This window comes from Bacillus rossius, chromosome 1 (assembly GCF_032445375.1).
Source record: "Bacillus rossius redtenbacheri isolate Brsri chromosome 1, Brsri_v3, whole genome shotgun sequence".
NCBI lineage: Eukaryota > Metazoa > Arthropoda > Insecta > Phasmatodea > Bacillidae > Bacillus > Bacillus rossius.
Window position 1 is genome coordinate 343,505,612 of NC_086330.1, and position 144,179 is coordinate 343,649,790.

The 144,179-nt window shown below is 39.0% G+C and overlaps 1 protein-coding gene across 1 annotated transcript; it reads left to right on the top strand.

The window, feature by feature from the left end:
- The first annotated feature begins 5,941 nt into the window (after window positions 1-5,941).
- LOC134528259 (uncharacterized) lies at window positions 5,942-78,350 on the top strand. Its single transcript, XM_063361720.1, has 4 exons — window positions 5,942-5,980; window positions 24,823-24,985; window positions 51,243-52,055; window positions 78,007-78,350. Exons 1-4 carry the CDS (start codon window positions 5,942-5,944, stop codon window positions 78,348-78,350), a joined length of 1,359 nt encoding a protein of 452 aa, XP_063217790.1.
- The last annotated feature ends 65,829 nt before the right edge of the window (window positions 78,351-144,179 follow it).

Sequence of the window (144,179 nt, forward strand, 5' to 3'; positions counted from 1 at the left end):
TTACGCCCCTGGATCATCTCGGCGGGGGTCATCCCAGTGGCCGCGTTCACGCGCTGCCGGACGCAGAACAGTGCGTCGGCGACGTGGCGGTCCCACTGGGTGTGGTCCTCCCCTAGGCGCAGCCACAGTTGAGTTTTCAGATCCTGATTCCTGCGCTCGGTCGGATTGGCCCTGGGGTGGTATGAGGGTGTAGTGTGGTGGATTATGTATGCCTCTTGGCACCACCCTCTCCACCGGGCCCTCAGGAACTGGCTGCCGTTGTCCGTCAAGACTGACTCCGGGTAGCCGAACCGAGTGAGGAACTCGCGCGTCAGGACTTCGATGATGGTGGCCGCCCGTGCATTGCCGCAGGGGTAGGCTTCTGTCCAGCGGGTGAACATGTCGGTCAAGACCACTAGGAAGCGCTTACCCCGCAACGTGCGGGGGTACGGCCCCATCACGTCCAGCGCGAGAGTCTGGAACGGTGTTGACGGCTGGCGAGGCTGCTGTTGCTGCGTGTCGTCGTCTCTGCGGGCCTTGCGGCGCTGGCAGATCTCGCACTCCTGGACGTAGACCCGGACATCCCGGTTCACCCCCGGCCAGTGGTAGTACCAGCAGACGGGTCTCCGGGTCTGGTCCGAGCCTGGGTGTCCGGCGAGTTCATGATCGTGGTAGAATCGCAGTGTTGCCTCATGCGCTTCGGGTGGGACGTAGGTCTTCCACTTGTCCTCTTCCCCCGGCGGTCTGTTCATGACCCGGTCGTCCCGGAGCTGCCAGGCGGGGTGGTCTCCTCCACGCGCTGTCTCGCGGCGCTGGTCGGCGTCCGGCGAGCGGCGCTGGGCCTAAAGGACGCGCTGCTCCAGGTCGGCCTCGGTACTGGGAGGGTATTCGGTCCCTACTACGCCGAGCGTGAGGCGGGTGCAGGTAGGGTGTCCGTCGGCAGTCGTGCTGGTGTGGGGTGGAGGCAGGATTTCGTCCCACTCCTCCTCGTCCAGCACCTCCCGTCTGCCGTCTGGCTCGCGCGAGAGCAGGTCGGGGAGCTGATTTTCCGCGCCTGGCACGTGCTCGACCATAAAGTCGAACGACTGTTGGAGCAGCGCCCAGCGGATCAGCTTCCCCTTCCTCCCCTGCATGGTGTGGAGACAGGTGAGGCAGCGGTGGTCGGTGCGGAGGGTGAAATGCCTGCCCTCCAGTTGTGGATGGTATTTCTTCACAGCCCACACCACCGCCAAGCACTCCTGTTCGTTGCTGTGGTACCGCCTCTCCGCTGCGCCGAACTTCGTGCTGGCGAAGTCCACCACCTGCCGTTCTCCATGGTCGTTCACCTGGTACAGCATGGCTCCGGTTCCCAGGGCGCTTGCGTCCGTCTGGAGGACGAGTGGGCGCTCGGGGTCGATGCGGGCCAGTGTGTGGCACTGGGTGAACATGCTCTTGACGGCCTCGAATGCCGTCTGGGCGGGCGAGCCCCAGTGGTAGCAGACTTGGGGTGACAACAGGTCCGTCAGAGGCGCGATGACTTGTGAAAAATTCGGAATATAGTTACGGAGCCAGTTGAGCAGCCCGATGAAGCACTGCAGTTGCTTCCGGGTGTGTGGGACTTCTGCCATCGCGATCTGCTGGAGGTGACCTAGTTGGGGGCGGTTCCCCTCTGCGTTGACCACGTGGCCCAGGAAGTCGACCTCGGTGGCTCCGAGATGGCATTTGGCTGGGTTGGCCGTCAGGTGGTTTGTGGCCAACCGCTCCATCACCAAGGCCAGATGGCGGCAGTGGTCCTCCCTGGTGTCTGAGTACACTATGACGTCGTCCAGGTATGCTAGGGCGAACTGCCCGACGTAGCCCTCCAGCACATGGGTCATCATGCACTGGAAGGTGGAAGGGGCGCACTTTAGGCCGAACGGCATGGCTCTGAACTGGAACCTCCGTCCGTCTGGCACCGTGAACGCCGTCTTCTCCCGGTCCCAGTGTCGTATGGGCACTTGCCAGTACCCGGACTTCAGGTCCAAGGTGCTGAAGACCTAAGCCCTTCCCAAGCCAGCTACGGCGGCCTCGACACTAATCTGGGGGGGTGGGGGCGCTGACGCTCACTGCATTTAACGGCCGGAAGTCCACACAGAATCGGCTTGTCCTGTCTTTCTTGTTGGCCAGCACAATGCACGCATTGTATCGGCTGTGGGACGGCTCGATGACTCCGTCGTGCAGCATCTCGTCCACCTGCTCCCGGATGATTCGCTGCTCGCGAAAACCGTAGCCGCGGGGCGGGTCGAATACTGGGTCATCAGTCAGGGTGGGGATGCAGTGTTCGGTGACGGTGGTCCGCCTCAAGGTTCCGTCCACGGCAAACACTTCGGGTCGGGCGGCGAGGACCTTGTTTACCTCCGCCTGGTAGGAGGAGGGGACGTCGTGGAGCACGTCCGCCAGGGACAGCACCGCGTCCTGTCGGGGGGGCGTCTGTCCTAGCGTGTACACCACGTACCTCTCGGCTCTTCCCAGGTTGAGGCGGGGGGGTCCTAGCTCCAAGACCGCATCTTGCCGGACCAACCAGGGGAGTCCTAGCACCACCTCCTCACACAAGTCTTGCACGACTACTGCGGACACACTACTGTTTAATTCCTGCGTACTCACCACGATCTCAGCATGCCCCAGCATCAGCCCGGTGTGTGTGGTGGTAGCCAAGCGCAGCTCGCCGCTGCCCGGACGCAACGCACCTGCGAGCACGAACGCGGGGCGTACAAACACGTCCTCACTCCCATGTCGACGAGCGCGGCAGCTGGCTGGCCGTTGACCTCAACGGGGATGCGGAACAGGTTGTCCCGCGGGCGGCTAAGCTGTCCCAAGGTCGGGAGGGCGCCGATCCCGCCCGGCGCGGGGTTGATGGTCTGTGCGGGGGGAGGGGGCTCTAATCCCGGTCCCCCCGGGGGCCGTTTCCCGACTGGGCCGGGCTGGTGCGCTGTGGCGGAGGTGGTACCACGTGCGTCTCCTGGCGCCGCGGTGTGGCGGGTCGCGCCGCCCGGAATCCCCGCGGGCACTCGCTGTGCCAGTGGCGTTCGCCATGCGGGCATCCCAAGCGACACAGGGGGACTTGCTCCCGTGCTCCGGCGTCCCGCGGTCGCTCCGCTCGCCAAGTTGGCGGCGCCTCGATGGCTTGTAGTCCTCGGTGTTGGTGTGAGGGTGAGTCCCATAGTGCGGTGTTCCGCAGGGCTTCTGGTGGGCTGTCACCCCCTCGGGTGCTCGTGGTCGGGCCGTGCTTGCAGGCTCTCTGGAAGTTGCGTTCTGTCTCGCGTGCTTCCTGCATGTACTCCACTACACCGCCGGAAGGGCTGCAGCTCGTCCCTCACTAAGCCCGTGATGATGGGCAGTGCCCCGGACAGGGGGGTGCCGGGCGAGATGCGGCGAAACAATTAGAGTTTAGTGGCGATGAACGCCTCCACTGCCTCGCTGTCCTTCTGCCGAGCCCCATAGAATGAGGCGGAACACTCGACGAGGGGCGATCCTGTGTCGAACCGGTGTCGGAACGTGTCCGTGAACTCGCCCCATGGCATGGCAAACCGGCCCCACATGCTCCACCAGCTCCGAGCGGTCCCTCGCAGCTGCTCGCTGACCCGCTCTGCCCACTCCGATTGGTGCATCCGGCACCCGTTCAGGCACGCCTCGCACTGCATCAGGAATTCCCCTGGGTCCTCGTGCGGGGCTCCGGCGAACTCTGGCAGAGTCGCTCTGCGGGGCAGCAGGGCTTGTGCCAAATCTTCCAGGCCGGGCCACACGCACTTGGCCTCGGTGATGTCCAGCGCGTGCGTCGCGTGGCCAGGGTGCGAGCTCCAGTCGCTGGCGTGGGTGGTTGGGGGGGCAGTGATGGCCGGGGTGGTACGGCTCGGTAGGGGTGTGTGGTCCACCGGTGGTGTTCACGCCTGTAATTCCGTCTCCGTGCTGTCGTGCCACGGTTCTATGAGCGCTTCGACCTTGATCGCCGGCAAGTTGTAATCCGGTGCGCATTTACATGTCTGTAGAGGGTTGGTTTTCTCCGTTACCAGGTCCCTGCCCTGTGGCCAGTAGCAGACTCGACAGGTGTTCATCTTGTGTCTGTCTGCCATTGCGTCGCGCGGTGCGTCGGTGTTGACAGTCGCTTCGTGCGTGCACGTGGCTCTGTTTACAAACAGACTCCCGGCGAATGAAGAGTGGTGAGGGGGGTTGGCGCACCCGCTGGTTCGGGCCGCTGGCCGAGAGGCGCCCGTACAGCCGCACAAAAGGGAGAGCCGAGACTGGCCATTGCGAAGGGGGGATGCGGATAGCCATGTGTAGCGGCGGCCGAGAGCGCCCGGACAGCCGCACAAAGCGGAGAGTGCGAGGATGTGAAGTTAGAGGGGGGGGGGGGTGTGGTGTGCGGGCGAGGATGTTCGCTGAAGGCCCAAAGGGGAGGGGTGAAAGTGAAAGTTGGCGAGGGTCGGCGCGGGTGGTGTCGCGCTCTTCCGGGTGGTCCCTTTGTCGCTGCTCCTCTGTGCGCCAAATTCCACTGCGCGCGTCCAAAAGGCCGTATTCTGTCCCCTTTGTCTGATCTTGCTGCGTTTTTGTGATGTTTGGCTGTAGTTATGCCCAACGCAAGGGCGCCATTTGCCGTCACCCGACCTCTGTGAAAGGCCCCGGGGGTACCTGACGGGCGCTACGGACGTCGCGATGCTCTTGTTGTCCGGAGGGGCGCCAGGCTAGCGGGCTGCTAGGCCGTTGGTGTGGGGTCGTGGGTACTCTGCCCCCGCGTGCCCCGCCAGGTACACGGCTTGGATGTAACCTGAATGGTTCTACCTTGACTGTGAAGGCCGCTCGGCCGTGTGGAGGACGGGAGATTACGGAAAATGATATACGAGTTGGCGAGAATACATTTAATTTGTGAGTTTCACCGGGGGTCCATGTGGGTACACGGTACACTCTACAAGTCCGCTCTGCGGTTCAGTCCCGCTACAAAAATTCTCACCAACACTAAACACAACACTATGTGACAATGGTTACCGCGGCAGTCTTGCAGGACGTGGGTCGATGCTCTCTGGAAACGGCCAGCTCCGAAAGTTAACGGGTGCAGGGGGGGCTCTATGAGCGGGCTCCTAAATTCGGCGAAACACTTACGTGTGTGCAGCCGGCAGGCATAAGCACGGCGTCCTTAAGTATAAACACTTTCGCTGGAGTCGGCCAGTACCGTACGTTCTGTGATACGATATGTCGCGCGGTATCACACTGAAGCCGGTCGGGATAGGCCCGGCTCCGCAAAATACGCGCCGAGTCGACGTGGGCAGCGGTGAATTAATAAAAGGTTTTAAATTTAAGGATTCAGTACAGAATAAAATAATCAAAGAAAGAAAACTTGGATGCTGCCCACGGACACACGTCTGTTCCAGGTGCGGAGTGGTTGGAGACTGCCGAACATGGTCGCCTCGCAAGGAAGAGAAACTTTCTCTTCTTTGTGAGTCGGCGTCAAAAAACTTATATTAATTGAATTTACTCTATTACCAGTTAAAACATGTTCCAGGTGCCCAATTAAAATGTAGCACCTGGTAATTGGGTGCTTAAGGCTTAACAATGGTTTTAATGTATTTAATTATTTAAATTGTGACATCAAGTTGGCGACTGTAAATTTACTAACATATTGTCCCACTGTGAATTGTTTTAGAGGGATTTCTCCTATTCTGACTTGATCATAGTCACAGGCATTTTAATTAAGGCCAGTGGCCGCGGTGACTGTTAATGAGGTTTGTTGTCTGCTCCGTACGTGGTGTACTCGCCCGGAGTGGCTACGACGCACTTATTACATGTCGGGTAATTAGTAATTTCGTACTAATAGCTTTTCCCTTAATTGAATTATGGGTTCGAGCCTCCGGGTTTCCGTAACTTTAAATTTCACTATGTCTATTGGGGTCACGCCCGAGGTGCTCGCTTGACTCAATCCGGCTGGGCGAGGGGCGCACCCTGAAAACGGGATATGGTACTGGCGGTGCGGAGCACGGGCTTAAAGGCCATGGTCGGTATGACGTCAACAAGAATTAAACAAAATGACTTATCAAACAATACAGGAAGGATGGTTTATAAAATGTATTATAAATATAATATAATTAATATGGTTTTACTAACTAATTGGTCCCAGGAGGGGAAGATAAACAGATTCCATAACTCCCACAGAATATCAGCGCGGGCAGCTTTTGCACTTCCGGCTCGCGGCCGATCGTCGCGTTGCACTTTGCACTGACTGCACTTTGCACTGACTGCACTTTGTTCCCGCTACACTACACGCCTCTGCCCCGAGCAGGAGAAGGCGTTGGCACAACATAACGGACTGCGGAAATTAGGGCGACACTTGGGTCGACGTCAATAGTAACTTCACTATTAATTAAAACCCCGCCCAAGGAAAGTGCGACGCAGAAGTGCCCGAGTCACTCACCTGTGAACTTACCATAATAAGTTTGTGAGTGCCTCCTTTGCGGCCTTCAGTCTTAATTAATTATAGTGTTGTGTTAACATAAGTATTACCTTCCCGTTTTTCATGTATACCTAGCCACTGGAGCAGTCAGCAAGTGACGAACAGTCTCTGGTGTGACTCTTAACATTTAAACTTAATTTACATAATTAATTAACCATAATTATTAAAGAACATCTGCCAATAGATTAATTAGTGATAATTAATGTATGAATTAAGAGCTGCTCTCAGCTTCTTATTATTAAAATAATTTTTGAATAGCAGAACTTTAGCAACTTTGGCGCGAGAGAATGCTGAGACCTTCCCTCGCGCGAAGGCCAAACGCCAGTACCGAGCGACTCGCGGACTGGGGTGGACATGCATTCCACGGGGAGCCATCATCCTTTTTCCACACTGAACAGTACTTCTAGTAATTATAGTCATACAACCCAAACATATTTTCTTCGTTTACGTTAACTCCCCGTGCACCCCGGTCCTTTTACGGTGTAGGGCCTAACCCAGCCACTTAACTTTAAACTCCCCGCACGTGACATTATGCGGGGTAGTTCACCGTATGGCACAGGCCGACTCCCGCTACCAATGAACGTTTATTCAATGTCGAGTGCACAGGCGACAACAACAACTACGTGTAAACTTTGTATCTAATTTAACTGCTGGCCGCGGTTCACACAGGTGAATACGGGCGCCGCCAAATTAGCAATTTTCGAGATTGGCCGCCTCCAATCAAATTTTCCCTTAACCTTGGCTGGCATGAGGACTTAACTAGTGACAGTGCATCAGGGCACTCATATTGAATCAAGTGTAATTTTGTAGGGTAATCCCTTGTATGCCGTGCAAGTGTAATGTCAGTGTAATTTGCGCCTGTAATCGTTCACCTGATTAAACTACTACTCCACACCCTCCGTGCGCGATGTGTCAGCGACAGTATAAATCTCAAGTTCGTGTTTGTTACAGTATTGAGCTTCCCTCCCCAGCTAGGAATCAGTGTATTATGCTGCACAGGGCCTGTGATGTGAGACCAGCTAGGGGCCCCTCCAACCACGAACTTCGCCGACGGTCCTAGCAGGCCACGCAGGGGCAACACACCTACGAAACCCAAATTTGGTTAGACGCTGAGCTAACCTGGCGCCCTCCCGGAACACAATTTCAATAAGAGCCAGTTTCCCGCTAGGATACATGCCCGGCCTCGAACACGAGAACCCGGACGATGGCAATATTAATATTGAGTTATCTTTTTTTCGTAGGTAGTAGTGTCCACACAAGAATATTTTAGCTGGTCTATACGGGGATGTGGTCACAGGTCTTCAATATGTGGACCCCTTAGAGTTCTGGCTAGCCTTCCTACCACTATAGTTCTTCAATGTGGATACATACTTGGGAAGCCACACTGCGCAAACGGGTCAACTCCCACCTCATAGTGTGAGGCTGCTTTAATGAGAGCTGGCACCGAGTAAAATCATCATAATCATCAGCAGTGTTCCCGAAAGTTGTAACCACACCTACACTCTCTCTGTGGAGACCGACCTGCATCAATATGGTCAAAATATTGCTTTTTTTTTTTTGTTTCATTATATGCATTTACTTCCCACCACATCAATTAACACAAAATAAGAAATTTAAATAATTATAATACAACAATTTTCCTCAATCAGTGTATGTTTTCCATGCAATATGTCGGATGATAAAAAATAAGGAGGAGAAAAAATAAAATAACTTGATGTAAGTTTTTGGACATACGCCATTGCTAAGAACTTTTTCTGTTGAAGAAAAACTAATAAATAAAATAAATAAATAAAAATAAAAATAAAAATACTCAAAAAAAGATACAAAAACACACAAAATTAAGCAAACAATTGCTGTTGTCAACAAGGATATGAACACCACAAAATATTCCGAAACAGGAATATGGTCAGCAAACAAAGAAAAAACAAAGAAAAATGTACTAAGAGAACGAAAAAATCCCCACAAATGATGACAACACAAAAATATTGAAACCCAAAATAATTCAGCACAACAGTTGAAGCGAGACAAAAAACATGACAAAACGAAAAAACAAACAAATACAATAGTTTTACCTAAACAGAAACAAGCGACGTTTCGGGAACTGCTATCTGCTCCCGTCCTCAGGCAGAGACGCACATGGTACGGAAACACAGGTGCGACTGTGTTTCCGTACCATGTGCGTCTCTGCCTGAGGACGGGAGCAGATAGCAGTTCCCGAAACGTCGCTTGTTTCTGTTTAGGTAAAACTATTGTATTTGTTTGTTTTTTCGTTTTGTCATGTTTTTTGTCTCGCTTCAACTGTTGTGCTGAATTATTTTGGGTTTCAATATTTTTGTGTTGTCATCATTTGTGGGGATTTTTTCGTTCTCTTAGTACATTTTTCTTTGTTTTTTCTTTGTTTGCTGACCATATTCCTGTTTCGGAATATTTTGTGGTGTTCATATCCTTGTTGACAACAGCAATTGTTTGCTTAATTTTGTGTGTTTTTGTATCTTTTTTTGAGTATTTTTATTTTTATTTTTATTTATTTATTTTATTTATTAGTTTTTCTTCAACAGAAAAAGTTCTTAGCAATGGCGTATGTCCAAAAACTTACATCAAGTCATGCACTCCCATTGCACAAATCTTTTAAAGATAACAAAAAATAAAATACATGACAGATATTTTATAAAATAAACTTCTATTAGTTTAGATGATAAAAGGAGCAAATAAAATGAGTTTTGAAGATGTAAGCTGTAGAGTACTTCATAAGAAGTGCTGCCATATAGGCTGTCTCGGGGTTGAAATGAACTGATAATATTACACTCGCAGCTGGTAGAGAGTCTATGCGGGAAACTACGAAGCGCGGATACTAGCAGCTTGACACATCTCGCGAGTTGTTGAGTTCAGTTTTTTTCAATGTATATTTCCCAAGAAAATATTTATCTGTGGAGTTAAGCATTGGTGAAGGGCCCTCACAAGCACGTTTCCTATGTGGATACGAATGTGGCCTACCACAGATTCCCATGGTTAATAAATTAGTAAAATAGTTTTGCAGAAAGTTGGCTTATTTAGTCCATAGACAGCTCAGTGCGAGCGATGTTGGAAAAGTTCACGAATAGTACCTCCTACCCGAGGATAGGTGCGCAAATGTGGACCATCAACTACAAAGATAGGAAACATAAAACTCGAGAACATGTTACTCGGAACGAAAGGATTATGTTATGCAGTGGTTTCCTTCCAATCGCACCGAAAATGGGGCCGGTGTAGAAGGATTTAAAACTTACGCTCTGGAGTTTACAGTCGGAGACGGCAAGATGTTGTAGACCCCTTAGTGTGTTTGTATGAGAAGAGTGGTGGTGACATCCTGAGGGGAATTTTCTTAGGATTTCGGGCATCCTGGGTGCAGTAAGAATTTATGTGAGTCCATTTGTTGGTCTTACTAGTTTCTTGGCTTTTGTAGATTGCCTAGGTTTTAGTTTGGGGATTCGCATTAGGTTCTTTGGTGCTTTAGTTGAAAGCTCGGTGAAAGTTTTGTCTGAAGCGAATTGCTCTGTCTTCAAAGTATAGTATCGCTCACTGCTGTGTGAACAGTATGATTATATGATGTCGTATTGTAGTTCCTATGCATCTAGACACGAAAACTTCATCTATTGAACTGCAATGATGCATTGCACGAATGATTGGCATTGTAAGGCAAGGGCTCGGACTTTATGAGTCCTGGTTGCAAAAATTACACTATTGCTCAAATAATTTTTGGTAGATACTGAGTCGCTAAGGTCCTGAATGGGCTGTGAATTCAGTTCCATTAACCGAATATGCTGTATTCTCATAATACTCTGGTTAAGGGTTTTTCTTATTGAGCCTGGAAACTGGGATCATTTCCCTCGGGCTCAGGGGTAACATTTGTGGGCATCTTCCTTTTCCTACAGAATCATTATATTATTATATATTTCATTTTCATCCTGTTTTATGTGAAGCGCTGTACAGTATTAGATGTTGTGTTGTTTTGGACAGAACCAAAACTTTGATAGTTTTATTTGGGGCTGGGCCAATTTGGTTGTTTGGGTAGCCCAAGTTTCGAGATAATCTCGCTGCATGGCGATTATTTGAATGAGTTTCGATTGATACTCTAGAGGTGTGTATCTCAAGAATGACTAGAGGTTCGGTCGCACTAGCTCTAGTGATGTAGAGAAGACTCATGAATATCTCTCCTCCCAGTTTCCTTTTCTGGAGCAGTAACATTCCATCTTTCTCTGCTTCTTTCTATTTGGTGCCATATAGTTAGGTGGTACGTTCTGCCATCTATAGTTGGTTTCGAAAGCAGTCCTGAACTCTTCCCAGGTGTCGGATATAACTTCGTGGTTCTCCGCAATGTATCTGCTTCCTAAAATAGTAGTAATAGTCCAGGTCAAAGTAATGTCAGCATCTTGGAATCTAGGCTTCATTTCAAAAATATCTCTGGTAGGTGTTGCAGATGTGGATAAGTTCCAGATGTTTAATAATTTGATTTACCTAGCCAAGACTTTATAGGTGAACTTGGCCCCGCTGCTGGGAGACAGTTGGGTGTTACACAAGTCTTGGAGTTTTGGTTTGGCTACCACCAGATATTTAGATCAATCCTGGAAGTGCTGATATGCTCCAGCACTTTCTTGTGGCAGTCACATTGTGTCATTTAAGATATTCAAACTTCCTGTCGCCCCATATTGGACATCATTGAAGTGCCCCTTGTATATCTTCCAATAGAGTTGTCGTCACGGCACAGGAAGGAATATCAGGTACTAGAGGTTACCTGCGGGAGAGAGATGGGGGCGGTCCCAAAGGTATATCCCAGAAGGTCAAGCCTGGTTCTCTTTTTCGTCCATCATAAGCATGAAGCATCATGGGCATGACCTTTTTCTAGAACGAGCATGTATGGTTTGAAAGTCGTCCTTCGTTAAGTTGTATTTCGCCCTGTCACACAGCCGACAGCATATATTACTTTTATTTAATACCGGCAATAATTATTTCGAATGTTTTAATTATTATTTTGTTAAATTGATGATTTAAACTCAATCTTGTGGTTTCAAGGGATAAATGTAACTATTTATTTCAGGGTGCGGAGCAGTCATGGCATCTGCTCCACTTCGCTGCAGTGACTGCCGAGGTCATTGCAATGGTGGACATATCACATTTTTATTTAAGATATTGAATTTTTAATTTGGATAGTATATAAATAATTCTAATTAAGAACCAGATTGCGATTCCCTCCTGCACTTCTAAAATTAACATTTCGGTATGGAAACTTGAATCCGCCATCACTCGAAGAAATAGCTAATTGCAGGAAGTGGCTTGATTGAAAAAGAACCAGTGTGAATAGTTCTGTTTGGTTTCATGTCACCACGGTGAGACGCGTTTCTATTGGCGCGCTCGCAGTGGCCAGTGTGAAGGGAGCCTCGATGTCATGTTTTGCAACTGCATCCTTTCTGTGTGTGATAGCCCCTCCCGAAAAGTCTTCCTGGAACCGCCCTTGGTTTTGTGCTCACTACATCTCATAAAGTCAAACAATCAACATAAGTAACATAAAATCTTCGCTAGTTATGCGGAATTGCTTCAAGCAACTCATGCACCACTAATCGAGATGACAAAAACTTATGACGTACAAAAAATGAGTAGTTTGATATCTTATACTTATCAGGATTATGTCTGGAAAACCTCGAACTAATTGACACAAGTATTTGAGAACACTGATTTTAGGATGTACTACCACAAGAGTAAAAATAACCATTTATGATTAATATAAAAATGTTTAGAACCTCTTTTCTTAGAAAAAATTTCCCTGCATTTTCAAAAGCTTTCCGACTTCCCTGAGAAGAACTCTGACTTCTGAAGCACTTTTAAGGTAATTAATTTTAGGCATATAATTTTGTATTATATTTTTTATAGAGGAAACGCTAATGTGTGAAACTTCCCCAAATATAAGCTCACCATTTATATGACAGATATACTCATTCAACAGTAAGTTAGATTAATGGAGTCTCTGGTAAAAAGTAGCTAGGAACTGGAGTGATCGATGCTCAGTTGGCGATCAATGGACAGTGTTTTGTTTCTGTCAGTTTACAAATAATCTAGAACTGGTTTCATTAATGGCTCTCAAGCATTAAACATTTAAATTAAATTTAACGGAAAACACTTTCAAGTGTACTTTGGACTGTAGACCAGAGCCCCAGTTGTGTAAGAGAATTTTATATAGAAAATAATTTTTTTTCTAGTAGCTCAGTGAAATGTTGAGATACTAAAGTTTTAAGGAACTTAAATGAATTGAAAGATCTTCATAATATACATGGCAACGTGTCAACTCTTCTTACTAGAGGAAAAGCAGGAAACTATTCTAGAAGTTGACTCAAGAAAAAAAAAAGAGAGATAGAGAGAAGAAAAAACACAAAGAAGCTTTACCGTTAAAAATTGTATCCACAAATCTTCAAAGTACACTGATAAAATAATCCATGGATCTTCGTAAATTTACAGATATATTCGTAAATTTGTCAAGTATATCTTTGTAAGGAGTTAAACTGGTGAAGCAACTGTAGATGCTCAGCAAACCGAATGCTAATTTCATAAATTTCTCTCCTTCTTAGAGGCTTGAAACTGACGTCCTGATCTTACATATAAAAAATTTATAGTTTAAAAAAACTAAATTAAATAAACCCCTATTATCGTTGAATGAACTAAAAATTTTGAAAAATTTAAATTTAAGTTTTTTGTCCACCAGCCAAATAAGGAAGTTTGCTTCGTAAACTGGTAAATTAAATCTGAACATTTCACTTTGTTTTAAAGAATAAATAATTTATGAAATATCCATAAATAATTTCTGAACTATTGTAAATATGTTTAATGAAATGTAATTCAAATTTTGAAGCTAATAATATTATTGCAATATTTTAAATATTAGCTATCAGGGGCGCAAATTTGTAGGATTCGCAAGGGGAGGCCTACGGAAATTTCCCGAAGGGGGGGGGGGAGATGTGGGCGCTCCGAGAGTTTTGCACGTGTCTCCCCCCCTCCCAGGGATCTATCTACGCCCACCTTAGCTATTGTTAGCTGCTTTGTTATTAGCTGTCATGTTTTGATAAATTACCAAGATTCTTCAGTGTCCAAACACTGATAGTAGAGTACGTGTGCATAAAATGGATTTGCCTGTATGCGAGGGGTTAACTTTCAAGTATCATGAGGAGGAGAAAGGGGGGGAAATGAAAGAAAAGACAGCCGATTCAGCCATCGCATCGCGTGGAAGTTTTCCAGCATCCGCCCGAAGCCGCGACGATGGACTGGAACTGGCGCCGCTCTTGCAGGCGAGGAAGGAGCGTGTCTGTATTGGCTGCCGATGTCGCATTACTTACCCGCAATCTACCCCGGATCCAATACGCCCTCTCGCCTTCCGAACCCCCGCCCTCCCCCGTCCCCCTCAACACCGCCTTCGACACTTCTTCCTGTCCTTGCTGCTCAACGCACTCACACGAGAACTGAATTTCATTGCTCACAAAACGAACACTTTTTTTTTTTTTTTTTTGCTAGAGCAAGCAAAGAGCCAACTACTGTAAAGAAACGCTGCGGACACTGCATTCCGCCGACTCTCGATCGTCATGAGCTCAACATCTGACCGTGTGGTCAGTGCAGAGTTGCCAGACTTCCTCTTTCACCCGGACGTGACTACGGCTTATAAACAGGGATGCCAGTTTGAAAAGAGGAGTGGACCGAAAATAGGACGGATTTTGAATTGTTATAAAATATAATCCATGACATATGTATTGGAGTTAGATTATATATATATATGTATATATATGTATATATATGTATGTATATATATATATATGTATGGTTGTATGTTTATATATATATATGTATGTATATAGTACGGTTCCTGTAGCCTTATCAATTTCTTTGAAGTTTTTAAGATGATACGTGTGAGTTCGTGTTCAAACTCAGTGCTTGTTAATTTAAAAAGCTCGTCATAGTTTACAGAGAGCCCTGAATAATTTTTAACCATCTTTATTCGTAAATATAAGTAGATAATTACTGACAGCACTATAATTTTTGTACTTTTGCAAGGAAAATCTTTGGTTATTTAGTTGCCAATGATATCATTTGTAAAACTTCAAGGCAGAGGTTTTTACCAAATTAAAGGGTACAAATATGTGATATGTGTGTCTACTGTGTGTTTGTGTGTGTAGGGTAAGGGTTTACGCATACGTCATTATTAACAGTTGTTTTTATATTTGCAGGTCACTACGAGTAACAGGCAAGTGTTTGGAGCGTTCGATTCCGGGTGATTAATCTACTCAGAGAGCAGCAGGTATCGGACACACGTGTTAACCAATTTATTCAAATAATTTTTTTTTTTTTTTTTTTTTTTTTTTTTTAGAAAATAGTGAACTATTTAAACTAATATTTATTAAACTTTAAAATAGTAAACTATTTTATTTTTGAAAAAGGTTAATGATGTAACAACTGTGAGGCGTAGTTACGAATATTAGTGCGAAAAAATTACAACGTCGAGGCATGTGGTGAATTTATACAATCGAAATATTTACAAGCAACGACGATTATAAGAAAGACCAGCTTGTGAAGATTCTCAAAAGGGGCCATTCACAGGAGCAGAACAAACCAGACTCTGCAGGGAGAGGAGGAAAGCTAACATGAACTTCCTAATTATACAATATAATTACGTTAAAAGCTTACTGCCACGTCCCGCCACAGAATACCTACCCCACCTTTTTTTGGTGGGAGCTCCCAGGCGGATTTTTTTTTAAACAAAATAGCAAAGGTAAGGGAGACTGGGTACGGTTGTGCCAATTTTCATTTGATCGCCCATAATTTCTTAAGCATTCCAGTTAGCTGGAAGTAAGGTGTGTTTGTTAGTGAAATGTACAGTTGTGTACGTATAAATACTACAATTTTGTCTATAAGTGCACAGATTAACTTTTAGGAGCAATTTTTAAAAAAAATAAACAAATGTCACAATCGTCCCCACCCCAAGGACGGTTGTGACAGTACCTGGGGTCGAAAGTGACAGGTTCAAAAATGCACTTAAATGGTCTTTAATCAACTTTATTGCACGTAATAAATGTCATACAATCATTTTGTGATGAAATACATCAGTAACAAAGAAACATCTGAATCTCTTATAAAACTAATAAGGCTTTGTAGCATCTTTAATTATTAACAGTCTTCATGTTAATCAGCCAATAGGTTACTAAACTTAATGTCATCTTAAGATTAAAATACCCATAAGTGGTCTAAAATCATCTATAAGGCACGTAAAATGTCACACAATCATTTTGTGGTAAACTACAGTAAACATAGTTTTGTATCACTTATAACTAATAATGATCTATAGCATCTTTAATTATTATTAACAATCTTCATATTAATCAGCCAATAGTTAACTAAAATTCTCATCAGCTGTATAACAGCTTAAATAAACATTTTTGTAAGTGAACATGCAACAACAAAATTCAAAATCAATAATATCTACGGAAGTTCTTACTTCTAAAAAAGTAACCTACTGAGATCTCTAGTCAGACTCTTCACAGTTATTACAAATGTAATGGCGACTACCATCTGTGCACTCAAAGTGGTATCACAGCTTACATTTTCCTTGGCATTTGATCCATCTAAAAGCAAAAAAAAAAAAGTTCACTTATGTCACAACTGTACGCAGAAAATATGGCAAAACCGTACCCATTGCATTCATCCACGAAAAAAAAAAAAGAACTGCCATGACTTCACCGGATAACCTACGTTCAAAGTAATCACTGCTATTTAATCACTAATGTATAGGGACCGGAAAAATTCGCGGGTTCAATGACCTCTAGGATTAACTTTATAGTTCTACGTACACTCGGTCAAATGTCACCCTCTCTCATTGGCTGCTGTCTTGTGGAGGTGTCCCAACGTAGCGTCCTGTGATTCGATACAGTGTTTCTCCCTGGCCCAGAGTCGTCCATATGAGTTGTGAGCCAATAGCAGAGGCAGCACTGAAGTATAACTATTTGAATTTCAGCCATGAAATGAATCCGCGAATTTTTCCGGTCTCTACTAATGTATGTTTTTACGAGAAAAAAACACTTATCACTCTATCTGTATACATAAAAAAACAATCACACAAAGAAATCGAACAAAAAAACTTACTTTTCATGGATAAACAGTATGTGGTACTCTGCAAGCCGACTGACGCAATACTGTAGAACAAGTGCGGACAGGCACGCCGCTCCTCTCTTCCCTTGCACCCCCTCCCCTTGGTGTTCCTTATAGTTCCGCCAATACGACGACTGTCACGATCGTACCCTGGCACAATCCTATCCAGTCCACCCTACTCGTTTTTACAACGATGTAACATTTTTAAAAAAAGTATAAAACGTAAAACATATGTTGTGACAGAAATTTTGTTGTGATGGACGTGAGTCAGCTGTATGAAACAGCATGACTACAACTTTGTTTGCATGTCACGTGGTTTGTATCACATTACGGTTGTTTTTTTAATAGATTATGAAATGACGTTCCCGTCTGTGTCTGCGTATGTGTTTGCTCCCTCCCTTCTTTCCCCATCAACTTCTCTTCGAATGAACAGATTTCGAAGAAATTACAAATTTAAAAGCTTTTCAGTATCTATCATCGACTTTTGTTTATTTAATAAAAATTGGTTTAGATACAAACACTGACACTTAATGAGACTCTAAATGACAAAATCAGCAATGAAGTACAACAAAATAGACATCGCATAAAAAAAGTAGACGACAAAGAATATATTTTTATTCCTCGTAATAATTACACAATAATTAATGAGGATGTGAATAATTTGTCCATTCTTAAATGTGAATTATGGTCCTTAAAACTTTCTAACTAATAAATTGTTAGTGAAATTTGTAATGCAAACATTTTTCAACTAAAATTTATTTTTTTAAGCTAAGCTATACTTGAGCCAAAATTATTTAAACGAAGTAGTTTTGACTACTAAAAAAGTCCCATTTCGGTTATCAATGCAATTGATGCGTGTTTGTTGTTCAAGTATGAGAGATTGCACACAAAAAAACTATAATATTTATTTAGGATGTATGGTTTTGTACTTTTACCTATGAATCTGGGTAAGAATATAAGTATTCTCTGTTTTGCTCTTTGAAATACGCCCTTCAAGTCACGGGGAACAAATTAAGACAGTTTTAAAGTTTTACTTCACACTATTATGCCCAGAGGCTATAATGACAAGATTTCCAACGGTACCTTTAACTGAATTTAGATAGGCTATAGATAGAGACCTGCAAAATTCGCAGATGCATTTACCTCTAGGATAGACTCCACAGTCCTTTAAATACTCGCGGAAATGACACCTGTTCAGTGGCTACTGACGCGTGAGACGTCTCAACTAGGCTGTCCGTAATTCGGCCCTTTCTTGGTTTAGTGTTTCCCATTGGTTCACAGTTCCCCAGATAAAATGTGGGTCAATCGCAGAAGCGGTACGAACGTGTAGTTGTTTTGATGCCAGCCTATCGCGAAATGAATCCGCGAATTTTGCATGTCTCTAGCTACAGAGCGAGTTGAGTTCTGCGCATTATATAGTGTAGGCAAACCATTGGATTTTCTCTCTCTCTCTCTCTCTCTCTCGTGTCATTTTTCAGAAAGTAGGCCTATCCTCGATACTGATAGGTCAAGAGAAATTATCAGCACTTGGTAGGGATCAAACCAACTTTCGGGCTTTTACAGTCCATGCCATCTAGCTTGTTTCAAATTTGACAATTTAAAAAAAAAACTGTACTAATGGTCTACGCATTGTTATGTTGTTCCGACATCAATAAACAACTTCACGCGATAGTGTTCGTTAAAATAAATCATGTGTTGTTTTGTAAGGGATATTGAGAATTGTCAAATATTACAGAAAGTTACATGACGTAGACTTTAACCATGCATTCGTACAGTTTACAAAAGTTGCAACTGACAACGTTTTGGGACGGAAAGAAAACGTCTAGCAAATGAATCAAAAATGTTTTGTCTTAGAAAGCATTCTGTGTTCGTCTGTGCTGTCATGTTGTCAGAATACGTGCTTCATTTCATCGCTGGGTACGCATATGCGTCGCTGTGTCATCGTTGTGTTGACCGGATTATATGTTTAGTATCATGGTTTGGTTCCCTTGTCTGTCGCTGTGTTGTTAAATGTTGTTGTTTTTATCTGTATTTACTGTTTTTGTTGCAACTGACTCGTCTATGTCAATCCACTATATTCGTCTGTGCTATGATATTGTTCTGAAATATTATTTCCATGGAATTTTCTGTGTTGTCTATCCATTTAACATTTGACATCCTCTGATTTTGGCTTTTATTGTGTGTGTGTTTGTGTATTGCCATTTCTTTAAAGGTGAAATATGGTACTCAAACCCTTCCAGCGAACAAATTGATGATGTCATTAGGTGTGTAGACAATTTTAAATAGTATGCTTTCAAAGGAAAACTTTTTTCTAAATTTTTAGCTATAATTGAACCACAAAGTACATAAACAAAAAAAAATCTATTTTAAAAAAGGTGTATTTAGGAAATCCACGCAATTAAAAAAGTTTCAAATTCGGGTTCTTCATGTTATCTCTTTGGCACGCAGTGTAAACTAGCAATGACGTACAGTATGTCCAAAATATTGATTTAATCAATCTTCTGCAGTGTAAGAATCATTCTAAGAACGTAACAGTGTTCATACTGGCTGGGGTGCACTGCAGCGACTCTACGACCTGGTCCTACACACAGTGTGCGACTCTACTACCTGGTCCTACACACAGTGTGCGACTCTACGACCCGAACTTACTCACAGTGTGCAACTCTACGACCTGGTGCTACAAACAGTGTGCGACTCTACTACCTGGTCCTACAAACAGTGTGCGACTCTACGACCTGGTCCTACACACAGTGTGCGACTCTACGACCTGGTCCTACACACAGTGTGCGACTCTACGACCTGGTCCTACACACAGTGTGCGACTCTACGACCTGGTCCTACACACAGTGTGCGACTCTACTACCTGGTCCTACACACAGTGTGCGACTCTACGACCCGAACTTACTCACAGTGTGCAACTCTACGACCTGGTCCTACACACAGTGTGCGACTCTAAGACCTGGTCCTACACACAGTGTGCGACTCTACTACCTGGTCCTACACACAGTGTGCGACTCTACGACCCGAACTTACTCACAGTGTGCAACTCTACGACCTGGTCCTACAAACAGTGTGCGACTCTACTACCTGGTCCTACAAACAGTGTGCGACTCTACGACCTGGTCCTACACACAGTGTGCGACTCTACGACCTGGTCCTACACACAGTGTGCGACTCTACGACCTGGTCCTACACACAGTGTGCGACTCTACGACCTGGTCCTACACACAGTGTGCGACTCTACTACCTGGTCCTACACACAGTGTGCGACTCTACGACCCGAACTTACTCAGTGTGCAACTCTACGACCTGGTCCTACAAACAGTGTGCGACTCTACTACCTGGTCCTACAAACAGTGTGCGACTCTACGACCTGGCCCTACACACAGTGTGCGACTCTACTACCTGGTCCTACACACAGTGTGCGACTCTACGACCCGAACTTACTCACAGTGTGCAACTCTACGACCTGGCCCTACACACAGTGTGTGCTGGAGGACAGGCGGTACAGTCATGTCCCAAGTGTCTGGGAACCGGTCACAGCTTCCTGCCGCGCACTGTACCCTGGTCGCCGCGCCGATGTTTAGGGGCTGGGATTGATACGGAGTAATTCAATCTCCCCCGCGCTTGGGTGGGGAGTATGGGGAGGGGAGATGGTGAGAGGACGTATTTGGGAGTGGGGTGAGAAAGGGGAGGGTGGTGCGCGAAGCGCCGAAATTGCATTCCTGGCGTGACTGAAAGGGGTTGCTGCGCGCGCCGCCCGATATTGCCGAGACTGATTCAGGCGTCACCGAGAGAGCGAGAGAGAGAGAGAGAGAGAGAGAGAGAAAGAAAGAGAGAGAGAGAGAGAGCGTCTCCTGGTTGCGAGTCAGCATTTCTGCAATGCCTCGCCATGGACCTGTTCATTATGGCCACGGAACTTACCCTCACCTCAACCCCTCCCCGCCTTTGCAAACTACTCCTCCCTCCCCCTTAAAAGAAGTGGCGCTCCAAGCAAAACTTCCCTAGTTCTCCATCAATCAAACGATTTCTCAAGGGATGTGGGGTCCCCAAAAAACAACGGGACCCTTAGCCTACACTAGTCTCTGCTCTGTATGTATGTCTGTCACAAAATTACATGTACTACGCAAAAAAATAAGGGAAGTTTAAATTTTTCACACATTTTGTGTGTATACATTAAAATACATTTAACCACAAAAATATATATATTGTTTCAAATTTTTTAAATGTTTTCGAATGTTACGTGTGGCAGGATGAGCTGTTAAGACTCGAATAACAGAGAACCCGGGTTCGAATACAAGTTCAAGCGATCTTGATTTCTGTTTTTTTTTTTTTTTTTTTTTTTTTTTTACTGTTGGTTCAACCGAAATCACTCCAGGCAGAATATGGATTGGCGCCTCTTGCTATGTGTGGCGTATAGGACCTGCCGGATTCCCATCACCGCTATCCCGTCTCTAGTGACTTCGCTGTTGATGTCACGTCACACTTTGCAAAAAAAAAAAAAAAAAAAAGTCCAGATGCGTGGGTCAGGGGGCGTACGTGAAAGATTATATAAATTACCAATTTTTTAAAAAGTTTTTGAGGTGAATATAACTGAAAAGCAGTAAGAGCTAGGACATATTCTAAATGCTGACGCAAGACATCAAGAAGACTTTAGTTTGCTAATTGAGAACACATTTTAATGTATGTTATGTTAACGAATTTTAATTAAACAAGCCATTATTAGCCCTTGATAGTTCATAGTTATTTTGGTTGAATCTGATACTAATTTTAGACCCATGATTTTCTACGCTGTAGTAGGCTTCCGCGCTTTTAATTTGATCGTATTTTCATTTTGTGTTTATAATAACATGCAAATCTGTGTGTAATACAAATTTTTATTTTCACTTTCAGTAATTTTTTAATTATAGGCTATGTAAATTAATTTTTAGTAGATGAATACATAAATGACAATCGAATTTCGGGAGAGGAAACACTATGTTTGTTTGCATGTCAACAGTCAAATTTTTAACTTTCTTTACGTTTTAAGGACGTAGTTATGGGCTGTAACACACATGTTCTTTTAATTTCCTTTGACACCTTCACTCACGAATTTGGAGTTTTATGAGAATTATTTTTGTTAATTCTAGACATTTGTGGAGAAACATTTCAGAAGTGATTATAGGAGCAATTTTGTATGTGTAACCCACGCTGTTATTTTTTATATTTTTTTTTTTGTAAATGGAACAGAGACGTTCATGTAAAATTGCAGATATTTTTAAATTTGTATGAAAACAAACTGTAACACTACAAAACAGTGTTCGCAGCAATACTGGGTTCGTTTTCTTACCCGGGCAGTTATGCATGCTTTGTGTTGTCCCAGTTCCTCCAATAGTTAAAATTAATTGTAAACCGTTCCCTGAATATATGTTATTTTTACAAAAGATTACTTTGGAAAACATTTGCCAAGAAATAGTTTGTAATTCTACAGGAAATTTATTGAATCTTTGTACAACAATGGCTATGGTTATTTATGCATATATGAAATACGTTTTTCGAGATAATACTGAGTATTTCTTAAGAAAATTTGGGCATAATTTTATATTTTAATTGATGATTCATTCAAGCATAAAATTTTAAAACTATGTAAAATATAATCTATTATTGAACAATTTGACTTTATTTTGTTGTATCAAGCATAAAATGGATGCAGTTAATACTGGAAAATTATTCAAGGAACTGCTTACAAATATCTTTAATAACTTTAACTTTAATGGGAACTGGGATTACACAAAGCATAAATGCCCGGGTAAGAATTCGAACCCAGTATTACTGCGAACACTGTTTTGTAGTGATACAGTACAATACTGTATAAATTTACTAGTATCTGTCATTTTACATGAATATTTATGTTCCATTTAAAGCAAAAAAAAAAAAATACAACGTAGGCCTTTATGAACAAAAAAATGACGTAAATAACAACCTGGAACTTTTTTTTTTTAAACTATGTTTGATAATTTTTTAAAAATTTGTATTTAAGAAGCTTTGTATTTAAGAAGCTTAGTATTATCTTTGAATATATATACTGTATAGAAGTCGCGAGTGGATAGGATTTACTCTACGTTTTTCAGAAGCGTATGAAGAGCAGCTTGGGAACTTCACCGCTGCAGTGCGCTGCCGTAACGCCCTGTATCGTCTTAGTTGTTATGTACACGTTAGAGCGCAGCACTGTCGCCCGCTGTCATTCCCCGCACCCCTCACCTATCATTCACTGCAGCTCAAGGTCGTTCAACGGGAGGGGAAGGGGTGTTTGAAGAGTTCGACACTTGTCCGCTAGGGACCACCACAAGTCGATGCCCTAGAGATGGTGGCGATTGCGGCGGTGAATTAACCAACTACCTCAAAACCGTATTAGAAATTTTAACCTGGGCTGGCGACTTCTATACAGTATATATATTCAAAGGTATTATGTACCTAAGACCCAAAGTTGGGTAAATAGAATCCATTATAATTATATTTTGAGAAATTACAAACGCATAAAAAAAGGAATTGCTTAAAATATCCCCATTAAATAAGATTCTCAATCACAGAAAAATATCCCACGCATTAACTTAAAAAAATAATAATTTTGATAAAAAATTATTTATTAAGCATTATATATGTTTCTGAATTAATACATTTGGAGTGAAAATGGGCAGTGCATGAGATAAAGTAAAAACGATCGTGAAAATCGATTTCCAAGAAGCTTCGTCGATGAAACGTCGGCTAAGTGGCTTGGGTGAGGGATGTTATCAGGCGAGGACACAACAGCCACATGCAGTAAACTTTGATGATTTTTCATGTCGTTAAAAAAAATTTAATTACAGTATTTCCAGTCTAGGAAAATGTGAAAGAGCTACAAGAGTTATTTTTAGAGCATGAGCTATTTATGGAAGTATACTATACCCAGTTTTTGGCATTTGTGTGCTCTTGCATTGATGAGAAGGTCCTGCTGTTTACATTTCATAATGATTGCACATTACCTTTTTTATTCGCCTTTTTTTAGCAGATTATTTTGAAAGGTGCCCTTATAGTAAAAAAAATCATACATTCTTCATGAAAATTTATATTTTTGAGCATAATAGATTTTATATAGGGACACCTGTATTTCGCGAATACATTTCGTGTCTAGGTAGCCTACATCGCAAAACACCGTAGTTTTTTTTTTGTAGTTATTGGCTGTGGTCGGCTAGAGGTGTTTTCCCGCACTTGACGGGGCCAATGGGAATGTGTATACCGTACTGCTGCACGCACACGATTCGCCATTACTCTAAGAAAAAGCTACAGTGTTTTGTGACATACATTGACACGAAAAGTATTCGCGAAATACAGGTGTCCCTAATTATATAAGTACAATTGTATTACTTTGTTCTAGCAAGAATAAGTGGAAAAGGAACTGGCTGAAAATTTTTTTCCTGCCTACATAGTAGGAATGGAAAATGTGTTAAATGTCAATATTTTTAAAGCCTTCTACTTATAACACGTTATTTGCTACCATAAAGATAAAGATAAGTTTTACAACGAATGTTTATTTTTTATAAGTGTTTCCTTCATAGTTTTTAATTTCCCTGGTGTCATGGATAGGATTCGTTGACAAAAGAAGAAAAACAGTAGACTGAAAAGAGAGCAAAAATTTTAGTAACTTTTTTATATTGATGGTATTATATTTACCGTTGTTTTATTCTGGGTGGAAAATATTTCCGATGTAACAAATAACGGCGAGTGGCGAGATGATGGACAGAGCGTTAAATTATATCCAACGGAAGTCAACTTATTTTTCCTCCGCGTATTAATGAAAGAAGGACAAAAAACATCCTGATAAGGACTAAGATCAGTCAGCATTCAGGTGCATCAGATCTTTTCCGCAGAGTAAAATTTGTTTAGGCGTTTTACGATTACGTCGGAGAGTACAATAAAACACACCGGAACAGATGTACCGACTAAGTTAAGAAGAGAGAGAGAGGGGAGAGAGAGAGAGAGAAAGAGAGGAAACGAAAGACGGAATGAATAAAAAGTAATCAAGGAGGATGCAGAAAGAAGTGTTGTGGGTGAAGGGGTTGGGGAAGGGAGGGGGGGGGGGGTGATGCGCTCGGCGTGATTCCTAAACCTGTGTACGAGTTAGCCGACTAACGATGTTGCCCTTTCTTCTCTTCCCCCCTTCCCCCAACCCGTTGCTTGGGCCCCCGCGGGCTGTTTCGACGTGTGTGGTCCAGCGCAGCATCCCCCGTCTCTCTCTGCCTCTCTGGACCGCGCGCGCTCCGTCCTGCCAGGGGCCGGGCTACGCCTGCAACCTCGGCTTCCCCGCACGGCACGTGACCCACCGGGCAACAGCGTGCCAAGTCCAGACATTGGGGGCTCCTGTCGAACAAACAATAGGTGCGGCTACGCTCAGCGGCTTACTAGATTATTTTGCTTCTGTAATATATATACACATACAAACATATTTTACCTATAAGTTAAACTGGAACATTTTTTTTTAGTTCGACTAATCGCGTCATCCAATTGAACATAGTAATAGCCCAAAATGCTCCTCAAAATCTCACAGAAAATTTCGTGCATCATCACGAAACGAGAATTAAGAACTCAATTCAGGTACACAAAATTCATACATACGTTTACAAGGACTCTTTCATTTTCATGACATTTAAAATGAGAATGGTCGTTTTAGGGGGGGGGGGGGGGGGGGGGGGGTGTTTCTTTACAATTGCATAACGTAAGTAACGGCAAGTTTAAAGTTCTGCAGTGTATTGTTTATCATATCAGTTTCTTTTAACTTGTATTGTATTAGCCAGAACTGAATTTGGCCGTGAATAAATAAATGTTTAAATAGAGTACATAAACTCACTAGTGCTGCTTTGGCTTTGTTTTCACAGCTGAGTAATAATTACAGCTTAGTTTCTTAAATTTATTTACGCATTCTCCTTTTAGATTTATCCTAAAAACGTTATAGGTACATGTGAAAGTAGGCTATGGGTGTTTGGATGTTTATCACGTCGATACTACAGAACCGATATGGAGAAATTCGGAACAAAGGTAGCCCATGTAAGAGATTGTGAATTTCTAGAACAATTTCTATAGTGTAGCGATTAAATGTGACTGTATCTTAAACAAACAAAAAATTATAAGTCCTACAACTTTTATAATACGTTAAACAGTGTGAAAGTCCTGAACGCCAGAATATGTGCCGGTTTTTTCCACAAGACGTAACACATGGAAAGCTCTAAACTTAACATAAAGTTAAATTAACACATGCAAGGAAAAAAAAGTAGATGGTTTCACATGTACAAACATTGCCCAAAGTAATTTGATAAATATTTGACAAATAATACGGCTGTAGGTACGCCAACACGTGATAAGAGCAGACCTGCAAAATTAGCTAGCGCTAAATCGCAATTATGAAAATACTTTTAATTTTCATTTTCTTCTTTATTTCTAATCTGAGTGGAGTAAAGAATGGAAGTTTACGGGGCTATCGCGAAATTGGAAATTACTTCCGAGTTATTAAACCTGGAAAAGGAAAAAAATGGAGGCGGGGGGGGGGGGGGGGGGAAAGGAAAGAGGTGACAGGTATTTTTTTTTCCCCTTTAGTGCGCAGGAAAGTAGACTATTTAACGATATCAAGAGGGACGCTCAGTAATTTAAACCTTTCGTCCTTCGCCGCTTCGCGAATGTTTACAAGGGTAAGAGAGGAGGAAATGGTGTACACGGAAAAAAAAAAGGCCCGGGGGAGGGGGGTAGGTAGGGTTGGTCGGAGTTAATAATTACAACTTTAAATTATCCTCGCCAGAGTATTTTTCCCTCCAACTCCCTCGCACCACCCACCTTTCCGTGGCGTTTACAGCCAGCGCGGCGACGTGTGTTCTGCCGAGGAACAGAAGAAAAGTTAAAGAACAAGAAGAAGAAGGAAAAAAAACCCGGGGAGTCGAAACGAATGTTTGCTACCGCTAGGAAATGTAGTCAATAAGCGAGGTACGTGCCGCCGTAAAGAGAGACTTTACTATCTCGCCGGGGAAAAAAAACTTCCAGAGTAATTACTTTCCTTTCTTTCTTTTTTTTTTTTCTCTCGCTTGCCCTCCCCCGCCAATGGAATTCACGTCGGGGGCGGAGGCTCCCGGAAAGACTGGTAAGCAGGCGAAGAGGGTGTTCGTTGTTCCTGTAACCCCAGTGGCAGTCTTATACAGCGTGTCCATAAAATAATGTCCCAGTTATAAATTTTAATAAGCGTTGTTGAGTGTTGGTTCGAAATTCACAATTGAAGAGTAACTCAAACAGTTTTTTTTATAAGCGGGCGCGTGAGTACTTCTTTGTTATTTTCTCGCATTCAGCACGGAAGAATGGCTCTCTCCCCCAGATAGTAAAGGGCGAACCTGTAAACTTTATTTGGCAACAGGATGGAGCCCCTCCCAATCGGAATCTCTTTGCACGAGAGTGGTTGAACGTCGAAGTCCCTGACCGTTGGATTGGTCGTAATGGTCGAGACGACAGAGCTCTTTTTTCGCTGGCCTCCACGTTCACCTGCGGATTGTTTTCCCTCTGGGGTTTAAAAAATATCGTGTCTACGTTCCACCGTTACCTAAAGATTTGACAGGGTTGAGACAGAATTGAAGAGGTTATTGCTTCATTCCATTACTCGGACTTGTTAACCCAAGTGTGGGAAGAATTGGACTTTGGGTTGGATGTGTGACTGTATAACCAAAGGTGCACATATTGAACATTTGTAAGAAAAACTATGTTAGTTTACCTTCGATTTGATGTATGATATGTTGTAAAAAGTCTAAATGAAAGTGTTATTAGAATATACAATTGAGACAGTGACATAATTTTATGGACATCCTGTAGGCCTACTTTGCGGAAAACAACCATTTACTTTTGGGGGGCTTCAAATATCGAAGAAGGGCCTTATCGGGGGTCCTGGGACTAGTGTAATAGCCTGACCACGGAATATTGCAACAACAACAAAAAAAAAAAAACACATTTAAAACAAAGTTTTTAAACCAACCTTCAAATTAATATTTCTGCGGTAGTTTTCCTAAAGTATTTTTAAAAATTATATTTTTATTTCCAAATAAATTATACTCGAGTTGGTTCTTTTGATATGTAAATGCTAATGATAGAGTTTAGGTAGGACATCAAACATTTTTGAAAAATTTTATGGTAAGAAATCATGAAAATTCTATTGAAATACAAAAGGAATTGACCAGCAAATTTGAATTACGTGCTAATAAAAATTAAATACTTAATTTTTCTCATTAATTTACATCGGAGTAAAAACAAAACAAGTAAAATAAAAATGTATGGGGTCCCCCTAGTCCCTGGACCCGTTAGTTTCTGGACCCATCTAGTCCTTAGGGTCCCTCCAGTCCATGGGGCCTGCTAGTCCCTGGGCCACGCTAGTTCATGGGGCCCGCTAGTCCCTAGGGACCCTCCAGTCCATGGGGCCACGCTATTCCCTGGAGACCGCTAGTCCCTAGGCTGCGCTAGTCCCTGGGTCCCGTTAGTCTCTGAGCCACGCTAGTCCATGGGGTCCGCTGGTCCCTAGGGCCCCTCCAGTCTATGGGGCCCGCTAGTCCCTGGGCCACTCTAGTTCCTGGGCCACGCTAGTCCATTGGGCCCGCTAGTCCCTGGGCCCCGCTAGTAGCTGGGTCCCTCTAGTCCCTGGGCCCCTCTAGTCCATGGGGCCTGCTAGTCCCTGGGCCACGCTATCCCTGGACCACGCTAGTCCATTGGGCCCGCTAGTCCCTGGGTCCCGCTATCCCTGGGTTCCGCTAGTCCATGGGTCCCTCTAGTCCCTGGGGACCTTCCAGTCCATTGGGATTGATAGTCCCTGGGCTCCGATAGACGCTGGTCCCTGAGTAGTATATAATAGTTCCCCCTGGCCCAGGCTTCAGGTTGTGGTGCCTGGTACCAGTCCTCTATCTTGGATTGTGACGTCACCGCGGCCATCTTGGATAACCTTGACCTTGACCCCAGGGGCTATCTTGGATCCGCCAGCTTGGATTCTGTCATCTTGGATCCACCAGCTTAGATTATGTCATCTTGGATCCATCATTTTGGATTCGCCATTTTGTATTCCACCATTTGGGTTTTTTAGAACTTTCTGCCATTTTTAATCATGATGTTACTGTTGCAATTTTCGTTACAACTGCCATTTCTTAATTCGTAATTATTATCAGAAAAATTAGGAAAAAATGTAAAATTTATAAACAAAATTAATAATCAAATTTTAATAAAACATTATTTTTAAAATGCACTTACGTCACTGGGTCCTTGGTTCGAACCTGGCGAGGTTATTTGATTAAAAATGGCGACCGATCCTTTCTCTATGAAGCCGCCAGCAGACCTACCTCCCACCTCTAATGACAAGGTATATACCTATATCGCCAGCTAGTATGAAGTCATGTCTGCCATCTTGTTTTCGTCTGCTGGAGGCTGCCATTTTGTTTTCGTCTGCTAAAGTGCACTATACACTTAAACATAATCTGAAAATAAATACTTTCATAGTCTGGTGATGATAAAATGGAGCATGACATTTCCCCTCAAATTACTATCACTAGGTGATACCCATGACTTTTCCAGGATTCAAGTAAATTTTCTGAAATTTTCTGACCAATACCGTCTTACCTTACTTTTCCATGATTTTTTTCTAACTTTCCTGAATGGGGACATCCAGATGTAAGTTTAGGTCCGTTATAAATTTTGGTAAATGTTTCAGTCCTCGAGACTATCTATCGCCAATTAAATCAACGTGAATTATACGACGTTCATGATAGATGCTTATGAAATTTATAACAACGAGGTTTAAAAGGTCCGAATACTAAGTTATGTGCACACCGTAGGTTCTGTTGAAAAGTCGTGAAGAATTAATTGGTTGTAAAAGCCCGAATCTTCTACATAGACTGTTGGTACCTACGGGGACAACAATGAGCTAGGTTAGAGGCATGAAGTTAGGAACTTTCAGGGGAGATGGCATGCTGTGAAATAGTTGAAGTCCTCACAGACACCCAAAACGTTTCGGAAGTGGTTTTTAACCACGCCTGATGACTATCGATAAGTATGAATTAGAATTTACGTCGTTGAACACAGTGGCAGTCCTTCAAAACTGTTTCAACAATGCAAACATTACAATTCACCCAATGTTTTAGATGTCTTGGAAACTTGACAAAACGCGGCTTCAATCATTATGCCTGCAGTAATGCATACTTGCATGACCACTCCTTGGTTAAAGGAACCGTATCACTGTTCCAGCGCAACACGGAACTGTTATACATGACTGTTGTTTAGTGTATTAAGCAAGGGGTGGCTACGTCTGCAAAATTGCATGGTCAGTGTAGAGGCTGTTTTTTTAAATTCCTTTAAATGTTGTGCAACATTGGTTGGATGCCCAAAACATTGGCTGAAGTGTTCTTTTTGCATTGTGGAAACATTTTTAATGACTTAATTTCAAAGTATTTTTTTTTAACAACGGAGATTTTAATTCATACTTACTAACCATCATCTGACGCACAATGTTTTGGGCGGAAATATTTGACGATGGCGAGGTTAAAAAATGGCTTCAGCTACGTCACAGCAAGCCGTCTCCTGACAATTCCCAACTCCATAATATTACTAAAGAATGTTAACAGCTGCCTTGTAAACCTGTTACGGAACTTTTTTGTTGACCTTTCTTTGCTCATTTGTTTTCGCTCGGTTAAAGCAAACTCAGTCCAGACTAATACTCCAAGATTTTTGGGTGAAAACCTGGTGTTGTCAGCCCGATAGATGGCAGACGGTATGCCCACTATGAACTATGGAGGTATTATTCTGCTTCTTACTACTTATACCCTCCATGGTATGAACAATATATCTGATTAATATTCATGGTACCAACTCAAATAACTTCCTTTTCTCTTAGAATTTTTTTTTATCATACAGATGTATGGGGAAATAAAACCTTCCAGTTCTTCGAATTGCTTAAAATTAAGTTATGCATGTTTGACACCAGATAATATAATATTAATTTAACAATTTATCTATAATATATTTTTTTGCAGTCACGCCTTTTGCCGCTAGTTTATTTTTAACACTCTCTCCTGAGTTGTTAGTCGAGAGCTGTCCGGTATGTCTCCAGTGTGTTTGGTGAAAGTGACAACTTTCTAGTGTCCATAACACAGAAGTCACTGAAACAATAACCCTCCATACTGTCATTTCACGTTTAACTAACCTCAGTGCTGTATAATTACGCACTATTTTTCAGAGGATTGAAAGCGTAAACTTAATCGCCCATATCCCTCTACCCCCATCCCCCCCGTCGAAAATTTTTACAACAGCCACGACTATCTGACCAAGGGGAATAAGATGGTCCTTGGTCCGTGGTAGCCATACCGTGATGTTGGAAAAGGAAAAAAAAGTTGTGGGGGGGGGGGGGGGAGAGACACGCAATTATCTTTCGCCTCTCACAAATTCCTGTGGGGAGCGGTTATTACAGGCCATTAGAGTAGGTACGTGATTAAAGTCTCGGGGCTAAAGTTGTAAAAATATACATCCATCGTACACATTCCCAGAACGACCCCGCAGTAAAGTTTTTTTTGAATGCGCAGGTGAAAAACAGCGTTTAGTAAAATTTTGGCCTTTCAAACCAGGTGCAGAATTTTTTTTTTCTTGCGTTCGATCACACAGCGAGATTTTGACTTTTTTATTTAAATATATTATTTTAGAATATTTAAAAGTTTAAAACACTGTTTCAAAATTTAAATTTTTATATTATAACATATCACATAATATCTAGATAAATGACGGAAACTTAGAGTTTTTTTTCCAAGAGTGAACGTTACTTCACAAATTACGTATGCCCGAACATGTCCATACATGTATTACATATAAAATAAGTTATTATAGGGTAAACAATCTATGTTGGCTTTTGAGGTTGATTCGCGTCAAAGTGGTATAGATTGTACCGTGGTTTCGCTTTGCACTGCAGAAGGCTCTCAACTGATAGTTTTAGACTTATTTTTTTAAATTTTAATTTTTTTAACCTAACTTAAACTAAGGGAAGACTAAATACGTCTCAGATCGAAGCCTATATGTACGCCTAATCATGCAGGGTTTGAGCCATGCAGGAGGGGTAGCATGCATCATGTGCTAGGAGGGGATTGCAGCCATGGCAGCGATTGGCGCTATGACTAAATCCCCTATATTAAATACAGACTATAACTAAGTACTTAAGGTGGGCCCAGGTAAAACCCGCATGGACACAGGGAAAACCCTGCGTGATGCAAAAATCATGCGTTATGCAAGCCGGTTGGTTACAGGAAACAGAAAGATGGTTCAAGAAGAAGTGTTTCTTGGGGTAGAAAGAGACTACCAAGCAAGAGGCAGGATCTTACACATTGCTGTCCGCATTGGTTTGGGCGGTGCTGGCTTTTTCGGGGGCGACTTTCGTCGCTGTTTTCCACCTGGCTGGCAGCCAGCCCAAAGGTGGGTTTACGATTGAATAACTTAAGAATTATAAACTTAAACTGTACGCCGACGAGCGCATGGTTAAGTAATATCCAGTTCATGACTGAATTAGTGGTCCTTTAATTCCAGCCAATAAAAACAGGCAAGAAAGCAGCCATGTCATTTAAGTTGAATTTTTGACTTCGTAGATATTGTCTGCATTTTGATATGGATTTATGTTTATAATCGTTGTTGATTAATAATTTGTTTAGCATAACATTCTTATTTACACACCCGTGTACTTGAAAAACTAGACACGTGGCTACGATTAAACCTAATAATTGCAACATTCCAGCTCGTAACCTAGAATCCAGAAGCAATTCAGAATCGAGGATATTTAACTTATATATAGGTACTGTATATAATGTCATGTAATGTTAATATAATCCATTCCAAGCCATCATAAAATGGCTTAATAATAAGAAAATATATTCACGAATTTTAAATACATATTAATATACTCCTATAATAGCAGACAACACAAAAAAATCAGAATAATAAATTTATGAAATCATAAACCAAAATAAAAATCAATCTGAGATTTTTTTAAATTCTTGTGCGATGTCCTTCTTAGTTTTTTATCAGTTCTAAACACGATGTTAGTAATTCTGTATTTCCTACTCATTTGGTATACTACATAATAACCTGATTTCCTAACGAAACATTATTTCGCGCCAACAACCCATTATACTGAGCTCTGATTGGCGCTTCCCTTATTTCTTAAGGACACAGATGAAACATAACCCTCTCTTTTAAGTCTTAAGTCATCATAAGGTTCGCACAAAATTCCTACATTACAATCATAAATCATTACACTGGTGTACATAGAGTCATGTTAAGCACACGACTAATTATTAATTCATAATTCTTAATTTTCAATAGTAAACCCAGCTTAAGAGAGTTAGAAAGTGTTAAAGCTCCATGTATACTGTCAGGGGTCTTTTTCAGGCGGCCAATCAAAAAATGCCTCTTTTTATTGGCTCAAGTATCAGCCAATCAGGGATGAGCTTTCCTGTCATTAGCTTCTGTATCGGACAAACTGGTTGGCCGTGTTGATCATTTAGAACAGAACCATGTGTGGCTAAGCTTCTCTTGTTTTTTTCTGGTGTTATTTTTTTTCCATAAGTGGTGCCCATGTTTTGTTCAGCTTGAAGCTTCTCTTACTCATCTGCTTCTGTAAATGTTCTATGTCGGCTAATATTGTCTGCTATGGCCGATATGTGGTTCTCTTATGCATGTGAATATGTAGTAGGTATCTATCTTTTAAATATGGTTCATTTAGTACGCATTTAACTTTTTCCTGAAAAAAATGTAAGAGACAAAGGCCACCAAGAATTCATGGGAAATATTCTTTACATTATGTTTAGGTCAAAGAATTATAATACATATTTAGAAACATTAGGTATATATATATTTTTTTTTTAGGTGTTTACGTGTCATAATTGAAGGTGAGATATAAAAACTGAAAAAAATAAAATCATGGTTTCAACAGTTTTTAGACCAAAAGCATTTTATTTAGTTAAATATTCAAACTCTTGTTTTCGTTAAAGCATTGTTTATCATTTCTTTATATGTCTAAATAAAATAATGACAAGACTAAATATCACCACAGTGAATTCATTAGTATTTAATTCAGTTTTTAAATTGACAACTACTGTAATATTATTGTTAATAGTCATTATGTTACCGTCTTTGTAAATATATGAATCTGTGATATATGAAATCAAATTTCCAATTTTTAAAAAATAAAAAAAATTTTACTGCATAAAAAATGTTGTAAACATTATGGCAATTTTTCAGTTCCTATAACACCCTCTTAAAGCACATGAAAGTTTTGTTAAAAGCACTTTTTATGTCCAGAACATTGTTAGCACGTAGCACCTATGTCGTAGCTGTTATGCAGTGTTGTCAGTAACCTAGTGTTTTTTTATATTAAGTCTGTCTTGGCCATCTCCCCTTTTCAGGCAAGCCATACATTTTACTCGCTTTTCACAGCGCTAAAATACCACGTCACTTCCCCCCACCCCCTCTTTCAATCAAACTAACCTTCACTAAAAATAACTTAAAAAAAAAAGGCTAGAAAAATCTAGAAAGAGTCCAGGCGTAGTTTTAACGTTGATGCTTCATGCCGTGTGGAAGGAAACCAAATAACCCCTCACTTCTCTCCTCTCCTTCCCTTCTTCCCCTCCCTTATCCTATTCACACGTTGAGGGTGAAAATTGATTTTGTTTCGGAGGAATTGAGAAGGGCGTGTTTGGGGGGAAGGGGGGTCACAAGCTTGAGTGAGGAGGAAAAAGGGGCCAGAATGATTGCAGCCCTTACTTCGTCCTCTCTCTCTCTCTCTTTTTTTTAAATCCCGCTCTGCTTATTTTCATTCTCTTTGTCTCCGCCACGTTGAAAGATTATCTCATGTGGGTGTTTGGAGGATCGATGGATGGAAGCACTTAGTTCAAGCCCTGGTGCATGAAACGTTCAGCGAGGGAAGATTTTGTCGTATTTGCAACGTCAACATGGATTCAACTGCTTACACAGGTAAACGTTTTTCTGTACTTTTATGAATATTTTTTTTTAAATTGGTGTCAAAATAGATGTGTTTTAACACTACAAATGAATAGTGTGGATTAAACATTTTTCTGTAGAAAACACTAAACCAATCCTCAATTATAACACCTTAGCACTAAATAGTTCCATCGTTTACTTACGATAAACATAGGGAAATTTGCATTATTTTATCAATATAACAACTAGGCCCACGTATTATAAAATGTACAAAATTTTAAGTACTTGAAGTTTTGCAGAAAATTGTTTGGGAACTATATATGAAAAAAACCGTGAAAAAATAGGCCCCACTAAGAAGGTTTTGTCGCTCTTGTCTAGACTATGGCAGGATCTATACAGTATGTCACCGAAAAACACCGACATTGGCCGACAGGTGACTCCTTACGAAAAAAAATCAAACGTAAACAAATTTACATCTTTATTTCTAGAGTGAATACCTACAAAAGTCGTTATACGCCATTAAATATAAAAAAAAATTGGAACTTAAATTGTTTTATTTATCTTCAAAAATCATTTCCAGATAACCATTAAAACGGGTAAAAATGCTTACTGTAACTGAGATATTCCAAAGTTCTTTGAGTTATTACGCGTGTGTGAACATTGTTGACATTATAATTTCCCTTCATTAATAAAATAAAGGTTGCCAACCTTTTACGCATGCCATTTTATAGCACCGAGCTATAAATTATATAGCATTAACATAAGCTAAAAATGTCATTGGGTTTACTAATTCACTTAAATCGTAGCTTGTTGAGGCAAACAATAGAAAGTGAGCACATATAATTGAATTTTATCCTAAAATTATTTGCGATTCGATGGTTTACCCCTACTAACGAAATATATAGAAACATTTTTTGACTAAATTACCTAATACATTTATCGCAACCGACTACTCGCAATAAAAGACAGCAAATTATTCTATTTTCGTGTGTTACAGGCGCACTCGTATAGAAAATTTTGACAAAACCTATGGTACGACAATTTTGTACTTCAGATTCTTTAATTCATGATCTTGGCCATGTCTTTGATAAGAAAACATCACGTATTTTCAAAAACATACGTTAAGCTTCTAATAAAATATTACATCCCTTTTTTACACGCTGCTTATTCGACAGAACATTTTATTTTTATTTGCAGTGTGTTATTGATATTTGTGTTATATATTTTAGTATTTGCCTGCATTTTGTCAGTCAGTTAAATATTCGATAAATGTAAACACAAACCTTTTAGATGAAAATCGGTTAATGCATGTTGTTATGACTCGCTCTGAGCACTCTGGCAAGCGGCTTCGAGGCTCGCCCTGAGTCAAACACGAGGTGTCAGCAATTTCAACACCGCCAGCGAAACAGCGACGCGGGTCGCCGCTGCGAGAGAAAAGAGGACAACACGGAACATCAACACGGACGCGGACAGAAGGATAAAAACGACAGCCACCGTCGAGAAGGGGCTTCTTCTGGTCACCGGCGACTGGACGGCTGAAGTCGCGACATCTGAACCACGGAGCGCCGTGGTCCTCGGCCGCCGCAGTCCGTCGCCGAGAACCTGCCGCGAGCGCGACCCAGCACAGCGTGGGTGAGGAACATGCCGAGGTGTGGTAGCGAGGCTCCCCGATCATTGTCGGAATTAGGCGACAGCTAACACTGTAACGGTACTTGACAGTAAATCAAGTCTCCATATTGAATTGTCTTTCATTCTTAGTCTTGAGCCCCCTATCACCCTGTCTTGGAATAGTCAAGAATTGAGATCATCTTAAAGTTGAATCATAACAATGTGGACATTATCCATTATTTTGAATATTACAGAATGAATTTTGTGATATCTTATCTTGGAATTAACTCACCTTTCTTTGAAGTTATATAGGTATAGTAAAGTGCGCTAATTTAGGAGTGTTGCTATTTTCCAAGTTCTATTCACGTGAGTCTAAGGAAAACTCATTACTAGAGACCGGAAAAATTCGCGATTTCAATGACTTGTAGGATAGACTCCATGATCCTCTATGCACGCCGGAAAATTACATTTGCTCATTGGCTACTGACTCGTGACACCTGTTAACTGGGACTCTCGTGATTCGATACTTCTTTCGTTAAAGGTTTTTCATTGGCCGAGTATCATTCAGATAAACTGTGGCCCAATCACTGATGTAGTATAAAGGCAAACGTTTTTGGATTCTAGACTATCACGAAATTAATCCGCGAATTTTTCCGGTCTCTACAGTCATTACCGAGTTCCAAACTACTTATATTCAAGCAAAGCCCATTCCAGTTGCACTAATCTGTTGATTATTTTCTAGTCACATATTTGAAAATAATCGATGCCGGTAGTTAATTAAATGCGGTCTAATTTATGTTCGTGCAATTGAGCAGCAAAATAGAAACATCATACTTAAAACCACCTACTCCTTCCATTCCTAAATCCGTCCTGACCCACGCTGATTTATTGGAACTTGAAAATTTTGGACAAATGTGTATTAGGATTCAAACGCTCTGAATTTTTAGTCACGTTGGCAAATCTGACTAGTTATTTTACAGACACCGGAAAGCACCATGTAAAACAATAAAAACATTATTAGTATTAATTATGTACCTATACCTTACCTTGAGGTAGCTGAAATTAATTTTTTTATTCTTGCTTATGCAAGGAGAAAAATAACTTAGGTACATATATTTTTGTGGAAGCATAGGGGCCTGCATAAAGTTTGATAGATGCCATGGTATATTTACGCTTGAAGGAAAAAAATCCCATTAAGTAAGCTTAAATTACAATACATTAAGTAAGCTTAAATTACAATACATTAAGTAAGCTTAAATTACAATAATACACAACAATACGTATCCAAACTGGCAAGAAAATTTTTTTCTACATAAGATAGATAGGTTGCCAAATATACAAGCAAAAATATTAGAACGGCAAAATATTATTCTTAATAAATATTTATTTATTTATATTTTTTGGAAGAATATTAGGCTGTGAGACGTGAGTCTCCGCTTTATATTTTTTGCTATGTTTCTATAAGCTTGAAATGTCCGGGAAGGTCATAAGAACGATTCTAGAAAACAAATTTAAATAGCTAATATATTATTGCTGGAACTCGGGAAAGAACAATTCGAATCTGGCTATTTTCCAACATTTCAAACTTTGATTTCAAGTAAATAGGAAAACTAGATCACAGTTGCATTCATTCCTGTCCCGTTGATTCATAGAACAGTGTCTGACATAAATGCCTGCGGTCGCGTGATCAAGTCCCGTCACGAACAAGGTTTATCATTATCTTCCCACCTAGGCCAAGTTCCAACGGACATTTTTTTTTTGTTTTCAAAATGGTTACGTGACCCAATTTTGACAACAAAACCTGTGAAGTAGGTACTTTTCGTAATTTGCGTTTAGAGTTTTTTTTACCCATGTTAAAGGTTAAAAGTTACAATATACAAATCACCCAATCATTTAAATGTTAGTACCTAACCTCCTTCCAGTTCATCACAAAAACCGTTCCAAAAATAAGTTACGACGATATTATGGTTAAATGCATCATGTCAGGAATGTTTCTATCACATTATATTTAATGGAATCAACAATAATATGATTTAAATCGTTTAAGGCTACGTTAATATAAAATAGCGACTGGAAAAATTGACAATTTCATTTAGGAAATTAAGTCGGTATTAATTAATAGTTACTATTTTACGATTGTATTAAACTGGTGCTGAACGTTCCGATCACTCGTGCAAGATGCAAACAAAAGACAATCGGAACGTTTCAACTGAAAGCTTGCGCAACATGCGAAACGTAGGTACCTAATACGCAAATAACCAATTACGTTAAACCAGTTGTAACAAGGCCTTCGCGTTTTGGCATAAGACGGAGCGCTAACAGGTACATATATTAAAAAACATTTTAAATAAAACTTATTATTACACAGACACACCTTACTGTATTGGTTACTTGCATCAGAATGAACATAATATGATTTTTTTTTAGGGAGATATAAGAATTCCTTGTGTGGAAGTAGTAATAAAACCATATTTATAAGTAAGTTTGAGGTTTCTTGGCTCTCAATTTGAGATTGATACACTAAGATGGCGACTGTCTCGACGCGGCTATAGAACTCACAGGCTAAGTGACCTCAGACAATGTTCGCGAAAGCCTGCAATCTCTATCGAGTAAGACCGGTTTAAGTAAATAAGGGAGGGGGAGGAGAGGATCCGAACGCCTTCTTCGTAATAAGCATGCATTCAGGTTCCGATCGTATTAATGGGCTAAGGCCGGGTTTATAACACAAGAAACTCAACAACCTAACAAAGCAACATCCAACCGACGCAATAAAATCATGGTCGTTTACAAAGTATGCAAGTCACAAGACAAATAGGTTTTATCAATCACATTAATGAAAAAAAAAATACCTATATTGACAAACATTTGATTTACAGGTGTTAGGTAGGCCTATATACATTCACTGAATGTAGTAATTTTAACGTGTGAAAACGTTACGTATTTATTAAACAGAACGCTTCTAGACACAAGATGTCAGCGTTTTCGGAATAATATTCTTCCAATATTGCCGAAGGAAACGCAAGAAAGTTGGAAGTTGAACAATACTTGCGTTGCTTTATTTAGCCTTGCGTAGTTAATAAACGGGAACTCTGAAAAGTGGTTTATACAAATTTTACGTCTTGCGATCTTGCGTTATTGCGTAGTTTATGAACCAGGCCTTCTGGCTAAGGACACAAATACAAGCGGCTATTTTAGAGTCGTCGCCGTTCGCAAGAGATTATGACGATGCGCGTGTTATATATTTTCGCTCGAAAGTGTTTTTTTCACCTCTTTAAAAGTTTTTTTTTCCCGGGCAGATCAAGAGGTCAGATTCCACGCTAACACATAAAAACAAAAAAACAAAAACGATAGTACGAAAATGTTCTCGGTTATTCTTCGAAAACGCGAGCGTGCATAAAACCACGTCCATTTAACCTCGGGTCTTTTGTCCCGGGATAGTAAATGATGGGGCAGTTGAACGGGTTTGCGCGCGAGATTTGAGGAGACGGAAAAAAAGGAGCTGTTGAGGGGGGGGGGGGGGGGTGAATAGAGTGGATGGGAGTGAGGCTTGTTGAGCTTAAAGTATACTTCAAGTTTATGCGCGCGATGAATTGTTAAAACGGTTGTGTGAGGAACGTGAAAGAAAAAAAAATTACACAATTTTCCCTCCTCCCCTCCTCTTCTAGTAACAACAGACCTCAGCGGTACGCCACGTCGATATAAAGTCTGTACCATGTAACTTGTCTCAAATTTGACAGTTCTTGAAAATCGTACCAACTTATCGCTTCTGCAAAACAGCACACGATGTTTATTTGCGAGTACAAGACGACCACATGAAGTTGTTAAAAAAAAAAAAAAAAATTAATTTTGACAGAACAACAGTGAAGGAAGGATACGTAGACCATATGGAGAACTGTCAAATTCGAGACAAGTTACTCGACACGTACTATATAACTACCTGCGCACGCAACATCCGCGATGTCTTTGTCTCCCCTCCGCCAACTCACTCAGGAAGATGGGCCACCCCCCCCCCTTTTTTTTTCTCACCACATCATCTCATTTCGAATCTCCCCCCCTTCTCCCCGAACATACGAGCGCGCGCACACACACACACACACACACACACACACCGCAAGCGAATCACGACGTAAGGGACAAAGGACCACACACGTCGCCAACCATCCCCATTGGCCCGTCAGCAAGTTTCGATCTTTTTCTCCCCCCTCCACTTTCCCCTCCTCGCGGAGACTCTCGGAAGGGTGCCACGCCCACTGCCTCCCCACCCCCCACACCCCAGGAGGGGGATTGGTCCAGCGAGACGCCGTCTCACAGCTTCCCTCGCCAGTGCCGCACCTGGAGCGCAGAAGAGCCATCCAAGTCGGCGGCGGCTGGCGGCGAACAGACACGGTGGTGACTCATCGCGCGTCAAACTGAACACTTCGTGAGACCCCGACACGCGTTTCGTTCGCGTCTGCGCCGCACAGAAAAATAAACATTCCTTTGGAAACCATTTGCAAAGAAATACAACGAAGATATTGTAACTTAGTACAACACATGGCTATGGTTATTTTTTGCCTACATGAAATACGTTCTTTGAGATAATACCGAGTATTTCTTACGAAAATTGGCGCATAATTTTATATCTTTATTGATGTTTCATTCGAGCATATTTTTTTTTTTAACAATGGAAAGAAATCTGGTATTGAACAATTTGACTTTATATAATGCGCGCATTTAATACTGGAAAGTTATTCAGGTAACGTTTTACAAATAACTTTAATAACTTTAACGTTTGGAGGTACAGGAACAACACAAAGCATAAATGCCCGGGTAAGAATCCGTACTCAGTATTACTGCGAACACTATTTTGTAGTGATAAAGTCGTTTTCTTGTAAATGTACAAACTTACAAATGTTTTTAATTTTACAAGAATATTTGTGTTCTTTTTACAAAAAAAAAAAATATTATTTGTGTATGCGCAATTGTTTAGAGCATACGTTGGGTCTACTAGGCTCTATATTTTTTGCGCATTAAACGTAAACGCATTCTTGCAGAAGAAATATGAAACTCTCTGTTTGCCGTGATGCATTCTGTCAGAAGAAATGAAAAATATACACGAAAAAGTTTTATTTTAGCCTACTTCCACATAAATATATTACGTATGGCCTATATATACACTTTATAAATTTATTGCGACAAAATTTTTTGTTTTGTTTTTACTCCCAACATAATCTAGACATTTAAAAAACCGGTCTGCATCCCTTTCGCCTACTATCGCTCGAGTTACAGACAGCAATACTTTCAGACAGAGATTGAGTGACAAAGAACAACGTCCTGGTAGCAAACTATATAGGCTACTGAATAAGTTCTCCTAGCCCATGAGTAGAAGCGTGGTAGTTACCTGGTGCCGTCCGCCATATTAGATTGTGACGTCACGGCCACCATCTTGGATGACTTTGAACTTTGAACTTGGCCCCGGCCGCTATCTTTGATTCTAGAATTTATTTACGCCATGTTGTGTTCCACCGCGTCCGCCATATTGGATTGTGACGTAACGGCCTTCATATTCGATGGCCTTGGCCCCGGACGCCATCTTGGATGACCTTGACCCTGTCCGGCACCATAGGCTCCACACTCCAACTCCTGGGCTCGGAGGAACAATTACTAGAGACCTGTAAAATTCGAGATTTCAAATCCCTAAAGGATAGACTCCATGATCCTCTATGCACTCGTGCAAATTACATCTACTGATTGGTTACCGACTCGTAACACCTGTTGACTGGAATGATCGTGATTCGCTAATTCTTCTGTTAAAGATTTTTCATTGGCCCAGAGTCCTTTAGATAAACTGTGGCCCAATCACTGAAGCAAAATAATGTCACAAGTATTTGGACTCTATCCTATCGCGAAACGAATCCGCAAATTTTACAGGTCTCTAACAATTACCTATATAGGCCTACTTACCTACTAATCTCTCTCTCTCTCACTCTCTCTTTCTATGAGTTCTGACACGGCCTGAAATTTTGTAGACCCATCCTTTCTGTCCCCTTCCTTATTGCAGAAGGCAACGACACGCCACGGAATCATCCTCTCGAGAGAAGCCTTGACACGGCGCGAGATCTCTCTAGCCCCTCCCCCCTCCCCCAACATAGTCCGGTGGCGCGACGCTCGTTAAGATAATTAAGCCTCGTCGTTATCAACCACGCGGCAAGCCTAATGGGGATCAGTCACATCACTGGTCCCCAGACTCCGTCCAGCTCAAATTAAACCAACCAAGAAAAGTAAAAAAGAAAAAAAAATGTCACGACCCTACATGTTACATTAAATATTGTTCAGATATCCCTAATGGGATTTTCCAGAGTGTCATAGTTTCTCAGATAAGCGCTATCTTGAAGTCAAAAGAATAATCTTGACTTATAAATGAGCCCGGAGACAACTATGTCCTTATCACTTGTACAATTCGGAGGCAGACCAAAATAAATAAATAAAAAGTGGGGAAGGGGAAGGTATACAGCAGTCAGACTCAACAAAATTTTTCCCTGACAGAGATTTACTATGTACATATATAAAAATTCAAAATAAAAACAAATAAAATATAGAACCTACCAAATACTCCAAACAATTTGTGTTGAGAACAAAATAAATTTGTAATACAAACAATGTAGCTTATGGGAAGCAATATAAATTGTTTTGTTGTACTTACAAAATTAATTTTTCTGCCACCACAAAACATTTTAGATGGGTCATTATTGACAAAAGTATTTTTTTTTCTTTAATAACCACAAACTGGATTATTTTTCATTGATGATTTACGATATTTACCTTGGGTGTCAAAAATTTAGTGGTTTGTGATGACAATCATCAATAGTTTTGTAATATATAACTTAGAATCGGAAGTTGCGATGCAGTCAGCGAGGAAAGATTGCAGATAAATAATGTTCAGTAAGGTTGAACAGGTAATAAAGAACATAAAGCGCTAAACAAGAATGTTAATTCTCAAGAAAATATGAATTTTTACTGATTTAAAAATTATTAAAAAGTATTATTTTCTTAAAATAAGTTAACTTTACTTAAATTAAAAGTTATAGCCTACATACTATAGGTACATCAAAATTGTTCTCAAATGTTAATTGTCTCTAAATAGGACCATGTTTAATCTACCAATGAGTAGGTACTGACTCCTTGTTAACATCCTCACAGCAGAAAATCCTCAGTGATAATTTGTAGTGTGTTTAAGTAACCTGTTTGTTTTACAAAAGAGCCTGTCAATCACTATGACTAGTTAAATAAAATCTAAAAATATCTGGTTTTCGATTTATGACAGAGGTTAGACATTTATTTCTTCTGTGAGTAATTTAAATAACTAAACAAATCCAACGTTAAAAAAACCATTTTGTTCTGTCTGTACGAAATGATTTATTATTTTAATATGAATTCTCAAAAGAGATTCGAACATATGATAATTATGATATACCTAAACCTAATACCAAGTATAAAATTAGTTATTTCTATTTTGAGTTAAAATTTAAAAAATGATGATTGATTTTTAAATTGATAAATAATTACAATAAAATAATTATACAAACATGTAAAGTTTGATGTGTAAATTTCATTAATAATTTCCATGCAGTTACTTGAGTCCTTGTATTTATTTTTGTTGTTTCCAAATAAATTTTAGTGTTAGCGTTAACATGGGTAGTTGAATTATCAGTTATACGCTACTTAGCATATTTTCGAAATAGTGATTCAGCTTAGGTAATTGTTTGAGCTTGCTCCTGAACGCAAAACCACAAATATAGATTACAGGGAAGATATAAATAACTTTTTTTAAACTTTTATGTCGTGTTAATAAACTATTGTATTTTACAAATTTTCTATAAAAATAACCTGGGTAAATTATTCTGTCCACTCGAACCAAGTTACGGGAACAGCAATTGTTATATAAATAAATTATATATCAATTATAAATTTAAAATAAGCTCTATAATTCAAGAAATAATATTGTAGGAAATTTATTTATATTTGTTATTATATAGGTATACCTATACTCCTCTTCTACACTTCTCAAATATAATTTTGTTTTTATTTTAGCCGTTGCTTTAGTTATTTTTAGTTAAATTTGTTCTTCTGGTTCTGTATCCCTTGTAGACCTGTAAGAAAATACACTGCGCTTTGAATATAACTAAAGTTTCTTTGGTCAGTAGTTCACAGATTTAAATTATCGTACACGTGTTATAATTCGCAGTGTAGACTTCTCCACAATACACAGCGCAATTAAAAACTAAGTATCTGCTTTACAGACTAATATTACAAAGAGTATTTTTTTTTATCGTTGCTTAATAAATCTGTTAAAGTGTCCAGAAAATTGTTCGCTATTTAGGCCTTGTCTCTTGTTTGTAATATCTTAATGTGTTATTTACAAGAATGAAGGTAGCTGTACTAAAAACGAGTATTTTAAAAAAATTTTTAAAAAATATTTCAGTAAATGTTTTTTTTTTTCAATTTCAATTCATAATAAGTTCATTTTCATGTCAGAATGTTTCATAAATAATAATTTTGGGAGCGACTTAATCATTATTTTATGTCCCCAAATATATGTCTTGCAGTAATTTTAGAAAATACAATCTGTAAAGTTATGAAAAAAAAATCTTGTTCAAACTCCAATTATTGGGTAGGTAAGTGTTATTTCTAACCCATTTAATTTACCTCATATGGCTTCAAGTTTCATTCTCTCTGAAAATTTAATTCGTAATAAAATAGTTTTAAAATCAAGTTTTAAGTTAGAAGTATTAGTAATTAGGCTATCCAAAGTATGGTAAAAATATTTCTTATTCGGCTATTAGATGATATTTATAAAAAAAATCCTAAAAACTTTTAAGGAAATATGTAGGCTATAGCCTATAAAATATTCTGAAAATATGTTAACAGTAACATATTATGAACCCTTGGTGATAAAGTCATGAGCGGAGAATGACTTTGTTGGATAATCTACTTTAAGGCGTGATCTAGACACTTTTAAAAAATATCACTTTCAAAAAATAAACTAAGAGCAAAGAGAAAAATCCCAAGGGAAGTACATTTTTATGAAATAACAAAAAGCAGAGGATACGTTAGTCCAGCTTTGAGGGTCCTAAGTAATTTTAAACAAACACATACAATGTAAGTAGTAAAAACATGTCGTAACACAACTTAGAAACTTAGTACATGAGATGATCATAACCTAGAACCACAACCTTGGTCTAACATAAGTCAAAAAGACGTAAATTAGAAACATACAACACAGCCACACAACTTAGAAACTTCATGACTAAGGAAACCATAAATTATATGTCATAAGAAAGAAACACACAACTTAAAACTATAATATTTTAAAAACTGCCAACTTAGAAAACACACATAACTTAGAACTATAACAAGCTATCAATCACAATGTTATTCTCTTCACAAAGAACAGCGTGGTATTAGTGTGGCAGTTGCGGTCGAACAACGCTTTGATGCTCTCATTTACTCGCGATATTGGATTATTGCATTCTCATTTAATTTCTTCCGTTCAAGAGAAGATCCTACATATGTTCTACTGCAGGCTACAAGCATTACGTATTACTTATAATTCGTTGAAAAATTGGTCGCCAGATGCAAACTAAACAGCATCTGCTACTAGCAAAGTTCAGGCAGGTATTTATGACTATAAAAATTTCGCTTGGACAATTGCGTTACGGTCGCTCTTTAGAAGATCATTACAAGGTGATTCCACAGCTGGGTGATGACTATAACAACCTAGCTGCTATAGTCCCATTTGATAAATACTTCTTGATAAAAATATGAAACTAGAAAAAATAAATCCAAACGATGGTCAATACTGAGCCTTTAAGTAACTAGTTTAAATATATTTAAAATTTAAATTAAGCCCAGCAAACTTCAAAGCGCAAAGCTAGGTCTCCGGGCAGGCAGACGGAATTCACTCAGAAAGTCACAACTTAGAACTGTCATAACTCCACCAACACACACCAGCACACACCAACACTCACACACACCAACACACACTTCAGAATTCTCCCAAAACCCCACAATATCTATAAAAATCATAAGCTAGAACGATCATAACTGATAAAAAACACAATTGAAAAAAAAATTTCACTCAGCGTACCATAACTTAGAACTATCATAACGTAAATTGATCACACAATGCAGAACCACACAAGTTAGAAACTTCATAACTAATAACACCATAACTTAGTTAGAAACAGTCATAACTTAGAACCGTCACAATATGGAAACACATAACGTAAGAAACACACAAGTTAAGATATTTTTTAAGTCATGCCAGTTCTAAGTCGTGTGTTTCTAACTTCTTAAGTAATAGTTTAATTTATAATGAAGTTTTTAAGTTAGGCCTATATGGTTCTGCGTTGTGTGTTCACAGTTTACGCGTCTAAGTTATGATAGTTATAGGATATTATATTCTAAGTAACTATGTTTCTAAATTGTGTTCGTGTTGTGATTTCGAACCCCGGGGCTGCGTTGAGTAACCTGCCTAGACAAAACTTAGGAGCATCACAACTTAGAAACACGAAACTTATAAACACACCAGATAGCATTTTTTTACGTTATACCAGTTCTAAATAATGTTGTTCTAACATGTGATGGTTATAAGTTTTGTGTTTCTGAATTTTGACAGTTCTTGGGTGCTGTCATAACTGGAGACCCGGAAATTTCGCGGATTCAAAGTCACAGATGTGCTCAACCCATATCCCCTCTTTCCCCCCAAATTGGTTGATTTCTTAGCGAGAACATATTTATCACTACCTGATTCGCTTACTTCTTTCATAGCTGGGCATCGTTGGCTCACGGCCTTAGAGGGGCGTGTCCAAATAACTGCGATCCAATCATGAACACACAGCGAGAGTGGGAATGTTTGTTTTCTAACTTGTGGCTAAATTAATGGGCGATATTTCTGTATCTCTAGTCATAACTTATAACCGTCGCACCATAGGCTGCTCAGCCAACACGAGCCTCAGCCGGGAGATAGGTATCCCTGAGTGGGTGTGGTAAGGAGAGTGGAGGGGGAGATCTCGACGCGACCACGCGTGAAAGTGTTATCGAACGCCGGTCGCTACACCCGCGCGTACAGTCTGTTCTCGAGCCGAATGTTCACACTTCATTCCGTGTCACGTCATCTGCTCCGAACTCAACTGTGTTCATGGCCTGTGCATCCTTTTCCCACCGGTTTTCTATTTATGACGGTGCTTGTAAACAGATGCATGTGGTTGTGAAGAGCTCGTAAACAAACTCCATGTAGGGTTGCCAACCGTCCCGTATTGTACGGGATTTCCCGTATTCAGTGACTAAAAGAATTATCCCGTACGTAGGCAGGACGGGACGTGATATTTCCCGTATCTTGTTTAAAGTTCAATTTACACACCTGCATAAAATTGAAAAAGTATTTTCCCGCCTGCGTCGCACCACCTGTTATAAATGTATTGCGTCATTGCGAGGCTCCGTTTACTCCGCAGTTCACTGGCCACCAAATAGTTCATGTTGAAGCTGACAGGTGTCATCACTCGTCCGCGCTTAGTCTGTTATGTTTATGTTGATATTGTGTTGAGTTGAAAACGGATAAAGTTATCTTTATCATATCTTTATGTATTAAATTCATCACTCAAAAAAAGATTAGGCCAATACAAAAATGTTAATATTTCAACCAGGTGAATAAATTATTTTCAGATACAAAAACTGCTAAAATAGCACCAATTTGCATCTAGAAATTCAAATTTTTCCGGCGGAGGGCCCCCGGACCACCCCGCTCTTTAGGTGGGGTTCAGTGTCCCTTATGGTCAGGGTGTAATAGTTAGTAACCCTAACTCCATGCGATTCTTTGCAAGTGACGGTTGGTAGGTAGGACTACTACTTCTGAGAACTTGAAAATTCGAGGTGAGTTAGGGCTTCATGGCACAGACTTTATCTTGTTGGTACACCTGCTAGAGGCTACACCAAGGAAAAAATTATATTAAACTTATGACAAAACTCCGTACTAGGATTTTTTTTCCCGGCAACAACAATTTTTATTTTTATTTAAAATTATCAAAGGATCATTGTAAAATTTTAGGACAAATATGAATACGAACTCGCAAGACAAAAAGAAACCCCTTCAAAAACGTGTTAATTCCACATAAAAAACAACACGTTTCTTCCTTCGCTTGTAGTGTCTAAAAAACTACGTAAATTAACTGCAATTTCTAACAGTACGAAGGGACCAACAAATATTTGTGGGGGTAATAAATCCATTTTAGACAATGAAGGGCATTGTGGAAGGCTTGTTTTTGTTTTATTTTAATGAATTTTGTAGACTAAATAATTGCTGCTACTACAAACCTCTGCTATGAGAGGGCGACGGCAAAGACTGGCCATTTGACGAAGCGCTTTATCATTCTGCCTCGTGTATAACTTAGTCCAACACGATTCTTGGTTAGTGTTAAGTTTTTCTATATTTAGTACAAGGAAATATCTAAACACAATTATTACACAAAACTGCTAAGAACTAATAAGACTCAGTGAAAAAATGTAAGAATGCAGTTTAAATTTTTTTTAAAAGTTTGGTAGTGATCTGTTTAAGTATTTACTTTTCCCAATGGTGTATTAGGAAGCCTATTTGCCTAAGTCAAAACCTCAACTGCTTGCAAGGTGTAGGCATAATGTCCTACGGTTCACTAAAACATTCCAAGAAAAGAGTTTTACGCCTAGCTCTTTATGTAAAATTGATATACATACCAAATCTTATCACATTATTTTTATATATATATTACTTAAAAAAAATTGAAGGAGGTTAAAATTTACTATGCCACCTAAAAATTGGAGATGCTTAAAAACAATGTAACATTCATAAGAGATTTAGCCTAGAGTCTAACATTTAAACTGTACAACATACAAAATAACAATCTTGTTTTTAATGTGCTAAATTAAGATATGTGTAGATATGTATATGTATCTTTAGAGAGTCTATTAAGGTTAGGCCTACTGTGTTTAACAATTAGAAATTGATGCTACGTTAAAAACAAACTTTGTAAGGTAGCCCATACTAATATTCAATGCAGCGGCTACAACCATAAATTTTTCACTTAATTTTGGAATAATAGATAGGTAGATGTTGGTAAGTACTAGGTAGATTCGTATTTCGATATTTTGTTTATTTCAGCTCAGCTCAGATTCAATCAGCATTCATATGTTTCTCACCTGTAACAACAAGCCAAAGTAAATGTTAGGTACTAAGTAATCTATTTACAATTTAATTCTGATTTGTTTTGACAGTTACTTACCAAAGTTATTTTATGCTTATAAAATTCATTTAAATATTACGTAGACTTGTGTTACTATACCCAAACAGCATAAATGCTTCATGATAATTTCTGTAAGAAACACTGCAATGATTTTCGGAAAGTAATTTTTACTATCTTTAAGTCCAACCAACTTGCATTCTTTACTGTAAACAAAGTAGGTACTATACGTAGGCTAGGTACAAGTAAATCCATTTCATAACATCCACAATCCAATTTTCCCCTCCTACAGGAATTTATGCAATAAGTCCTACCATATTGATTTACTAGCATCCTATGGAAACTGATGAACTAAAAATAATCTCTCGTGTAATGTATTTGTGAGAACATGATACATAAATATAAAATTTACTGAATTATTCTGTAGCTAATAGCAACAACCTATTAGGCATCAACAACTTCTTAGATGTACCTATACGTATGCTTATAGGTTCACTATACATACATAAAAATTCTGAAGATTGAAAATACCTAGTAAACTACGTAGTATACGTATACATACAAAAATTACACAATTTAAATTTCTGAATTAACTCCACTGTATTAAGATGATCTAAGTTAAGGATAGCCTATACCTATAGGTTACTTCCAAGCATTGTGGCTCAGGCTTACTAAAGATCATTGAGGAAAAAAGGGTTAAAGATTGGGATAAAATGTATTAATATGTAGGCCTACATAAAAACACATTATATGACTTAATATAAAATTAAATATTTAAACATAGGCCAAATGAAATTTGTAAATAAAAGAGGATTTAACATAAGTGGTGGGCTTGAATGTATAGGTACCTCTTTAGCGTTGTGACATTGATTCTTGATATTTTCATACTATAGAAGCTAACATCCGCTCTCTGGGCTTAGGGGCCTATATGTTTAGGTCTACAGTTAAACGCTGTTTTTCTAATCTTATAATTCACAAAACAAGATTTACTCACAAAAAGTGTTTCCTAAAATGTTTTTTAACGCACCTCAATACATAAATATGAAGTAAAATATTCCACATGTGTCCAGTCCAATTCAGGCCGATTTATTTGTCATAAAAATCGGCATCATTACAATAGTAGCCTGTACCCATGTGCACCTACTCTGATACAATAAGGCCTATAGGCCTATTACTTAGTCAAACATTTTAAAGGTTATTTAGTGACAAGAAACATATTTAACAAATCCTTATTGTATTACAATGCATTGGTAATTATTATTAAATGCTGTACTTAGGCTTACATAGGCCTAACAAATATAACATAAACTAAAATATTCATACCAAACTGTTGATAAGTTTGAAAAAGCTGGTAGTAAATGATTCTTATTACTCTTTTGAAATATATCATTTGTTTATTTGTAACATTTTATTTTACTTACTGCAAAAAAAACTAATTGAGTAAACCATCCATTATTGAAGTAACTGAATGTAAAATGAATTATCAGTTTCATAGACTTCTCTATACATTGAAGATGAACCAATACAATGATACCTATCTGCGTTTTATTTATCTAACAATATAACTTATTTAGTTTCCTTTATGTTACGAACGAATTTGAGTAATTTTAAAATAAGCGTGGTTTTGAATGAGATTACCTTGTACCAGCAGGACGGGGTGAAACTGGGCTATGTAACACGCTCCCACCTTTAAACGCATTCAATCACTGAGCCGCACTCTGGCCGGGAAGGGGAGGCGGAACTGGACTTGCGTGCTTGTTGTCCCGAGGGTGCTCCCCTCCCTCGCGGAGGGGCGGTGCCAGGCCCCGCCCCGCGGCCGGCCAGCCCGGCCACGCCCCCGCGAGCGGAGGGGGAAGCGCGAGGCCCCGCCCCCAGGACGCGCGGCCGGGCGGCGCGAGGCCGGGACTCGAGCGGAGCCACGGGCCGCGGCAGGACGTGCAGCGATCCGCCCGCCTCAGCGCTGCTAGCGTCGCCGCTGCCACGACCATGGGGGCGGGGACGCCGCCTCTCGCGTAGTGCCTCCCTGGACTCCCCCGTCGACACCATGGCGACCACCACGCTGCTGTTCCACCACCACCGCCAGAGGCACGCCGGCTGCTACCCGCCGCCGCCGGCGACGCCGCAACCCGCCGCCTCCGACGACGAGGACGAGCTGCTGAGCGTGGGCAGCGAGACGCCGCCGCCCGCGCTGTCGCTCACCGACCACCTGATCGCCGCGACGCCGCCGCCGCCGCCCTCCTCGCGCTACGACGACGACGATGACGAGGACAGCGACTCCAGCGACCGCCTCGACGTGGCGTCGTCGTCCGACTCGTGCCGCTCGTCCACGTCGCGCTCGTCGCTGGCGTCCACGCCCGCCCCCACGGCCGCCGCCGCCGCCGCCTCCGCCCAGCTCAAGTTCAGCATCGACAACATCCTGAGGCCGGAGTTCGGGCGGCCGCGCGCCGCCGCCCCACCCGCCGCCGCCGCCGCGCCCGGCCGGAGGGAGGCGGGCCAGCCCATGGACCTGACGAAGGAGGCGGCGCCGGCGGCGGACGGCAAGGCCGGCGGCGGCAGCCAGCTGATGTGGCCGGCCTGGGTGTACTGCACGCGCTACTCGGACCGCCCTTCCTCCGGTGAGTCGGCGTGCACACACACTGCAGCCAACACAGGACAGCTTTGTGCGTTCACGTCCCACTAGTCCATGCGCACTTCCGTGTTTACCATACGTAGCAAGACAAAAACTCTTTTTGTCTTGCCAAAACCTTATTCTGTAAAAAATAAATCTCAATTTTTTATATTTCCCAATAGAAGTGGAAAAATATTGTCACTAGCTAATAAAATATCTACATTATCGAAATATCATGCGGCTAGGCTATTTGTCGCACACTAGCTTTTATGTTGAATAGCATAGAGCTGTCCGCTGTTGGTATCTAGTTTTATTTGCCATAGCCTCTAGTAGCGAAGAAAAAATCGTGTTCGAATTGCCACAATTTGCCGACAAACTGCTCAAGTGACCCAGATTTAGGTATTCTATAGGATACCTATATAGTCTACCTATAATAGGTATATAAACACAGTCAAGCAACGGCCTACGCCGTAAAGTATTATTATTATTATAAAAATTTGGGTGACTATAGTTGCTAAAATAAATATTTTAAAAACTTATAGACTAACAGGTACTGTTATCAGAATGTTTATTTAAGCTGAATAAGCAAATACGGTGTACCTACTGTTCTATGTGCTTTGTAAAATGTACGAAAATATAATCTGCTGTGTTTGTCGTACGATTATTAGAACAAAATTAGAACTTCGATAGTACTCACGATAGGTACAGTAAATTATTAGGTACTTCTGTGACAAGCCGTAGTAATTGTGTTATTCTCAGACAGTTTTCGATCATCCTGTATTAGACACGTTTAATTACGCCCTGTTTCGTAAAAAAATAATTAAGTTCCGTTTGTTTCGTTTGCTTTCCCGTATAAATAATTTTGAAATTCAGTTTAGTTCTTAGTATGAATGATCCAATTTTTTGTTTTGATTTGAGGAACTTGAGCTTGTGTGCATACCTAATTGGGGTTAAACATGTTTAGCTAACAGTAATTTTATGCGGTGATAAGATTAAATTTTATTAGCTGCGATAGTAAATTTTTATTTCAATTAATCATTTTGTGTGGTAGTGTTGCAATAATACTTGCCTAACTGCAGTAAAATGTTTCAGAGAGTAATTACATTTAAATAAAGTAGGCCTAATCTTACCTTGCATTGTAATAATTGTAATGATACTGTAGGATCACAGAAATGAGTAAGCTTAGGTGAAATGCCTATTCCACAGGATATTTATTATACCTATATAAAATTACATGATTTAGTAACAACAGTAAAATATTATTTTCAAGATCATGCGTTTTTTTTAACAACCACGTCGACTTATCACGAACTAACACAAAAAAAAAATCACGAAGTACGAATTGACCAATTCGAACACGACCTAAAGTACTTAAGTATACAGTTGAAGGTGTCGTACAGCTCTCACCACGTTGAATTCAAAGTATCGTTATCAGAACTATACAGTTGAAACGCAGTTAAATGGACACTATAGATAACCTTATCCTATACTCTGATACTGTTGAGGGCCCGCAGCACGTAAAAAACGTTCGTAGACGTTGGTCAAGATACTGCAGTTTTATAGTTATTGCCGAGAGTGGACATAAATAGGCTATAAAAACGCGTAATAAAACTGAAACAATAATAAATAAAATCTTCTCTTAGTGCGGCTAGTTTGAAAACATGACACTGAATCTCGACAAGTCTATGCTCATATTTCTGTTACGTTCATTAAATACTTGGTAAGTTATACATAATTTATTTTAATTTGCAATAATTTAAACTTTACGTTTCTGAGCCACTTATCGTAACTTCCTGATAATTCCTTTACTGCTAGGTGTCTAAAAACTTTCCATAAGTATTCATGGTATACATAGCCTATATCGTGCAAATTGCATGGTTACGAGCACAGATATTTTTCGTTACATATATATGTTTATTCCTGAAGTACCTACCTACCTTTGTCAGTGCGACTGGAATTTTATTGCGATGCTATAGCATAGCTATCAGATAAACGTCCAATGCGAGTTTTCTAACGCTACGCTTTTATTGTACACGAATTTCAGTTTATCGTAAAAATAATTTTTAGCTGAATAAACCTCTGAAAAACATGTTTGTATTATTTTTCTGCGTCGTTGTGGCTTACATGCCATAACTTGTAGAAAAAAAAATGCTCAATCCCATTATGCGAAACTTTGTCAGTTAAGTTGTGAGAGCTGTAGGTATAATTACATGTATTTTTTTATGGTTTAAAAGCTATTTTGTTTAATGTTTTAAGATATTCTAGCATATGTAATATAGCTTTATGAAGGTGGTGGTAATATAGATAACTGTTTATCTTTCCTGCAAATTATCTTAAAAAATATCGCTGGTTTTATAGGCCATTGTTTTATCTAAATATTTATGTGCGTAGTTTTACTTAATGTGAATCTAACTTGAAATGAGTTGTATTGTTCTGGATTTTGTTACTAAGATGAATTAATTTATGGGCCATTTTATTTTCCAGTATTTATTAGACTTTTTTTCTGTTTGGTAAATATTTTTACTTCTATGGTGTTCGTATGCTTTAATTAAAAATGAAAGTAATTTACTGTTTATGAAATAAATTATTTCAAAATAAATAACGAGAATTTCTAGTGAAATAAAAACAACTAAAATTCGGCAAGCACGAGTTTATTGAAATTTCTGACATTAAGATATTTTAACTGGAAGAAATTAAACTATAGATAACATTATATATGTACTATGACGTAGCTACGTCTTCTTACTATCTACCAGTCTGATCGAAATTGTTTTATTCATTCCGCTTCTTACATTTATGGGCGTGTTAATTTGAACAAAGATATTCTTATGTTGCTCAGAATATGCGTGGGCTAGTTTTCTAGGATTAATGCTCTATTTTGAGAGATTTTAATTTAGTATAAAAACTCAGCAACCAAATGTGTGAAAATAAAAGACCATTTTTTTCTTGAAGATAACAGAAACACCATTATTTTCATAAGTATGAAAACCTCAAACCTCAAAGTTCTTTTTACTTAGGTCCAGAAAAATGCGGCATGCACATCAGTTAGGAATTCTGTAATCATTGATGTGAGGAAAAGTATAGTTACAAACGTATGCGGTAAAATTATTGCGTGTTTCCATTACGCTGCTGGAACGATCAGCTAAGACGATTTACGATAGGTATGGAAAATAATATAAAGATGGTTATCTACAAGAATGTTTATTTATCTTTGCTATAAAAATAGCTCATAACTCCACATAGCACAGCTGTCGCATTCAGCACAGCATGCCCGCATAATTGTTTAACGAGTTATCATTATTCGTAATTTGTAACTGGTGTGCTTCACCTGAGTTTCGCTGACATTCGTGAAGGTTGGTCGGCGAAAACCGCGATGTAGCTGCATGCAGGATGCTGTACATTCCAGCCTCGAGATAACGAAATGAAATATGACGAGGATATTAAAGTGACGGTCGCAACGAAATGAATCTTTAAAAGTTTAAACAAGGTACGGAATGGGCGGTCATTCACCGAGAGCTAGCGACGAAGTGGAAGTCGTTCTCTCTCTCGGCAGAGCTGTCACACATTCGCAAGGAACTGATCGGATATGTTCCGTGCCAACATGACATGATGGGTGTGTTTAACGGGTTGTGAATTGTAATGATACTTCCAGCGAATCAATGTTACTTCTCCAATATTTTTTTTTACGAAATTTTTTAATAAGTAGTTAGGAAATCCACTGCCTACCTACTTGTATGGAAAAACTCCCGTTAAAAAATTGTCGTCTTCAATTCACGAATAACTTTGGTTTCTTAAATTTACGGACACTGAGTTAACTTACTTTGAACATGAATCAAAAAGAATATTCTCGGTGTATTAAAAAAAAAAACATTCAAAAACTTGGGAAGTCTACAGTAAGAAAACACTTTTTTTTGTCCACGCGTGTCTCTTGACTTTGTTTAGAATTAAGCACGCAACTTGGAAAACGAAATACAGCGTACCTACTTAGTTTCTACGAAGATTAAGTTATTTGAAAATACGAAGAACTCTTCGTTTGTTTTAGTTAAATTCTTCGTTTGAAACTTCGTAAATTTACTGTGATTTCTAACAGAGTACCTACGCTCTGCCAGAAATGTCCTTGAATTTTACGGAAAAAATACAGTACCATAATTATTAATGGAAACGTGAGCCGTAATTTATAGATGTATATATGTAGGTACGTATACAATCTCTCTCTCTTTTTTGTTTTCAGATACAGAACTTTCTGTAGACTATTGTTTTATTTTAGCTTTGGCTGTCAGTGACAAATGTTGCCGAAGACAAACGAAGCGTTTCCACGGCATGGAAAACCGGTAATGCTCGTTACTTTCGCAGTCGAGGCAATCACACTGCGGATGCAAAACTTTAAAAAGAATCGTTAAATTACACGGCAACAGTGTACCTATGTATCCAATGCTGAGTTTTAAGAATATCAACCTACATTTGGTGTACAATTACGCGATGTTGTGGTAATTTTGCACAAGTCATGTAAAACCTGATAGGCACACAGTGATAAAAGTGAGTAAATTTATATTTTCTAATATTGTTTTAAAATGCATACTGTTATTGCGATATTAAACACTCACCATTGGTGCATTATCATCATCACATCATGACGTGTTTGTTCTATTACTTCAAGTTAATGGAATTTTATTAAGACATCGTGGGTGTAAAACTCAGCTAAGGATCGTTGATTTACACCAAAACTGTATTTTTACATCAATTTTGAGTTTTTGAAATATCAACCTACATTTGGTGAAAATTACACAATGTACATAATAATAATTGTGTACAATAAATGTGTAAAAATTCACAAAACTGCATGTGTTTTCCAAAATCACACGACAAGTATGTAAATATACACGAACATAGAATGTGTAAATTTACACAAATTTTTTACAGTGCATACGTAAACTTATATTTTGAAGTATTGCAATGTAGCAAGAACTAGCCTACCAGAAATATACTAACCCTTTTAAAATTCGTTAAAATAATAGATATTATCTGCTACAGTTAGGAGTTCCAGTTACCAATAGAGTTATTAGTGATGACTCTTCTCCTAGGGCAATGGTTAGATTGACAAACACTACAAGCTAAAAAAACTTGTTTTTTTTTTTTTAACCATGGTTATTTTAGTACAGGGTACTTGCCTTGGTTAAGAAAAAACTTATTTTCCGAAATCCCATTTCCTAAACAACAAAAACCAACAAAATGGTAACCAAAAACCTTACGGGAAGATTGGTAAAGATTACGGGAATATTGCACACAACCACGGAACCAACCCTAAATTTCAAAAATACCTAAGTCTCCATGATTTTATGAAGGAATCCTGTTTTTTTAACCACACATATATACCTACCTGATTTGACCGAAGTATTTTTGACAATGCAGTGTATAGATTGACAACTTCCATTACTTGCTAAGGAACATTACCAAAAATATTCTAGAGTGTAGACTAGAGGAAGTTGAGATATAGACCCTGGTAGAGCGTTTCCGCCATCTACCTCATAGAAAAATAAAGTTCTCTGTACTTTTACAAAAGATTCCTTTGAAAACCAGCTGCCAAGAAATGGCTTGTAATATTACAAGAAAGAGATTATAATTTTGTACAACACATGACTATAAATATTTTGCATGTATGGAATACGTTTTTCGAGATGATACTGAGTATTTCTTCAACTATAATTATTTTAAACCGTGGAAAAATATAGTTGAATATTCAATAGTGGGACTTTGTTTGGTTTTATTATGTTTATTAATATGCGCAGTTAATACTGGAAAGCTTTTCAGGGAACGGTTAACAAGTACCTAACTTTAACTACAAGAGGTAGGTACTGGGACGACACAAAGCATAAATGCCCGGGTAAGAATCCGACCGAGCACAGTATTATTGCGAGCGCTATTTTGTAGTGACACAGTTGGCTTCATGTAAATGTACAAATTTACAATTTTATATAATATTACATAAATATTTTTGTTCCACATACCAAAAAAAATTACACATTATAGGCCTGCATAATGGAACTGCAATGTTGCAAGTTTTTGTAGCTGTTTTCATAGATGTTAAGTATGCTACCTTACTAGCAATAAATTGTGTTTACAAACAGTTAAGAAAACTACAGGAATATTTGTGGAGACCCCAGAAATTTTCGGGCCCATTAAATTTATTAGGCTACGTATATACACTGAAAGAAATTTTTGTATATTTTACAAGGAAAATCCTTGGAAACCCTGTTGCCAAGGTTATTACTTGTAAAACTACAAGGCAGAGCTTTGTACCATGTGCGATTTTGCAAAGCTCTGCCTTGTAGTTTTGCAAGAAATATCCTTGGCAACAGGGTTTCCAAGAATTTCCCTTGTAAAAGTACAAATTTTTTTTTAGAGTGTAAAAAGTCTTAATTATACTACATGTTATTAATGAGGCTTTTGTCTTTGACGACACGCATAATCAATTAAGCCGGGGAATGAATTATTTAAACTTTTATGCTGACCGTCATTTTTATGAGAGCCAGATGTAAATTACGCGAAATGTGAGAAGTCAGAAAACCTGCAAAAGAAGGGGTGTGGTGGGGGGGGGGATGACGCGGGGAGTGACGCTAGCGTGGAGTGACACTCGCTCGGAGTGCACTTTGAACAGAGTGACAGCTGCTTGGAGTCTAGTTGACACTCGCGGGAATCCACACCTGCGCAAAGGGGTGACACTTGAGCGAAGTGACACTTGCGTGGAGTGACATTTGCGCGGAGTGACATTTGCGCGGAGTGATATTTGCGCGGAAGGACATTTGCGCAGAGTGACGCTAGCGTGAAGAGTCAGTGCCATTTGCGCGGGGTGACACTCGCGCTAAGTGACATCTGCGCGGAACCCCATCATTACCAGGCGGATTGAGTAATTTTCATATCTTGTTCCTACATACAAATCAGGCTGACTCTAAGCAAACGGGATATGCGAGTGTGAGGTAAGTAGGTATAAGGTATACCCACCAATTATTACCTAAAAATTTAATTTGAAGTGAAATGTAGCAAAGCTGTTTTCAGTAACGCATTTATAAAATAAATTTTAAAGTAGATAGGTAACTTTTTTCTAATGCTTCTATTTTAATTGTTTGGCTACACTTTAAGATGACCTTTTTGAGCACGTGCTGAACATATATTTTATTTATTTGTAAGTAACAGCTAACAGGATATTTTTAATGTAGACATGTAAAAGAGGCCTTTTTTAATTCGACACTTTTTATCATTAATTAAGAACGTGACGTCATATAGTAATATGATTATAAATAATCTATTGGTTCCAGGCTCAGGCTACCGATAACAGACCTAGATATCACAAAAAGTGCTAATATTTGGCTAATAAATTTTATAAATATATTTTTAATATTTTGTGCCTAAGAGTGTTGATTATATCGACAAATGGTAATATTTTTTAGTACACTTTAATAATAGTTTTTCTTAACTTTTATAGCCTGTAAAGTACACTGTGAACGTGTCTAATCGCAAAAACAAAACTTTTTTTTTTAAATAGAAACCACAAAACAATATTATGAGTTAATTTTTAGAAAAAAATATCTGTAAATTTAGGAACTTATTTTTAAAACAATTTATGGGGTCCCTGAAGAATGTCCAAAACCAGAAAATTTTCGTAACTTTAAGAAAACATAATTCTAACGGCGTGGTTTTGCACTTTTAAAGAGCCTGGTTTAATATGATAACAGCTGCAGTAGGTAGTCGAAAATATCTATCGCCGGGAAGAAAAGATTTTAATGACTAAAAAATTGTGATCTCGAAATACACTCGGGTGACTTCCATCCCAAAAAAGAAATGTTCTTCTTTCGCGCCAGTTGGCGTTCATACGTCGGGCCCTGTGATTAGTCGCGAGTCATCTAAGATGGTCATTTCCCGTGTCGTTCATGCCGGCTCTAGCTGAGGCATAGCAAACAATGAAATTCCTGCTTGAGCTGGATCTTTTATGTAACCCAGTTTTTTTTCTTTCCCTACGCGATGCAGTGAGAATAGGTTATAACACATTTTTTGCACGGGTATCTCTGTTACGAACCCACAGACTCGATTAAATAGCTTCCCAGTGTTCTTCTGTGTAAAAGCTGATTATTTTTACCGGTTCACCTGCTTTCTTAACTTGTTTACTTTTTTCCTAATCCAACTTAAAGCTAAAGAGTAATATGTTTAGGAGTCCGGGACAGGGAAGACTCTTAGTGCGTCTCAGGTTGAAGCCTACACGTCTTACCATGCAGGGTTTCAACCATGCAAGAAGAATAGCATGCCTCGTGTGCTTTAATTGGGGATTGGCCAGCCATGGCAGCGTATGATGCCATGACTAACTCCCCTATACTGAACTCTAGACTGTAACTATGTAGTTTGGGCCCAGGTAAAACCTGCATAGACACAAGGAAACCCTGGTATCAATCATGCACGGGTGCAATATGACGTTAAGTACAGGGCAAAAGAAGATGGTACAGGAGAAGAGTTACTCTGGGCAGAAAAGATTCTGGCATGCGTGGTTTGGGTGTTTGGACCATTCTACATATATTCATTTAAATTTCAAATGTATTCGCTGCAACGTTGAGGAAACAAACAAGAATCCTGAAAACTTCACCAATGAGGGGAGACATTCAAGCTATGTGGTATAATAACATTTCCTAGTGATTCCCTTTGTGTATTAACTAAGTTTTACACTGTGGACGATTATGGTGACATGAAAACTGAGAGCAAGTAATCCTTAATGCAGAAATAATCACCAGAATTTTATAGAATTGTGACAAATACCTATCTATACACATATGTATACGTGCGCTGAAAATAAATATTTCGAAAATTTACTATACTTAATACGGTAGTATTAAGAAATTGCGTAAAGGTATTTTGCATGAATAAGCGGTATCTTTCCAGTAAGTTTTAACCTTGGAAAGATTTATATTAATGTGAAATTTACCATAAGCAGAAGGTTAATAATTGACATGGCTTGTTTTTTTCTTAAAAGTGGTATTCTTCACTTACCATTCCAGTCACGTACATCCATCACTTATTGGTCCACGTGTTGATGTTTGCCCACAGTCTTGCTGCATGCTTCCACGAAGAACAGCAATTCCTCGTATAAACGTAAATAAATTTCGTCCATGCGAAAGTAATGGATGACGGGGCCTATAAACTATTGGCTGACCGAACATTCCGTTTATTTTTTAAAATTTTCAGCTGCCTTATTATTTCAGAAACTAAAACCTATTGCGAATGTGCCATGTGATGTTCATGTAACTGTCCACAGTCTTCTTGGTACTGAAGTGATCAATAAGTGGAGGAATAATCTCTTCGCAGAAACCATCTACCTTCCACAGGAGGGCGATAGCTGTATCTGTTCACGAAAAACTACAACATCATGTTTTAAGTCCATATATATTCCTACCAGACGGTTCGTCAAACACTCGCTTTTGTGTTAAAAGGGATTCCACGTATAAGAAGGTAGGCCTACAACTCTTCGGTATTATTTTGTGCCATCTTAAATTGTTTTGAGTTAGTTAAATTAGTTACAGGTTACAGTCTTAGTAGCAGTAATTTGTTTTTATTCCCAAAAATACTTTCTTATTCATAACTTATTGGCTAAGAGGCACCTGTGCACATTATTTCTCACGTGACATCTGAAATACAATTTGGCCCAGGGGATTTAACGAACACATTTATGGATGCCTCTACACACCCAATACTAATCTGTACATGTTCCACGTGGATGAGAGTATATTTTTACTAACAAAATGGTGGTCAGTAGGATATATATATATATATATATATATATATATATATATATATATATATATATATAACCGGGCCGAATTAAGCGCATGTATGTACGTTACATGATTCATGCTAACAATACGGTGATGATGTCTGGCCATTCAGCAAACTGCATTTTTGGTCATGAGTGGCTGAGAGTTAGTTAAGCGCTTCGAAAATAAATATTTTAAAATATAATAACCGCATCTACTCCCAACTAACAGCGTGTGATTGAATTAAAATTTCCTGCAATTTAAGCTGCAGTAAAACATATAGGGCTACTGAGAACATTGAACGATTTTTTTTGTCAACACAACATATTTTTTACTGTGAGCCTGTACAGGAAAACTCGGACGTGTTTCAAGCAATAAGGAAAGAGTTATTTCATTGATAATCGTTTAATAGCTGATGAAGTTTATTTCTGAGGATTCATCGTCATTTCTAAACTTTATTGTATTAATTTCCCCACCCCTTCCAGCCCACGTAACACCCTGCACCAAAAAAAAAATTCCTTTGGAAACCAGTTGCCAATAAATAATTTGCAATACTACAATAAGTATATTGTAAACTTGTAAAACACATGGCTATGGTTATTTTTGCTTCCCTATATGAAATACGTTATTCGAAATAATACCGAATGCCTATTTCTCACAAAAATTGGCGCGTCATTTTATATTTAAAATCATATAGGCTATCACTCAAGCATAAATTTTTCAAACCATGGAAAAATAACTCGAATATTTGACGATTTTATATTATTTTGTTGGTTAATGGTTATTAATTTCTCAGTTAATACCGGAAAGCTATTCAGGGATCGGTTTACAAATATATTTAACTATTGGAGGTACTGGGACAACACAAAGCATAAATGCCCGGGTAAGAATCCAAACCCTGTTTTACTGCGAAAATTTTTTTTGTACACATAATTAAATATTTCTGTTCCATTAAAAAAAATACAACAATGTTCAAATACTACAGATTACAACCTCCTAGGTTACTTATACTAAAATTGTATTTTCAATATGGCGAGACCATACGGGTAGATGTTTCACTGTGCTGCGTGGATTTCACGAACGTGATTCGTCTGATGATTTATCAAAATATGTAGAATTTCATCCGTGGCCCAGCATGGTGGTGCTTTGGTACACGTGAGGAACACATCAGGAAACCATCTTTAATAACCCGGCCCATGGTACGACAACCGTTATTCGTTTAGCGCGTAATTCGAATTTCAGGCGAACGACGACATTCCAGCATAATGCTGACCACACCTGTTCACACAGGCCGGTCCCACTCCATCCACAGAGCTCCACTCTGTTTACTTTCAAAGTAAAAGCTTGCTTTCCCAAAATGTGCCTGCCTGCCTGCATACAAACACATGAAAGCGGGGTTATAGTAACAAATGCCACTAATGTTGACAGGTAGGGCAGGACATCGAAAAACAAACAAAAGTTATTTATAATATATTTTTATACAAAAATTAGCATTTATATGACAAACATATTAATATAAATCCAATTCAGCTACATAGGTGTTATAGTTTCTTTTATCATAAAAAAAGAACTTTTGAAAAATCAACACATTATGTATCACATAGTTTTGAACACAAACTGAGATCGAAATTTGTACAGAAACAGAAATTAAAGGTTGTGTGCAGAAAGCTCAGGTATATTCATCTGAAACAAATACGGCCAATGAATTTACACCAAACAAGAAAATCCATCAAGAGCGCAAAAAAATAAAGGGAGCATCATTTACTCACATATGTGCACAAAAAGGACACACAAAAGGAAAGGAACAAGACTAAATGAAAACAGTATATGAAGAACTGTGAGAACTAAAGGGAAAATTTTTCTGCTTGAAGATGCACCGAAGTTTCGCGGCAACATTCAACATACAACATGGCCATTTACTACATACCATTGCCATACTTAGCTCTCATCACCAGCCCATTTGTAGATGCTCTCCCTCTCACTGCATCACTCCCTGAGTGTATGCTATCTTCACAAAACCCGAGTATACATACTCACAAATCCTTCCCCACTTTCCTCCTTTATCCCCCAAATCTTCTGGGAATTCAGAACATCGGAGGATCAACTAAATCCTTCCAGCATATACTTAACTATTCTGCCATTACAGTCCAAAAAATCTATATATAGACGATAGTTCCACTTTTATTCTTCTCGCTAAGCTCTCGGCATTTCCAGTTGGTACCTCTGAGTTTGTTTGGTTATGTTGACACGAAGATAGTCCACTCGACCCTCTACTCAGTTTATGGTTGCTCTGAATGTTCACCGTTTTGGCAGCACACAGCATTACCTTATCTTTGACTCGTTGTTAACGACACATGTTTTGTTTTTCCCACGCTAAGCCTTGGGTAAGGTTAATTATATCTACTATTTAGCTTTACCTCAACTGTGTTTAGTGTATAAACATCTGAAGCATCTCGTGACCTTACACATGGTCACAAAATTCTGTGACATTCACAAATTAATTTATAAGTATTCACCCTGCCAAATATCTAACGTTTATTTTAAAAAAATAATTGGAATTGTAAAGAAAGGGGTTTCTTTGTGATAGAAAATATTTCATACTTACAAATAAAAACGTTACCTGGTCATTACAAAAATTATTTTTCTGGAAATACAAAAGGTTTGTCACAAAAATAGTTCTTCTTATATTTTGAAGTATTTGAAACTGTTTAGAATCAGTGAAATCAGATTACAGATTTAAAAAAATTTCAATTTGAATAGTTAAGTGGATTTCTACACAACATTTCAGTCAGTATATTCACTGGTTTATTAGTGGTTTATACTAATTGTGCAGCGAGTTTCGCTGTTCAACCGCAAGGTTTCCGAAAGGAAGGCCATTGATTTACTTAATTTCAGTGACTGCACTCTAAAATCGCTTTAAACGAATGCTTTATTTTTAATATTTAGTACGGAGTTGAAATAATTATTTAGTTTTTCAAAAACCTTCTCCGTTTCTGTCACTCTTGGTTTTGCCCGTTAATGAAACCTACAGGGATGTTCTATTTCCACGTTTACCTTTGAAATTTACATAAAAATTTGGCGAAATTCCCTAAACATATCAAGGAACTTATTAACTTAATATACAGTATGGAAAATCAACCATTCACATAACGCATATTTCCTATGAGTTTAATTTTTTCTAAACAAATATAGGACAGATAACGTGAATTCATGGAAAATATCTTTACCGTTCATAATTCTCATTTAGCCCAAAAACATTCATGTGCAGTAAATTTCCTAACTATTTCTCACAGCGTGCATTTTATTTGATCAAAAAAATTGATTTGGATTCAAAGCTCACGTAAATATTTATATACATATTTTTCAGTGAACAGTACAGTGAACCTACTAATACCTACATTTTAATGCTCTATGTCGTAAATTTTATCTGATTTAAAAGTTCTCTAAAGTAAAGTCAAAGTTTTATAGAACAAATTTTGAAAAAAAAAAAATTAGTTTGGTCATAGTACAGTTTTGCATCACAAACACATTCAACTGACTACTTAATTGTCATATTTTACGTTTAAATACAATTGGATACGTTACACGGAAAAAAATTGCTCCCGGTAATAATGTACCGCAAACCTTTATACATATTTTCAATATTGGATACTTTTTTTTTTTTTTGTAATTCTACAGCTTTGCATTGCAATACATCCAATTCCTTTCTTTATTTTAATTTTTTAATGTTATAATACAACTGGATACGCAGTAAAGAACTATTACCATTTGGAGACTCGTCGAATTCGCGACGAGTCACGATACACGGGCCGTACAACACGAGCCGTACGGGGCGACGGGACCACGTAAGACCACTGCCCAACGCAAAATACAGGCCGCCGTCTTAAGTCGCTGCAAGCGGCGGTAGTGGAAGATTGAAAGATGCAAACAATCACACGTGGATTTAGCAACGAGACGTTGAGGTTCAATTTAAACTTTTTTTTTATCTAATGCGATTCGTCTGAGAACCCGCACGTACACGAGCGCTTCGGAATTCGTTGGTTAATAAAGATACGTTAGGTGATGATACAAAAATATACGAGCCCTAGTCAACAAAAAATTTACTTATACTCAGAAATCAACCGTTATTTTGAACATTCTATATATTAAAAAAAAGTTGCATGCAAGGTTGAGGTTTGTCAAAGTGGTAGATTGCAACGACGTTTTGTCATGCATCGCAGCGGGCATCATCAGGGTTTAGAAATCCACTGATCAGTTGTAATTCACGACATTCAAATACACCCTGAGAAGTAGACTGGTTACTTCAGTCTTGTGAGGACTGAGTTTTTTTTTCATTTTATGATTTAGCAGTGTTACGATAAAGAGACAACTTATATTTCCTCGTAACGTAACGCAATAAACCAGAACGGTTTTTGTAGCGACTTGCGTGCTTGCCGTTAGCTCCGAAGGTATCTATTTGTGTCATTAATATTTAAATGTGGTTCTAGCTCAGTTATTTTTAGCACGCCATATAATGACTATATCAAGTTTTGTAAGTTTTTAAGTATTTTTCTAATGCTTTTGTGAGTGGTATTTTACCTACCTTTTAAGGGAAGTTACTTAGTTCTAAACTTCAAGTTTAATAATGATATAACATTGACGTACAGCGATACACGATCTAACAAGATACCAAATTTGCTATGGTTTTTATTTCTGTAATTCATAACATGCACAAAAAAACAGTTATTTTTTCCAATACTCGGCCAAATATTGTATGTTATCAAAAAAACAATTTCGTAGTGTCTACAAAATGTCTTATTAGTAACAGAGTAGTCTTTTTGTGTCTTGTTATCCCATAAAATATTTAGTAGGTTTGGTTTTCATTGTGGTAATAAAAAATGTACGGTAAAAATGAAATACCTACCAAAATTAAAATTGCTATTAAAATAACTGCAAGAAAAGTCCTCGAGTCCTAAATTTTTACGTGCTCGGTGGGACTGCATCCTCTTGCATAAATGCGTTCAACTGCATCCATGCGTATTGCTGGTGCATCTATCGACCGCCTCCAGTAACCACTTATGGACTCTCGTTTCTATGCTAACGCGCCTGTGAAGCTTGGCCAATGAAATCCCTTCATCTGGCTGTCTCGGCAGTATAAAGCGAGCAATCTGTTGCCACGCCACTGACATACTTTACGTCATAAGCCGTGTATGTAGCACAAGCAAGACTCTATGCAACCATTCCCACGGGGAATTCTGAATGTAGCGCACATTAGTCTGTCTTCACGAAAAATAACCGCCCATATATGCTTACACGCACTTAAAAATTTAATCGCATCTGTTTCAGTGATGTACATAAATATTAATTTTACCAACATGAAATGAAAGGTATTGACCAAATGATGAAGCGAATAAACATTTTTCTAAAATTTGAATCTCGGATTCAAGTCTTATAAGTGTGACTTGAATTCATACCTAGGCCTATATCTCAAGAGTAAGGAATATAATAATATTTGAACAAAAACACAGAAATTAAAGTTTTGAAGAAATATTCAACCCATTTAAATTTTATTCATAAAATGAAAACATATTTATATGTTTAGGATACATATCTTGATGTGTCGCAGATGCAACCTTCAGTGCTAAAAAAAAAGTCTGAGAATGTTGTACCTGGTAGCAAATATCTACAAAAATGCGGAAATTGTATTGAAATTAATTAAGTTTGCAAGAAAAATAATATTGTTATTTTAAATACCTTGCCAAGTAAGCATGGAAATATTTTTTACAGAATGTGAATAGTGAAAGTTAACCAATAAAAAGGTTTGCCGCATAAGTCGAGCAAAGATTTCTTCCCTCCAAAAGTGTAGCATGTTTGAGTTTATTTTGAATTGTATCTTAATCGATAGTAGGGTTATTCAGGGTTGCGAAGGAGAAATTAGAGTAATGTAAACATGGAAATTTGTACTCATAGTATTTAATAACTGGTTGTAGGAAGGATAATTGAAAATATTTTGGAAAAATTCATATAACTCGAAAACTACGAATAATTGTTATTTTTATTCCGAACTGTCATTTATTGGCCTTTAAGCCGTTTTCAGTTTAAAGTTGAGTTTTGGAACAGTCCATATGTATGTACAAAAGTTTGTTGCGTAAAACGATTATAGCATAGATTTTGGCGTAGTTACCAAGTAATTATTTAAAAATACCAATTACATAGGCCAAATGACACTTATTAGTTCCACGACCAATATTCTACCAAACTAACGATAGACACCTGTATAACGTCCCTTAGATTAGTTGCAGAATCTGGACATGACAGGAAAATCAATTAGGCTATAATATATATATTTTAAAGAAATTTTGTACCTACGTAACGCACCTCTGCTAAAAATGGGCCAAATAAGGTTTGAAATTTCTTTAAAAATCAGATGAATAACACATCTATGGATGAAATATGTGCTACACATGATACTAAAATGTATTCGGCGGTATCATGCGGATGCTAGTGATTTCGGTAAAAATTGTGGTCAGTGGGCCATATTTATGGCGTATAACCGGACTTTATTAGACCCAAGTCCCTTAGAAATATGGAACCCTAAAAAGATATTCGCAAAAGCCCGAAAGTATTTTTTTTGCATTAAATTACCAAACAATTGGATTGCATCATGCACATAACTCCTCGCATTATTCACAGAAAAAAAAAAAACATTTCTGTTCTTTAGCAAAAAGATTCTTTGTAAACAAGTTCCCAAGCAATAGTTTGTAATACATCAAGAAATATATTGTAACTTTGTACAACATATGGTTATGATAATTTTTGCATATACGAAATACATTTTCGAGATTATACTGAATATTGCTTACGAAAATCGGCGCATAATTTTATATTTAATTGTTGTTTCATTTAAGTAAGTATATATTTTTAAACCACAGAAAATAAAATAGAATATTTTTCAATTTAACTTTACTTTGTTTTATTATGCTTATAATGTGCGCGGTTAGTACTGGAAAGCTATTCAGGGAACGGTTTACAAATAACTGTAACTACTGGAGGTACTGGGACAACACAAAGCATAAATGCCCGGGTAAGAATCCGAACCCAGTTTTGTTGCGAACACTACTTTTTTTTTTTTTGAGATACAGTTGATTTCCGGCAAAATCGGTAATTTTACATGAATATTTCAATTCCATTAAAAAAATTACAGTTAACGATGATAATAACCATGCTCGAAAATATGGTTCATTTATAATACTTAAAATGTCAAAATTCCCACATTTTTAACAATATTGATAGGCTATGAAAAATTAAATTATTTGTTATAATATTACCCTCCTCCAGGGGCGTAGCCAGGGGGGGGGGTTAGAGGTTCAACCCCCCCCCCCCCCTTAGCACCAAATCTTTAATTAATTTCTTATTCATCACTCAAACAAATTTCATATTATAATTAATAACATTTTTACCATTACAATATTTAAATTTAAGAACTGAAAACTGCTAAAATAGCACTATTTTACACCTTAAAATCCAAATTCCGCTTTAATACGGGGTAGGGGGGGGGGGGGTTATGCTTCTTAACACCCCCCGTACACAAATCCTGGCTACGCCACTGCCCTCCTCAGGTAATATTTGTGAGAAAATCAGATTGACAAGTTACCCGACAGAGACTATAGAAACTGTGAATACTTGGAACGTAATTTGCCACTAATTGAAATGATATAAAACGACATATCGTTTTTTACCAGCAGAGTTTTAATACGACACGGCAAATTCTTTATGAAGAACTTGAAATGCTTGTCAGAGCTCGCTTACACATGTGCATGGGAAAGTGTGCTCACTATATTGTTCACTTTTTTTCCTTCTTCCATATTTGCCTTTTCATGTGGTCGCTGAGAAAATGACAGGTGCGTTGAGGGTTACGCTACTTTCACGTCGCTAATGTGACTTTAAGTACGTATTGATGTTATAACTTCAACCGCTCATTATCCTCGATGAAATGTCCCGCCCACCTCCCCCTAACCCCCCTCACTTTATCCTCTTAACCCATTCTCTACACTCCCAGTTACACACACACACGCACATACATACATACAAATGGACTCGACAATCACTGCTCTCTACCAACTCTGTTTTGTCATGCCAATCCCCGCTATGATAAAACTTTCTTCATAAAAACGTCCCTTACAATTTTTCGAGAAATTCAACCTCTAAAAAAATTTCATAATAAATTTTCTTTTCATTAATTAGCCTTTAGCATTGAATTTTTAACCATGAAAGTTTTAATGCTAAATGTATTTATTCCTTCCTGTTGGTGGTTCACCGATTTTTTTATCTTTGACAGGTAATAATGCAATAAATTTGCTACGAATATTTTACTGATTCCATAAAAACTCACACGAGTTAAAAGTTAACAAGTTGATCAACGTATCATGTAATGAATAACATGTAATGAATTTGATTAGTACAGAGCAGTATCACTTAGTGTACTATCATGGCTGTAAACAGGCGCACAATTATTCGTAACTATCATCATTTGCGGGCCTTTTTTTTGCAACCATGATATCACACTAAGTGAATATTTGTGGCAGAATAACAAATGCAAGGGAGGTATCTAGTCAATTTTAGAAATAGCTCTTAGAAAAAAGTAATTACAGAAAAACTAAAAAATCAACATAGCTTGTGAGCACGAGCCTTAAGTTAAATATAATCGAGGTCAGGACGGCTACAGAAATAAAATCCACAAAAAAAAGTTTGTTAGGTTATGTAAGCGGCATTTAAAATACTCTTAAATCGTAAAATACAATGATTTTGTCTCAAAATGTGGGTTTTAATTTTGACTATGAAGATGGCACGAGCAAGGGGCGAACTTCGGATATGTTCGGATATTTTTGGACATCTCTGACTTTGTGAATCTTGGGCTAGTCCTCGTTAATCCATCACTCATGGGATATGCATCCTATGGTAAGTTTTTGCCCCTTGCGGCCTTGACAAGTTCCGAGTATATTTAGGAACACGCCCCTACATTCGCGTGACGCGCCGCCGAAAGTGGCCCCCTCTTCCCTAGGGAAAACACCCCCCTCACCCTCTTCACTGAAAGGACTGGCGATCGGGAAGGGGAAGATAATAAAAAGATACCACTTTTTTGTTTATACACCAACAATCGCCCCCAGGAGCCGGTCTTTTATGCACTATAACTTACATATACGAGAGAGACTATCGTTCCTAGTTCTTATTCGTTCTAATGACTAAATTCTACATAGGGGTAAGTCAGGGAGTGGGTGTTAATGGTATTTGTCATGTAAATAAATTAAGTCATATGATAGTACAGTAATTTTATTTTATAGTTGAATGATAAAAGTTTGCCACATAACTTATCCCCCCCCCCCCTCTCCGCCCAAAAAACTATGGCATGTATAATTTTATTTTGAATTGTTATTAATGTTAGGATTGTTTAGGATTACGTCGAGGTATCTAGTAATTTGGTGCAAGGTGTGGAATTCGAAACTCTTGAAAAATATATTTAACTCAAAACTACCTTACACTTAATAGGTACATTAATTTTTTGTTTCAGAGAGGATATCAATTTGAATATCAACTCTTCTCGGCTTTAATTGGAGTTCTGCGACATTCTGTGTATACATATGTACTTAGTATACAATATGTTTAAGTAACCGTTCACCTGACTCCGCAGTCATCAATCAACTGGCGCTGGCGGTGCTTTTGAGCTATGGGTAAAGAAACGTTTTCATATATTTTATCTACTGGTATTTTGATGTCAGTATATTGTAGAAGGATGCCTACCAATGCATGGCATTAGCAGGAAAAAAGTTTTTTTTCCTGTATTTTTTCAAAAGATTACTTTGGAAACCAGTTGAACAAAAATAGTTTGTAATACTACAAGATATTGTAACTCTGTACAACAAATTGCTGTGGTTATTTTTTTCATGTATGAAATACGTTTTTAATATAAAACTGAGCATAATTTTATATTTTATTGGTGTGTCATTTAAGCATAATTATTTTAAACAGTAGAACATATAATTGAATATTAAATAGTTGGACTTTATTTGGTCTTACTATGTTTATTAATATGCGCAGTTAATACTGGAAAGTTATTCAGGAAACGATTTACAAATATCTTTAACTATTGGAGGAATTGGGACAACACAAAGCATAAATGCCCGGGTAAGAAAAAGAACACAGTATAACTGCGAACACTATTTTGCAGTGGTACAGTTGTTTTCATGTAAATATACAAACGTTAAAATATCTGTAATTTTACATAAATATTTCTGTTCGATTCACAAAAAAAAAAAAAATACAGCGCACTGTTGTTTTCAACACTTGAACTGGTTTACCACTTTTCTTCGTCATATCCACCTGGAACGCTGTCGAGGAACGTGCGTGCTGGACGACGTTGTTTACTGTTCTCTCTCTCTATCTCCCTCTCTCTGATGTTTATCGGCGTAACCCTCGTAAATAAGCCCTGGAGGTTATCGGCGTCGCGGCGTTAGCTTGCACTAGCCTGGACTTCGCGAACCGTTTCCAACGCCAGAATTAAGAACCCGCTGTAACAGACTGGAGTTCAAGGCGTGTGGTGCAGTTCAGCTGATTTATCTTTATTAAACTAACAGAAATTGCAAACAATTTCATTGTAGTCAGTGTTAAATTTTTTCCCCCTAAGAATTGTTAAGTATAAAATTAGAAGAGCAAAACATTTGCCTCGCTGATATAATAATAATAATAATGAAACATTAATAATGAAGTGAATTTAAACACACCGCTGGCATATTAAGTATTTTATGTATATGTTACACACATTATTAGGGTATCTCTTTTGATTTAAGGCCTAGTCTTAGCCATATTGACTTAACGCATTTTCATTTCATAATTTCTTAAAAATAATTCTTGCGGGTATAAGCATTCCATGTACATTCCATATACATTTCATCTTATATTTTAATTGGACTGTGGCTTGATGGTCTCTGTCATTTTCTGTCTCCTCAAAGCTGAGTAAATGCTCAATACTTAACTTATAAAGTCTCCATTTTTTAATTTTGTTCATAACCATTTGGAACGAGAAAAAAATAAATAAATAAAAAATACAATATGGCAAGTAAGGCTAAACCTAAAGCTTAGTTTCCCGATGTCTTCAACACCACATGCATACGCTGTTCAATTTGTCTGAGATAGTTTTAAAAGAAAAGTAATACATTTCATTTAAGCTATTGGGTTTATACCTGGCCTAAAAAATTTGGTTGTATAAATAATTGTTAAGGTTTACTCAAATCACATTCACAAAATTCATTTATGATAAATTTGGCAAAAAACACAATTGCGGCCTATAAATTTTATCTTACAATTAATAGGCTACTTGTAAGTGTTGTTTTCGAGATGTAAAAGTCACGAAAGTATTCATAATTATGAGAAATGTCGTGAAATTTTACAGCTATTATAGGACAAAAAATTAAATTAAAATTTTATTTTTTTAAAATTTTAGTCTATCCAACGAAAAAAGCGGGATTTTATTAGTTTTTTTTTTAAATATAAGTTTATTTTTCGACAGCTTTTCTTAAGAGCACACAGTTAAGGGCTGTAAGAGCTTGTCTAGTCAGAGGTGTAGGTACTTGTGTTGGTGAGGCGGGATGATAAGTGCGATGCTACCAGGTGCTTCTAGCGCGGTATCGCCTTTAACCGCAAGGCTGTTTGTCTTCTCATCTACGATATTCGAACGGAAACCATTAACTTCATATGTCGGAGAAATGTCGTGTAATGCAATGTTTTCAAGAACCTTCATCTGGGTTTTTCCATGTTTGAATATTATTATGAAAACACGCGTTTTAACCAAATACAAGGGGTACGTAGACGGACACCAGTCTGGTAACAGGAGTAGTGTTCAAATCGCGCGGTTTCTTCTGGAGCTCTGGCCGGTTAGGAAAGGGTTGAGGGGGAAGACAATGCAGTCACCAGTGGGACGGAGCGCCGCGGGTGGCCTAGCCGCGGAGTAGCCAGGGGTTCCGGGGCAGTGCCACCCGGTGCGCGGGGACTGGGCGCAACCACCCATCGCTCGCTTCGTCGCGAAGAGCCCTGGTTTACGAGGACAACCGGCCCCGGAGGCCGAGATATATGAGTGGCCCGCAAGCGTCGAGGCAGGGTTTATTGACCCCGCGCGGGCCTCTAAATCGCGGCGGCATGTCAACCGCGAGGGGGGGGGGGGGAGAAAGGGGAAGGGGACAGTGACGGAGGACGATGAATCTCCTCTGAGGGTACGAGAGAACGAGCTTGCAGAGGGACCAATGTTTTTGAATTACTATTGCAAGGCCGAGTAAACATTTTAGCACTCGGTATACGACATTTGGCAGGAGTGAATTCCTATAACTACGGTACTGCCATCTGTGGCGGATGGCGCGAAAAAAAGTTCACAAAGCCAAAGGAAAAATTTACAATATTAACGTTTTTAATGAACTTTAACAAAATGGGCAGTATTTCAATAACATACCTTGTCGAAAATCAGGTCCAAAGCTGGAGTTTTTGTAATTTTTTCATGCTTTTTTCGATTTTATCGCAGCCGTTTCATTGCAGTTTAAAATTTTGGTCCACAAAAGGATTCATTCAAAAGTCGACGTAGCTGCTCCGGCAACGAATTTTACGTGTGATTTACGTCAAGAAATGTAGTTTAAAACAATTTTCTTTTCTTATATTTATCACGCTCGGCATTATTTGAAAGAATTCTACATTTAGTTTCGTGTACGAGTTTCGTATTATAAATACATATATTTGTAACACGAGAACACATGAACTTGTTTGTTACCGAGTTTGGATGTTACACATCTCTGGCGAGTGTCGAAAAACTCGCTCACATATTTATTTTTAAATGAAACTTCTTTACAGCCAATAATTCCATCAAAGCGCGGAGAAAAAAATAAGCACAATGAAACAAAGCGTAACGGTTAGGATGAAAGAGGCGTAACTGTGCTTTTTTTTGCACCATGTTTTGTTCAACGTGCAATTTTTGGTGATACCGGGAAATAGGGTGTGGTGAGCTCTTCTTGCTGCGGATGCATCAATTGCATGTTACACACATTTTTTTTTCTGAAACTAGAAACCTACTATACTTTTCAGGCCTATTCAGATTGCCCCATAACTTGAAAGTCAAGCCGATATCAGTTAATAGGCCAATTAATCACGGTTTTGAACAAAAAAAAACTCAAATTCAAATTGAAGTTGTAGAGTTACAGGTTATTTTTCAAACTTTTTAAATTTATATCCTGCACCAAATTATATAAATATTTTTAACGGAACAAGATTCATTCAATCATCACAGTAAACTTGATGTATAGATTAATGTTAGGTTCCAACATACGTTTTCGTATTTGGCCTTCAAATACTGCGTCGCTGTATAATGGCAAAGATAATTACAGAAAGAATAGATTAAGAACTAAGATGATGTCCATTTGCGAGACATAAATTATAGCACAGATGATATGTATAAGATAGCATATTTCTAACGCACGTGAGCACCACGTGACGGCGTCACACTATATCTAACAATTTGATCTACGCAAGCCATGAAAGCACTCAATTTGGTCGTGTTCTTGCGGGGTTAGTATGGAAATACTGCTATAGGCCGATATTACGAAAACATAATTTTTTAAAACAAAATCAAACATATGCCCATATAGCATAATGTAGCTCTAATAGAAAAAAAATGTTTTGACATCGGTACAGTATTTTTCGAGTTAACTTCTTAAAAACTCTTACAAACTCAAATCATATTTAATAATAAGTATAAGTTAAGCTGGCAGTACAGCATAAAAACATGACATTTTTTTAAAATTCATTTATGTAGTTATACCTATTGTAAGAAAAATCCTAGGTAGGCAACATGTCTTTAATAATATTTGTGTCTTAAGTTAAAGAAATAGTTTATGCCCCACAGTAAACTAAAGGACATTAAACTATAATATCATGTGTTTTTAATTTTCTAATTTTTTTTTAATCGGAGAATGATATCCCGGGAAATTAAGGTCTGACTAACGCCCTTCGTCGAAGATAAATCTTAGTAGCGTTCTTGTCTCCTCGTAGAACATTTTTATTAGAACCCTGCTCTGTGGGTGAATAACGTTTTGACTTTTGCATGTCGAAAGATTGGAGTTGAAATTTATAATTTTCAGGCCACTAATATATCGTGAGGTTATCGGAAAGAGTTGGTGAGTCCAGATTATGAAATATGATGTTTTGCAATAACCAAGGAGCAGAGAACGGTTTGTGTATCCAAAATAAGTCAGCAATTGCAAAGCATATTTCTAATGGATGTTTATGAACGTTAAAACATTTTTGCAAGTACAATTACTGTCCTATTGTTGATAGTGAAACGTTTGTGCCTTTATTTTTTGTGTACTAGCTAAGTCATCACACTCACGGGTCAAAAAATCTGATGTTCAGTGATCCCAAGTACTGACTTCACTTCAATTAGTAAAACCACATCGGTAACCAATCGACTCGAATGACGCTACAATCTTGGAATTATAAACGCTCGAAGCCTTATTGTACGTAAGGCAAACATCTGGTGGATTTTTAAAAGATAATAAATCAATTTTTCATCCATTATACATATATATATATATAAATAAATCAAACTGCAGCTAACAGTGTAGATTTATAATTATTTTACAGCTGAAGAAACCACACGGAGACTTGTTTAAGTCAGTATTCGTGTCCTACATAGTTAAATTACCTCATCTGACGAAGTTACCCATGTGAAATAATCCGTTTCCTATTTACCCTTGACCTATTAATACCAGACTATAACCATGCAAATCAAAATAAATCACAGTTTAAGAAAGTACCAATGGGTTGCGCGTATCATTATGCCACATTTGTTCAAACAGTGTGTGTAAAAAACTTCATTTGATTGTCAGTATTCGTAAACGAAGATCGCGTGTTTTTTTTTCAAGTGACATTTGGGAAATTTGTACCACTGGTACATACTTATTTTGTAAACTGTCAAGTTTGGGACACGTTTCATGAAAACAGACTTTAAGATATAATCCATTGATTTTCATGCTAAAAATTTGTAGGTAAATATAATTGCCAAGGGGCAAAAGAAAAATAAACTTAAGGCTCTGTGTCCCACGCCATTGTCCAGTCATTACTATTATTTTAGGCTATGCTTCACCCCCACGTTGTGTTATCCCATTTGCATGCTATAATTTTTCATACGGGACAATTTTTTTTCAAATGTTCCGTTATACCCGGGTTGTCCATAAAAGAATGCCCCAGTTTCAATGGTATATTATAACAGTTTAATTTAGACTATAAACAAATTGAAGGTAAACTAACATAGTTTTTCTTACAAATGTCTAATATATGCACCTTTAGTTGTACGGCACACATCCGGAGCAATGGAAGCAATACCCTCTTCAGTTCTGTCTCGGCTCTGGCAAATCATTAGGAAGCGGCGGAACGTAAACACGATCTTTTACAAAGCCCCAAAAGAAAAAAAAAATCGCATGGCGTTTTGCCAGATGAACGTGGAGGCCAGCGAAAAAGAGCTCTGTCGTCTCGACCATTACGACCAATCCAACGGTCAGGAACTTCAACGTTCAACCACTCTCGTACAAAGAGATACAATGTGGAAGGCTGAAATTACATATATACACTCTTAGCAAATCGCAGAACACAAGACGCTTTACGCTCGAGTCACCATTTCGCGTAGTTGGCGCCGCAAGCGAGAAAACCACAAAGCAGATCTCGCGCACATGCGCTCATCTAAAACTGTTTTGATTTACTCTTGAATTGTGACCTAGAACCAAAACTCTACCAAAGCTTACAGTCGATACTATTAAAATGTATAGCTGGGACATTCTTTAATGGCCATACTGTATAAGCATCGACATTTGGGTTCTGTATTGTTATCTTTCATTTGTTAATAGTCAAACGAATATGTATAAATTTAGCTAATTGTGTCTCGGTCACTAACTAGAAGCTGGATAATATAAATTTAATTTAGTGAACATCTGTTTGGAAATATTGGTGAGCAGCAAATGCAAGGGAGATGTCGTGTTAAAACTTTATAAATAGTCCTTGAACAGTAGGAACGACGAGGAAATGAAAAAAAAAAAATCAGCATGGCTTGTGAGAGCGAGGGTTAGCGCTTGTGTGAGAATCTGAAGACCGCTGGCCGGCCAGTCTGCGATATGACGTGGGCTGCTTCGCCACTCCGCGAACCTCTCTGCGCCACTCCGCGGGTGGACGAGACGGTAGCGGAGACGGTAGCGCAGACGGTAGCGCAGACGGTAGCGCAGACGGTAGCGCAGACGGTAGCGCAGACGGTAGCGGAGACGGTAGCGGAGACGGTAGCGCAGACGGTAGCGCAGACGGTAGCGGAGACGGTAGCGGAGACGGTAGCGCAGACGGTAGCGCAGACGGTAGCGGAGACGGTAGCGGAGACGGTAGCGGATGGTGTCGCCTCCACCACACGTGCCTCGGGAGACACAGGGGCGGGGCTGTCGCCGCGCCGAGACGTCACGTGACCTGCCGACCCTCGTTACCGCGCTCCCCCCCCCCTCGCACCCCCTGCCCCCACCAACACCTACGGTCGACGCCTTCCCCATTCGTGTGCCCATAGCGCAAAACTACCTTCACCATTAGTAGGGGCATGAAAATTTCGCGAGAAGATCTCGAGACTAGATGAAAGTTTAAAAAAAAAAAAAAAAAAAAAAAAAAAAAAAAAAAAAAAACTGTAGCATCGTCTGTGTTTCGTGATTGGGTGGGTTTCTCCCAGGTACATGTATCGAGTGTAACAACACCAATCACAGTGATTCAGTGCGGAAGCAAACGCGTCCTGAGTGGCTCGGTCAAAAAAAAAAAGGCAACGATTTCTCTCGCAGACGGCTGCCGATTACAAGGAAGAAACCACAGGTGCGGGTAGGTATGTATACCTTGTTGCAGTCTAGCATGCATTCAGAGCTTTTCGCGAAAAATGCCTGCCCGTAATCATTGGTCATCTGGTTGTTTACTTGGATGATAAACTGAACCAAGTATTATTAGATGTCTTATTTATCATTTCAGAATTCAAATTTCGAGTTAAAATGCTTACAATTTTTTTCATACAACGAGAAGATCCAGTAGATCTTAATTTTATTTATTTATTTTTTGGTTTATTTACTTAAAATAATTAATAATTAATTTGTTCGGGTGAAAAGGAAATAAAATTGACGCTTTATTTTTATAAATAATATTTTTTCCCTTTAGTACCGTTATAAGTAGAGACCGGAAAAATTCGCGAATTCATTTCGTGATAGGTTAAAATACAAATAGTTATACCTCAGTGCTGCCTCTGCCATTGGCTCACAACTCATCTGGATGACTCTGTGCTAATGAGAAACACCCGACCAAAGCTTTATCGAATCACAGTCTGCTACGTTGGGACGTCTCACAAGACGGCAGCCAATGAGTGGGTGGCATTTGACCGAGTGTACGTAGAACTATGGAGTTCATCCTAGAGGTCATTGAACCCGCGAATTTTTCCTGTCCCTAGTTATAAGACGTAGATACGTCGAGGATAACAGGGCTGAGAGTTCACATCGACGAAAGAGAACTTGACGGGTAGTCAATTATTGCATGTTTCTAATTTGTTACAGTAGTTCAACATTATTTTATTTTATAGGTTATTACGCGTTTAGCTGAGTTTTGATTTTATAACTTATGATTTTCAATTTAAGGTGTGATTTTATACCTTATTATCCAAGTTTTTTTTTCAGTTATGCCGAATGTTTCCAGAAGTTGTGATATTCTAAGTTATAATGTTTCTTTGTAAGTTGTAACTTACTGAGATATATATTTGTCTATATAAGTTGTGATTTCTCAAGTTAAATGTTTATATTTGAGTTTATTATTATAAGTTGTGATTTTCGAAGTTATATTGTTTCTGTACAATTTGTGATTTTATAAATTATGTTTCCGAGTTGTTATATTCTAAATTATATAGTTATATAATTATAAGAGGTGATTTCATTAATTAAAATTATCATTACTTGCGTGTTGTTATAGTGCATTCCAGCACATCTAAACGCTGTAAAATTCTTCCAATGCATTTTTATTTTGTTCAAAAAGGCAATGAATTAATATGAGATTAATATGTTGTCAAGTGGAGTAGGTTTTTAGAAATGTTATATTTAAGTTCAATATTGTGCTGTTGTTGGACAGGAAATGACCATTAAAATTATATTTATATATGTCCATATTATCTGGAATGTATTTCTGTAAGTTACGATTGTTCTAGCGTGTGTCGAATATGGCCGGTGAATTCTAAATTATGAATATTCTAAGCTGTAGATTTCTAATTTGATTGTGGATACCAACGGCCACAAAAAATTGAATTAAACATAATAAAAAAATTATAAATGAACTAATCATCAAAATCCATAATAAAAAAGAAATCATAAATATAAAAAATTAGAACTTAAACATTATGGATTATATTGTCACTTCACGCAGGAAGTATACCAGTTCAGTACCAAATTTCAGCAGACTGCTTTAAAACAACACAGTATATCTTTAATATATATGTTATTGTAAATAAATTTTCAATAAAGTAGTTAACTATGCGTTAAAAGTCCTCCAATTAAATGGGGTAACGTTTATTTATTTTATGAGTTGAGTGAGGTCTTCTACTAAACATTAGTTCAAAATATACACTAGCTAAAATTTAAAGTGTTGAAATTACAACCAAATAAAAATATTTAAAATAAATTTTCTGTGGGGAAAAAGTCATAAATTCACATTTAATGAGCTCCTGTTATAACATTAGTCGCATTCTGTATCGTAAACACGACTTTTACAGCCATCTGCTAACCGTAGACAACGCCTGCCACATAGGCAGTCGGAGTGACAAATGTGTAAATGTGGTTGCAGAGACTACCTTCGCCAGGGACTTGTCTACAAGAACTGGATTCTTTTTTCACAAGGATTTTCTCAATTAAAATGTCAAAACAAAACATCTTTTTAAAATTATTTTTATATATTCATCAATTAAGTTTTATACTTCTGGATGAAAACTAAAATTAAATAAAGGTGGCTTGCTAGCGACACATAGCACTAAGAGACTGTTCAAGCGCAAACGTTTAATAAAAACACCTGAATTGTAAAGCAGGCTCATGGAATTTTCCCCCCCGATATTTGGCACTATATATCTAGAACCCACTCGGAATACATTCTTGAGTATCTGTAGCACTTTATGTCTTGTAGAACTTATTCTAATTTACTTTGAATTGCTTTGTCTCTTCAATTTCTCTGTTAAGTAATTTTAAAAAACTAAAAGCAACTTTGTTCATCTTCTTCCAATTCTTGGGAAAGCATTATTAATAAAAAATGTGAGATACTCTTACAGCACTCACCAGTGATGTATAAACATCTGACCAGGGTAACGAGGAAACTCATGTGATCTCATGTTGTTCATGTTGCAATAAAACTTATACATAATCTGAAACTTGGACACAAAATTTAACGTAGTATTCTTCAAAATAATGCCGAGCGTGATATATAAACTAATAAAAAAATAGTCGCTTTTTAAATACCAAAATTTCTGGATGCGAACCACACACAAACTTTCTGCACCCGCCGCTAGAATTCGCTGCCTGCATCGTAAACGTTGCTTTTAACCATAACCACAGATGGAAATTAGCAGCACGAAACAAAAGGATATTCTAAACTAATAGAAACTTGTTGAAATTCACCAAAAAGTTAATACTATAAATTAACCGCACACGTTAGATGGTATTATTCTATGGCATTACTAAAATATTAGCCTGAAACATTTTAAAACACATATTATAACACTTAGTATATGTTAGTTTATTTGTTTTTGATTGTACGACTTTAATCAATCTAAAAAACTTCCTACAATAAAACCTTAAATGTTATTAAGCTGATTCAACATTATTATATAACTCTATTACGTTATTAACATAAATAAAAAAAATCAAATGACGAGATTTCAAACTCGTCCCTTGAGGTTACTAAGTGCGCTCGCTCCACCGCTGAGATAATAAGCTCCTGTAGAATTTAAAGGAGAATATGTACAATAATCATAGTAATTCCAGCTTTCTTAGGTATTTTAAATCTTCTGTTGACGTTTTACTATGACTATTTTATTCTACTAAATATGTATATGCAAGGGTAGATTTACTATCATAAAGTTTCATGTGGCACACCAATACGTTTGGTATGTACCCCAATGTGACTATTTACGGTGTAACCCTTCTTCCTCCTTAATTGGAAGAGGGGTTGCGTCCCCGACTCACTCTGGGCGCGAAGGGAAAAAAAAATATTAAAACCAGGCATAAAAAGCTAAACAATATAAATTCCCCACACCACTGCCCAGGGGTCAGGCCAAAAACTTCAAAGGATATAATAGCAGAGTAACCATTAAACAAACAAGAGGCAAGACTTTGGACGTATGTTATTAAAAAATAGAAATTTGCAAAAATAGTATTTACTATACATAACCATACAAGCTTAGTTACAAAAGCTGACGTTAATAATGGCAGCATCTTATCCCCATTTGCGATACTAACAATAACCTTTAAAAAAATGTAAAAATATAAATACTGATAACAACAAGTATAAAAATATATAAGGGCGTGAGGCGTGGCCACTATAAAATATCAAAATTTACTGACTGCCCTAATACCAAAAATCAAACAAGACAATCAATACAAATATATAAAAATTCTACAATAATAATACTGAAGTACAAAAAATTTATTTAAATAAAGTTCTTAAACTCTCAATCAACGGTTTAGTCTTTCTTCAGATGTTCGTTGCTAAAGACTTGCCAAAAAACAAAGTTAATATCCTAGGCGTGCGCTGGCTTCCTGACCTTCCTCACCAACTCCAGAGTCTAATGCCACGCCGGGCCATAGGTACGAATTCACAAAGGCGTGAACGATGATCAAAAAAAAAAAAATTATCTTATTTTTAAGGGAAATGTAGCAAAAACTCTTCACGTAACATAACTATGTTACCACAGAAGTATTTATCATCTACTTCAAACAAAGTCTTACTTCTTTATTAACTTGCCAATGATTTCATAAAAACGTAGAATGGCCGCACCAACCAACATCAGGCTGCGCATGTAGTCCAATACCGATCGCATACTTTTAATAATACTGCACAAGCTGATTATATTAGCTAAAGCCAACTTTAAGTATGCAAATTCCGAAGACAAAGTCTCAAAAACAAATTGCAAAATGTTCGTTTCTTCCAAACTTATACTTTTATTACAACTACAGGCAAACGGGCGACCTTTTTAAAAAATCCCACACTGGAACAACGTGTGAAACAAATGGGCCTCTTCACCAAACAGGCTAATAAAAGTTCCGTCCAAATAAAATTTAGTATGGGAAAATACACAGTTCACAAGGTTTGCCAAAAACCAGTGCAGCACCACGCGGGTAAAAATCAAAATCGCGGCCTCTCTTTACCTTGATAACTTCTGTATCACAGGGCAATCCATTGCCCTGTCACCCAGCGTGGAGCCTCCATCCCAATACTCTTCGTCGCCCGTTGCCGTCCGGCACACCAGTCCGCACCGTCACATAGCTCTGTCCTCGACGGTCGCTGGGCACACACTCCTCGCGGCCCCAGCTGATTTTCCACTCCCGGCAAGCCGAATGTCTGACGTCATCAGCCAACCGCCGGGCGCTCGCCAAGTGGTATTTACGTGAAACACAACCGAAGTTCTTAAACTCATAATCGATAGCTACCAAACGGCGTATAACTAATTAACAGAAACAAATATAATTAAAAAAAATTTACAGATAAATTAACATTAATTAAAAAAGGCGTAAAAATACGTGAAATAAAAAACCATATAAATCTAGAGACCAGCAACAAAAATAAATTACAAGTAAAAATGTGGCCCTGCCGGCCACAACGGGGGTCCGACATCTTTGGAACTTATTTCCGTTCACCCTACCAAATGCCGTAACAGTAAGCTTAGATGTTTAGACATAAAAAAAATTATGTGCGCATGACCGTCACGCGCGTTAGAAGTGAATCTTCACAGATAAGAGGAATTAGGCAATTTTTTTTAGGGTACTCTCATGTTAGAAACACGCGTAATTATGCGTTGAAAAGAAACCTTTATTTACAAGTGTCTGCTAATGTCTTAAATGGAATGGAAGAATGAATTAATGGGTATTATGACATCTGAAACATGATACATTACCCTATTGGAAATGTCAACACAAACATGACCCAATTCTAATACTAACACTGAAACCATCTTCAGAGTTGGGAGTTGGAGAGTTGCAAGTCACGAGTTGCGAAAGTATGCAAAAGTATTGGAGAGTATACGAAGTGATGCGCTGCTGTTGCCATCTGTAACCGGCTGTAAAGATGTTTCAATTCAAAACTTTTTTTTTAAAATCCCGCTCCAATCGAGCAATATTCGTTACATATGTTATAAACTTACATTAACTCCGTTACATACTCACTTCCGTTACCCTGTGATTCTGATATAAACTGGCTGTAAAAAGATTTCAAAAATTAAAAAAAAGGGCGCAAGGCAACCACGCACGCGTTGATAGTGAAACTTAATCATTCAATAATATACTTCAGCGATAAAAAATAATCAATAATTTACTTCAGCAGTAAAACTGTGGGCACACAAGGAAGGTTCCTAATTGTGACACACACGGTAAAGAAAATACCTGCCAAGAGTCTTGCTGTTTTCCGTTACCCTCTCCCCTTTCAACTCATTGAGCGCCCCACTCCTGACCGTTTCATTTTTCGTTACGCTGACGTCACTGTGACGTCATTGCGTGGACCGCGGGGGGAATGTTGGCGCCAGCGTTTCCCATCGCCGTCAGAGCGGGCTTTACGGCGGTGTAGTTGTTATTAGCTTCCAGTGTGTGGTTGGGCCGTAGTGGGCGTTTCAAAGTATCCTATTTTAGTGTCGACAAGATTCTGTTATGACCCCCCCCCCCCCCCCCGGTTCGAAACATAAGACGTTCGTCGAGTTCACGTGAGTATGGTTTATATCACACAGCGTCTTATGACTTCGAGGCACAGATGCATTTAAACAAATACATATTTAAATGCTGGTAGTAGCATGACCCGGTATCTCATTGCGTTTAACAAAGGCTTATTATAGTCCGAAGTCAAATGGGGCAAAAGTGTAGCATGCAGACCTTCGCCAATGCCGTATTATCGAAACGCCCGCCTCATCGCCACCTGTATGTTCACATGCTTCACTAGAGCTTCTCCCTTCAGAAACACACACACGTGTACACTCGGTTACAAACACAAGATGGGCCGGGCTTGGCGCCACATTCACCCTTAAGGACACCTTCCACCCGCGAGCCTCGCTTTTCGTCCGCCAGGAGCGCTCATTTGTATTCCCTCTCAGCGTCAAAGGGAGGGTTCCGACATCGCGGTCTTGCCGGCACACGCGAGCTGTGCCACGGTAGGCTTGGACGAGTTCGATATAGCCACGGAGGTAGGTATTAGTCTATGGAGTGGGCGCTGTTCTTTAGTTGAAGTCACTCTGTCACACAACATAGCTGCCTGAAGGGGCTAATGATTGACATTTGCTCATTTGCTTGAATTGAACTCGCTACGGAAAAATCAGAAGAAAAAAATTATCACGAAGTGAGTATTGCAAAAAAAAAAAAATCGATGCGGTGATTCCGAGATGGATTTCTTCAGCCTCCAAACTATTTTCCAAACACCTACATGTTGCGTGGAAATAGCGTATCCATTTCCTGGTGGCTCTAGGGAGGTCAAGACTTCACCACCCAGCGCATAAGGGAGCACGTCCCAAAACAGTCTCTGCACGTTAAAAAAACTGGCGCAGGTTTTAGCTTCCACAAAATTTTCGTTCGTGCATTTTACTGTAGAAACATGAAACACCTTTTTGCAAGATTTCATACAATTTATAGTATTTTTAATGAGCCCGACATGAAACAACCAAACTTTAATATTAGTGACCATCATCTAGATATGCGAAAACCTCTCCTAATACAAATAACAAAAATGAAAGCTAATTTTTTTCAAAGATTTTATTTTTACCTATACAGCACACCTAACCTTAACATCATTTTACTTTCATAACAGGAAAAAGTAAACCTGATTATGCCCGAACGTGGATTATCCGGGCGTTTGACTCGAGGTCAAGAAAAGTAGTTTTTTTTTATGTGTATACGGCATTTGGTGGAAATATTTTCGAGAATGCGACAGAAGACAAAGAACGTAAATGTGTAACAACCACGGTGCTGTCATCTGTGGCGGATGGCGCGAAACAAAGTTCACAAAAGCAAACTGTTTAGTAATGAATTTTAAAATAAGGGCAGTATCTTAATAAATTCCTTTGTTGAAAATCAGGTCCAAAGCTGGGGTTTAGTATTTTTTTTTCAAGTTTTTTTATTTTTGCTTTATCAGGAACGTTTCATTACATAGTTTAAAATTTCGCTCTGCTAATCAAATGATTCAGTAGTCGACGTAGATGCTCCGGTGCGTGCGGAAAATACGCGTGATTCTTGACTGAAAATGTATTTGAATAATTCGCGTGTATTGATCACGCACGACATTATTTTACAGAAAACATTTGTGTCCTGTTCGTAATGCAAGTGTATTTATAGCACGAGAACACATGGAAATTTGCTCTGGCGAGAGGACAGAAAGACTCGTTCGCCAAGCGCACGTTTAGTCTCGTGCGTGGGCAAGAGCAACGCCGAACTGCAAACGGCCCGGGTCTCGAAGCAGCGAAGCGCGCCGGGTGTTTCGTCGGCTGTTACCGGGGGCTGTATCGACCAGGTCCCGGCTCTCAATGGCGTGTGAGCAGCGAAGTGGCTGGCACGGGTCCGCTTACAACGTGGTATATATCAGCCCACCGTCGCCCGGCCCAGTAGGTAGGGGGGGGGGGGGGGTTGGAGAGAGAGAGGGGGCGATTGCGATTGCGTCACGCTTCACACACACACTCACACACACACAGACCCGGCGACGTCACGAGCTCACCACCCAAAGCCCCATTTTAAATTTTTTTTAACGTTGGTATCAAGCTGGCGTCGCAGTGGCCGGGGGGGGGGGGGGGGTGAGTTGGCACGCGTGTACCTACCTGACCGTGCACCCTCCAGTCTCCTGGCGGACACCGCACAGGAAGGATGTGTCGCCATTTTGTTTCCAGAGTAACCGTCGGGGAAATCGAAGCCAACGACGTGAGTGTTTTTTTTCAGTTCATTAATTTTCTGTAAATGTTAAAAAAAAAAAAAAAATAGCGGATTCAAGGTCAAATGAATTTACATCGGCTAAAACTAAAATTCTGATTTGTATCCTCACTTCTGTAGGGTAACAACAAAATAACTTGCCCGTTACGAATTTAGGGAAGTTGTAATATCCGGCATGATGACATTTCCTTCTTTCTACGGGAGAATAAAGGCGGTGTATTATTTTTTTTTTTTCAAGGGACTTGGTAAAATAAATAACGTTATCTTAATCAAGAAGGCGGAGCTCATGCCCAACTTACAGTCAGCTAATCAAAGAATTCTTTTTTTGTGTGTGTGCGTGTGTGTGTGTGTGTCAATAGCAGGCTTTATTATACCTGTCCGCAGGGATTACTCGTGACGTAGACGGACGGGTGAAGAATTTTTCATGAGAGAGGTCTCGTGGGCGGTCGTCTGCTTTTAAACACGGAGGCGGTTTTGATGTGCCTTCCTCCCCTCCTCCCCTCTCACTCCACCGTCCTTTCTCCTTCGTTATCTTTTTTTTTATTTACTTTTCCTACCCCTCCCCCCTTCTCATGGGGTCTCTTCATTCCAGCGCGATACAGACCTTGTGTCCGTCGCTCCATTTGCTAGTCGTCCATCATCGTGTCGTCGGGAGAGCCTCGCAAAGGCGGCGACCGCTCCGTGTGGTCGAAGGCCCGACGCGACTGCGCCAGCTGGCGACGAACAAGACGTCGTCGAAAAGTGCAACTTTGAGGCCGGGTTCGTAAACCACGCAAAAGAAACGCAAGAAAACCACACGCAAGAAGGTCCTACATATTAATTTATTTATGTATTGACGTAATACTTCTTTAGGCGCGTTATGAAAAATGATTGGAGTGAATTTTGCTCCCAATTATCTCCTAGGAAGTACTTCGCCCCTAAATTTCCCCCTAAGCGGGCAACGCCTTCCCCTTGTTGGGGACTTTGCCCCCAAATATCCCCTTGGAAATACTTCTCTAAACTTCCCCCTACATACATGGGCTACGCCCCCTTTCCTGTTGGGGAATTTGCTCCGTAATATCCCCATAGGAAATACTTCTCTCGCAAATTTCTGGCGTTGGGAACTTCATTCTAAAACTTCCTCACATTGGGGGCTTCGCAAGTGTCCGTAAATGTGATGAAGTGCGTGCCCTTTCACAGCACGGAAATTAAAAAAAAAAAAAAACATGTGAGGAATCTGTACACATTTACAGGAAAAGAATACACTTATCAACCGTAGCTTGACGAGACATGGCAAGTAGTAACCTCACAAAATGAATGAAATAACAAGCTAGGCGCAACAGCAACAGTCTGATACAACATAGCCGGTTTTAATTAGGGGCGTGTATTTTTCGCGCGAAAATCTGATCGTTAATTGAACAGCAATAAGGCATGCCCGCGCTAGCGAGTATTCCCTTGTGATTGGAGTCCGTCTATGCAAGAGAAGCCATTGCCCTGTTTTGACCTGGCCATTCAGGACGCGTGTACTTCCGCAATGAATGGCTGTGATTGGTTGTGCTGACAACGGAGAAGTATAGACCTACCTGAAATAAACCCAGCCGACCACGATACACAGACAATATCCACCGCAAAAGTTTTTAACACACAGCTGGTGTGGAAATGTCGAACAGCTTCGGATCTCAACCCCTGATGCCGTGGCAGGGCTTCCTGTTTCGATCGTCGCACGGCCTTGTGTGTGTGTGTGTGTGTGTGTGTCAGTACGTAAGTTGACGGGTTAGGTGCTTTTGGAAGTAGGGGCGACGACAGCCAGCCATTTGTCTCCTCACCCACCGAGAAACCCTCCCCCCCTTTTTTACATCCTTGCTGGAAGGGGGGGGGGGGGGGACGCGCCCCTCCAGGTAAATAATACACGACGTGCAAGTCACGTCATCGAGAGCCTAAATCCACCCCTCCTCCCCTCCAACCCTTTTTTTTTGCTTCTTCGCGTAGCGATCGAGGGTCGGCAACCCGTGGCCCGCTACCGAGGAGGTAAAGGTTAGGTTGCTATAGCTCAAGTCACGTAGCTTGTGTCTCGAATCTGACAGTCCTCAAAAGTAGGGACACCTGTATTTCGCGAATACATTTCGTGTCAAGGTATTTCACAAAATACTGTAGCTTTTCTCCTGTGGTTATTGGCTGAGGTCGGTGAGAGGTGTCGTCCCGCTCTTGACGGGGCCAATGAGAATGTGGTCACCGTGCTGCTGCACTCTCACAATTTGCAATGACTCTTAGAAAAAGCTACAGTGTTTTGTGAAATACCTTGACATGAAATGAAATCGCGAAATACAGGTGTCCCTACTCAAAAGTAGTACCAGTGGTGCCCTATTACCCATCACATTGCGTCTTCTTTACAAACGCTGTACACGAAAAAAAAATTGGTCTGTAGCCTACTCTTTTACAAAAGATTCCTTTGGAAACCAGTTGCAAAGAAATAGTCTGTAACACTACAAGAAAGATATTGTAACTTTATACAACTCATGAATATCGTTATTTTTGCAAATATTAAATACGTTTTTGTAGATAATACTAAGTATTTATATATAAATATAATAATATTAACTGATGTTTCATTGAAGCAAAAAATATTTCAACCATGGGAAATATAATAGAATAGGCCTATTCAATAACTGGTCTTTATGCGTTTTATTTAATAAGGCTGATGTCACTCTATATGCGTTGTGCCGTTCGGCTGAAACTTTCGCAGAGTTTTTTGTAGCTGGAATTATTTCGACCGCTTTTCTTAGTGAGCACGGCAGTGGTCAATAATGCACCAAGTAAATTTGTCAAAATCGAACATGTAAACAACTGATACAGAATAAATCTGCGCGTAGAAACTGACAACAGCTGTGGTTCCAACAGCATTAGGCAGGTTTATAAACTATGCCAGAATACATTAGCTCAATACGAAAAAAGGTTAAAAAATCACAGAGTACCGGTTCATAAACTACGCAAGGCGCAATTGTTCGAACTCCACCTTTCTTGCGTTTTAGCTTGCGTTTCCGATGGCCCTACTTGAAGAGAAGTGTTCCTATAACTTTTCAAGACGCAGTACTTATGTGCTTAGAAGCCCACGATGTTCTTTTTATCATATACATAGAGTATACACTTGTTAAACTTTCAAACTCTTTCAAAAATCAAATTATTGACAATTTATTTTGTTTTCGTGATAAATATGAACTATAAAAAGAAGCCTCGGGAGAAAAAAAAATTGTTTCTACTGTTTTACGTACACTTTCAAGTTATAGGGCTGGTGTCGTCTTGAACAGCATGCGATTTTCTTACGCTAGATGCGTGTTACGCTGTTACGTTTCTCACGAAGTTTACAAACCCAGCCTAAGGCCCCTTCTACAATGGCACGGAAACGGAAACGGAAACGGGATCACGTAAACGGAGACGGATCTCCAGGAACATTTCACTACAGCGTGAAGAATTACAACTAATAGGATTTTATTTCCAAGTTATGAAATATTAATTTAATTTTAAAAATATGTGTTTTAAGCTTCAAGATTAATATAGCATGGGTAGAATTCAGATATACCTACAATAAAAATAAAAACGAAGTAATATATGAAACAATCCTTGATCGCACGGAGAAACGCAAACTGAAGAGCTCAGCCATTGCCGAGCTGATCCGTACGGGTCCGTCTCCGTCTGCGTGCCGTCGTATAAACTCTTTATGTTCCGTGAGATCCCATCTACGTTTCCGTAGGCCTTAGGCCCATAGTTACGTAAGGCCGGAACCTCGAACGACGAAGGAAACCGATGTCGCTGCTGGCCGCTCGAAGCGAAACCTAAGGAAGACGACGGTTGCTAAATATTTAAAGGAAGCTTCCCTCGTCCTCGATTTCCTCCCTCCACACCCCGTTTTACCCATTACCTAAAATCTCCCCCTTCCTGTCGCTCCCAAGCAAAGCATAATGGCGCGCAAGTGGTCGATGCGGACCGAAAAAAAAAAAAAAAACAACTCAGTTTCGTTGGCTGAACCGCTTATTACGGCCCGTCTCGTCTCCCCCTCCCCCCTCCGGGCCGGAATGACTAATTGGCCGCCGAAGGGAGGACAATAATTAATGAGACACTTGCCGCTTTCGCAGCACGTCGCGGGCCCGGCTTGTTGGTGCACCAACAGCGTGAATAATTCCGCTGGTTTCGCGTGGCGCCCGCGAGAATGCCTGGGTTGCCTCGGCGATGTTGGCGGGTTTCGGCCGAGACAAGTGGGGGGAGCTATGCATAGCGAGCTGTGCCCTCCGACATGCACGGCCATGCCAACCCCCTCCCACCCTCTCCCTGGGAATAAGCAGCCCGCTTGCGCTCGCAAAACAGTAGCTGCACGTGAAACGGATGTGGATAAACGTAAACTTCGAAACTATTGACTTGATGTAAGCTTTTGGACATACGACATTGCTAAGCACATGTACATATGTCTGTAGAAGAAAACCACAAAAAAAAAACACAAATGACAAAAAACAAATTAAGCAAAAAAATGCTGTTGTCAGGATTTAACACCACACAATACTCCACAACAGGAATATGGTCAACAAACAAAGAAAAACAAAGAAAAATGGACTAACAGAACGAAAAAAAAACCACAAATGATGACAGCACAAAAATATTGAACCCAAAAAAAATTCAGCACAACAGTTGAAACGAGACAAAAACACTGGGAAACGAAAAGACGAAACACAACAGTTTTCTAAAACAGAAACAAGTGACGTTTCGGGAACTGCTATCTGCTCCCGTCCTCAGGCAGAGACGCACATAGTACGGAAACACAGGTGCTTAGCAATGGCGTATGTCCAAAAGCTTACATCAAGTCATGCACTCCCATTGCACAAATCTTTCAAAGATAATGTCAAAACCATTGTTTTTATGGGAAACTTTCTGTACCTATATTATAAAGTTTTTTTTCCCTGCTTATTGCATGTAGGCTATATAGGAAAACATATCGGCAGTGTACAACAGACAAGCATCCTATCCGGAGATTTCTTCACGAGATTTGCGCCCTTATACTCGACCAGGTTATTTTGCTTCGATATACATAAATCGAAATACTCTCAATTCTTAAAATCTCTGCTATGAAAACCATCTGTTAAATATTTCCTTTGATTTCACAGTGTTCTTGAGTAAATAGGGTAAAATGGGGGTAAATCGTAAGTTACATTTAAAAAGTATTTTTTTACAATTTTTTTGTATGTTAAGATTTATTAGAAATTTGGAAACAGTAAAAATAGTATGTTTACACAACTCTTCCAGAATTAACAAAAAAAAAAAAATGCAATTTTTTATGATGTCCAATTTAAATTAAATTTTTATATAAAACACCTTGTTGCCTTAAAAATGTTTTTCAAGTAATTTCTTTTAAATTTTTATCATAAAAAATAAAGCTTTACCCTACTTGAGATATATTGTAAATAATTTTTTTTTTAAATTTTTTGTTTAAACTTTTAAATATTTTCAAAACAATGTGAGTTTGATATATATGTTGTCTCTTCTACTATAACAATTTTTATAATAGAAAACATTAAAAGTAGAGCATAGTTAAATAAAATACATTCTCTACCATTTTACTTTTATTACCCTATTTTGCTTCCAATATTTCATAAGTCTGAGATTTGTAAATAAAATTCCATTGTTATTTTTATTTTTAGTCACATATATAATCACATATTTATTATGTACTAAAGAATGTAAAATAAACAGTTATTAATATTTATAACTTTAAAAAAAAGAATGATAGTGATCCTTTTTATTAGACATCTATGTCAATCAGACGCAGTAATAATGTTTAAGCATTATCTATTGTGGTTTTCATCTCACCATGCACCTCAATGATTTGACTCCGTTTGGAAAAGAAGTAAACTGTAAAAATATATTTGTTTATTGATGATGGCGTCATTATGAAATTATGTTTTAAAGCTTTGTATTGGTATGTATGCACATCTGAAATCATATTTATGTTTTGGTTGGACTTTATTAAACAAAGTTAATACAGTAGCAGTTTCACGATAAGTTGTACTATAAGAGGTGAAATGAAAACAAATGTCGAAGCAAAAGATTTTTTAGATGTTTGATTTTATATACAAGAACCTGCAAGTACATACTTGATTGCGATTTTTAACAAGACAGCTAACAAACATGGTTTACACTTGCTCACATCATGCTAAAACAACATTTTATAATAATGAATAACTTGAAAAAACCTGCAGAATTGCGAAAACCTAGTTTCTCGTAACAACTTTCAGGATTTTATAAAAAAAATAACTTATGATGAATGTATGACACTATCACAGGTCATCATCTCATTTCGTATTCCGAAAATTATTTCGTGGCCAACAGTAATACTATTTTTAGACTACTTGAGATCGGTTAAAGTATTCACAATATTGTATGGTAAATGAGGCATTTGCTCCAATTATTTCAATTTAAATCATTTAACGCCAGTAACAAATTTTCCTGTGATTGTAGAACTTTATTCGATCGAAAATCACACAGAGGCTTAGTGATTCATTTTAAATACATTATATATTATTTGCAATAAATCAGTTGTTCAGTTTCAACTTCAAAACCATATGCCAGACTTGGGAAGCATTTATATACCTAAAGTCGTTATAAGTATTCAATTTGTTTTTGCGTAGGGCCTATGTATGGCGTTTGGTAGGAGTAATTTCGTGAGTGGAACGGAAATATGTCAACAAGGTGTTGCTATTTGTATAATTTAAAACGCAAACCAAAGTTAACAAATCCAAGAGGAAACTTTATAGTGTTGTTTACTGAATTTTCACAATATGGGCAGTATTTTAATAAAATTCCTTGTCGGAAATCGGGTCCAAAGCTGGGGCTTAGTATCTCAAGTGTTTCTTTTTTTATCGGAGCCGTTTCATTACATAGTTTAACCTTTCGCTCTGCAAATTCTAATGATTCAATAGACGGCGTAGCTGCTCCGGCAGCGAATTCTAGCGGCGGTTGCGGAAACTACGTGTGATTCGCGCCAAGAAATGTACGTAGTTGTAAACACAATTTGCGCATGTTTATCACGTTTGGCATTAATTTTAAAAGAATTCTACGTTGAGTTTAGAGTCATAGAGTTTCGTATTATAAGCGTAGTTGCAACATTAAAACATATTAAATGTTTCCCGTTACCGGGGTTAAATGTTCACACATCACTGGCGAGCGCTAAAAGACTAGCTCGCATAATTCCCCCCCCCCCCCCCAACCCTCCCCCCCCCCCCCGAGTGGTGAACCTCCAGCCTAAGTTTGTAGATCAAATTCAGACTCATCGTGTGTATGTTTATAACTTCCAGTACATGTTTAGGAAAGTTTTTTTTTCTAGTGAAGGTATATGGATAGCGTAAAAAATTCCTCATAAACTTTCTGCTATAACGAACCTCGCTGGAGCTTCGTTAGTTATACCGCACGACCTTCGCGTTAACGCGTGCGTAGCGCACGACGCCAGTTATTTATATTTGGACTCTAGGGCGTAACATATATTTTTTTTTGTCCCGTTGCACGGGAACAGTGACGAATCACCTGCCGCAGCGTCCAGCCCTTAACAAGCCGAAACAATTCCACGCCCCGTTATAATTCACTTCCGCGGGGAAAAGACACAAAAGAGTTCCACCATGTTTTTTTTGTTTTTTTTTTACGCGCCGCATATTTAAAAGTGTTCCCGAGAGGAAATTCCTGAGCGCGCATTAATTAGTAAAAAAAAAAAAGTAATTGGGAAAGGGCTTGGTTGAAAAAAATTGCAAACTGAATCAACAGTGTCGTTCTGCAGTCAAAGCGCGAGCGAAATTGCGACGAAATTCCGAGCCATTTCCCCTCACCGGGTTTTGGAAAAGGAGGGGGGGGGGGGGGGGGGGGGAAAGAGGGCTGAATTTTTTTGCGGTATTTTTTTTTTAAATGTCTGCCACCTCACTAGAACATCAGGCCCGGTTTACGGAGGATAAAAAAAATCAAATTAACTTTTTTTGAAAGGGTGGAGTGGGAATGGGGAATAACAGCGACAAAAGCAGGAGGTATGTAAAAAAAAGAGATAAATGGTAATTATCGTCATTAATTCTACCCAAGTGGTTAGCAATTTATATCAGTTGAAATTAATGATTTCTTTATCCTTTTCTAGAGCATTATTGCTCACGTTTTTAAAACACTTTACCCTTGGCGCAAAATTCATCTATGTCATTTTGTATCGTTACTGTTCCATCATAAAAAGTTTCAAATTATGTTTACTATAATTTAAAACATAGTAGTTAATTTTAAATGTAGACATATGTATTTAACTTTTGTATTAAAATTTATGAACTGCGATTAAATATATCAAATTTTTACATGTCGATATGTGTGTTAGTATTAGTTCTTGTATAAAATCATCCATATGACGATATGTGTCGAAAGCGCTCTATACTGATGTGCTTAGTTTACTCCGAGTATTGCTACAAAAATAGTATTTTATTATCTAAAATTTTTTCAAGTATACGAGAAATGAGTTAGAAAAGTAAGGAATTTTTAATGATTGCAAAGTTTGTTACAACTTAAAATTATAAATGCGAAAGTAAAACTACAATAAATATATTGTAACTTGGCACAACATTGCCTATGGTATTGGTTATTTTTGCATAAATGAAATACTTTTTTTTAAAGATAACATTGAGTAAATCTTACGAAATTGGCTCATAATTTCATATTTAAATTGATGTTTAAATCAAACATATTATTTTAAACTACGGAAATGATATTCGGATATAGAAAAAAAATTGAATTTATTTTGCTTAATCACGCTTATTATTTGCGCAGTTTAATACTGGAAAGCTGTTCAGGTATGTAACGGTTTACAAATAACTATAACTATTAGAGATACTGGGACAACACAAAACAAATCATAAAGACCGGGTAAGAAATCGAACCCAGTATTTTGTAGCGATACATTTGTTTTCATGTTCATGTATAATTTACAGAGTAGGAAAATTATCATAAAATGTTAAATTCCTCTTCTGGACGTCTTGGGAGGAGGTGTTCGTGTTTACAGTGTTGTGTGCCCGACAGTCGATAGGGGTGCGGTCACGCTGTCGGTGGGAAGGATGCCTGGGGGGGGGGGGGGGGGGGGGAGGGGGCAGGGAGTGTCAGGTGACCCCTCGAGTGCAGTGGGGAGTCTGCAGGTGTAACTCAACCCCCGCGACCCTCCGCAACACGACCCCCCCCTTCCCCCCCTCTCTCAAAACCCAAGAGCCGGTCGACGGATACCTCATTTGACGTCGCCTGGCCTTGTCACGGAGGTAGGGCAGAAACATCAAGCCGGAGCGGATAGGAACCAACACCGGAGATGTGTAACCTCCAAACCTCGCCTAGTCATGTGTTCTCGTGTTGCCGATAGCGAAACCCGGGACACGAAATTTTAAAGTTTCAATTCTTTAGAATAATGCCGGAGCGTGGTAAACACACGCGTACTGCGTTTTCAACTGCGTTTGTGAACGCGAATCAATCTAGAGACCTGCAAAATTCGCGGATTCAGTGACCTCCAGGATAGACTCTACTACACTCTACACACTCGGGCAAATGCCAACTGTTCATTGGCTGCTGACTTGTGAGTCGTCTCGACTGAGTGTCTGTGATTCGACACTTCTTTGAGCGAGGGTCTCTAATTGGCCATCATTACTCCAGATTAACAGTGAACCAATTGCAGAAGCAGCGCTAAGGTATAATTATTTGAATTGTAGCATATCACGAAATGAATCTGCGAATTTTGCACGTCTCTACGAATAAAACGTAGTTGCCGCTCCCCCCCTTGCTGTAAGGATGCGCTGCCGGAGCAGCTGCGTCCGCTAAACGAATCATCGAGTGCCCCACTCACCACTCTTGGGCAAGTGTTAGTGAAGCGACGCGACGCTACAGACTCCGATGACTCATCACTGCTGATTGCCGCTCCTCTTCGACACAGTCCGCTGGAGACACGGCGACCAATCACTGAGGCCGTAACCCGGCTGTGCACTGCGTTGACACGACGGAAATTATTATGCTATTGTTAGGGCCATGCATATTTCGCGAAAAGATTCCGAGACAAGCTGAAAGTCAAAACACTGTAGCATCTTCTGTGTTTCATGATCGGGTGAGTTTCTTTCAGGTACATGTCGATTGTTAAAACGCCAATCACATTAATTCATTGCGGCAGCAAATGCGTCCTGAGTGGCTCAGCCAAATAAGGCAACTACTTCTCTCGCAGACGGCCGCCAATTACAAGGAAGAAACCTCTGGTGCGGGTGTACCTTGTTGCAGTCTGATAGGCGTTCAGATTTATTCGCGAAATATGCCTGCCCCTAGCTATTGTGTGTTTAATTTTTTTTTTTAGTTTTATCCTTTAAGTGGATTATTTCATTGTTGAATTACACTTCCAACACGACCATTTTTTTACAGTTCTTAAAAGAACCTAATAAAAAAAGGTTTTCTTGCAGTTTCTCCTATAGCAACCTTCTTCACTTTACAACGCACCGTACTGTTTTTTATTTAAAGCGAAAAAGTGAAGAAAAAAAGATAGCATCTTGCCGAATATGGCCTAATATTACATAATCCCACCACTTGGCTGGGTCTCCTATCAGTAATTGCATATTGTTAGAGATCGTGAATGACGTCTCGTTATTTTCCAGGCCCAGGTTTGGGCCTGTCGACGTCACGTGACCATTTGGCAGCTGCCACATTCCACCTTCTCCCCGGGTCTCGCTTTTTTACATGCTTTATATTAGCTTCACCTGTATGTTTGTTTGTCTGTCCGTCTGTAACTCTTTCGACTAAGAGTTAGTGGCTCATCACTGTAAAATGTCCCACCAATTTCATTACGTTCGTTAGCCGAGCGGTCTAAGGCGCGCGACTTCTGTGACGTCAGCTTTCTGATTCAGCGATCGTGGGTTCTACTCCCGGCCACGCCGAAAAAATAGATGTTTTTTTTTTCCCGGTAAATTCTAAGATTATATCCATACATCTAACTGTAAATGATTCGGAGAGACTTTACCATTTCTTTGTGACGTTGCAACTCCAAATAGTTATCTCAGATGGTAATAGGTAGTGTCGGTAACTCATTTCTCTATGATAATTATACATAAATATAGTTTAAAAATCTAAAAAAAACATGCTTTTAAAGAATATCAAACTAAAAAAGTTAAAAATAAATATAGTTTAAAAAACTAAAGAAACATGCTTTTAAAGATTATCAAACTGAAAAGTAAAAAATAATTTTAAAATTTAATTTATGACAATAGTATATAAGCAATACTAGTATAAATGAGAAGCATGGGGCGCTTAATATACAAAAAATATGGCACAAAGCGCCTCAAGCTTTTTTCTCGTTTATACTAGTATTGCTTATATACTATTGTCATAAATTAAATTTTAAAATTATTTTTAACTTTTTAGTTTGATAATCTTTAAAAGCATGTTTCTTTAGTTTTTTAAACTATATTTATTTTTGTTATTGGCCGCTAGTCCATCAGAGCGTGTCGAATAACTCGCGAACCAATGAGTCAGTGACAAGGTTCGTCACCCGGCTACTCAGGGGTGTATCTGTGTCGGCGAGGCGGGATGATAAGGCGCGACGCTCGCTGGTGCTTCTAGCGCGGTGTCGCCTCTGAACTGGGCGCAGTCTTCTCGTCGTTCATTGGACAACTATGAGGTTTGAGTTGGTAATCGTGTATGGCGGAGAAACGAAGACACGGGTGCAATGCTTTCAAGTATCTGTAGATGATGTTTCATGCCTAAAGATATATATATATATATATACTCTCCAAAAACGAGTTGCATAACATTTTCACTATCCTAAGGGTACCGTTAAAAACCAAACAAAATAACTACCCATCCACTCTCAGCGTATTCTTAAGCGCTTTTCGTGAAAATACTTTACTAGGATATCTTGAGCAGTTTTCAAGTCGCGTGATTTCTTCTGAAGCTCTGCACATCCCAACCGTCGCCAGATAATAACTGTAGAGTCAAAACACACACACACACACACTCGTACATGATTAATAGAGACCTGAAAAATTCGCGGGTTCATTACGTGCTATGCTAAAATTCAAATAATTATACCTTAGTGCTGCTTCTGCCATTGGTCCACTGTTAATCTGGAGGACTGAGGGCCAATTAGAGACCCTCACTCATAGAAGTATCGAATCACAGGCCACCCAGTCGAGACGACTCACAAGTCAGCAGCCAATGAACAGTTGGCATTTGCCCGAGTGTGTAAAGGATATTGGAGTCTATCCTAAAGGTCATTGAACCCGAGAATTTTTCCTGTCTCTAATGATTAAGTTCCAGTGTACTGTACACTGGCTGCTACCACATCTTACGCTCAGTACGGATGGAATACGATTAGGTAATAACATTTATACAGGATTTTTTGGAGGGAATTTAAAAAAAAACGGGGAGGGGGGGGGATTTAGAATTTTTATCTTCAGAAACGTTAATGTGAATAACAAGGGGTTTGGACAGTTACATCATCATTAAGGAAAATAGCCCGAGACTGGCTGAGAGTTAAAACACTATCTGTGTTTCTTGATTGCGTAAGTTTCTTTCAGGCACATGTCTACTGTCAGTACAACCAATCACAGCAATTCGGTGCGGAAGACAACGCGTCATGAGTGGCTCGGTCAAATAAGGCAACGACATCTCTCGCAGACGGCCGCCAATCACAAAGGGAGAAACCTCTGGTGTGGGTTCACCATGTTGCAGTCTAGTAGGCGTTGATTTTTATTCTGCGAAAAATGCCTGCCACTAGTTTATCGTTCTCAACATGCATCACTTCATGTGCGGCAAAGAGTTCCAGGTGTTGTACAGCTCATCTTTCATCATCCAAACTAACACGCTGTCTTCACCGACATCTCGACTTAATAATAACTGCGGCTTAATTTCGTGATATGCAAAAATTCAAATACCTATAAGCATCTCCGTGCTGCTTCTGCTGTTGGTAGAGCCACGGAAATTTCGCTGATTCATTAAGTCGCAAGCTAGAATGCAAACCTCCACACTGTCGCACTGTGTTCATGATTGGACCGCAGTTATCTGGACACGCCCCTCTACGACCGTGAGCCAACGATGTCCAGCTAGGAGAGAAGTAAGCGAATCAGGTAGTGCCAAATAACAAGGATAAAAATGTTCTCGCTAAGAAATCAAACAATGGCAAAGTAAACATGGGTCAAGCACACCTATAACTTTGAATTCTATCCTTAGGCCAGAGGAATCCGCGAAATTTCCGGGACTCTAGCTATTGGTTAACTGTTAATCTGGAGGCCTCTGGGTCAAAAAGAGACCCTCGATCAAAGAAGTATCGAACCACAAGGCTACCCAGTCGAGACGACGCACAAGTCAGCAGCCAATCAACAGATTACATTTGCCCGAGTGTGCAGAGGATTGTGGAGTTTATCCTGGAGATCATTAAATCCGCGAATTCTTCCAGTCCCTACGCATTTTTTTTTTCGTTACATCGGGTGGGAGGAGTGTATCCCCCTACTCCCCTTTACCAATTATTAACGTCCGCCATTGCTTCTATGCATTTTGAAATTTTATTTATTGGTTTATGTCGCCCTTCAGGGCAAGTCGAACCCACGGACGATCCTACGAGAACGCTATTCAAAAAAACGAACAGTTGTATGCATTCCAGCCTGTCACCACACAGGAAAAAATAATTCTGTAGATACTGTTATAAAAGGTTCCTTTGGATAAATAGTTGTCAAGAAATGGTTTGTAATACTACAAGAAAGAAATTGTAACTTTGACAAAACACATGGCTATGGTTATTTTGGCATATATGAAATAAGTACTTATAAAATTGGCGCGTAAATGTTTATATTTCATTCAAGCATAATTATTTTAAATTTGGGAAAGATAATCGGATATTCAATAATTTGACTTTATTTTGTTTAATTGAGCGTATCAATGTGCGCAGTTAATACGGGACTGCTATTAAGAGAACGGTTTACAAATAATTAACTATTGAAAGTACTGGGACAAGAATCTGAACTTAGTATTACTGCGAACATTATGTTGCAGCGATGAAGTTGTTTTCATGTAAATGTAGGCCTACTACTAAATTTCCATTTCTGTTCCATTCACAAAAAAAGCAAACAACGACGTAGATTTTGCACGTTTCTCTGCATATTGTACAACGCAGCGCTATCTTCAAGGTCGCGACGCGTCCATCCCAAGGTCATATCGCAGCGAGTCTTAAACCTCGGCTCGCAGCTGGCTCGAAGCGCACGCATGTAGATACGCGCTCGCGCATTTCTCAACGACGTTTAAAGATGTTTTTTTCTTCTTCCCCCCCCCCCCCCCCCCAACGAGCGGCCCGTGGGGCCGAGCTATAAATCTCGCCTCAAAGTACCTCCCCCCCTTTCCCCCCACCCCGCGGGCAATTCGTCTGCCCCCTTTTCGGCAACACGTTTCAACAAACCGACGCCGCGGTGTTGGCCTGGCGAAACGAACAAGCTTGGAATTCCGGCGGCGTCGTTTGTCGCCGGCCCCTTTGCGTTACCTTGCAACCCCTTTCCCCCTTCTCCCCCACAACACATACCAGAAACCCCTTTGAACCAGCTTAAAACCCTGCAAGATACAATAGTCTGCAACACGCACCGCCTGAGGTCACAACAATCATGAATTAACTAGTTAGTTGTAAGGCACCTAAGGCGCCCGTTGAAAAATTACGAATACAAAAAAGATTAATTTTAATACACACGAAAAATTTACTAAAAATTCAATTAACTATAATATTGTGCAAATTAAAATTATTTCTGATATATATATATTTTACAAATAAATTTTTTTAAATGAAGAACCTCTTGAATAACTACATTGCGTGTTAATTGTCCCTGGTCATTCAATAATCTTTCTGGCTGTTCTATTAGATTCAATATTCACAGGATGGCAACCACACTGTCTGTGATATTCGTGTGAAGGTGCTCAACTGAGTATAGTTCGCAACACCATTAGCATGCTTCAGTTCAAAAATGTGCCTTAACACCTATTCGCGATCAATTTAATTCCTATAATTAGCGATGGAAAATAGACACAGAAGTGGTTGGATATATTAAATCTAAAAAAAGATATAAGCAGCCAAAACGTGGCAAACTAAGCAAAAGCTCGCAACTTGATCACTAAAAAAAAACAGAAACTATCAGTCTCGTCAAAATATGACGCTATGCATATTATCTTTCCGCCACGGACTCGGCAGCAATGCTGGGAGGAACAGGTTAGCAAAGAGCAACTTTCAGCTGGCGGTCACGTCACACTCAGCTACGACGCTGCGTCCTCTTCTATCGCACGGGATATTTGGCTCGGACCTCTTCGTCACAAGTTTCCCCACACGCATAAAATTTTCACCTTTTGAAAACTCGACAACCGTCATTAAATCCAGAATTTTTTTACAGACAACCCTATATCATTGTATTCGCAATTAAATAGCGCTCATTTTGATATAAGATTTATTTATTAAACATATTGGTGAAAATAACTATTTTCGATTTACCTGTTTATACCTGCCAACCCAGTAGTTACGCCAGGAAAAAAAATAGAGAACCCAACGTTTGTATATGCTATAGGCTTCATACTTTCGGTTGGTATTACATTTATTCGTTAAACTCATCGGTGCAATATTTAATAAAAAGTAATTTTTAAATTTTTAATTAATCATGGCCTGGCCAGGAATTTTTTAGACAACCCACTCGAGATATATTTTCTAATATATTAAACTTGATATAAAATACTTTTCATCCATTAAACTGATGGGTGAAGGTCGTTTCTAGTTTGGATCTTAGACTAACTGTAAGCGCATGAAAACAGAACTCATATAGCGTTACAGACTCAGTCAGTGAGTCAATGATGAGCGTATTTTTATTATATATATACCTATATGTATTTATAGTGAAGCGAAGACGTTATCAGAGCGTAACGAGAAGTGCAACGATCAGGAGTGAGCATTCGATGGAGGAAATGGAGAAGGGGAATAATAAGTGAGACAGATGACATTATAGACATGTTGCATAATTGACAAATACCATACGTTGAAATAATTTCGAAAAAGGAGGGGGGAGGGGTGGATAGAAACACTTTTCCAGCTGTGATTTCACCATTTTAAGTAGGTATATTGTTTGGTTCCCTTAAAACAATAATTTTCAGGAATGAGGAATTTATAAATTATAAAACAGTAATTGGTTTTGAATCTTCTTAAAAATCGTAAGAATAACAATGAAGTTATTTCTTAAAAACTTTGACACGAAAAATAAAAATGAAATCTTTTATGGATAGGTACAACTCATTTTAAGTGTAGCTATCGGGAAAAAAGGCACTAATCGCTTTAGATCAAACGCTGAACATTGAAAGTGCTTCGAAGGTGGCCTGCTCCCGGCAGATTGGCTCGGTCCGGTGTGCATATCCTCTCCTTCTTGCTAACCTTACCAAAATGACTTAGCAACCACATACTTGTAAAATAAAATAAATATATGAGCGAGTCTTTCAGTATTCGCCAGATATATGTAACATCTAACCATGTTGCAAATAAGCTTATAATACGAAGCTCGAACACGAAATTTAACGAAGAATTCTCTAAAATAATGTCGAGAGTGATAAACATACACGAAATTGTGTTTCATACTACATTTATGGACGCATTGACCCGTAGTTTCCGCACGCACCGCTAGAATTCGTTGCCTCGTTGCCGGAGCAGCTACGTCGACTATGGAATCATTCATTTGCAGAGCGAAATTTTTAATTATATAATGAAACAGCTTTTATAAAAGCGAAAAAGACCAAAGAAATTAAATACCGGCTTCGGACCTGAAGGAATTTCGTATAAAATATACTACCAATCTTTTTAAAATTCACTAAAAAAATTTATACTTTCAAGTTTTCCTTTGGCATTAGGAAATTTGGTTCGCGCCATTCACCATATATTGCAGCACCGTGGCTACACATTTCCGTTCCATGCGACTTCCGTTCCATTCACGATATTAATCCAACCAAATTCCGTATACCGAGAGCTGAGATGTTACCACACACAGAAAAAAAAACTCTACTATTGATACGGGCATAAAACAACTCAGAGAGAGGTATAGTCTGTAATAGTACACTCAAGTGATGTAAGGACTGCTAGGTTGCTCGTATTAAGTTTCTTGGCCAGACAGCTGCATAAGTCCGTGTCACGTAAATCGTCTCTAATTGGACCAAAGCAGTATCAGTGAAGCCGATTTCCCAAACTGCCTCTCGCAAAGCAACACGTGATGTTAGTTCAAGAACAGCGAGAACCACACGAAGTTGTTTACACACTCTTGTTGACAGAACAACAGTGACAGTAGGAAACGCGGGAACCTGTCAAATTTGTCACTTGACTGACTGACACACTGACAGTCAAAGCACAGTTTAAACCGTTGGGTCTAGAAGCATGAGATTTTGCACAGGAGTTCCTTATATAACGTAGGCGGACACTAAGAGATGATTTTTGAGAATTCATCCCCAAAGGAATTAAATAGGAAGTGAACTTTGGGAAATCCCATCGGGTACAAGGCTAGTCAAAGTATTATTCTTCGAGAGATATGTGAGCTCATCAGACACAACCATTAAAACACTATTTTTTTTTTTATTGTTCGTCTCCCTGGAAAAATTCCTTCACCAACCAGCCAAATATCTTTCCTTTAATAATGTTCGCAGGCTTTCACGGCCATGGTCTGAAGTAGCTTGGCTTCTGGGTTGTAACCCGCGTCCTTGGCGAATAATTCACCGACGTTTCGGTCGATATCGCAGTCGCCATCATTAGGGAGCAGTTAGTCAGTAGGTGACTGCTCCCTGATGATGGCGACTGCAATGTCGACCGAAAAACGTCGGTGAATTATTCGCCAAGGACGCGGGTTACAACCCAGAAGCCAAGCTACTTATCTTTCCTTTGTTTATTTATTTTTTACTGCTTGATTGAGACTTCTTAGATAGTATTTTTTAAATTGCAAATCGCACCGAAAGCCGGGTGTGCGACCATTGGTCGGCGAGTGTCAAGATAGTGATCAACAGCCCCGGACAGGAGCAGGGGCGTAGGACCCGGGGGGGACAGGGGGGACGTGTCCCCCTGAACTTTTTGGGTGGAGGGGGCTGTCCCCCCCAACTTTCTAGACCGTGATATTTTTATTTTATAATATTATTCTGCCCAACATTATTTGTAATTTCTTCACTCATCAAATTTTATCTTAAGGAAACAATAATAATTTTAACATCGATGTATTCAATGGTTAGATACAAAGCGCTATTTTGCACTTTTAAAATCAAAATTTTCCTGTGGAGGACCACCGGACCCCCCGTCTTAGTAAGAGGGGAATGGGTTTACATGACATCAAAATCATTATTTGTCCCCCCCCCCCCCCCAACTTTATGAACACAGCTACGCCAATGAACAGGAGGACGACCCACCGCGCAGATTCGACGATCGTCGACGGGACTCTTTCAGCCGGATTGTACGAGACCACGAGGACAACCCGTCACCCCCCCCCCCCCCTCACTCACCAGCACGGGGTCCCGCTGCGCGCGCCCGACGACGCCAGGAATATTAAAGAGACGCGCGCGTTTCTTCTTAATTACAACCGGCCCGGTCGTACGTCACGCTTTAACCCGCCGCCGAACCTTAAATTATCTCCCGTATCGTTTTCCTCCGGTAAACGTCGATCCGCCGCGAAAGGTAAACAAGACGCGTCGTTTCGGTTTTAACGGAAAGGAAAAAAAATAAAAATAACAAATAAAATAAAAAATAAAAAAAAGGATATTTTTTTTTTCCTCTTAAGCTTAGCGCCGGGAATTAATAGCACGCGCTATTGCGTACCTGCTGGATCTCGTGCTCGTATAGAAGCGAAAGGTCTTCAACGACAGCGGTTAGTTCTGCACATGATTGAAGTCAAAATGAGAACGACTCATATGGATAGCAAACAATTTTTTTTCTCTCGTTGCAATGGAGTTTTAACGCCAATCACACACACTGTGTGTGCAGAGCTTCAGAAGAAACCACCCGGTTTGAAAAATTCTCAACATATCCGAATGGTGTCTATTTTACAAAAAAATATTTAAGAATGCGCTAAGGGCCGATGGATAGTTCTGCTTCCGTATTTAGTTTTTAAGCTGTATTTTTAGGAGAGTGATAAGGGCTAAAAACGAGGTTTTCAGAATAATTTTTAGATATGAAATGACCGGTACAGATTCTTGAAAGCACACAAGAACCCAAGTACCATTAAATTAGTTTCTAAATTCAGTTCGTTAAATTAAGTCTACAGCCTTGCGCTTAGAGGCGATACAGCACTAGAAATACTTGTCTTCTCGCCTCACTGACAGTGGCATATACCACTGACTAGGCGGACCCCTTAACAATTTGTTTAACAGTACTCACTTCAAGATTATATTTTCACAATTCTTTCTACAGCGAGTTCAATTACATCTGTGTTTAAACGAACTTATAGCATAAGCTAACCGACCACTAATCAGAGCTAACTCCGCGTCTGCAAACAAAAGCATTGCGATGCTTGCACGAGCTCTGTGAGCGCCGGGGTCGCTAAGGGCGACACCGGCTCGCGCATCTCACGCATCCTCGCCTCTACGCGCTAGGCTACAAACTGGCGTGCAGTCTCTTCTCGTCGGTAACGAGTCTCTATGGGACTTAAAGCTAGCGGCAGGCCTGAACGTCTATTAGACTGCAACAAGGTATACCCGCACCAGCGGTTTCTTCTACGTGATTGGCGGCCGTCTGCGAGAGAAGCCGTTGCCTTATTCGGCCGAGCCATTCAGGACGCGTTTGCTTCCGCACTGAGTTACTGTGATTGGTGTTTTAACAATCGACATGTAGCTGACAGAAACTCACCCAGTCACGAAACGCAGACAGTGTTTTAACTTTAAGCTATTCTCGGAATATTTTCGCTAAATATGCATGCCCCTACTTAAAACGGTAAACCTATTATTTTATGCTGGAATATTAAAGTTTTAAAGCTTCCTGCTTTCGCCTGTTTAAAATTTTTCTTACCTAAAAACGCCCATAAAATCACTCTTTTCAGCCCTTTTCAGTGTTCAAAACAAAACAAAAAAAACATGTTTAAGATGAAACCATGAAATGGAACGTGTATAGATAGAGTGCAATGGCTCTTAAATGCTATTCGTAATCAAGACACTTTCAAGAAATAATGTTGAGCGGTTTGTAAATGGCGCGCCAACACCTGGCGCTCTGCCCAGCCAGGCGGACACCTTAATCAGACAACACAGGGTGTACCGCAAACTGTGCTGTCGTCGCAGCAGTCGCGTGCCTCTATGTCCGACCGCCAGAGCCGGGCATCGAACCACGGACCCGCGGAGAGTCCCAGGCCTCGGACTGCCGCCCCCGCCACTGTTTATAATATTCAGGAATAATGGGTCAATTGCGCTGCTATTCAAGGAGTTACGGTAACTTGTTACCGTGTGCTGAATAGAATAAATAGGCAGGGTTGCGAAAGGTGTTTGTAACCCCGCTATTCTGAGCGCAATTAAAAAATTTAAAAAAAACTGTGTGTGTGTGGGGAGGGGGGGGGGTTATACATATGAATTTCGTCGATAGGCCATTGTTCCTTTGCCTTTGCAGACAGGAGGCACAAAGTCTTACACAGGGAGGGTAGCAACAAGATGTAGGTACTGCTCCTCAGTATTTGGATCAGTTGTTGGACACTTCATGTAGAGCCCGATAAGACAGTTTTTTTTTTTCCAATTAGACATGAGTTGAATTTAACATTGGAAAATTAATTAAAACTTGAAAGCCACTGTATGCTACTTATATCTCGACATTAGGTATTTTTACTAATTTTTAAGTTGACGAAACTTCTAAATATGAGAAATATAATTTAATTTGAATTTATTTTTATCACGCGCATCTAATACTGAATATTGGTAAAACCAAGATGACAACATTTCGTGTTAAAAGTGAACTACATGCTTATTGCAAGGAATTTCATTCAGTGATATATATCTTTGTGAAATATACGTAAGTTTGATATCTACTGTAGGTATGCATTAAACTACCACAATGACAGAAGTCTATACAACATTTAATTGCTTTCCTTCAATATCTCATCGTTATAATAGCCATATAAAATTTTACAAATCCTAAGAAAACATTCAGGGCTTCAAACCCAATTACTAGCGTGAAAAAAAACCATAGTTTTCCCACACCTACCATATCATACTACATTTATTGCCTTACATTGCGTGTATCGCATTTTATAAATTTTACAATGCCGCTAATATATGTCTGGCGTCGGTATTGTATAGCAACTTAACAGAAAAAAATATTCTGTGCATATACGAAAGATTCCTTTGGAAACAGTTGCCAAGAAATAGTTTGTGATACTACAAGAAGGCTTTCATTATTTCTGCATATATATAAAATAGAATTTCCAGATAATACTGGGGATGACGTACGAAGATTGGCGCAAAATTTTATATTATAATTCATTCAAACATAATTTTTTTAAACCGTGGAAAATATAATCGAATATTTAACAATTTAATTTCTTTGTTGTATCATACTTATTATTGTGCTCAATTAATACTGGAAAGCTATTCAGGGAACGCTTTACAAATAACACTAACTATTGTAAGTACTGTGACGACACAAAGCAAAAATATCGGAGTAAGAATCCGAACCCAGTATTACTGCGAACAACATTTTGTAGTGATGCACGTACAAATTGATAAACATCTGTCAGTTAAGTTTACATGATTTTCAGTTCCATCTACAAAACAAGATTTAGATACGAAGAGAAGGGGGGAAAAAAACGCGGAAATTACCGAGCTTCAAGTGTACACTTTTCTTACTCGATAGTAGGTACTCACAAGTACTTTACTCTATGACCTGGAACACTAGTACTTTACTCTATTACCTAGAACTTTTTTGTGACCTGAAACACTAATACTTTATTTACTGTATGACCTAGAACGCCAGTACTTTCCTCTATGACCTGGAACACTAGTACTTTACTCTATGATTTGGAACGCTAGTACTTTACTCTATAACCTGGAAGGCCAGTACTATAATCTATGACCTGGAACACTGGTACTTTACTCTGTGACCTGAAACACTAGTATTTTACTCTATGACCTGGAACACTAGTACTTTACTCTATGATTTGGAATACTAGTACTTTACTCTATGACCTGGATCACCATTACTTTACTCTATGACCTGGAACGCCAGTACTTTACTCTATGACCTGGAACGCTAATAAGTACTTTACTCTATGACATGGAACACTAGTAGGCGTACTTTACTTTATGACTTGGAACGCTAGTAATTTACTCTATGACTTGTAACGCTAGTACTTTACTCTGTGACCTGAAACACTAGTATTTTACTCTATGACCTGGAACACTAGTACTTTACTCTATGACTTGTAACGCTAGTACTTTATTCTATGACCTGGAACACCAGTACTTTACTCTATGACCTGGAACACCAGTACTTTACTCTATGACTTGTAACGCTAGTACTTTATTCTATGACCTGGAACACTAGTACTCTGCTCTGTGGTCGGGAACGTGGGTTTGGGATCCCCTGTGGCTGACGAGCAAGCGCGACACCTGGCGAGTCGTTATGCAGATGAGGACTGTCGTCCCACGAGGAGGGGGCTGATGGCTGGAAGATGTTGTCGAGGAGGAACGAGAAGCAGGAGGGGGACTGAAGCGTGTTCGTGCGTGGGAAGAGCTCTGTGTTTGCACAGGGCGGGACCCACCGGTAACTCTCAAAACACCTCGCTACAGCGACGAAGGTCTCTCCGCAACGTGCCGGAATCGCAAATGGCGACGTTGAAACGAATATATTTATATATACAATCACGTTACGACATACCTGTGACGTCAACGCGATAAAAAAAAAAGCGGACACCACAGACTAAACGATTATGAAGTTTTCTTTTTTTTTCCTATCTATTGTCATCGCGTTACTGAAATGAGCGTGAGATTTTGGTTTTCCAATGTTGGTTGAACCGACATGAAAAAAAAATATTTGTGTATTTTTTTGAGGTTTTGTTTTACTAAATAAATTTGGCAAATCTATCAAATTCGATCACGTACAATGTACAAACCTGTAAAAATTTATGCTTGTCTTAAATGTAGTGTGAATGAAAAAGACTAAGAAATATTTAGTTGTTTGTTAACTGGTTTGTTGCGTGGTTAACACGGCTTGTTGAAAATAAAAATATTTTGATGTCGGAACATGTTCGAACACGATATTGTAATTCTAAATTTAATTTCGCTATTATTATTATTTGTTAGGTATTGGTGCCTTTTATAAACTTGCGGTCACTGTGGTTAGTAAAGTAAATAGTGGCTGTATAAAATCAGACACTAGAAGTTTTTTTTTAAAACAATGTAATTTTTTTAAAAATGGAACATAAATATTCATGTAAAATTACAGATACTTGCACATTTATATATTCACATGAAAACAACTGTATCACTACAAAATAGTGTTCGCAGTAATACTGGGTTCGGATTCTTATCCGGGAATTTATGCTTTGTGTTGTCCCAGTTCCTACAATATTTAAAAAGTTATTTGTAAACCGTATCGTGAATAGCTTTCCAGTATTAACTGCGTACATATTAAGCATGATACAACAAAATAAGTCAAATTGTTAAATATTAAGTTATCTTTTCTATTGTTTAAACAATTATGCTTGAATGAAACATCTATTGAAATATAAAATGATACGCCTATTTTCGTAAAAAAATCAAAAACTCAGTATTATATCGATAAATGTATTTAAAACGCATTATATATTTCGTTCATGCAAAAATAACCATAGCCATTTGTTGTTCAAAGTTATAATATCTTTCTTGTAGTATTACTAACAATATTTTGGCAACTGGTTTCGTAAGGGAATCTTTTGTAAAAGTACAGAAATTCCTTTCCTGTTTAGCTCGAAAGGAGCTCGTTAGGAAGAATCGTGTTCATTCCACCACGGAGTTGGTATTTTTAAACAAAGTTGTTAACAACACATAAGCAAGTAATTACCGTTAAACTTAATAATAACTAAAATAAAGTTTGCTTTCCATATGGGAAAGATGGTGGGTGGAGAAGGAATCTTTTTCATTTTGACTTCAATTATTAACATGGCGAAAATCGCTCACACCCTCGTCATAACTTCTTACCGCCCTGATTTATAATGAAGGTTTCTTCAGCCATGTAATTTATGGAAAGAGCTCTAGTTAAAGGGGGGGGGGAACTGGGGGGGGGGGGGAGGTGGTGAAAGCTTGCCTGTCACGTGGCTGGACAGCGTTTGGCAGACGTCCAACAATATTCTAGCTCTTTGATAACACCCACGGGAAAACAACTTAATGGATTCTTTAAACGCATGCCCTGTTAATGAACTAACTACACGTATATACTACTATCCATTTTTGGTCTTCGGCATAAAAACGGCTTTCAAGCAACCTTCAGGGATGACGACATTACTTTTTTTTTATTGGCGGATTGAAGTGGCTTATAGCGGTAATCCAGTTTAGAAAGAGTGTTTTGTAGTCACACCTAGAGCGAGAAAAACATTATACTTAGCCTTTATTTTTTATTAAAATCACTTGACTAGTATTGTAGTTATGATGACGAAGTTTTTTCTGCTAGTAATAACTAGTATTTTTAAACTATTGAATAAGTTTTCTTTTAGAGCGTTTGATGTGGTTTGGAAAAAGGGGGGGGGGGGAAATTGAACGTTTAATGTGAGGTAATATAATTAAATTAATGTCCGTGCGCTAAAGCAAAAATCTTGCATATATATATATATATATATATGAATTCAACCTTGGATCTACACTGTATTAAAAATACTGAAATTTGGCAAAGAGATGTTTTCAATTTGTTTTTTTCATTTGTAATAAAGATAATGAGCCCAAAAAATTATTGCCCATGTTTCATGGGAGATGACGAGACTTTGGGTGCTAAATAACAACAAAAAAGTGCTTTGGTTTCCATAACTCGCCATTGTTGTCGTCTCTGATTTAAAAAAAAAGCAACGTGATTAGCGTATTTTATGCTCGCATACGTGTGTTAACGTGAGAATATAAATGGCTAAATAATAATATTCGAATGAGAACCTTCGGATTAAATGTCAACCTTGTCGTTTGTAGCTTAAAAAAATATTCAGTTATACACAATATATTTTTTTCTTTTCGTAAATGGAACTGAAATATTAATGTAAAAATATAGGTATTTGTAAATTTGTACATTTACATGTAAACAACTGTATCACTACTAAAAGTGTTCATCGTGTAGTACTGGATTCGGATTATTTCCCGGGCATTTATGCTTTGTGTTGTCCCAGTACCTCCAATAGTTAAAAGTTATTTGTAAACCATTCTCTGAATAGCATTTCAGAATTAAATGCGCACATTAATAAGCATGATAAAACCAAATATTCAAATTTGGTAATATTCGATTATATTCTCCATTGTTTAAAATAATAATTTTGAATAAAACATTAATTAAAATATAAAGTTATTCACCTTTTTTCATAAGAAATACTCAGTATATCTCGAAAAACGTATTTCATTTATGCAAAATTAATCATAACCACGTGCTGTACAAAGTTATAATATCTTTCTTGCAGTATTACAAACTATTACTGGCCAACTGGTTTCCAAAGTAGTCTTTCGTGAAAGTTCAGAATATATATATATATATAGTGTAGACCCACAGTAACACACGGTATGACGTAAAGACCGCGGGCCAGCTCAAGGGAAACGCGCGTAGAGGCGATGCGGCAATTGCTACGCATGCCGACGTCACCCTAAGGCCCGGTTTAAAAAAAATACGCCAGGGAAACAACATAAAAACTTAACATTCAACCGACGCAAGAAAATCACGACCTTTTTTAAAAGTAAGAAAGTCGCAAGACGTCTACAAACTGAGCTTTTGAAAACCAGCATAAAACAAATATCTTTCCCCGTGCCTTTCATGGTCTCTTTTTGATTATGAATACCCTCGAAATTGTCAATAATTTGATTCAAAATTTTCATATTCTTTCACTATGCGAAAGCTGAATGAATGATAATGTGATTGATGTAATAAAACAACATAGTGTCTTTATATACACATAACCAAAGCGCAGGTATGTACTTTAAGACCCGTTCTGTAATGACACGGAAGCGTAGACGGATCACGTAAACGAAGATGTTTCACCCTAAACATTTCACTGTTGTGTCTGCTGCTTCCACAGTGCACGGATACCAAACAATTGACAACGAGATTGCATTTATTGGTTACAAAACAACAATTTAACTTAAAAAAAACTTGAGCTTCGAGATCATAACACGGCCAGGATTTACATAGCCACAAAATAATATCACACTATATACTTTGTACTTAAAACAATAATTTTAAACGTATTTAGAAAATAAACTAACGTGACTACCACCGCGGCCAAATACTTGGTTTCTACATGCCACACGGAATAGCTCAGTATTGCTGGAGCTTGTCCGTACGAGTCCTTGTCCGTACACGTGCCATTTTAAGTAATACGTCCTCGTTTACGTGATCCGTCTCATTGTACAGTAGATCCGACCCAAAAGATTTCCGGAACACTTCATTTTTTAAACACGGAAGGCGGAAAGTTGTAGGACGCAAGTTGAAAGAGTTGGCCGATGCTTGCGTTGCAGTTTTCTGCGTCTTGCGTAATTGCATAGTTTATGAACCCCTTGACTCGCTGCAACCCGCTCGTCGCGCCCGCGTCGCTGAAGGGGAAGTAGGGGAGAGGATAGAGTGAGAGTTGAGAAGGGGAAGGAGGGGTATAAGGTACGTGGAGGGGGGAGGAGACCTTGTGGACACAAGCTAGTTCGACGCGGGTGGTCTCAGCGGCGAGGCGGAACAAGTCATTACGCTGCTCTCTTCCCCCACCGAGTCAGCGTCGCTCTTAAACCGCGTTGTCACACGGCGGCGCGGCGGCGTCCTTTGATGTCGTGTTGGGAAAGGGGAGGGGGGGGGGCGCCCCCGTTTCACCGGTTGGCCGCAGGGGCGGAACCTCACCTGGCAGCGGGCCTGCTAGGTGGTGATCTGAACGTTTGCTCCATCAAACCTCTTTAAAAACAATTTTTCTCTGCTCGTAACTGCACAGTATCTAAGGCCCCCGTCCTTTAAGGGCAGACATAACAGTGTGCAGAGCTCCAGAAAAAGAAAACGAAATTTAAAACTGCTCAAAATATCAGAGTGCTGTCTATTTACGAAAACCATTTAAGAATACGCTGAAAGATGAGTATAGTTTAGTTTCCGGATTTTGTTTTTTAAACTGTATTTTTAGTGAAAGTTAAAATGGCTGAAATGCGAGTTTTCAGAGTAATGTTTAGGTATGAGACATCCCATACAGATTATTGAAAGCATTAATTTAAGGTACTTGAATTATAACTTCATTTCCATTTCTCGGAAATAAAATTTTATATTTATCACTCAAATCTTAAAGTTGCCCTATGCAAAATGAGAAGACAGCGCGCTAATCCATATCCTTGCACTTAGAGGCGATACTGCGCTAGAAGCACCAGCGAGAGTCGTTCTTATAAACCCGCCTAACACAAATACACCCCTGACTAAACGGTCCCCTTTATTTAAACATTGTCGAGTTTGGCAGCATAACGTAGTCCAATGTTTTAGCCATGGAGGTAAAATGTTAGTGAGAGGGTGTGTGCATATTTGCCAAGTTAAACTTGAAGTCCAGGTCTGAATAGCAGAATTTTTTTTAATATTAAAAGTTAAATGCTAACCAATTGCTGATGTGTTGTTAAATTATTGTTATTATTTGACTATACTCACTTCATGATGGGCATTATTGCGATTCTTTATGCAATTTTCTTTGAAGCTATTAAAATAACTCTATTATCATTAGTTTTATTCTGCTATGGTCGGTTTTGCTAACCAATTGCTAACCAGTGCGACCAAGTTAAGAAGAGACACACACTTCCATGTAGCAATACTTCCATGGGTTAACGTCTTTTTTTAAGTTTAATGTTTTAATCACTAACAAACCGAAAGAGATTATTTGCTCGAAGTTTTTATGTGCAGATTTGCTCATGTGAATTTCGGGACGGTGCCAAAATTTTTAATATCACAAAGAATGTGTGTAACTAGACTAATACGTTTATTTAAATGTTTTTTTATTGACTAACAATAGTAAACGAAAGCCACGTTCAACATGTCAACACTTACAGAAAAAAACAACAAAAAAAAAAAACAACCATACACACCCTTAGTAGTCATTAAATATTGAAAAAAAAAATTTTAACTACCATTGTCTCTGTTGAATTTCTAAGACTGTATCGTTTTTGTTTTGTATTGGAAGGTTTTATTCATTTTTTGTCATGTAGGACTATAATTTTATTGATTAAGTTTTTACACAGTATAAAAACGTTCATTCAAAATTATTATGTGAAATACATCTGTATTAAAATTAAACTTGAAATATTAAATACTGTTTTTACGATCAATCCGAAACACCGTTAAGTGACTTGAATATTAAAATGTCACATATATAGCTATGAGTTTTCATTCATCACAAAGCCGAATATGTATATGTATTTAGTATTTATTGTACTAAAAGTGCTAATATTTATATTATATTTTTTAGCGATGAAATTCTACACTGCAAATTATGCTTTGTATCCAAACCCGTCAATTTTGTTATGTTAAAAAAATGGTGTGCAAATTAATATTATGGTCGGAATTTGATTTTTCTTGTAAGTGTATTGAAATATTCACTACCTACAAACAATTATTGCTTCTTCACAAAACAAAATGATCAGTTATTTAATATTTCTATAAACCTTAAAAATTCCAAACATACTTTTTAGTTTACTGATTTTAATATCCAAGCTCATTAAAAGAAAGATCATAAGTCTGCATAAACATATTTAAACTAGAAACGTTATTAAAAAGTATATAAACACAATTAATTTAAGTAATGACCCTTGTTTCAATATTATTATTATGTACTGAAGTAGGCCTAGGAGATTTATAAAAAAAGTTATTTACTGTACCAATTTAGTTTCACTCGGTTTCCCTAACAGAATGTAGGTACTCTTAAGCAATTGCAGATGATAAGTGTTAGATTTCTTTTAACCTTAAAAATTCCAAAATGTCTTTAATTTTTTAACTGTTATCGTAAAGGAAAAAAATTCAGTAACGCTGTGATCTTGGTATGTGCTCCAAGAAGACTCAATTAGATACTGTAAGCATGATTAATGTCTTATTAAATGTTTGGACATATACCCTAGTTGTTTGGAAAAAAAAATAATGACCACACATAGGCCATAAGTATAGTCAATCCTTAAATAGTCAAGTGTACTCTCAAATACTATAAATATTTAATAACAAGTTTATATATTTTGCACGTCCACCTTCTCCCCCCCCCCCAAAAAAAAAATAAAAGAACATAAGTACACGACTTTTGGAAATGATACCAATAAGCAGTACTTATAGTACGTTCTTGAAAAATTCAAAACGAAAATATAACTTTTTTGATCTGTCCTAACTACATAATCACACACACAAAAAACCCTGTTTTCACGTCGGTATGCGATTTTTTTTATTTATATCACTGTCCTCGGATAGTTTCACGTTTGTATACGGAATCACCTATTCCAAAAGGAACGTTAACGCATCCCAAACACATGTTGCCTGGTATTTGGAAGATAAAAAATGTATAAATGGCGTTTTGTTTAGGAAGCTTTGAATAAAAAAAAAAGAACAGGGGAGGTTAAGGGATGCGTATATGGCGACAAAGCTTTCCATTGAATTGGCGATGTGTGTGAGGGTGCCCGGGGTAAGGGGGGGGGGGGAAGTATGAATATGATCTCCCTTGTAATACAAACATCGAAGGTATGGATGGTTGTCAGGGGCAAATTTATCACGCTAGACTTCGTGAACCAAGATGGCGATGCGAGAAGTTTGAAAGGGAGGGGGTTACACGTTTTTCTTTTCTTCTCAGGCCAGATGTTCGTAAAAAGAATGCTCTTCAAAGAGGTTCGATAACGGCGGGGCGTGCAGTATTCATGCTCGTCCCTCCCTCCGACCCCCTCTTCCGTTCTACCATCATTCTGATTGGTTCCGGCACGAATCGACCGCGGTTCCTTTCCGCGGAGAGAGTTAGTAGTGGAAGTTGACATGTTCGGGGCCACATGCGCGCCCCTCTTCCCTTTATCCGCCGACCACCCGTCCATTGGCCGAGACATGTCATCATCGTTTTGCGTTAAAGTGAAAAAGGCGAGATTTTTTTTAAGCTCCATAATCAGCTGTCCCCTCACCCTAAGTTCGTGTCGAGGAAAGAGTCACTGTTTCAATCTCAAACCTCGACATGATGGGTTCAGTGATGGCAGTTTGAGGGTGAAATGTCATACACAGACGTTTGAACAATTTTTTTTTCCTGATGGTGCTTTAGCGCTTACTTATAACACTATAAATTCTCATATGCAAAATTCTGTGAAAACTAGTACAGCTATAGGGAGGAGTGTCTTTATATCTTTCAGAAAGTTTCAAAGTATGTAAATTAGTTTTAAAAATTCTACAGGGGAATTTTTAATTTTGGTAATGGAAAATCATGGAAAGAGAAGGATTTTTTTTTTACTGATTTGTATGGACATCCGTTTATATGTGATTTAGTGTTCTGGAGTATAGAAACTAAAATATTAACAGCCTTGTCATCTAAAGCAATTATGTGTGTAACATTAGGAGTAACCATATGATGTAAAACACTTAACCAAAACATATTTAAGTTACTATCCAACTAGGAATGTATAATATTTATTTTTAGTCCATGTATGTAGTTATTTGAATAAAATAAAAGTTTACACAAAGTAATTTGAGATCTGGTGCAGAGGATTCTCACTAACAGATGCACCAAATATAGTGCTGTACCATAATTAACTTTGCATACTCAAAGCATTTAAAATAACGGTGACGTGCATTGCATCGAAGGAACAGCTCCGTATGTAGTAGGATCCAACATAATATCACAGTCTAAGAAGGTTGGCCGTCACACATCGCAATCGCCCCGTGTCCCAGCTGTAGTTGGCGGCGGGCGGGGAAGGTTCCAGAACTGTTCGCCCCGTCCTCCGCCCCCTCCTTCCAGCCCCACCCAAGTCTTCCAGAGGGGTGGCCTCCGTTTCCGAGCGAGGCCCGCCGCGTAAACCTCCAGCCCTATTACCCGCCGCCTGATTGGCCCCCCCGACGACCGGAAGTCGCTGGTGGGTGATCGCGACCAATAACAGCGTCCGTTACCGCTCGCACACCTGCGCGCACAGAGAAAACGCATCTCCCGTTTGAAAGCCAATGGCCTTTGAGGTAGAGAGACCCCCCGTTCGACGTCAGGCCACGCAGTAAAACTTTTTATTTTTTGTAAATGGAACAGAAATTGCATGGAAAAAACTGTATCAGACTACAAAATTGTGTTCGCGGTAATTCTGGATTCGAATTCTCACCCGGGCATTTATGCTTTGTGTTGTTCCAGTACCACCAATAGTTAAAAGTTGTTTGTAAATCGTTCCTTAAATAGCTTTCCAGTCTTAACTGCGCACATTAATAAGCATGATGAAACCAAATTAAGTAAAATTATTGAATATAAAATTATCTTTTCCATGGTTTGAAAAATATTATGCTTAAATGAAATATCAATAAAAATGTAAAATTATGAGTAAATATTTGTAAGAAATTCTAAGTATTATTTCAAAAAAGTATATAATATATGCAAAAATTACCATTGTCATGTTTTGTAGGTACAAAGTTACAATATCTTTATTATGCTATTACAAACTTTTTCTTGGCAATTGGTTTCGAAAGAAAACTTTTGTGAATGTACAACTTTTTTTTGTTTTGTGTAGAACTCACTCAAAGCCTTATGTTTGCTTTGTTATTTTTTTGTTCTTTTATTGGCTGATTTCTAAGTTATTAATTTTTTTCTAATTAATTAACACCACCTGATTTGCTTAATTCTCGCCTAGCTTGGCATCGTTGGTTCACGGCCGTAGATGGTTGTACCTACTCAAGCGACGTCCAATCATGAATACGGTGTTAAAGTACACGCTACACGATACCAAAAGTTACGCAAAATATCCGTAACTCTACACATTGGTAGAGCCACAAATATTTCCTTGTGAATAGCATACTAGACTTAAAGCACATATATATCTGCTTCACCTTGATGATTACACTAAAGTGCTCTTGACACTCCCTTGGTGTTTTTGAGCCAGTTATAAACAAGGAAAACAAGAGGTTACCCAATTACGTGCAACCCGCCAATGAATGTGACTTTGTTATACCCCTTTAATCCTTGAACTAATCGTGGTCACAAAAACTGCATTATTACTTCACAAGTGCAGCCATTGCACCCTGAAACGGAGTTATATTAGACCATAATTGATTTTGAAACGCACGAAGGATAAGAAACCAATAAAATTAGGTACAATATTCAAATGTCCCAATTCAAACGTCCCAATCCGGCTGGAAGATACAAGTAAATTGTTAAAACATGATTTTTTTTTGGTTTGATTTAAAATAAACCAATATAAATATTACTATACCATTTCTTTATAATTTTACTATTCAACTCTTTATCGTGACTTCGAAAGCGGACAATTTTTCCAGTGTCTATTCTTTGTTCATAGTAAGCGGCACGCATTTTTTGCAAGAAGATTGCAAATCTAGTTGATAGTACGTTCGATTGTTTGGCAGTGAAAAATAATTTCTCCGATGCATATCAAGCCGACGAAATAAATTTGCATTGAAAAATACAAACTGATTTGGATCATTTAACCGAAATTACCATAACTACAAATCCATCAAACAATCTTGGTTTCGAGATTGAGAAACTCTGAAGATGCCTGTTGTATTGCAGAGCGAAACGTAGGCACAATCTTTGCCTCTTCGAAGCGGCTGAACATCGAAAGCCAGGATTGTTTGTAAGATAAAGGCCGTAAAAGCCTGCAGTCAACTGTACATTAATCCATTAATGCGTTTAATTAAAAAAAATGGTTGCCTGTGGTTTAGTACGTGCTTCGGGATTGGTCGAATTTCATTCAGGTACACGTCTACTGTCGGCACACCAATCACAGTAATTAAGCGTGCGGACGCAAACTGGTCGTGAGTGGCTTGATCAAATAAGGCAATGGCGTCTCTTTGCAGACGGCCACCAATCACAGTACGCGGCAATACCATACTGCAGTACCTATAATGGGCGATCGTTAAAAAAAAATTCTGTACTTTTAAAAACGATTCCTTTGGACACCGGTTGCCAAGAAATAGTTTGTAATACTACAAGAACGTTGTTGTTACTTTGAACAACGCATGGCTATGGTTATTTTTGCATACATAATTTAATATTTTTATTGATGTTTCAATTCAAGCATATTTTTAAACCACGAAAAAGATAATCAAATATTCAATAACTTTATTTTATTATGCTTATCAATGCGTGCGGTGAATACAGGAGATATGTATATTAAGGGAACTGTTTAAAAATAACTTTAACTTTAACTTTAACTCGGACCACACGAAGCATGCATAATGCCCTGGTAAGAATCCGAACACAGTTTTGTCGCGAACACCTATTTTGTAGAGATACAGTTGTTTCCATGTTTTTTTTGCAAATATCAGTAATGACTAGACACCTGTAAAACTCGCGGATTCATTTCGCGATAGGATAGAGTCCAAATACTTTTGACATTATTTTGCTTCAGTGATTGGGCCACAGTTAATCTGAAGGACTCTGGGTCAATGATAAATCTTTAACAGAAGAATTAGCGAATCACGATCATTCCAGTAAACAGGTGTTACGAGTCGGTAATCAATCAGCATATGTAATTTGCACGAGTGCATAGAGGATCATGGAGTCTAATCCTTTAGGGATTTGAAATCGCGAATTTTACAGGTCTCTAGTATAGACTGCCCCCTAGTCAAAGTAAAAAATAATAAAACAAATGAAGGCTATCGGGGAAACGGTTAGAGGGAAGGAAGGGCGCATGTTTGCGGTCGCGAACCGACGGGGCGACACGTGTTGCGGTTCCGGTGTGGGTAACGTAGACGGGGGTCCCTGACGTGGCTTCCTTTGTGGACGTCTTCCCTCGACAAGAAGAGGTCCGTTCTGCATCGCGCAACGGGCCTGCCTGTAACGAAGGGCGTTGCATTCGGAGGCACGCACCGCGCAGCGAGGTCCCGGGTCCTCATTTGCATCCGACTGCACAAGGCACTCGTGTTTCGCGCGCATCCGCTCACCGCGTTCGCCCCGCGCGCGGTCTCTCGCGGCGTTTTTGCGAATCAGCCTGCTCTACTGTGTGTGTGTGTGTATATTTACACACATACACACACCTATATATATGTGTGTGTGTAAACGGAACAGAAATGTTCAAGTTAAACTATAGATATTTGTCAGTTTTGTACATTTACATCAAAACAACTGCATCACTGCAAAAAAAAAAAAAACAGTGTTCGCAGCAACTCTGGGTTCGGATTCTTGTCGGGGCATTAATGCTTTTGTTTTTTTCTCTCTCCCGGTACCTACAATAGCTAAAGGTAGTTTGCAAACCGTTCTCTGAATCGCTTCCCGGTACTAAATTCGCATATTAATTAGCATAGTAATACAAAATGAATTTAATTATTTAATATTCGATTATTTTTTCCATGGTTTAGAAAAAAAAATTGCTGGAGCTAAAATATATTTTATATATAAAATTAAGTGCAAATTTTTGTAATAAATCCTCTGTATTATGTCTAAAAACGTTTTCCTTTAATGAAAAATAAAACATAGCGACGTGATTTACAAAGTTACAATGTCTTTCTTGTAGTATTATAAGTAGAGACCCGGAAATTTCGCAGATTCGTCTGGCTTCAGAGTAGAATGTAAGGTAATAGGTGTTCTCAACCCTTGTTCGCTTTCCCATTGGTTGATTTCATAGCGAGGGCATGTTTATCCTTGTTAATTGGCACTGCTTGATTCGCCTACTTCTCTCCTAGCTGGGCGTCGTTGGCTCACGGTCTCGGAGGGGCGTGTTCAAATAACTGCGGTCCAATCATGAACACAGTGCGAGAGTGTGAAGGTTTGCGACTAAATGAATGCGCGAAATTTCCGTGTCTCTAATTATAAACTATTTCTTGGAAACTGGTTTCCAAAGGATTTTTTTTGTAAAAGTACAGATCATTTTTTTCTGTGTGTGCACAACATGATACCAACAATTCGGTACAAGCAGAAGTACCCCTAAAATCTCCAACACCTCGCATCCCCTAACGCAAATTATTGCTGGGAGTGGCACATCCATAAAAGAAGAAAACAAAAACCCGAAAAACCATTTTATTACTTCCTGCTCATGTTTGTTTCCAATCATTCTTTAAAACGTCATTGCGATATGTTTTACACTTTTCTGGTAATTTTCTGTTTTAACGGTTGGTAGATACTATCATGTTTGGTTAGGTATCTTTAAAAACATACGTAAAACCTACAATTCAAAATACTGCAAAATCGTGTGATCATTAGGATACGTTAAATTAGCTACATTTTGAACTGATAATGTTCCTAACCAACAGTTCCCACGATTTAAAGTATTTTTAATGTAGCTAACTTTAACTTTAAACAATTCATATGATTTTACAGAATTTTTTATGTAGCTCACAAAACTTAATCATTCGTCAAATCGGTAACTTCGGTTAAACTTCTTAAATGATTGGTATGCAAATTTACAAAAAAACCAGAAATAAAAGCCAGGAAATAAGAAAATTTCCGATTTAAATTTTTTTTGTCAGTAAAAATCCTCTCACTACCTTCCACAGTTTTTTTTTTGCGCCAATTCACAGTATCAGCAACCGGAAAGTATGAAATATCTCATACAATTCTCTTCCCCACGATCGTTTGACAGGCATATTTTACCGAGCTGACGGGTACGTGTAATAAAATCTAAATATGGAAACGTGCTCAGTGACGCAAAAACCACATTCTTGCAACTTATAAAATTTTTACCTCTGGGAAGGGAGAAAATTATCTTACGGTATCAATGTGACTAAGTAAACCAAACCAAGCCCTTTACTTTAGTTATGATCACCCGTGTCTGCGAATGGCACGAAAAAAATATCCGACATTGCAATTGCCCAATTTGGGTATGTAACTTAGGATGTGTGTATCTGGGGCTGCTGCAGAAGACCATAAATCATTTGAAAGATTACAATACAGTACACTGACAGTCGTTTGGCTGACAGTAGTTTTACCGACTGTCATTTCACCAACAGTCATTAGACCGGCAGTCATTAGACCAACAGGCAGTAGACCGACATTAATTTGACAGTAACGTTACCAACAATAATTAGACCGAATTTAATTAGACCGACAGTCATTAGATCTTCAGTAATTATACCGACAGTCAATAGATCCTCAGTCATTAGACCGACAGTCATTAGATCTTCAGTCATTATACCGACAGTCAATGGATCTTCAGTCATTAGACCGACTGGCAGTAGACCAACAGTTGTTTGGCGACAGTAATTTAACAGAAAAATTACTTGACCGACCGTCTTTTTTCAGACATTACGTTGAAATGACTTTCGGTTCAGCGAAACAAGTGACAGCCAGCCCGCACATGGCCAATGGGCTCGACAACACGACCAGCTGCGGTGGTCGGTCCCCTCCCTTGCCCCTCGCCCTTGGTCCCCGACCAATTAGAGCGCAGCCTGCCGTGACGTCACCTGTCTTCACCGGCTGGGCGCTGGCAGCTCATGTGTTCTACTGATGGATACAGACCGCTCGCGGTTGCTGCCCACTAATACACATATTATATGTAGAGACCTGCAAAATTCGCGATTTCAATGATCTGTAGGATATACTCCATGATCCTATATGCATGCGGAAAAATTACATTTGCTCATTGGCTACTGACTCGTAACACCTGTTAACTGGGACGCCAGTGAATCGAAACTTCTTTTGTTGAAGGTTTTTCATTGGCCGAGTATCATTCAGATAAACTGTGGCCCAATCACTGATGCAGTAAAAAGGCAAACGTTTTTGGATTCTAGACTACCACGAAATGAATCCGCGAATTTTTCCGGTCTCTAGATATTATATGTTACCTACCTACTACCTATCCACAGGGGCATGCAGATTTCGCGAAAAGATTTCGAGACTAGATGAAAGTTAAAACACTATATAAACTTCTGTGTTTAATGATTGGGTGAGTTTCTCTCAGGTACACATAGATTGTAACAACACCAATCACAGTGATTCAGTGCGGAAGTAAACGCGACCTGAGTGGCTCGGTCCAAATGCGGCGACGACTTCTCTCGCAGACGGCCGCCAATCTCAAGGAAGAAAACACAGGTGCGGGTATATCTTGTTGCAGTCTAATAAGTGTTCAGATCTTTTCGCGAAAAATGCCTGCCCCTACATATCGAGTATTATTCCAAGACTAGATCTGTTTCCATTACCTAGTCTCAAACCAGCAACCCCAACCTGACTTTCATAATGATGTTCACCTCCAACGTGCATACACATTTTCTTTTTTAAAGTTTCAATGCTATCTTCGTCACTACCCATGACTAGAGACCTGCGGATTCATTCGGTGATAGGCTAGAATTCAAACACATATACCTCTTAGATAATTTTGCTATTGGCTTACTGTTCATCTGGACGAATCTCAACTAGTTATAAACCCTCAACCAAAGAAGGATCGAATCACAGACAAACCAGCTGAGACGACTCACAAGTCGGTCAGCCAATGAACTTGCGTTATTGGTCCGATTGTACAGGGGTATGTGCAGTCTATCCTGAAGGCCATCGAAACCGCGAATTTTAAGGTCTCTACCCATGACTCCTGCCACTTAAAAAATTTAAATTCAATCATCCTTGTGGAACTGTGCACCCAGCCCACAGCCACGAGTACAAAAAATTATCAAAACAATCACCAGCCCAGTTCGACTTCTCGCAGCAGAGTGGCGCAGTTTGTGGGCTGTCCCTGACTCGCGGAAGAGAGATTCAAGCTTAACATCCGTCCGAAGGTCGTACATACAACAAAAAAATATTTTTAAAATTAAATAAACTGCAGACAAAACCAATCACCAGAGAAGCGAATTGAGCTACATCTGTTAGGTAGGAACAACTGTATTTCGCGATTTCATTTCATGTCAAGGTATTTCACAAAACACTGTAGCTTTTTCTAAGAGTCATGGCAAATTGTGAGGGTGCAGCAGTACGGTGACCACATTCTCATTGGCCCTGTCAAGAGCGGGACGACACCTCTCACCGACCTCAGCCAATAACCACAGGATAAAAGCTACAGTATTTTGTGAAATACCTTGACACGAAATGTATTCGCGAAATACAGGTGTCCCTACTGATAGGAGATAGTTTTATACCAAAACGTATTTCATTTTAAATATTAAAAAAATGGTTTTCCCACGAGCTGAGGGTGTTCAAATTAAATGACCGCAACTTTGTTAAAAACCTAACACTGCGATTACACAAAAAAAAATTGATTATAGAAAAATACATATTAAAAGTGGATAACATATTTCATATAAATTAAACATTACTTCCGCTACCGTACAACATAGCTTAAAATTTACTAGACTCTAGACAATCTTTTCAGTAGCTCTATTAAATAAAAAATTAAGAGTCTTTTAGAAATTTCCATTCAAAAAATAATGAAAAGACTAAGCTGAGTGATGCGTGAATAACGAGGCACGTCGATACAAAAATGTTTCATGGCTATGTTATTCAAAACTCTACAACTCTAAAAAAATCCAAACTGTTACTAAAATTTGCTTTATAATTGAAAAATTTCCTCTTCGGCGCTACGAAATTTCAAAGCACACGTAGTAATATAAACTTCCTTTAAGCCAATATTACCAAGTATCATCGAATTTGCGCTTGAGTATTACGTTGAGTTCTTCACAGTTGAATACACGGTTTTTAAAAATCGCTTTCCAGCAGCTAAACAAAAATGGCACTTGTGGTTCGCAAACAAGGGAAGCATATCGCTTAAAATCACAAAATTAACTATAAGCAAAACCATCGACTACTGTATGCCTACCCGGGCATACAGTCTGGATCGCCGACACTTACTTGCAATCCCATTGCTGCCGTATACACTGTAATTTCTTTTGTAAATTAATCAGAAATATTCGTAAATTTTTACACTGATATGAAAACAACTGTATGAATATAAAATAGTGTTGCAGTACTACTGGGTTTGGATTCGCACCCGGTCATGTATGCTGTGTGTTGTCACAGTACCTCCAATAGTTAAAATTATTTTTAAATCGTTTCCTGGATGGCTTTCCAGTATTAACTGCACATATTAACAAGCACAATTAAACAAAATAAAGTCTAATAATTGAATATTCGATTATCTTTTCCGTGGTTTAAAAAAAATTGTTTGAATAAAACGTCGATTAAAATACAAAATTATGCGCCACTTTTTGTAAGAAACAGCCATGTGTTGTATAATATTACAATATCTTTCTTGTAGCGTCAGGGCTGAATTACAATAGCCCGTCACCTCCTTCCGTCATCCATCCGTTGGTCACGTGACATTCAGCCAATAGGAGGGCCCGAAAAAGTTCATCCGACGGCCCGTCAAAAGTTTGGCAAACTCATACTTTTGACGGATGGGTGGATGAGTTATACCTATGGTTTTAGCTGTTGCAGTCAATTGTTACTAGAATTCAGGCCTGTGGTGTTTGTATTAGGTCGTTCAGATATTTTTTATATAACAACATTGCAGTTATTCAAAATTGGGAAACTATTCTGACGGACGGATGAAGTCAAGTTTCAATCACTTGGCTAGATGAGTGGCGTCGACGGACTAAAGAGAGACGGACAGACGGAAGCGATGGGTTATTGTAATTCCGCCTTTACGAACCATATCCTGGCAACTGGTTTCCAAAGGGATCTTTTGTAAAATTACAGATCTTTTTTTGTGTAATGTCGCCTAAGGAACTTCGGTTACAATCGCGGAAACCAGTGAGCTCAGCTCATCTGACATCCCGGGAACAAAACCACGGGACAAGCCAGTTCCGCACTCAGCTCATATGACATCCCGGGAACAAAACCACTGGACAAGCCAGTTCCGCACTCAGCTCATATGACATCCCGGGAACAAAACCACTGGACAAGCCAGTTCCGCACTCAGCTCATATGACGTCCGAGAAACAAAACCACGGGACAAGCCAGTTCCGCACTCAGCTCATATGACGTCCGAGAAACAAAACCACGGGACAAGCCAGTTCCGCACTCAGCTCATATGACGTCCCGGTAACAAAACCACGGGACAAGCCAGTTCCGCACTCAGATCATATGACGTTCCAGAAACAAAACCACGCGACAAGCCAGTTCCGCACTCAGCTCATATGACGTCCCGGTAACAAAACCACGGGACAAGCCAGTTCCGCACTCAGCTCATATGAGGTTCCAGAAACAAAACCACGATACAGGCCAGTTTCTCACTCAGCTTATATGACGTCCCGGGAACAAAACCACGCGACAAACCAGTTTCGCACTCAGCTCATATGACGTCCCGGGAACAAAACCACGAGACAAGCCAGTTTCGCACTCAGCTCATATGACGTCCCGGGTACAAAACCACGAGACAAGCCAGTTTCGCACTCAGCTCATATGACGTCCCGAAATCTAAACGCACTAATATCTGAACTACTTAAAATATAAATTTTATAATTAAATAAACCATTTAAAAAAATATTTAACAAAAACTTCTTAGATGTAAAGTGATGACGAGAGATTTTTGATCAGTGTTATTCGAGACGTGTCAAAGTGCAAAAGTAAGAGTCCACGGTTTTGATTGTGAAATAGTTTCCCTGTTAAATAAACATTTGTGATGCAAAACGGTTTTTTTTTTATTTTCCTTTCCGTAAAAGAGAGTGAAGCCTTATTCCCGTGGTTGTCCAGACGCATGAAATATGCAAACACTAGCTTCCCTTGGATGGCACAGAGTTTCCATTCGGTTATTCGATCATGACAAAGGAGGCGCCGACCATCTGACACGCAACAACATTCACTAACGGAAATAACAGCAACGGAATCGATCCCACCGTGCGAAAACAAAATCCAGCCAAGCCTTCCGAAATGCCGTAGCATGTATTCAAATGTAATAATACGTTTGTTGCCTATTACTAGGGACTTGAAACATGACCTTCAGAGTAGACTACACAGACCTCTGTTTACTCCAGCAAACAACGATATTTCATTGGTTGCTGACATGGAGTATCGTTTTAACTGGTTTGCCTGTGATTCGATACTACTTTGGTTGAGGTTTTCTCATTGGCTTCAAGACGTCCAGATGAACGGTGAGCCAATAGCAAAAATATTCTTAAAGGCATTTAGCCTACCTCGAAATGAATTTGCGATTTTTTCGGGTATCTTCCTATTACTTTCACAAATGCCTTACGAAATATAACATATGGACGTTCACAATGCGGTTTTCTTATATTTGGTGAATAATTTAACACTTGTAACTCTTTTAAATAATTACATCTCTACAAGATAACATCCCCACTAAATTTTGCTTCTATAATTTCGTGTTTGGCTATTGGTTTTAAATGGTTCCATAATTAAATTATGGTTAATTGTTCATAATTGGCTTTATAAGGGTTTATTTTGAATTCTGCAAAACCTTAAAGGAAAATTTAAGTTTCAAAGCTATTATCGACAATCGCTATGTAAACAGTTTCGAATGAAATCCTTCGGTTTTAATTTTTGACTTAAAACGCTTTGGTTATACATAGAAGAGGCTATAGCTGTTTCATGTAAATGTAAAAATTTACTGTAATTTGACATGAATATTTCTGTTTCATTAACAACAACAAAAAAATTTACGATGCACAGCTGAAAGTCAGTTTGCTGACTACCACACAGAGCCCTGTCAGTTCAGCTACAGTTATATTGCAGCATTATTGTCGCTGAAAACTGTAACCAGCGTTCTTCTCCACACAATCAATGAGTTATAGTTAGAGACCAGAAAAATTCACGGGGTCAATGACCTCCAGGTTAGACTCCAATATCCTCTACAGACTCTGGAAAATGCCAAATATTCATTGGCTGTTCACTTGTGAGTCGTCTCGACTGGGTGGCCTGTGATTCGACAATTCTATGAGTGAGGGTCTCTAATTGGCCCTCAGTCCTCCAGATTAACAGTGAACCAATGACAGAAGCAGCACTAAGGTATAATTATTTGAATTTTAGCATAACACGAAATGAACCCGCGAATTTTTCAGGTCTCTAGTTATAGTGTGTGCTGGTGGGCTGCCGCCAACATCAGAGTCTTGTAATTCCTTTGGACTGGGTCGAACACGACTCGTTCAGCGCTTGTGCTTCTTCGTGTTGTTCACTTGTTTGTGCTCGTCCAAGGAGTTTCAGAAGAAAAAAAGAAACATAGTTCAGCAAAATTCCAGACATTATTTGGAGAAAGGATGGAATACACACCACTATACATTTTAACTACGCTCTCATTACTAGAGACCGGAAAAATTCGCGGTTTCAGTGACCTCCAGGTTATAGACTCCACTATCCTTTGCACACTCGGGCAAATGCCACCTGGTCTTTGGCTGTGGACTGGCGAGTAGGCTCGGCTAGGTAGCCTGCGATTCCATACTTTATGGAGTGTCTCTGATTGGGCAACAGTCCTCCAGATTAACAGTGAATCAATGGCAAAAGCAGCACATCACGGAATGAATCCACCAATTTTTCCTGTTTCTACTCGTGTCATTTGTAGGGGGCAAGCATATTTCGCGAAAAAAAAAATCAGAACGTCCTTTGGACTGCAGTATGCTATGGCGGCCGTCTGCAAGAGAATACATTGCCGTATTCGACCAAGCCATTCTGGACGCGTTTGCTTCCGCACTAAATAATTGTGATTGGTGTTCTGAGAGTAAACATGCATCAGAAAGACACTCCACTAATCACGAAACACGGTCGATGCTACGGTGTTTTAATCCTCAGCTAGTCTCGAAATATCTTTGTGAAAATTGCATGGCCCCCACTAATTAGAAAATATGATGTTTTGTCTCGCCCGAAGGAGAATAAACCAATAACAATGTTACAAAATTCAAATGATCCAATCACATGCAATCCGGCCGGCAGTAACCAATGGGCAATGGACCCCGACTTATTTGTGTACGAGTGCGTGAAGAATTCATCCTGAGACACTGTTAAACATTTTCACCTTCAATTTACAAAGAATGTGGGCTTGTTTTTATCTAGGAATCTTCTTAAATTTACAAACACTGAGCTCACTTACTTTGAACATGAATCCAAAAGAATTTTTCTTGTTATATTGACAAAACATTAAAAAACTGGTTAAGTCTAAAACAATAACATTCTTATTTTGTTCACGTGTGTGTTTACCTTTGTTTAGAACAAAACATATGTACAACTTGGAGGTAGAAATACGACGTATTTTTTTACGAAGATAAATTATTTTAAATTACAAAGAACTCTTAGATTTTTCCAGTTAAATTCATGAAAAGTCCGTAAATTTACTGTAATTTCTAACAGTGTACCAGAAAAAAAAACAAAGCGAATTTTCCAGGCTTTTACCCCAAAGTGCAAAGTGAACGTTTATTGACCAGATGTTTCTCAAAACACGGCGGCCAGTTCTTACTGGTATGGTTGGGAGAGTATTGCCCAACACAGCGTAACTATTTTCAGGCGAATCGTGCAATTTCGAAAGAACAGTGACCGCATTCCCATTGGCCAAATCAAGTGCGGAAAATCACCTACCATGAAAGGCCAAAGTATAAAAAAAAAACACTTATTTGTTGTCTGTGTATCGTGATTGGTTGAGTTTCCTTCAGGCGCTTGTCTTGTGTCGGCACTGGAATCACAGCCATTCAGCGCGGAAGCAAAACGCGTTCCGAAAAGCCCGGCCAAATAGGGCAACGGTTTCTTCTTGCAGACGTCAATCAGGTTCGAGGAAGAAACCCTCTTGGTGCGGGCAAACCTTAGCACTGAATATTCAGCTGTCAGATTTTCTCCGTGGAAAAAAGCCTTCCCTCCCGATCGTGTCAAACATCAACACACTGTGGCGAAGTTCAAGCAAACTTTCAAATTTACCCGCGAAAAACAGGTGTGTCTAGCAATCTTTAAAAGAAGTTGTCATAGATTTCTCGCGGGGAATTTTATCCGTTTTTAAAAGAATTCCAATAAACTTTTTTTTACTTCTCATGCCTGCAACATTTCTTGTGTTTCTTGCTCTGATCGGTGAAATAAATTCGTTTCTCTCTTGATTGATTCATTGAGAACCGGGCTGTTGTGTTTTATGCAACGGTAGTGAATCGCTTGAAGATAACTACGTTAAGTTAAATAGTTTTCTTCCAACAGTTAAATTGGGAAGAAGTTACAATTTTTTTTTTCGTGGAATATGTCATAGAAAAATTACTCTCTAATCACTAATACATAGCAGATGTATGCAAGCGTGTCGCAAGCTTATTTTTTTCTTTGCGATTTAATTAATCTGCAAAAACTTCGGTCCTCCGTGTATCGGAAATAAATCGGTTGCACACAGTTGTAATTTGATCGTTTAATCATCTTCACTTATCAAAACACCAAATGTTTGCTTGCTTATCAGTAGGTACTGGGAAAATTCGCGGTTTCGGTGACCCTTCAGGATAGACTAAACAGTCCTCTGTATACTCGGGGAAAATAACGCCATTTCGTTGGCTGCTGACTTGCAAGTCGTTTCAACTGATGTTACTGTGATTCAAGACGTCTTTGCGAGGGTTTCTCATCGGCCCAGAGTCGTCCAGATTAACTGTGAGCCAAGTACAAAAGCAGCTTAAAGGTACTACACGTATTTGAATTTTAGCCTATGGCCAAATGAAACCACGAATTTTTCCGGTCTTTACTTATTCATCAGTAGAAACTTGTAAAAACTAGCTTTATTTTCTGTCTCCAGGTTAGATTCCACAAAAGTTTGCATAATCAAGTCGATGTCGTGGGTTCATTGGCTGCTGCCACATTTAACCTTCTCTCCAGATTGCAAATGATTTGATCAACTGTTTTTAAGGTTTTTTTTATTGGCTTATAGTTCATAAGGGCATGTCAAATAACTCTAGACCAAATGAAAAGGGCTAATAAAGCGAAAAAGATAAAAATGGTTTGCAGGTTTCTCTACTTATCAAACTGGAAGAAAAAAAGGTTTTAATTACCTGCAGGATAGACTCTGTAGTCGTCTGATTACTCGTTTTCTCATTCGTTTTGTAATTTTGTCTCATTTCTTTGTTGCTTTTTTAATTTTCTACATGTTCTTCATCTATATGTTTGTTTTTGTTTTTGTTTTTTAAGTTCGTGGAGCTTCAGGTATTTCTATAACGACAAACAGTATTTTTCTCTCAGATATGTTCGGTTTATTTGAAAGCCAACATTTTTTGAGGTTACAATAATTTTGGTTTCCATCGCAAACATTAATTCATAGTTATAGACGCTAACTTCATCATTAAGACAATTTTCGCACAATTTTAATGAGGAGATAAGCTTGCATTTACTGAAAATATACATGCAAAACATTTTTTTTCGCAGCAACAAAACTTAGCAGTGTCGAAGTTTAAAATATAACATTTTTGTAGCAACAAAATCTATTTATTTTACTGAAAAGAAAGCGGTTTTATAGTGCACTAACCTTGGGATATCTTACATCAAGCAAGACATTACAAAAAAAGAAAAAAATACCGTCACGTCGCGCTTCGAACGGTATTTAAAGAACTGTTTAACGTAACCACGAGCGTAACAGTTTCTTCACTGCGCGCGAAACAGCATATTTTTTTCAGAGATAAATTTTTACAACGGGCCTTTTCGAAGTAGTTGGGTATTTTTATTTATTTATTTATTTATTTATTCGCCTCATTTTTACATGCGTCGAAGTTAAGGCGTGGACATCGCATTGTGTTACGCTTAACCACAGATTAAAAATAATAATATATTACTTTTACAAATAATAATAAACATTAAATAGTGAAACAAAGATGTGATTACTTAAAAAAAGACTAATCTTAAAGAAAAATAGCTCTTACTTTAACTACGGGGAAAATTAATTAAATTGAAATTCAGATTTCGAAACACCACACTATCATAGGGACGAACCAACATCTAACCATTGTCAGTGGTAGCGTTGCAATATAAGTGTAGGATCGCCTCTTAAAGCCCCACCCCGTGGTCATTTTCAGCATGACGAAGAGACTGCACTCCATATCAGAGCCTAGTGAGGGGAGTGCTATAGTTAGTGCGACGCTCGCTGGTGCTCCTAGCGCGGTATCGCCTCTAAGCGCAAGGCTGTGGAGAGGCAGGCGTGCAGTCTTCCCGTCGTGCACAGGACAGTTATGAGGTTTGAACCGTAACAAAAACATTCTCTGGCCAAGAAATGAAGAAATGTGTAATGCAAGTCCCTAGAGTGCTTTCAAGAATCTGCATCGAGTGTTAATCTGAAAACACGCGTTCAAGCCATTTCCACTCTTCTGAGAATACCGTTTTTAAAAGAAATACGTGAACATAAACTAATCGTACAACCTCAGCATATTATCAAATGCTTTTCTTGATCGGTTCTCGAATCACGTGTGGTTTGATCTGGAGCTCTCTGCGCACCGTGTATAGTCGGGACCTTTGATATTTCACCATAAAATAATAACGGTCGCAGTATATAAGGTCCCGTAGAGGCGAAAGAAACGTGCGACGGGCGAGCAAGTGTCGCCCTTATCACCGCACCCGGCCAGAAGGCGCACATAGCTCCGAGGCGGACGGACGGCTGCGCACGTCCAGCTGCTCTCCGACACGGCACGAGACGGCGATCGTCCGTGTCTGACGGACTCGTGTCTCGTGTCCAGCCGCTAGGTAAACAAGGCGGAACACGTAACTTGTTTCCCCCAGCGGCGGAGACGGCGCATGCCTGCCTGCCTGCCGCAGCTTTACCGCGCAGCTGCTTGTACTACGTACAGATCGCCGCGACTGGCTCAACATACCCCGCGAGGCATGGATCACGCGAGATTGCCACTCATATTAATGGGTAGCCGTCGGCCGACTTGGCAGTTCGGTCAACCACTTCCGCCGCATGTCAAGACTCCGCGTCGCCGCGGGGGTCAAAGATTCGTATCCTGCGCCTGTCACGGGAAACATATTGTTGCCAAGAAGAGAAAACAGGTCAGGAAAGGATAGCCCCGTTAATTTAATTTTCTTAAATTGCAACCACAGATTATTCACAAATGTTTACTCTTCTATTAGTCTCTTACCGCACACCTCGGTCTCTACACACTGCTTCGCACTACTCGCTCGTCCGCCGCGCACACAACACCCTCTCGGATGATGCGGTCCCCGACGCACGAAGATCGCCGCTCGTCCTTCGCTATCGCTCGCCAAGGGGTCACTATCCCTCTTCGCCTTCGCTGTCCTCGCAGGTCATAATTCCCCCCCCCCCCCAACCGTTTATTTACCTCTCAGCCCCGAACTGAAAAATGTCTCGCAGTCTTTCGAAGTGTCGCGTCATCATCAGAATCTCAGACCTGACTCTCGAAGCTACGAGAACAATGGCGTTCTATTCACGCCACTTCACACAGACGGTACTCTGAGAAGGCTCGACAGAGGTAGAAAGACGCTGTTGCTAATAGGAATACCGTGTAGTGGTAATATAGGGATGGGCGCTTCCTGCATCGAGGCCTTAAGGCTGGTTGGCGCGAATCTTCAGACGATAGATGGATGAGAATGTATAAGAATGTGTGCAATTGTGCGATTGAACAAGTTTGCAAGTGATCAAGTTTATGAGTATACAAGTGTGCAAGTGTACTAGTGTGCAAGTATGCATATAAAACTGAGCATACGTGTAACCTTAATAGTGTCTATATAACTACATTGATTACATTAAAATTAATACTATTGCCAGGTGTTTTACAGACTGTAATAACGTATCATTTAAAATATTTTAAAAAATCACTTGAACTTTCAAACTAAACAGTAAACTACACACAATGAATGTTCACAATTGTAACATAACATGGCGACGAAAAACCTGCAGAGATTTCCATTTGTTTTACTCTCTACTTTATACGTTATTCTCTCTCTGTCTCTATCTCTCTCCCCATACCGGAGAGCCTTATTTTCAATTCTCCGTTACCTATACTCACTCCATTACACTGTAATGACTTTATCGCAAAACTAACCCTACAGTCTGTGAAGAAGTTTCACTAGAAAATGTTTTGGTAACGTTCCTAAACATGTACTGGAAGTCATCAACCTATAATATTGTATGGGAAATTTGTTACTCAAATATGGAATGGAAAACGTCGAATGCATAAGGAAAAATACTACGTATATTCGTATGGTAAACATTTCTATATAATTTTAGAATCCTTTGCGACTACCAAATACATGTTCAGAAACGTTACGGGGAAGAAAAATAGTGTAGAAGGACTAAAGACTGGTGATAAGTACATACGTAGAGTTTTACCAGATATATAACAACCAGCCTTACCCTCTCGATAGTTAGCATAAATCATGCCCGAGTGTGGGAAGTGTCCCATTGTTTTACCACGTGAGTTTCGTGACGCCTTAGAAGCGACGGCTACCAATGTTTCCGAGATGCTTAGCAACCAACAAATAACTCTGTAAAAAGCATCGTATTTTCGGGACAATATTTTTTAAATTTATTAATTAAATTTATTGTCGACAGAGAGGTCATAAGTGTTGGGTAAAAACACACGACCAGACTCAGGGGTGTCAGGTTAAGTTTGGTAGGACATGACCCGTTATTAAAGGACCCGTACTTAGCTCTTCCCCTGGCGTAAATTGGGGGGAAACAATGGGAAATTGAAATCAGTTGTGTCCGTACCGGGATTCGAACCCGAATCCTCCCGATGCAAGTCTAAGGTCAGGTTCATGAAGAACGCAACGCGCGCAAGAGAATCACGGTCGTCAATAAGCACGAAGTGGCAAGATGTCACCAAGCCTACAGCTGAATATTAAAAAAAAAAAAAAGTATAATACATATTTAACTCCCTGGTTTTCTTTTGATATTCATGTTCATCATGAAAACATATGAAACTGTCAGAAATATGATTTAAAATGTTATTTCAATCACTGCGTAATAAGTGAGAACGTGATGTTTACCTTTAAAAAAATCATGGCCTTCTATGCACTTAATGTCTGCCTTAAAAAAAATAATTAAACAATTCACTTCAAATATGGAAAGCGGAAACGCAACTGAAAATCAAGATGTTGAAAGTTGTCCGGTGCTTGCGTTGCGTTTTTGCGGCTTGGCGTAGTTTATAAAGTGCTCTTTGAAAAAAAAAAAAAAACTTCGTTGTCAAAACAATTTTGCGTGTTGCGTTTTTTGCGTTCTTGCGTAATATATAAACCCGACGTAACAGCGTCTCGCCACCGCATCACGTTGCGTTTCGACGGGAAATTCTCTGTGTTCAGCCTTTGATACGTGTGTGTGTGTGTGTGTGTTGTGAGGTCCGTCGCATCGCGAGGTACGGCCCCGAGAAAGAATCACGTCCTAAACTCGAACCGATGGCGGAAGGGTTTTCGGGCCAGACCCCGGAGTAAATAATCGTTTGCCCTCGCAAGTTTTTAATTAACCCTGATCGTTGTTTTTTGTTCCCTTGTTACGACCCCGTCCCTAGGAAAACCCCCCCTGCTCATTCCCTCCCCCCCCCCACCCTCACCATTTCCCACCGCCATGACTGATGAACCTGTCTTCATCCGGAACTCATTCCAAGGGCGCGAGCAAGAAGCCATTTGACTGCCAGCCCGCGAGGAACCCTTTACGCCCTACTGACTCTCGTACCTCCGCTCGACTCTACCTTATTCTCTTAATTTCCCTGAGGTCTTCAAGCTTCCCGTGGTAAGATCACTTTTTTTTTTTAGTACCCGAGACCGCCACCTGTAGTTTACGAGAGCCCTTATGAGGCGCACCTAACCTTCTGTTCTCATCCGCCTCCTAAGTCTCTCGAGTTGCGTGTTGCAAAGGGCGTAATGAGCAGAGGCGCGGAACCGCTGCTAAATTGCCCCCCTCCCCCTCCTCTTAATCTCCAGAAACGTTCGAGCTTTCAAACCGCCCTTAAAGGAGTCGAGTAGGTTGAATAAGTTTTCCCCTCAACACCGTTCGTTCCCTCACCCTTTCGTTCCACGGGCTCCGTGCCAGAGAGCCGTTAGCGAGGGGTTGAGAACGAGGGACCCGATGTTCACGTTACTGCGTTCGTGCGCACCGTGCGCGAAGGAGGCGGGAGTTCCGTAACTGAATCAAGGTTAGAAATACGAGCAAATTTACGCAGGATGGCTTTTCAACAAAGAACACTAACCTCGCATGAACGAAGGGTTCTTTGATGGTCCCGGACAACTGGAGCTTTGAAGAAACTACGCATGATTGCGACTTCGAGTTCCGTGTTGCATTGTAAACATTGTGAACAGGTCCAGAGAAGAAAAAAATAAAAGTGTGTTAACTGTGGACTCAAGTTTTCGAATGTCCTAAATGACCGCTGTAAGGTTGTATACAAAGAAAGTAAACTATGTACGAGTACATTTACTAAGATAAACCATGAATTTACGGATATAACCATAAACATACGAAGATACCCAAGCATTTTCTAAGATTCTGGATAGTTTGTAACCAGTATTCCTCGTAAAATTAATGTGGACATTTTCAACTGCGTTGTAATGAAATTGTACTGAATTTTGATAATAGACAATTTTATAAGTATAATTTTTTTGGATAACACCAGTTATATTATTTTATTATAAATTACAGCATTACTCTATGCTTGTGCATAAAATCTCTGTGGAAACTTGTATGTTAAATACTCTTTGTAATTAAATGTTAGTTTTAAAACAAGGGCAGGGAAAAATAAATGAAAGTGATTATTAAGAACATTGAGTATTGGAAAATGTATTGAATTTAGAAGGCTGAACAGGACTGTTATTTTTAATGTATTAATATATTTTATTAATTAAAGTCCTACACCGAATTAAAAGGGATATCTACGGAGCAAGATTGAAGAATGTGAATGTGACACTTGTAAAAAACATTAATAGACGATTAGCTAGATGAAGATTCGCTGCTTTTAAAATAATTCTAACTTATACTACTACAGGACTGAATAATCATTCTTCAAGTTCATCAGCTTCAGTTAACTGCTATTAAAGACGACATAAATTAATATTTTGAAGATTTTGTATTGACTGGATATTTATACAATTGTATGTTTGGTGATAATGTGTTGTTGCTTCAGGCATATGTGTGTTTAGTTAGTAATAGATTAATATTGCGAAATAGGTTAGTTGTATCCAAAATTCTTCATATTACCATTGATTTCTGTTAAAGTTTGTATAATTTGTCATTTAAATTTAACTTTGATTAACTTCGTATATTCCAAAACTATTCCTGATAAACAACTTAGTATTTTTCCTCAGAAGTCCTGACAATTTTTGTTTAATTAGTCTTAGTGCTATTTTTAATGAGCTAGGTTTGTTTACTGAAGATAATTACTGTTTCAAAAATTTAATATATTTTTTTTAATTTTCGTATTATTTAAGTATCAATCATTAATTTTGGATACAATGAATTAATTAGTTGTAAATTGTTTAACATTTAATTATTTTTCTTGAAATATATTCCTTTTAATATTGTATTATTCAATTGGAAGATTTAGGTAAATACAACTAAATTAATTTGGCGCTCATTTCAGTTAAGTGATTGTATTGCCTGAACAGTAATTTTAGATCAGTAGTATTTTACCTTCCCGGGAATTTTGGTTATTGAGACACAGAAAAATACATCATAGGTATTAAAGAGTAGTTTAAATTTCAATGATATACCTATATATATATATATATATATATATATATATATATATATATATATATAAATATAATTTCAGCGTATTTGTTCTTTCTGAAAACCTGGTGCTAAGCACGAGCGAATAGTGCAATGACGTCATAAGGTGCGGAAGTAAGGCAAGAACAATATATATATATATAAGCTAGCGATTTAATAAATAGTCAAATGTATAACCTACTACAAAACTGCAAGAGTGTAGCTGGATGATTGCGACGGAGAAACTATCATAATTTAAGGTGACTCTCGAGGTGACAAAAGAGCACAACATTTAGTAAAATATTCTGAAGCATGTTTAGACTCCATTTTGTGAACAAAACGGCCAAACACGTGCATAGAAGCCGCACGCCGTTGCTATTTTGAAATAAACCTCGTGGATTTTCGGGACGACAAAGCTTGCTGTGGGCACGCCCGTATGTGAGAAAACAGGAAAGGTCTCACTGACTGCGCGTGAATGACGAGAATATAAACATAATTATAGAACCTGAAAGAATTGACAGAATTCGATACTTTTTTTTTGGTCGGCTAGATGTTGTTATTACGGAGACCTAAAATTACAGAACTAGTCAATACTGTGTAAAGTTAAAAAAAAAAAGAAAACTTTTATCCAATATGAAGAAAATAATTTGGCTATATAATTATTAAAAATCATTTAATAAAACCTCTTTTGTAACCGAATATTAGAACGAATAAATAATTTTCTATTTCAAGCTAATTGTAACTTGTTTAAACATTCTATTATACAACTAGATTAAAACCCACGACTTCGATCGCGCAATTTAAGGGCATTGCTAAAATCTTGCCTTTGAAAGAAAACTGTGTGATTATTTCCAAACATTTTTACTAAATGAATATACGCAATAAATTTTGTGAGGTGCAAAAAATATAATATTTCATATCAAAACCGTTTAAGAATTATATTTTTTAAAGAGGATATGCGTGAACCTTTTTAATTTTTAGTATAGATCAATGATCTGATTTTAAACCTTCTATTTTAGTGTGTTTTACCTTGATGAAATCTCCCTCAGCTACTTTTCCTTTAATGAGGTATACAATTTTAAAAATTATTAAACTCATAACAATTTAATTTTAACAATGTTTATACCATTATTTACACAAACACTTTTTTACTATGGTTAAAGCATGCTTAAAATAATTATATAATTTCACTTTATTACAATACCTCCCTTTATTGAATGATATTTGATAAAATCGCACCTTTATTTGAAATAAAGTTTATACATATCAAATTTATTATACAACGTGTTAGCTGATTCTTTGTTTGCTTAGTGTTACTTAAATAAAATTCCCAAATTGTTTACCCCTCTCCTCTTTTACCACACGGATGCCCATGCAAAAATTACGTAGTTCCTTCTAATTAAATATTGTAATATTCGTTAGCCAAACAAAAACCAAATATATCACGAGTTCTCGGCCTAAGTTGTTATGGGTCCTTCTCCCCCAAGAATGCATTAAATCTTTCCCCATAAATACACATTATTAATGCACACAGTAATAGAAAATTTAAGGACCTTTTCTTTGGTGTTGAAAAACAAAAAAAAATAATGGTTGAACAAATTTAACACTCTAGGTCCATAGTATTATAGGCTCAATTTCCCCTGAACTCTTCAAATTTCAAGCAATACGAGTAATTTTTTTTTTTTACATTTTACAAAACAATGATAAGGAAAATACACTAAAGTCTGTTTTTTTCCTCCGGTTTATTATAAACGTGGGCACTAAAATTTGCTTGCTCATATAGGCCTACACTAAAAAAAGATTATTTTTTATCCTCCACTTCTTTTATGGTGGTATTGCAAATTGTTTTGGTATATTAGTTTAGAAATTCTAGAGCTCTTATAAAAGTGTAAATTAACTCATTTCAAAATTCTAACGCTAGTTATAGTTAATATCATTATGTGAAATTGTAGATATTCTGTAGGCCTATGGATTTTGTACTCGCTACATATTATCCATTCTTTATGTGAAAACACATCTTATTACTTCCAAAATATATTAGAAAAAAAAGACAAACCTTTACTAAATAGGCTCAGAGGTGAAATGTTTATGCTTAACGGTGTATGGGGACGGTTGCCCTAGTTTTTTACAAGTATGGTTTCCCCCCTCTTTTTTTTAAAACTTATTTCGTGATATATTCATGACATCTTTACACATCTAGTTTAGGCTTACATTCTCTCTCATGTAAACGTGACATGTTTTTAGAATTGTCCAATAAAGTTTATTATTATACTTTCTAAATCATTGCCGCATTTTTTTATTCAACTGAACTGATGAAAGTTTCAGTACCAAGTAAAATTACATATACCAGAATCTAATAACTGTCGAAATAAATTGGAGGAATTCCTTAGCTTTTATGACAGCTAGGCGGCTTCTTTTTACAAGAATAAAAACAAGGGGGGGGGGGGTGTCTCGGCTGGTTCAATTAATTGCAAGAAAAAAGTGCAATGCAAATTCATTATTTTCCACTGGAAATGATTCAGATTCCCAACCTTAAAGCTCATCTGCTTTTTCCATTCCTTAAAGCAGAGTTATGTTACTACTTTGATGAAATTTTTCCCTCCTAATGTTCAAATTAAGAAGACAATTTCTGTCTACATATGATCTGTCCTCCCTGTGTTCAACTCTGGCTACGCCTGGTACATCAGCTTAGTATATAATAAAGGTATCAAAAAATCTTGTATTTTTTTCTAGTGTTACAACCACAGTCCACGTGTAATATCAGTATTTTAAGTGTTTTTAAAACACTCTATTTAAGTTTAAAGCTTTATTAATATTTTTCATTTCGTTTCAATATTTAATAGATGCTTTCTTTTTTATAAAAATCTATTCTTATTTCAGACCTTTTTTTTAGCATAATCTTTTTTTTTTTTCAGTCGTAACTAAAAAATTTAAAAAGAGATGAGGCCATAACCACAACCATTAGCTCGCCGTGTCACAGTCGATTGTAGCGACTTCATATCGTTCCTGCCCACCAATAGAAACACACCCAACATTCCTTCGACAACGCTGCGCCGGTTGAAGCAGATTTTTTTTTAAAAAAGGCTCGGAACTTCGCTTCACGCGAGCGAAGATGGTCTAGTCCCATCACGTGTTGGCGCGGCAAACGTTCATCGGAACGATCGTTTGGATAATTCTCGGGCGAAGATCATTGTGTTCGCGGATCGAAGACCATAACGGCGCATTTGGACCATTTCCTATACTTCTAGCTTCAGTCGGCGAGGCTGGCGCCGTCCGCTGCGTAAAACCCCCCTCCTTCCATCACTAAACGACCAGTCAGTCGGACCTGAGCAGTCGGAGCTGCCGTGTGTGGAAACAGCGTCTCACCAGTACGAACTGCCAGTCCATCAGCTGAGTGTAGTGGCAGACATCTTTGCTTATACTCTTTCGGTAGCTTTGCTATTTTTTTTCCTTTTTCTAACTAAAAAATGATACTTCAACTGCAACTTCCAAAGTTTCTTCCATTATCTACGATGAAACGATGCATCCAGCAGCAAAAGCAACCACAAGACTGATCGTGTTTGTGTGGGGAAGGTTTTTTTTCAGTTCAGTCCAAATTGTCAGTTCGAGCTGAGCAGTCCGAAATGGAAGCTGGACTGATCGTGTGTGGACAGGGACGTGGGGGAGTTAAGTGGGGTTCGGACCGCTCCCTTCCAGGACCAAATAAAAATATTACAGCAACTTAGACGCATAACGTTACAGAGAGTTTCAATTTAAAGGATTACTGTAATCCTGATATTGGGCTACACTAAATGCATTTCCTAACACATCTAGCCCAACATGCCTCATGCACAGAAGCTGCAGGAAGGCTATGTATTTAATGCCGGTTTTAACTGTAAGCATGTATTTCATACAAACTTTACATGTGTGTTTCATGTATTAAATAACATATATATTAATATAACTTGTTTCAACGAAAACCTCACACGGTTTAAATAAATAAAATAATATTTAAAATGAGATAAAAAACAAAGTATAAAATGTTCAGCTTTCTTATTTCAAGCAAAAATCATTAATTTATACGTGTAAAATTTTATTCTAAAAGTTCTCTGAGATTTCAGTGCGAATTTTTTTTTCTTTTAAAACTCGATTTAAAAGAAAACATTACTAAAAAAAATTGTTTAATGCAAGGGCGTCGCCAGCCGATGGCCTAGGGGGGAAGGGGGGCAAGTTGTGGAAAAAGTATGTATTTTTTTTGCATTTGGCTACATTTTTTTGAATCTCTAGGGCTTTAGGGGGGGGGGGGGAGAGAGACCGCCCCCCCTCCCCCTCTGGCGGCGCCCTTGGTTTAATGGTTGTACTGGATGCGGGGGTCCTGAGATGTGGGACGGAAACATTTCACAGACGCCACCGCGGCCCGAGAGCTTATCTGCTTCGTTAAGGGCCCCGCCTCGTCAGAGGTGTATGTGTGTTAGTGAGGCGAGATGATAAGCGCGATGCTCGCTGGTGCTTCTGGCGCGGCATAGCCTCTAAGCGCAAGGCTCTGAACTGGCGCGCATTCGTCTCGTCGTCACAAGATAACTGTGAAATTTGAGCGGTAACCGTAAAATTATATGGCGGAGAAATGAAGATAAAGGTGTTATGCAAGCCCCTTAAGTGCTCTCAAGAATCTGTACTGATTGTTTTATGCCTAAAAATTACTCTGAAAACACGCGTTTTATGCATTTTAACGCTTCTAAAAATACAGTTCAAAAACTTAATCCGAAATTAAAAGTACTTTTCGGCCCTCAGCGAACTCTTAAATGCTATTCGTAAATAGGCCCCACTCGGATATCTTGAGTAGTTTTGAAATCGCGTTGTTTTCCCTGAAACTCTGCGCACCGTACGTGTGTGCCCGGGCGGACAGCACCCTTAACAATGTGTGCAGACATGAACGGTGTCTCGATAGCAACAAGCCACAAAGAACACGAACCAACTGTAGCTTGCACAACCACGTGTGTTCTTCGTTCGTCACCACTCATATTTTATTAACACGCTTATATTAGCTTCACTTGTAACTATCTATGTAATAAAATATTGTAAGTTCGATTTTAACTTACTTCTAATTGTCATATCGATTTGAAACTTTGCGAGTATATGTAATCCCGATGACTAGATACCTGCAAAATTCGCGGTTTCGATGGCCTTCAGGATAGACTGCACATACCCCTGTACACTCGGGCAAATAACGCAAGTTCATTGGCTGCCGACTTGTAAGTCGTCTTAGATGGTTTGTCTGTGATTCGATCCTTCTTTGGTTGAGGGTTTATAACTGGTTGAGAT

Excerpts from the sequence above, each read along its gene's own strand:
- LOC134528259 (XM_063361720.1), top strand. The coding sequence starts at position 5,942 with ATGGTACTGGCGGTGCGGAGCACGGGCTTAAAGGCCATG. Across the intron at positions 5,981-24,822 it reads GCACGGGCTTAAAGGCCATG|CGCAGCATCCCCCGTCTCTC; the intron begins GTCGGTATGACG and ends TGTGTGGTCCAG. Across the intron at positions 24,986-51,242 it reads TCCTGTCGAACAAACAATAG|GCCCCGCCCCGCGGCCGGCC; the intron begins GTGCGGCTACGC and ends GGGCGGTGCCAG.